The sequence below is a fragment of the Sminthopsis crassicaudata genome, chromosome 6, assembly GCF_048593235.1.
Source record: "Sminthopsis crassicaudata isolate SCR6 chromosome 6, ASM4859323v1, whole genome shotgun sequence".
Taxonomy (NCBI): Eukaryota; Metazoa; Chordata; class Mammalia; order Dasyuromorphia; family Dasyuridae; genus Sminthopsis; species Sminthopsis crassicaudata.
The window spans coordinates 204,329,233-204,436,167 of record NC_133622.1 but is presented as its reverse complement, the minus strand read 5'-3'; the positions used below and the strand labels follow the sequence as shown (position 1 = coordinate 204,436,167).

The 106,935-nt window shown below is 45.2% G+C and overlaps 1 protein-coding gene across 3 annotated transcripts; it reads left to right on the top strand.

The window, feature by feature from the left end:
• The first annotated feature begins 15,214 nt into the window (after window positions 1–15,214).
• Window positions 15,215–103,245, top strand: DENND5A (DENN domain containing 5A). 3 transcript variants are annotated; one of them, XM_074274859.1, is made up of 23 exons: window positions 15,215–15,372; window positions 50,038–50,109; window positions 50,937–51,046; window positions 55,359–56,019; window positions 64,565–64,752; window positions 72,500–72,802; window positions 75,240–75,455; window positions 77,483–77,717; window positions 79,054–79,204; window positions 80,035–80,128; window positions 86,939–87,070; window positions 88,615–88,767; window positions 90,364–90,448; window positions 91,774–91,858; window positions 92,204–92,332; window positions 93,612–93,733; window positions 95,964–96,109; window positions 96,795–96,913; window positions 97,283–97,464; window positions 98,074–98,156; window positions 98,691–98,814; window positions 100,293–100,461; window positions 102,085–103,245. In XM_074274859.1, exons 1-23 carry the CDS (start codon window positions 15,258–15,260, stop codon window positions 102,266–102,268), a joined length of 3,858 nt encoding a protein of 1,285 aa, XP_074130960.1. In that variant the 5' UTR covers window positions 15,215–15,257; the 3' UTR covers window positions 102,269–103,245. The 3 variants fall into 3 exon arrangements, with proteins under 3 accessions (XP_074130960.1, XP_074130959.1, XP_074130961.1); XM_074274858.1 differs by having other exon boundaries at window positions 72,500–72,817; XM_074274860.1 differs by lacking the exon at window positions 50,038–50,109 and having other exon boundaries at window positions 15,216–15,372; window positions 72,500–72,817.
• Window positions 103,246–106,935: the final 3,690 nt, after the last annotated feature.

The following is a 106,935-nucleotide window of genomic DNA, read 5'->3' as shown; positions in this document are numbered from 1 at the left end:
TAGATCCAGGTTGGTAAGGTCATCAGTGAAAGAGTTTAAAGAGAGAATGTTTAAGAAAGGGCCATGGAAGGGATCACCAAGCTTAGGGATAATGAAAAGGAGGATGATTCAGTAAAAGATGGAATGATCATCCAAGAAGGAAGAGAATCAGTAGACAGCAGTGTCATCAAAACCCAAAGGTTGAAAGAATATCCCAGAGGAGATGATGGTCAGTACTGAAAAGTGCTACAGAGAGAGCAAGAAAGATTCAAGTTGGGGAAAAACCGTTAGACTTGACAATTAAGAAGTCATTTGTAACTTTGACAAGAGCAATTTCATTTGAGTGTGAGTTTGGAAGTCAGGCTGTAGAGAAGGGAGAAGTGGAGGTATGAATATGGATACCTTTTTTTTTTCTCTAGGATATTATTTGTGAAAGGAAAAAGAGACGGAGGAGTCTTCTGTGTCTTACATAATTGCTGTAGGGTGGAATAAAGGCTATCTGGTAGTGGTTATTTCCTAATATTTTGAGTGATTATACAGGACCTGGAGAACTCATATTGATGCTGGGAGACAGCTAGGTGGCACTGCAGTGGATAGAGCACCAGGTCTGAGTCAGGAAGCCTCATCTTCCTGAGTTTGAATCCAACCCCAGATACTTCCTAGCTATGTGACCCTGGTTAAGTCACTTAACTCTGCCTTGATTTCCTCTTATGTCAAATGAGCTGGAAAAGGAAGATAGTAAACCATTCCAGTAGTTTTGCCAAGAAAACCCCAAATGGGGTCATGAAGAATTGGATGTGAAAAATGATTGAATGGCAAACAAAAACTATACCATATCTATATTAGAAATTTTCCTGGATTAATTCCAGCTGGGGAATTAAAAAGAGAGAAATTGATCTTAATATTAGGTGCTCCAAACTAAAATTCATACAAATTTAGAGTCTTGGGTGGCCTTGGTACACAGGATATATATTTATTATTTTTTAGAATAAATTTTTATTGATATATTTTGTTTTTATATAACCTACAATTCACAAAGTATCTCTCCATTCTTCCCTTCATCAAGAGTCATCACTTAAAAGAATAAAAAAAGAAAAAAAGTTAAGCACACTTAACCAACATATGGAAAAAGTCTGACTCTCTCTCTCCCCCCCCTCTCTCTCTCTCACTCTGTATACATACATATATATATATATATATACATACATACATAATGTTATACATACATACATAAATTATGATAAAAAAGATTGTTCAAAGAAAACACAAGTAGCCAAGAAAGATGCAAATAAAATGCTATGACAGATCACTTTTGATGCTATTAATAACTCAGCTGTGGTAGGAAGGAGACCACAAGGGTGATGAGTTATCAAGACCCAGGTTTGGGGAAGAAACAGGTGCAGGGCACTGATCCTGAGGGTTAATAATACTGCAGGGGGTGGGGGGAAATACTGCTCTGCACAACAGTCAGTTCTGTGCCAGTCTTACTTTGGAAAATTAGTTTTAAGATCTGTATCCAGTGGTAGTTTCTCTGATCTCAAAGGATGTTATCAATTTCTCAGAAAGTTTGGAGGCATCTTTCTGTAGTAATGATAAGGGGGAAAGACACTGGGGAAAATTCATTCTTTATGGACTTTCCAAACCTTTGAGGGAGGAAATAAGTCTTGAATCTTGTGCCACAGAAAGATGTGCCTTTATTCCAGCCAAGCAGGGGAATTCTCAGTCTCTCAGTTGATGTGGATTAGGGGTATGTCATGATGATCACAGGATGCTGGTAACAGACAAAACAGTCTCACACATATTTAAATATACCAGAGGTCAAACCAAGTTACTCTCAACTTTCCCCAATGGAACCAATTATGTTTAATGAGAACTTGATATATAACACAGCTACCTTTTCATACAGGTGAGGCATGAAGTGCTACATTAGTGTGAATTGTTATACTTACCATTAAGGTCTCTTTTTTTTTGTTTGTTTTTATTTGCTTTTTTTCTCCATAGTATTTTATTTTTCCAAATATATGTAAAGGTAATTTTTAGCATTCATTTTTTTTCTTTCTTATTTTATTAAAGCTTTTTATTTATAAAACATATGCTTGGGTAATTTTTCAACACTGATCCTTGCAAAACCTTCTGTTCCAAATTTTTCCCTCCTTTCTTTCCCCCATCCCCTCCCCGAGATGGCAGGTAGTCCACTACATGTTAAATATTCACATTCATTTTTGTGAGATTTTGAGTTCCAAATTTTTCTCCTTCCCTTCTTCACCTCCCCTCTCCCCAAGATAGCATGCAATCTGATATAGGTTAAATGTGTACTATCCTTTTAAACATATTTTTATACTTGTCATGTTGTAAAAGAGAAATCGAGGAAAAAAATCCCACGAAAAAACAAACAAATAAACAACGAGGTGAACATACTCTGCTTTGATCTACATTCAGTCTCCATAGTTCTCTCTCTGGATGAGATTGGCATTTTCCATCCCAAGTCTATTGGGATTGTAAGATGATAACATATTATGGAAGTGCTTTGCTAACGGTACTCGTAAGTATTTATTAGGCACCTACTGCATGCCAGCACCATACTAAATGTTGAGGTTACAAAAATTAAAATTTGTTCTTTTTGTTGTTTGAACTTCGTTCTTGAAGAGGATCAGTGACATCATGATTAGGAGTGAATCAGATTTAAATGAGGCAGAACTGGGCAAAGTCATCAGCCTCTCTCCTTCGGAGCCATCTGAGTCTAGTGGCAAGACTTAGGTCAGGAAGACTGATGATGGCCTTTTAAGCTAAAGTCTTTCTCAGGTGTCAGTTTGTCTGAGACCACACTCATTCCATAATTAAAGGCTAGGTAAGAATCCAGGAATTTATAGGCTCTCTCCAAGTCAGGCCTGAACTTTAATCCTAGATTTCTAAACTATCTTGCCTCATTCTAGCTCTTCCCCCAGAGCCAGAGAACTCCTCACCTGGAACAACCAGCCATTCCTCCAACATTTTCAAGGTAGAACACCCCCTCTGAGAGACCTGCCTCCTTCATCCACTGGGGAGTTCTTCCTGGAACTTCCATTTTGTGGAAGGGCCCAGGACAACCTTCCCTGCCAGCCCTTTCCTAGCTTCCAGACTTCCCAACTATTCTCCCTTCCTGAATACCTTCCCTCCCCTTCTGCTTTGAGCTCTCTTTTGTATGTTATCCATCCCCTTCAGAATGCAAGGTTACTCCTTGATGATCAGGCAGTCTGTCTTTTTTCTTGTGTTTTATATTTGTCACCTCAGCAATTAGCATAGTGCCTGACACATAACAAGTACTTAATAAATGCTGTTTTCCTTTCTTCCTTAATGCATCCATTTCTGCCCATCCTGTGTGACTCTTGTCTATAGTTTGCCACAGCAGATTCATTTAACCCTTGCAATGGTTCTTTCTCAATTTCCCTCTAGGCCACTGAAGATACAAATAGATCAGATTTACTGATACTTGTCTCTGCCTCTTGCCTTCTTTTTTGCTCATATATGTTGTTATGGGTCAGAGAGACTTGATGCTGGTCAGTCATATGGTTTGGGTTTGGAAGTGGACTGAAAAGAGCCTAGAAAAAACAAGTTTGTTTATAGAGAGCATGGAAAGGATATTCAGCAAGGATGCAGTCCTGGCTAGGTAAATGCAGACCCCTTGTCTCTATAAGAACATATTTTAGGTCAGTACAGAGTGTTGGATCAAATTGATGTGATGACTTTCCTAGAAATGGGGTATCTACCAAAAGTGAGACAGAAGGTCATGGGTGGCCAAGAAGGCACATCAGTGGGTTCAATCAAAGCTTCTTATATTGTGAGTCACAACTCCATATGCAGTTATATAACTCAATATATATGAAAGGGTCCTAAAATTATTATTTATTATCAGAAAATGTCTGGTTTGTATACTTATATGCATATATGCCTGAGATCATGTAAAAACTTCTCAGATGAAAAAGGGTTGTAATGTATGGGATTGCCTGTCATCTAGGGGAGGGGAAAATTCGGAACAGAAATGAGTACAAGGGATAATGTAAAAAAATTACCCATGCATATGTACTGTCAAAAATTATAATTATAAAATTAATTTTAAAAATTAAAAAAAAAAAAGGAAAAAAGAAAAAGGGTTCTAAGTTTAAGAAGTTTAAGAAACCCTGGGTTAGATCCCCAGTTTCCTGAACCAAACAAGTCTTGGGGAAATCTTTCCTGCTTTTTAGGGGAAAACTATTCTAGTCCAGATGGAAGAGACACCAGGGAACTATTACTGCCACACATATAGCTCATAACAACCTACACTCCCTTTCTCCTTTGTAATTTCCTTTTTTCTAATGTGTTCCAGCCTATTCATGCCCATCATGATCCTTGACATTATCCCATGAGTCACCTTTAACTTCACTTCTTCAGAGATTGTAGTGTTATGTGACTAGAAGCAATACAACAATATCAGAAGAATATGGTGCTTTATGTAGGAGAAGGGGAATGCAAGGGAACAAACATTTATTAAGCAATTACTATGTGCCAGGTATTGTGCTAAGTACTTTACAAATATTTGTCCAATCTTCTATCCCAAAAGGCCCAGGATCTAATCACAAGGTATTAGACTAACTATAATTATGATGTATGACTCCTGCCTCTCTCTGAACAACCTCATTGGGTTAACATGAATTAGACATGTCTTTACAGGGCTTTAAATAGCTAAATCCTAAGAACAGCCATTAAATTTGAATTATTATTATTATTGTTATTATATTTCAACAACATTTTAAGGATAGAGACTGGTGAATGATCACGGGAAGTATAGGCTATCTAATTCACCAGTGTGGTGGGATTGGAATGATGACAAACTATACTTAAATATTCTAAGGAACAGTGTTATTCCCTGTGTGACTACTCTTCTCACAGTTTCTCCATACTTTAATATGAATTTCTTAACCAAAAATATTCATCACCTGCTGGCCAAGGCTTTTAGCTTTGGATCTGAGGATCAGCCTACGGAAGTTACCTCTATTCAAAGCCTCTTTAAATTAGTCCGATCCACTAAAGCTTGCCCTTCATTGTCTTGGTTTCAAGAATTCACCGGTATTGTCTTGCTGTGTAAAGTATAACTCAAAGTAATTGTGATAACTACACTTGACAGTTTCCAAAGCCTGGTCTTTAGAACAATTCTGTAAAGTTGGTTTGCTTCTTCCCATTTTAAAGATGGAAGTGACTGAAAGTCCAGGGGTTTCTCCCATATTCACATATGATTTATATAAATGTTTTTGCTTCTTTTCTTTTTTTCTTTAGAGCCACTCTCATCTCTTACATTTCTACTCACGTCTGAATTCTGAGATTACGTTAGTTGGTAGGGTCGGTAAACTGGGAGATATTTGGCAGAAGATATTTATTTACTTGTGATACTATTTAAAAATTTTTTCTCAATTATGTAAAGAAGTTCTCAACATTCATTTTTTTCCAACGTTCATTTTTGTAAGATTTTGAGTTCCAAATTTTTCTTCTTCCCAAACCACCCCCTTCAAGACAGCAAGCAATCTGATAGGTTAAACATGTATAATCATGTTAAACACATTTCCACATCACTCATGTGAAAGAAGAATTGGAACAAAAGGAAAAAACCATGAGAAACAAACAAGCAAACACTAGTATGCTTTGATCTGCGTTCAGACTCCACAGGTCTTTCTCTGGATGTGGAGAGCATTTTCCATTATGAGTCTTTTGGAATTGTCTTGGATCATTGTATTGTTGAAAGGAGCTGCATCTATCATAGTTGATCATTGTGCAGTGTTTGCTGTGTACAATGTTCTTCTGGTTCTGCTCATTTTTCTCAGCATCAGTTCATGTAAATCTTTCCATGTTTTTCTGAAAAAGCACTGGTTCATTTCTTATAGAACAGTAGTGAGTAGGAAAATATTTAAACAAAGAGAAAAGGTTTGCAGAAGTAGGGCTTTGGATTCAGGTATAACTGGTTGGCAGAGATTTGGGGAGAGTGGATTCCTTACAGGTCAGAGAGTCCAGAAGAGGGTCATAGGATGCTATTATTTGTGATTTGTGTTATTTGTGATTATGGAGGAGACATAAGACCTGGATTCTAGTCCAGTTCTCTCCCTTTCCAAAACTGGCTGTGTAGCTTATCCCTTTTGGGGGGGGTGTCTCAATTTTCTCCTCTCTAAAATCAAAGTGTTGCTTTACAAGGAGTCAAACTCCTTGTAAAACTCCCACAAAAATTCACAAATGTAGCCAAACCAGATTCATATGTATGATGTTTTTTAAATTTAAATTTAAAATTTTTTTATTAAAGCTTTTTATTTACAAAACATATGCATGGGTAATTTTTCAACATTGACAAACCTTCTGTTCCAAATTTTCCCCTCCTTCCCTCTACCCCCTCCCCCAGATGGCAAGTAGACCAATACATGTTAAACATGTTAAAATATATATTAAATCCAATATATGTATATGTAATAAAATAAATTAAGATACAATATAAATGAATGACAATTTGCAATATTCCAAGCTAACATGTGGATGTGGGGCTCTGTTTCTCTTTGAGATTGAGCCATTGTTTTTGATGATATCAAGAGGACTTTGTTTTCTGGGGATCTGTGATTAAGAAGGTTTGATAAAGGAGGTGGGGACTTGAGTTGGGGCTTGAGAGGAGGAGAGGAAGTAAATAGACATAGAGGACAGGCCAAGGAGGTCCAAGTAGGGAACACAAGCCCTTGCCCAAGCAAGGGCATTTATGCAGCAGACAGACATGAGACACTGCACAGAGTAAAGCTTCTTTTTTTTTTTTTTTTTTCTTTTCTCAACAGTATTTTATTTTTTTCAAATGCATATAAAAACAATTTTCAACATTCATTTCTGTCAGATGTTCCAAACATTTTCTCCTTTCCTACCTCACCTCCCTCCTCCCCAAGACATCAAGCAATCCAATATAGGTTAAAAATGTGCAATTCTTCTAAACATATTCCATATTTGTTATCTTGTACAAGAAAAATCAAACCAAAAGGGAAGAAACCATGAGGAAAAAAAGCAAACAGAAAAGTGAAAATACTGTGTTTCCCTCCACATTCAGTCTCCACAATTCTCTAGATGCAGATGGCACTTTCCATCACAAGTCTATTGGAGTTATTCTGGATTACCTCATTGTTGAGAAGAGCTAAATGTATCATAGCTGATCATCACATAATCTTGCTGTTACTGTGTACAATGTTCAGAGTAAAGTTTCACGTAGATATATCATATGATAACCTCTCCTTAAAATATTTAAATAGAAACTGTGATCTGTCTGGGTGGGTAATCCATTCACTGAGGCAAATTACAGCGCCTGCATGCTTTTATAGAGAGTTATGAATTTCTTTCTTTCTCTTTTTTTGTTTTCTTTGCCTATTTTATTGTTTTGGGAACTCTGAGCTGTGGTTTCATTGGAGAGGAAAATTGCAGATATAGGTATGTATACACGTATATATATATATATATATATATATATGTATATATGTATATATACATATATATATATATATATATACACACACATAGTCTTTTTTTATTATAGTTTTTTATTGACAAAACATATGCATGGGTAATTTTTCAGCATTGACCCTTGCAAAAATTTCTGTTCCACCTTTTCCCCTCCTTCCCCTCACCTCCTCCCCTAGATGGCAGATAGTCTCATGTTAAATATATTAAAGTATATGTTAAATACAATATATGTATACATATTTATACAGTTATCTTGCTACACAAGAAAAATCAGATTTAGAAAGAAGGTAAAAATAACCTGGGCAGAAAAACAAAAATGCAAGCAAACAATAATAGAATAATTTCTTTAACCAAATATATTTATCACCCAATGGCGGAGCTTTTTAGCATTTGTCATCTGCTGGTTAGCCTAAGGAAGTTAATTGGCAAGCCACTCCTTAAAGCTTGGTGGGCTCCATTAAAACTTTCACTTTACTCTCTTGGCTTCAAGAATTCTGGGTTACCTTCATTCTGGGTAAGACATAACTCAGTTGGCAGTTTCTAAACCATGGTCTTCAGAACTGTTCTGTAATTCTGGTAATGCAGATGCAGCTGAGTGGGGCAGGGAATAGAGCATTGACCCCAGAGCCAGGAAGACCTGAATTCAAATCTGATCTCAAATACTTGACACTTAACTAGCAGTGTGATCCTGGGCAAGTCACTTTAATGTCCATCTGCCCTCTCTCTCTAAAAAAAAAAAAAAAAAAAAAAAAAAAAAAAAAGTTTGGTGATACAAGTGCTATTCTTTTCACTTAATAGATATTAGAATAGAATAGAAATTAACTGAAATTCAGGGGTTATCTCCTCTACTATTGTATGGTTTATTTAGATCGTCTTTCCTTTGGCTTCTATTCTACATATAAAGGCATAGAGTGGGATACTGGTCTATCTCTACTCCATTTCCAGCCTTTGAGCCTTACCTATTACACAGGCTTTGGGATTTGACTTACTATAAAATAAAGTACGGAAAACCATAGAGAGTGAAATTTTCTGACATCAAAAACCATATATTTCTTTTATTTTTAAGAACACCACATATTTCTAATTAGTGTAAACACAACCTCCTTCCACTTAATGAAGATTATAGCCCTGTTATAATTTCTCAGTCAAAATGATTTTTGTTAGTCTTTCTTAAATTTACTTTTTTCCCCCATTTTTCTCTCTCTCCCACCTTTCCCCATCATTGGGGAAAAAAAGAGGAAAAACAAAATCCTTACAACAAATGTCCACAGTCAAGCAAAACAAGTTCCTATATTGGTCATGTCCGAAAATATATGTGTCATTCTGTGCCCTGAGTCTGACACCACTCTGGGATGGGATTGGTAGCATGTTTCATCATTACTCCTCTGGAATTATGGTTGACCATTTGTTAGTGTCTTTCTAATTCCCTTGTGGAGTAATCACTGACATCCTTCCTTTGGCCTGTTTAGTAATAATAACAGTATTTAAATGGCACTTTAAGGTTTACAAAATGTTCTATGACCACTATCTCATTTGATTTTTACAATATATACATGGGAGATAAGTGTCCTTATTATCCCTATTTTACAGATAAGGAAACTGAGGAAGGCAAAGGTTAAATGATTCTCTTAGAGTCACATAGGTAGTAAAGTGTCTGAGAGAATAATTGAACTTAGGTTTTCCTGATCCATTGTGCCATCTAGCTTTCTCTATTGCCTTTTGCTCATAGTGTTCCCTTGAAAGTATGTCCATTTACAAAAACTAATTAAGTCCTTTTTTAAACTCCTAGACAACTATCTATATTTCCCTGACCTATTTCCCTGACCAAATGTTGGGAAACAATGAGTAATCCTGGTTAAAATAAAGGATTCACATGGGGAAGTAATATGAAATAAGGCTAGACAGTAGGCTTGGAGTTAGATTGTAGGGAATGGGATGAGGATTGTAGGGGGTGAGGAACAAGAGAGGATTTTGGATGCTATTTAAAATAGGCACATGTGGGGCAGCTAGGTGGTGCAGTGGATAGAGCACCAGCCCTGAAGTCAGGAGGACCTGAGTTCAAATCTGACCTCAGACACTAACTGTGTGACCCTGGGCAAGTCACTTAACCCCAATTGCCTCAGCAAGAAAAAAAAAATAGGCACATGTATGTACATCCTTATGCATAGGCAAATCAAATCACCATTATCATCACTTTGACTACCATATTTCCTGAGACCCTGTTGGACACAGCCCTTGAACCCAAGAGCATTGAGAAGAGCATTGTTTCCAGCCCAGGAATCATCCTGACATATACCCATTGTTTCTTTGGGTGCTATAGCCACAGCTGCGGAGACCCTATAAGGAAATGCTTTCCACTAAATGCTTGGCCCTGTCAAATGGTTCCACATCAAAAACTGATGTGATTTTGCCAGCTGTCCTTCATTTCAAAGAGAACCTATGACATTGTGGGGTGATGTCTTGATTTGAGTGTAAGTTGGATTTAAGTGAGAAAAGTTGCACAAAGTCATTAACCTCTCTCTCGGAGTTATCTCAGTGTCAGGAGAAAAGTCAGGATGCTTGGTGATGGCCCAGAATGCAGTGGATATCTTTCATGTCTGACCAAGCTTTAGAGCTTATATACATTCATACTTACATACATTTATATATATGTATAATTATAATTATATATTTAGAGAATGCTTAGGCTTTCTAAACGGTCTGCTTTAGCCACCTTCTTGACTATTGGAACATATTATTCTCATTTGTTCATTCTTTGGGGAGAAGTCTTCATATGCTTTGGATAGATGCCTCCTTTTAATTCACTGATGGATTTGAGGTTTGGTGCTGATAGGGTTTACCAGGGGGGCTGCCTCTTGGAGTTGTGAGAGTTGGGTGAAGGTAGACACCAAAAATGGATGAGGAGCCCTCCTACCAAAGTTTCAACTCTATCTGAACACCCCATGCATCCCATGTTACCAGTAAAAATGACATTGACATAAAAGAAGGTATGTTATCATCTGCTTTGCTGCTCCACCTCAAGGACCATAGGGCCTTCCCATCTGATTTGCAGGTGAAATCTTCCTCATGTGTTGTCTTCCTCATTAGAAATCAAATTCCTTGAAGTCTTCTTGCCTGCTGAGTGCAGGGTTTTGTATATATGCAAACAATTGATTGTTTAATTGATTCATATATATGACAGGTGCAAAGAGATGTTTTAGGAAAATTATTTCAGGAGAATTAATGTAAGGCTGCTAATACAAAATGAATTGTATAGGAGACTGGGAGAAATGGGCCAGGATGGCTATGGGGATGGAAAACAAGAGATGGATCTTATTATTTCTATCTTGATAATGTCTCTCACTCCCATCTTCCTCTCTGTTCTCCCAGCTACTATCCCCTTTCCACCTCTCATTCCTTCTCATCTGGACTGTTACAATGGCTTTCTAACAGGATAAAAGTGCAGACATGACAATTTATTTATTATTGTTTATTATTATTTATCCCTTTACCTTTCCCAATATGATCCTTAGGCTCAACTCTGGTATTTAAAGTTCTTCACAACCTGGACCCATCTAGCCATATTATACATCATTCCTCTTCATTTTCTCCATGCTACAACTATATCAGCCTATCTGATGCCCCTTTTACATATGCTATTCCTGCCTTCCTCACTTTACTCAGATTGTCCTCCCCATGGCTGGATTCACTTCAGATTCACTGTCGCTTCTTAGTATCTTTGTTTTCCTTCAGAAAAAGCTCAAGAAGCACCTTCTGCATAAACTGGGAGGAAGAAGTGGGAGTTCTCCCTTCCTTCCTCCTGACTGTTGGTGTCCGGCTTTTTAAGATTCCTTTTTATCTCCTTTGTGTATTATATATATATAGTATGTTCAAAAGACTTAGTCCATTTTTAAGTTATTAAACAATAATGATTAACATTAAACAATTATTAGCACAAATATTGAATAATTTAGTTATTAATATCAATATCAAACAACTTAATTGTTAGAGAATGATTAAGAACTTAAGTAAATTAAACAATAATAATAATTTAAAGTAGTTAAATAATAAATTACTAATATTAATATTAAATATTATTAACAATACTAATAATACTTCATCAAATGATAATTTAAAACTTAACTAAAACTTTTGAAACACCCTGTATGTAAGCAGATAATAAGTAACCTTTAAGACGAGTCACTAGCAGTTGGGAAGAATTAAAATTATGTATAGACTTATTGGGACAGTTAGGTGACAAAATAGAGCATCAGACTTGGAATCAGAAAAGACTTGACTTCAAATATGACCTCAGACAGTTGCTAGTTGTGTATTCATGAACAAGTCACTCAACCCTGTTTGCCTGTTTCTTCATCTGTTAAAGGTCCCGGAGAAGGAAATGGCAAACCACTCCAATATCTTTGTCAAGAAAACTTCAAATGGGGCTGTGAAGACACATTAAACAACAAAATATGCTTATTTATATATTTAGATGTATTCATGCATATATAGATTGCATATAGGTATATATATACACACACATATATATGTATACATATGTGTGTGTGTATATATATATATAAAATGTATAGTGTGTGTGTGTGTGTGTGTGTGTGTGTGTCTATCCATCTCCCTGATAGAATGTTTAGTTCCTTGAGGACAGGGATTGATTTTTGTCTTTGTACCATCAGCACCTAGTAGGTCTACTATGCCTCAGTGTCTGTTGATTGATTCAAGACACATTCAAAAGAAAGATACTTCTACTCAAGAGAATCGAAAATCAATGTTGCCCAAATCTGTTTTTGACCCAGTTTATTAATTAGAAGTAATGGAAAAACCATTATAATCTCTAGGACATTTCCTTTCAAGATCCCAAGGAAATCCCTATGTACTGAGACAAATGAATACTTCTCTCTTATATTTAATGACTAAGTATTGTACCAGAACCAAGATTTTTCCTCCCTTTCTACTTTCTCATCCAGAAACCAACCAATGGGGGAAATCTGTCTTAAATATTTGCCCAGGTCAGCATCTAATCACATAGTAAAAGAAATTCAACGTTTGGGCTAATGGGTTTATTCCTGCTCATTGCGTATTTCCTCAGACACCTAGGAAAATGTTGATTCTCCCTAATTATCGAGACTTATGCTATGGAAATTGATGTCTCTTTGACCAAGATTTGAGTGACTTAAGATAGCCTACCTCCCATTGTGTTAACCCCCAGAGATGATTAGGTAGCCCTTGGGAACACCTACACTTCAAAGGGCACATAACCTGTGAGCCCAAGGCCATGGGGGAGGTTCTTGGGCATAGTTTCTGTTAACTTGGAGGCCCCAGATGTGTTCCCAGGGAAGCTGCTGAATAATCTGGCTCACCCAGGGAGTAGAGGCCCAGGTTTTAGCTCTGTCACTAACTAGCTGTGTGACAATGGGGAATCCCTTTCCCTGTCCACACCTAACTCAGCTTCTTCGTCTATGATCTGATGGGCTTTCATGGGACATTCCTAAGGGCCCTTCCAGTTCTGACATTCATAAGAAGCCAAGTTTCTTCCTGTTTATTTCACCTTGCTCAGGAGCCTGAGAAAGTCTGTTGGCCTCTGGCAAGGTTGTGGGGCTAGTGAAGGAAATTTTGATTAGAATACATTAGAGGGCTGGGGAATTAGTCAACAGCATTTATTAAGCATCCCAAGTGTTGTGCTTAATAGCAAGGCAAAAAACAGTCTCATGGTCTAAGGTAGAAGTATTTGTTTCCTCTTTTTAGAGATAACTTACCCAGGCCAAGGAAATGGTCTACAAACCCCAGTCTGGTGAAGTCTATGGGCTTTTTGTGAGAATTTTGGTTTTAAATGAATGGATGAAAATACAGGATTATAAAGGAAAGCAAATGTATTGGAGGGGAAAGACAGATCTCCCCCTCACCTCCCATCCAGTAAACTTTAGGTTAAAAAGTTTGCTATGATTCCTGCATTGCAGGTGGTGGGTGGAGGGAGGCTGGAAAGTCCGAGAAGGGAGACCTGTGGGAGCCCGGGTGTTCAGATATAAACACTGTGGTTGTCAAAGCAGTAACTCAGCGCTGCTGCGGCTGGGCCTCTGGGGCTCCCAATTCAGAGTTTCACTGGGACTGTGACCCCAAGGTCAGCTTCAGGGAACACGGGGAGTCAGTCCCAGCAGGCCAGTCTCTGGGGCTTGGCTGCGCTAGCTGGTGAACAGGCCCAGGAAGCATGGGCCCAGGCTGGGAAGGGGAGGTCTCACCCGCCCCGTCACCGGGCTCCACGGTGGACATCAGGGGCAGTTTCAGTGGAGGGAGCCTTTACCCGGCAGCAGAGTCCGGGTGGTACACGTGCCTAATTTCAGTCCCTTGTGATTCGTGCACCTTCACTCAGGACTGCAAAAGAGCAGAGCTGAGTTCTGTAATAACTTGCACTTAAATCCTACTTTTCACACGACGTCTCATTTGATCCTCAGAACAACGTGAGCTGGCACTTAGGAGAGGATAATCTTCATTCTACACATGAGGGAAACCGAGTCACTGAAATTATGTTACTTAAAAGAGTCGTCCCTCGCTACAATCATTAGATTGTAGTCTCTTTGAGGGAAAAAAATCTTCTCCTCCTCCCCCCTCCTCTTCCCCCTCCTCCTCCCCCCTCCGCCTCCTCCGTATCTCCAGAGCCTGGCACACAGTAGTCGCATAATAAATGTTTACTGAACAGCAAATACATAAGGCTGGAGATTTGACCTCAGGTCACGCCGGCTCCAGGTGGTCCACTGCTCCACGACTTTAACCACACTTGTGGACGCAGTAACATCCCACTAGACAGACCTCTCAGCCAAGGGAGGGCGCTCGGCTTGGACCCCACTGGGACCCCTTTCTGGTGGAGCCCCCTAGGCAATGCCGGGCCACGCGACCCTAGGGAGGCAGCCGAAGGCGGAAAACGGGGCTCCTCCCCCGCCCCAAGGGACGCTCAAGTCTCTAGCGGCCGGCTGGAGGCTGCTCCAACGGTCCGGCTCCGTCAGGGGGGAAGGGAGGGGGAAGTGGGGAAGGAAGGAGGAGGGGAGGGAAGGGAGAAAGAGGTGGGAAAGAAGGGAGGGAGGGGGAAGAAAGGAAAGAAGAGGGAAGAGTAAGGGAAGGAGGAATAGAGAGGGAGGCAAAGAAGGAAAGAGGGAGAGAGGAGGGAGGAGGAGGAGGAAAAGAGGAAGGGGGGAGGGAGGGGAAGGAGGGAGAAAGAGGAAGAGAAAGGGGAGAGGAGGGAGGGGGGAGGAGGAGAGGAGGAGGCGGAGCTCCGGCCGTTCGGGGCGGGAAAGGAGGAAGAGCCGGGAGAATAACATCACGTCATCCTTTGCCCCCCTCTCCCGCCCCCGGGGCGGCGCAGGCGCGGAGCGGGCGGCGGGCGGGGCGGGGGAGCTCGCTCCCTCGCTCTCCTTTCTGCACGCTCCTCAGACGCCTGGCAAACAGCTGGAGGGAGGCGGGCGACGGGCGGGCTGACGGGCGGCGGCGGCGCGGGCCGGGCGGGCGGGGCGGGAACGCACGGACTGACGGCCGGAGCCCAGGATGCCGCGCGGGGCGGCGCGCTCTCCCCCCGCGCGGTCCTGGCCGCGGCGGCCGCGGGGGCCGGGACTGGGGCCGGGGCAGCTGCCGGAGCCGGGGCCGGGGCCGCGGTAGCGGTGGAGGCGGCGGCGGCGGCGGCGGCACAGGCAGCGCAGGCAGCGGCGCGCGCCGGGCCCGGGGCAGCCTGAGCGGGGGTGGGGGGCCGCGGGGGCGGAGGCGGGGGGACACCGGCGGCGGCGGCGGCGCAAGCAACCTCCGGCCCCAGCGCCATGAGCGGCGGCGGCGGCGGCGGCGGCGGGGGCTCGCTTCCCAGCCGCTTCGCCGACTACTTTGTCATCTGCGGGCTGGACACGGAGACTGGGCTGGAGCCGGACGAGCTGTCTGGTGAGTGAGCTGGCCGGCGGGAGTGATCGACCGGGGGGCGTCCCCTCCTCCACTCCCCCCTCCCCCAGCTTTGGGACGGATGGACTAGCGGTGTTTGCAGCTGGATCAACTTTGCCTCCTCCTCTCCCTCCTCCTCCCGCTCCGGCTCCTCCTGGCTTTGCGCCTCCCCAGAAAACCCGAGGTGGGGGCCCGCAGAGTCGGCATTGTTCGCCCCTTGTCTGGAGGGCCCCCGTTTCCTCGGAGGGGGGACTGGTCCGGGCTGCGCTGCTCCCCCTTTCCCGCGGAGAGCGGGGGACTGCCTAGGACTGCATTGTCTCCCGGGCCGGGAATGCGCACCCCCTTTCCCTTAGAGACTGGGGGACCCTGGGTCTGCTTGTCCTGTTTGAGCCCTTCTCTTCCCCAGCATCTCCCCGAGAATGAGAATTAAACCCTGGGAATTACCTCCGGAGGGCCACAGTTGTTCGGGTGCCCTCCGGGATCCATTCCCCTTGGGACCTTTCTCTCCATCCCCACTTACAAGCACAGAGGGACTCCGGGTCAAGGCCACGTTCCCATTGTTCCCTCCGAGGTGGCCGGGATTCCTCCCCTCCGGAACCTCCCCCACCCCTCCTCCTGACTCCCCTTCCGAAGGCTGGAGGTGGACCTTCCTAGCATCTCCGTCCTCCCCCCCTCCTCCTCCCCCACGTCAGGCTTTCTGGGGCGCTGGGAGAGCGCGGTGGTGACCCCGGTTCGGGCCTGTGAAAGACGGATGGTTCTGAAGCGAGAGCTGACCAGGCCCCAAATATCTTGGGACTCTGCTCAGTGGGGGCCGGTGGGAAGCGTTCGCTTGTTCCTCAGTGCTGTTTTTTTTTTTTTTTTGGGGGGGGGGACTTTTAACCTTTTTCAGGGAAGGGGGTAAGACGAAGTCTGGGCAGAAGTTCCCAGTGTGCTCTCGTGAATTAAAGGGACCTCCGGCCCAAGTTTCTTTAAAACTTTAGTTGAGAACATCTCCCCAGAGAGGTCTGATTTGGGGCTTAGTTTTAACTTAGATCCCCAGTTAATGAACTCCTGTGGGGGAGGCGGGGATCCCACTGAGGTTACTGTGGTTACTTCAGCCAGCCACAGAGGCAGCCGGTCTGTTTTCTGAGGGGCCCCAGATTTCAGTCCCCCCCTAAAACTGTGAAAGGGCAAGATGTCTTTTGGACTAAGCTGATGGGGATCTTAGGGTGCGAATTACCTGCCCGCCTTTCTGTGGCCGACCTCTTCCTTCTGAAAAGGGGATAAAGAAGTGGTAGAAGTCTAAGGAAGCAATCAGAATTCTGTCTGACCTAGTTATCTCCTCCCTCAGTGGGACGGGTTTGGAAAATAGCTTGACTGGCTTGTGGTTCAGATCCTGTACCTGGGCTCCTCTTACCTGGAAGCCCGAACTGTGTCAATTTGCTTGATTTCCCCACCCAGCTAATGGTTTGTTGTGTTAAGTTTTGTGGGTTTTTGACATTAAGATTGATACTGAAAGGAAACTCCTGCTCCTTTTCTGTAGCAGTTGCCCTCACTGTAAGGTGAAATTAGATCATAGCATTCAGGGGTCATTCATCCTGGTGACTAAATTTGCATGTCTTTGGTGATGACAGGACAGTTTTCTTATTGGTCATGAGAAAAATTCCAGTGACTGCATGTCTTCTGAAAAGAGAAAGATGAAAATTCCAAGAAGCAAAACATTGCAAGTCTTAAAAAACAAAAAGCCACAACAAACCAAATCTTAGATTTCAACTTTGACAAGAAGGGAAGAGAATTTTATCACTTGAGTTTGAAGTTGAGGGTTAAAGGTGGCCCGTAATTGGATACTTCCTTCCTGAGAACTGGGATACTAAGTGATACTTAGTATTTGGGGCCTTGGGCTAGATACTTTTAACTGTTTCCCTTTGTTGCCAGTCAGTTAGATATTGATAGTAAGGATGCTAATATTTCACTTTCAGATTTAGGTATTCAATACATAAAATCCTAGATTCTCATAAAAATATTGAATATATGAGAATGTAGGACTTTTATAAAACTTAAGATTTAGAAAGGATTTTAAGAGGATCTAATCTAACTCCTTCATTTAAAAAGGCAAAACCCCTGAAGCACCGAGAGGGACTGATACTTTCTTGTGGTCCCCTGCTCAGATTGTGGTAGAGCTGGGGATTTAGAAGTAATTCTTTGATCTAATCCGGGGAGGAAACCTAAAATAACTGATAGTAATAGTTGGCACCTATTTAGTGCTTTCAAGTTTGGAAAGTGCTTTATAATATTATCTCATTTGATCCTCATCAAATCCACCTGCCTGTGGGACATTATTTTCATTTTTTCAGTGGTAAAGCTGTGGCAGATAACTTGCTTAGGATCACAGAGCTAGGGACTATCTGAGTCTGGATTTGAATTGAGGTCTTCTTGCTTTATTCACTGAGAATACCTCTGATGCTGTTTCTGACCCTAGCTTAAACCCAATCTAGTGCCAATTCCTCAAAGAATCAACAATCCCCTAATTTTATGTATGAGGAAACTGAGGGTTAGAAATGTTGAATGACTGGCCCCACATCATACAGGCAGTGAGTTGCAGAGGATTTGAACTTGGCTTCTTGCACTCTTCCCAGTACACCAGCTTAGTGTCACTGGAGCTGATCTGACTTTAGAATACACATTTAGTGGTCTGGTCGATTGCAAACATTCTTCTCTAACATCCTGCCATGAAGTATTAGGCAAATCCTCTCCTCCCGAGTAGAGTGGCTTTCAGGGCATTCTGGGAGAGGACCAAGGAATAATTTTTGTGCTTTTGATGTTATCTGAACAGTCAGACAATGAAGTTGCTGTTGGTTTGTGAATTGTCCGCTGCTTGCCACAGGAACTGGCTTCTCAATGAGCTTAAAAAGGCTTCCCTTATAATTAAGCTGCAGGGGTGATTGAAGAAGGGAAGGAATTGCAGAAATTGTGTACAGAAGGGTAGTTTTCCTGTGCTGCTGGAGAATTTTTAAATGTGGTGGCAGCAGTGGAAAGCCAAAATCATTTGTCCAGCCTGCAGTCTTTGTATACACACAGGAATTGATTAAAGGTTTTCCTCTCTGGTCGGTTGGTAGGGGACCCTGGTATCCCCAAGAGGGTGGGGAAGAATGGGGGGAATCCAAATATAAAACAAAGCAAAAGCCAGACAGCCTTTTGCCTGTTTGCCTGACTTTCGGTTCCAGGGCATCCATAGGCTTCTTGCAGGTCTGCTTCTCTGCGAAAAGGATGATGTCATAGTAACGGAAACTACAGGAAATCATGAATTGTTCCCGTACCTCTGGAGAGGTCCCTAGGAGACTGTGCTCTTACTGAGCAAATTGGAATTCTGGGCCCCAGGTAGCGTCCCTGTTACAATCCTGCCCCACCAACATTATGTAGACCGTTTCTTTGCCAGCTCTGTGACCTAAACGTAGATTTAAAGAATTGGAGGAGGCTGTAGCTGGTTTTCTGCCTGTGGAAGGAGGAGGGAGGCCCTATAATCAGCCTTCAGATTTCTTTCCCCTTTGCAACACTGGGCTTTTGAGTTTGCAGCAACTGAGCTTCCAATTTGAAATTGTAGCATAACAGCTTCTGTTTCTTTAGGTCAGGGGATCTTACACCTATTTTTGTGGCCCAACTTTGGCAGTCTAGGGGGATCTTTGGACCCCTAATCAGGATGTTTTAAAATGCATCCAATAAAATACATGAGATTACAAAGGAAACCAATTTCATTGAAATTTAGTTAGCATAATATTAAAAATAACTCATGAATGTCATGCTTTAGCATGATAACCCCCTGCCTTAGCAGGTAATTTATAAAACATTTTCCTCATAAATAGCCCTTTATGGTTCATAATAGGCATATTATTATCCCCATTATATAGTTGAGGAAACCAAGGTCTAGTGGAAGTCAGGTGACTTGTTTGAGGTCACACAGCTAGTAAGTGGCACAGTTAGGATTTCACTGCAGATCTGACTCCAAGTCTGGTGTTTTTTTCTACACTCCTTGCCTCTTATCTAGCTTCTCTTCCTTTCTTTTATATATAAAGAAACTCTGGCCCAGAGAAGTAGGAAGTAACATTTTCCATAGTCTCTCTTCTCCAGGTCTGCTGAATTTCCTCCTTCACACCCTTGCCTCCACCCCCCCTTCCTCCTCTCCATCCACCCCCCCAGCACTGATTGCAGCTTTGCAGTGATCTGATGAGCATGGAGGATGAGGGAATTGCTAGTTCAGTTCATGCTGTGACAATAGCAGGCTCTAAGGCAACATACTTTTTTGAGCTCAGGTTTCTAGTTCAGATTGGGAAAACATGCCAAGTATAAGTATCTTCAAAGAAATTTTATTTTCCTTAAAATCAAAGCCTTCCCTCATCTTACTGGATGGGAGTGATGTCAGGGGACCACAGAAGCCTGTTGTCAATGAGACAATGACATTTCTGTAGCATTTCAGAGTTTACAAAAGTGCTTTGCTCACAGCAGCTCTGCTCATGTAAGCATCATTATCCCCATTTTGTGTGGAAGGAAGCCCAAGGCAACCCAGGCAGTAAGTGTCACAGCTAGGATCCTCCAGCCCCAGAGCCAGTGCTCTTACCTCTGGGAAACACTGCCTTCAATTATCAGAGGCCACTGTGTTCTAAGGGAGCAAATGAAGGTGAGCCTCAGTAAGATCTCAATCAGGACAGTAGAAGCTGATCTGATATAGATTGGGAGAAGCAAAAGTGAGATTTCCTATGCGTGTCCAATGTGAAATAAAGGAAAAGGGACCAGAGCATGATAGGACCTTAATAGATTTATTTCTAAAACTCATTTCCTGGGTCATTAAAAAAAGAAGTAGAACAGTTATCTTCTCAGTGCTTTGTAGTTGTGTCTTGAATATATGATTTATTTCCCTGCGCTGTGCCCATTTCCCAAGTTTGGCTGCAACAATATCTTTATATAGGGCTTTCAGGTTCCACTCTTGAGGTAGGTAGGGAAAGCTAGCACCAGGCAGGGTCCAGTGACTGTCCAAAAGTGACGGAGTTTTAGTGTTATATATATGCGTCTTGAGATTTGAACTCAGGGTTTCTTTCTGATGCCATACTGCCTCCTTTAGGGCATAGTAAGCAAAGCCATGCATCCTAGGTACCAAAATGGAGATTGCAATCAGTAAGCAGGAAGATACTCCCTCCCTTTCCCCCCAATGGTATTTTTCAGTTTAGTTTAACATACAATAAGAAGCATTTATTAAATGCCCACATGTCAGGTATTGAACTGAATATTCGAAAAAGGGACACCAAAGCAGAAAAAGCAACGTTCCCTGCCATCTACTTACTGGGGGATTCTGCTGGGGAATTGGACCATTTAAGCAGACCAGTATTTTTCTTTTTCTCATCTTATATACGACAGATTAAATAGAAATGATCCTGGGGCAAATCACTATCATATTGGTTTTTGATATTTAATGTTCTTGCCCAGATAGATCAAAGGATTTTTTTTTTCTTTTTTTTTTAAAGAGGCATTTAGGAGGGTACAGTACAGAGCTTCTTACACTTTTTCCACTTGGGTCCCTTTTTTATCTGAGAAATTTTTATGCAACCCCCTGAGTATATAATAAATCATTTTTGTGACTCTTTCCCCTTTATACCCCCTTCTGTCCTTCCCACTCCTGTTCAGTTTTGAGACCTGGTATGGAGTTGGAACTCACAGTTTAAGAAGCTTTGGCATAAGGGCCTTCCAGACTGGAGTTCAAATCTAGCCTTTAAGAGAGACACTTACTAGCTGAACAAGTAACAAGCTCTGTGTCAGTTTCTTCATCTGTAAAATGGGGATAATGATAGCTTGCTACTGGTATGGCGCTCATGAGGATTAAATGATATAATGAGATAATATTAGTAAAGCACTTTGCAAACCTTAAAGCACTATATAAATACTAGTTGTTATCATCCTTTTATGGCTGCACAAAAGTGTTGAGGTTTAAGCTCACTGACAGTGTCTTTGGGACAACCCTAGTAGCAGATGGCGCGACAGGAATAGTTTGCAGTTCATCTTGTTCCCACACGGCTTTGGTTTCTTTCCATGGGGCTCTATATTTTGAGAGCATTTCATTCCATGTGGTTTGGAGGTTATAAGTATTTGGTATGCCAAAATCTATTAAGAATGTTATTCTGTAAATTTATTGGACCTGTATTGTGTCTGAACAATGATGATCATAAGGATTTTGGACATGGCGATCTAAAGAGGGAGAGAGCAGTTAATAACTAGGGAGAAGAGATGAACAATATGGTTTTGGGAAGAAGCTTAAGATTCTAAGAGCCACAAAGGAAAAGGGGCTTAAATTTTAGATGGGGGGGGATATGTGTTTAAGCAAATTCAGAGATCAGCAAATAGGAGAGTTTGGCTGGAAGTAGTGAGGGAAGGGGAATAGAGTCTGGAAAAGGAGGCTGGATGGAGCCAGACTGCATGCAATGGACTTTAAATGCTAAATGTAGACTTTTGGGTTTTGTCTTGGAGGAAGTGGGAAACCACCAAATTTTGCTTAGCCGAGGGGTGACATGGTTAGATCCACTCTTTAGAAAGATTACTTTGGCAGCTTTGTAAAAGATGGATCCAAAAGGGGAAAAATTGGAGATAGGAACATCCCTCTGGCTTTTGCAGTGGTCCAGGTAAGAGATGCTGAGACTTTGAACCAAAGCAGTGGCCACCTGAATGGAGAGGCAGGGCCCAAGAATTAGAATGTACAACACTTCTTAAAGGATAAGTCCTTATGGGGTAGGAGACAGGGAGGAGTTGGTGACCTCTGTAGTGCTCCCTTCTGGAGAAATAGGGAATTTTGGTCTAGGAAGAGGAGATAATATGCTTTCTATTGGGCATGTTGAGACTAAGATTCTTAAAGGACAATAATTCCTAAGGGATTGATCCTAGAATTCTTTAATAGCTTCTTTAGCAGTAATTGCTCAATTATGTTATAAATATATTTTTCTTCTATGACAACAAATTTATGCATGTTTGAAACATTATAGGTTTGTTTCTGGTGATTTGGAGTTTTGGAATAAATTGATTTTATTTTCATAACATCTCTCTCATACCTCCTTTCTTCTCCCCTGACACAGCCCTCATTCTGTTGCAGGCCCTCATCTCCTTTTCTGAGACTCTTGTGATAGCCTGCTGGTGCATCTGCCTACTACAAGGCTTTCCTAGAGGCAGTCCAGATGTTAAAGTTGGCTTAGTAAAGAGCAGGTCTGACCTATTCAGTAAACTGCAATGACTCCCTTCTGCAGGATCAAATATAAAATTTTCTGTCTGCCATTCAAAGCCCGTCATAACTTGGCCCTTTCCTACCTTCTTAGTTTTCTTAAAACTCATCTGTAAAATGGGGATAATAATAGCACTCATCTTCTAGGGTTGTGTGAAGATCAAATGAGATGAAGCATTTTAAGACAATGCCTGGTACATTGCAGCTCTTAATAGATCTGTTATCATTATCATTATTATTATTATTATCTACCACTTCCCTCCAACTTTGTTATCCAGTTGCTCTGGCCTTCATGCTATGTTTCTTATACTAGACATTAATTTCCTGATTTGGGGCACTTTCACTAGCAGTGTCCTATGCCTCAAAGACTGTCCCTCCTTACTTCTGTCTCCTGGCCTCTCTGGAGCTGAGATATGAAAGATGAACCAACAGAACAGTCAAATAGATAGGAGAACCAGGAAGAAGCTATGCCAGTGAGTGTGCTGCTCCCCTAAGGCAGAAGCAATTGGAGAGGACTGGAGCCTGAAGTCTGGAAGCTGAGAAAAGATCAGCTGATTGTGACATAGTCATTAAAGAGATCAGAATTTGGGATTTATTAAGCACAGTCTGGGATAACTGTCTTAAAGAAATTGCACTTTGCTTTTGAAATGGAAATCTGCCCTTATCTTACTGGTTGGTAATGATATAAAGTAAGCACTGACATTTTACTGGGAGTTTTGTGCTGGGAGCTGTCAAGTATAGACCAGATAAAGTCCCAGGCCTCTTGGAGTTTAGTATCTAAGAGGGCCTGGGCTGGGCAGACTGCTCAGTCTTTGGGAATATAGCCTGAGGAAAGGCCAGAAGGCAATGAATCTGAGGTCTGGTTGATCTCTTAATATGTATTCTTTCTGCTTCAGATGTCTGATTCTCTTCTGGTTTGGTGAGATATGAGAGGCTGTGTGTCAGAATGGATGGAGGACCTATCTCAGAGTCAGGAAAACTTGGGTTCAAATCTCTGGGCTTTGTGAGTCACTTAATAGCAGTGATCTGAGCAATGAAGATTTAAAATTGCTGACCATTTGAGTTTCCTTCCTGAGAGTTCTTTACAGCCAGTAAAGTCACAAGTCTAGACCAGAGGTAGCAATCCAAATCAGCATTATCTGATGCATTTTCAGCTAGATCAGAAAATTGAATGATTGCTTTACTAGGCTGAACATAATGAGGTACATTTGTACAGGACTTTATGATTACAAAATATGTTCATAAATGGTTCTTTCATTTGATCAACATAGTATTTTGAGGTAGATAACTCAAGGACTTTTCCTCGTTTTATCGAATTTCAGAGAGGTTAAGTGACTTTTCTAATGTCACACAACTAATAAATTACAAAAGGGGCCTTAAACTCAGCTTCCACTTTTACTCCTTACATGCTAATTAAATTAAATATTAACTCATTGGGAAGTAAACCATATGATCTCTGATATAATAGGTCTTAATGAAATCAGTAATTTGTTCTAATCAGCTCTATTAGGAACTAACACTGCCTGTGCTTACCTGATTTGGGAAGAACATTGCTGTTTGTTCTTCATTCTTGAAGATGACCATGAAGGAACAATGACATCAGGGAGTTGATTCTATGTCTTGCAAGTGAATTGGATTTAATTGAGGGAGGGCTGTATAAAGTCACCAGCCTCACTTTGGACTTTATCCGGAAGATATAGATCAGGATGACTGAAGATGGCCCCAGATGCCTTTTTAAGCTAGGGTCTTTTCCTGGTGTCAGTTTGACTGAGGCAGTTTCCACTCAGTGATTAAGCTAGATAAGAAATGAGGCAAAAAATGGCCTCTTTTACCTAGCAAAAACAAAAAATTCCATCTGAGAGAGGAAAATCCTTAGGGTTTCTGGCCAAAACAGAAACAATTACTATTTATCTGGAAGAAAAATGATAATACATTCAAAAGAAGAAAAGTTGAAACAATATAGAAAGGAGGGTTTTGTAGTAGTTTTTTTTTTGGGGGGGGGGCGGGGGTATGATCTTTTGATGAAAAAAACTCCTTTATCATTGCATATTGGTAACTCTTCTCCCTTATATTGCCATAGACCGTGGTATAGGTCATTGAACCAGTTAAGATAGTGCCAGTTCCAGCATTTACATTTTTTGAATATAGTTCTTCTTTTAGACTTAGAAATGGTTTTGTTTATTAATTTCATAATGATAGTTTTCAGGCTGTTGGGAAGGACAGACCACAGAGATTATATAGTTTAGCCCATTATTTTTGCATGGGAGAAAACAGACTGGAGGAGATTTAGTAGCTTGTTCAAGGTCAGACATTTAATAAATAGTAGAGTTGAGAGTCAAACTCAGATTTTCTTACTACAGAATCTGGTATTCGTTCTACCATGCTATCCTGTATAACTATTTTTAATAGAATGAGCATATGTAGCCTGGAAAAAAATTTTTTTTTAAACAATTTTAATTACAAACCTGAAATGCTACTTTTAAACCCCCTTTAGAACAGTACAATATTGCAGTCTGATTCAGCAAGATGAAACTTATAATGCACAGTACAACTAAGTGATGTAGTTATTCTTTGGGTAACTTCCTGTTTGTTTACAGGCTAAACAGAAAGAAGAACTTTCTGGCTTTTTTAGTTCCCAACTGATTTCTTAATTTAGAAAGTTTTCTTCTCCTAGACTGATTTTTTCTTTTTTTCCTTACTACTGGAGAAGTTGTTTCTGCTTTGAAGGGTGGATCATTAGTCATCTGTGATGAATACAATGTAAAGTGAATTTTAAAAACCTGTTTACTGGGGGAATTTCACTTTTCATAAGAGGGAGGAAAGATGGCTAGATTCAAGTGTATAAACTACAGTTCACTTATAAAAATTTTTTTTTAAAAGATCACATGAAACAACTCTACAAATAAGAAATTAGGTTCTAACCCATAATGCTATGCAACCATGGAGAAGATATGTCACTTCCCAGATTTCCATTTCCTCCTTTGTATCATGGGTTCATTAGCTGAGATGTTTGTTAAGATCCTGTCCAGCTCAAACTCTCTAAGGCAGGGTTCTTAACCTTTCTCATTTTATCCTTCCTGATGAAGCTTAGGGGTCCCTTCTCAGAAGAATATTTTTAAGTACATAAAATAAAATGCATAGAATAACAAAGAAATCCTATATTAAAATGTTATCAGAACTATTTAACAGGTTCCCAGACTTCCACATTAAAGAGTCCTGCTCTAAGACAATAATACTTAAATCATTCATTTTTACAGTGCCTAAAGATTTTAAGAGGCATTTCCTTAAAACAACTATGTAAGATTAGCCTGGGATGTGTTTGTGCTTATTGTATGTTAAACTAAAGCCATGTATAGGATTTTTTTTTGGGGGGGGTGGAGTTTGGTTGTTAAAAATCCTCTTAACCAAAAATATTTGAATTTAAAGTTGGACTTAAAATGAAAAACTTTTTTTTTTTTTAATTTTTAATTTTTAAAATTCTATGTGTCCAATTTAGTGCAAATTTAGTTGCATCTGTCTGTGAAGTAAAGTAAGGTTCAGGCCTGCCCAGCCTCCTTTCAGATGCAGCATCTCTCAATAGAGTGCTACAGTCAGGTTTCTGGACCTGAGTGGTGTGTTTTCATTACCCTGGATAGCAAGGCTCACTGGGCATTTGTGTCTGTACTGATAATAGCTAACACTTACAAAGCCCTTTGGGGCTTACAAAGTACTTTCTCTTATATTTACTTGTTTGCTCTTCACAACCTTGAGGTAAGGTGAGGGTGATAATAATAATTTCCCCGGTGCCTTACAGGGAGCCTGGAATGGTGAATAGAGCCCTAGCCTTTGAGATGGAAGACCTCACTTCATGTCATGTCTCTGGTACATACTAACCTCAGGGAAGCCGCTGTATATCAGGAGATCCCCTAAGACTATAAATTGTGGACTAGGTGCTAACCTCTGTTGGTAAATGGAGTTTCCTTATATGATAAGAGGGAGCAATCCTAATTTCAGTGCTTTTCCCTGTCTCTGTCCTTCTAGTCTCTCAAGAGCACTTTAGTATAGGATCTGCTTTGTTCTTCACCACAACTTTGAAGTTAAGTACTACTGGCATTTTTACAGATGAGGAAAACTGCAGATCCGGGGATTGTGTCTTGCCTGGAGTCACAAAGCCAAGAGCTTTCCAAACCCCACTATTTGAAGTTAAGTCTTCTTGACTCCCAAGTACTTTGCTGTGATGCAGGATTATCAGCAAAGAAACTGAGGACAAGAAGGGAGAAGTTATTTTCTTTAGGCCATTCAGTAAGAAATCACAGGGCAAAAACTTGACCAGAGGTCTTCTGTCTCAGACAGTGGGCTTTTCTGTTACTCCAGGTTGTTTCATGCCTGTGGATTGCTTTAGTGTGAGCACATATATTTCTTTATTTTAAAATTTTATTTTTAAAGCTTTTAATTTTCAAAACATATGCATCAATTGTTTTCAACATTCACCCTCACAAAACCTTGTGCTCCAAAATTTTTTTTCCCTTCCCTTCCCTTCTACCTTCTCCCCTAGACAGCAAGTAATCCAATAGTACATATATTTATTTGAAAGATTTTAAACATTTGAAAATGTTCTTTTTCAATCCCTCCTAATTCTAGTGCCTTCCCTTGGCTCATTATTTCCTGTTTATTCTGCACATAGCTTGTTTGTAAAGTTTTCTTTTCTTTTCTTTTCTTTTTTTTTTTTGATCCCCACTGCTTAGCACAGTGCCTGGCACACAGAAGGTTCTTAATAAATGTTAACTGAATGACTGAAATAGAATTAATTTTCTATAATATTTGTGTTTCTAGGGACAGCATAGCATAGTGAATATAGAGAAGAATTGGGATTGGGGGGATGGGAGTCAGAAATCAAGAATGTACTTGTTAAGTACCTACTATGTGGCAGGCACTGGGATAACTGGCAATAAAGAAAAACAAATGAGACATTCCCTGTCCTCAAGGAGCTCAGGATGTCTACAAAAGAAGTGCCCTATGATGGAGAGGCAGCACCAACAATTAAGAGAATCAGGAAAGACCTTGAAGGAGGTGGCCCTTGAACTTATTCTTGAGGGGAGCCTAAGATCTCCCATCAATAAGTCATTAGTATGTATATTTAAGAACATACTATGTGCCAGACTTTCTCCCAGATGCTGGAAATAAAGAAAAAAATGAAATCATTCCTGCTGTGAAAACATATTTAAAACCTCCTTTTTAGTTCAACTGAAAGTATTGAGAAACATATTTTAGTCTAAAGTGTGTAAAAGATCAAGTACCAAAGCTCACGGAAAATGGATTACAGTGCAAAACAAGAAATATCCCTTGTTTAATTAAGATCGATGCTTTCCCCCTTCCTCAGAAGGATGGAAGTGATATCTAGACCCTCTTTCCTTATTCTGAAGGGATTAAGGTATTGATCCCAGAGAATGGGTCCTTTTGATTATCCCTGGAGTACACTTGATGGGAGTGGGGATAAGGAGGAATTGAGTAGTTTTAGGAAAAGATGAAATGATTCTTGTTCTGTTAAATGGAATAGACCTCTTCCTTTATGCGTTAAGGAGATGCCCAAAGGCATGGGAAGACTATCCATTTGGATGTTTCTCTGAGCTAGAAATTCTTAGAATTAAAATGTTAAATTAATAAAAAAATTTTTTTTCTGGCAGTTCACTTAAAATGCAGAGTGTAGTAGGTTGTTTTTAAATTTATTTTTATTTTAGTTTCAAATTTTCTTTCCCTCCTTCCTCACCTCTCCCATACCCTTAGAGAAGGCAAGAAACAGGATACTCATTATGCATGTGAAGTTATGCAAAATCTATTTCCACATTAACTGTGCTCCAGAAAAAAGTGCAAGAAGAATAAAGCAGGAGAAAAAAAAATACTTCAGTCTCCATCTCAAAATAAATCAGTTTTCTCTTTGAAGGTAGATTTCTTATCCTGAGTCTTTTCAAATTGTGCTGAATTATTAACTTGATCAAAATAATTAAGCTTTTCACAGTTGATTGTTACAGTATTGCTTTTACTGTATATATTATTTTGGTTCTGCTTAATTCTCTTTGCATCAGTTCATATAAGTCTGTCTAGATTTTTCTGAAATCATTACCATCTTCATTTTTTTTAATAGTACAATAATATTCCATCACACTTATGTACTGCAGTTTGTTGAGTCATTCCTCAATTGATGGACAGCCTTTCAGTTTTCAATTCTTTGTCACCACAAAAAGAGCTCCTATAAACAGTTTTGTATGTGTGGTGAATCAAAGAGCAAACAATCCTTTGGGCATATTTCTAAATGGTTTCATAGGCTAGTATTATAAATTTTTTTTTGACCTTGCCCTCAGAAAGCTTATATTCTCTTGGAGAAACTAAATATATTTAAAATAAAAACAGTGTAATTTTGTGAAGGAAATTAACAGCAAAGGCTTTAATGTAGAAGTTGAGTTTTGAAGGAAATAAAGGATCCTAAGAGAAAATAAGGTTAGTGCATTTCAGGTATGGGGGACAGCTAGGGCAAAGCCAGGGAAGTGTGGGATATGGCATGTCATGTATGGAGAACAGCAAAGTAGCCAGTTTGGCTGGACAATGGAAGGACAGAATGTCCAGTAATAGAAACTCCTTCAAGATACAAGGACCAGAGTAACGGGAAAGTCAGGGAAGTGCCTTAAGAAAGGAAGGAGAATGATTTAGGACTTGAATGATACATTGAGATTGAATGCTCCAAGAAGTGGAAGGTGAGGGGAGAGGCCTCTAGACAATGGGGCCAGTCTGAGTTGAGACAGGAAAAGGGATGCTGTGGATGAGGGACAGCTTGAAGTCCAGCCTGGTTGGAATGTAGAATGATTGAGTTTATGCTGTGGAGTAAGTCATCATCCTTAAAAAAACCTGGCCTGTAGTCCTGCCTCTGACACATTGGGGCTCAGAGACTCTGGGCCAGTTTAGCTCTTCTTAGTGCCCTAGGCAATTTTAAAGAACTGAAGCTTTATTGGACAACATTGCTTTTGAGCAACGTTTAAATTTCAAAGTATAGGGAATTGGTATGGGGATTTTGTTCTCACTTTTTCTTTAAAAAAGATGAATTGATTTTTTTAAAAAACATTTTTGTTACTTCCCAGTGTCTCCTCCATTCTATATAGAACTCTCCATTAAATTAAAAAGGTACAGTTAAGCAAAATGTGTATGCCTTATTCTGCACCTAAATTGAAAGGAGAGAGTTTTTTGGAGACTTATTCTGCAACACTTTATTTTTTGTAAATTTCATTGATATATCAGCTTTTTACCTTGCAGCCATTTTTGTGACAACATTTTAAACTGTATATATGTGTATATTTGTGTGTATATATATATATATATATATATATATACACACATATATATATTAAACACACACATATATACACATTATATTGCACACTATTTGATATATGTTTTGTATACACACACATATATACACATGACACTTTTTTTTTGGTCTGTAACATTTTTGTATAGACTTCCTTTTCAGAATAATGGATTTAAATACATAAAATAAAATATATAAGGAAATCAACCCTCTTGAAGTAAAGATGTCATTTTTTCCCCATCCAAATTCACAGACCCATTGAAGTTTATTCATACCTTCTACGTTAAGAACTTGTGCTTCAGAAGGGGTGGGGGGAAGGAGGTAGGACTGTATGATATCCAAGATCCCTTTTAATCCTAGGATTTTGTGCAGCCTTTCAGCCACCTAGGGGGTAAGTAGTAATGGAAGGCTTGTTGGCAGCCAGTTCTGTATTGGGCACTATGGGGATTGTAAGATAAACTAAAACTTTGCCTTTAGGGAGCCAAGTAAATGTCTTCTTGGGAAGCTGAGACCTGTCCCCGTGAAGCAAGTTGAGTTTGTTTTCACAGTGTGGTTGATTGTGTGGCACATAAAATATGTGCAGTAGTCACCCCTGGGTTGTGTGGAGGGCTTTGCCATGCCAGCAGCTTGAAGGTCACTGAGTTTTGTTTTGGAGCTGGGAGGCTGCAACTGTTTAGGCTTTAGTTTGTACTTACATCCAGCTCAGTCCCACTCTGCTCAGTGGTACTTCTCTCATTTGGCACCCACCCCAAAATAAAAAAATACACATTCTCTTTGCCTGAAATCTAGACATCAAAATATTAAAGTACTAGTATCAAACTCCTCTTGTGGCCATCTCCTTTCCTCGTATGACCTTCTTTTCTATGGTGTGATGGAGAGGATTCTGGTTTTAAAGACTTGGCTCATTGTCCTGGCTCTAATTCCTACAGTCTGTATGGAGGGGAGAGTGAAGAAAACAAACATTTATTGAGCGCCTATTATGTGCCAAGTGTTTTGCAAATATTATTTCATTTGAGTCTCAAAACAACCCTGGGAGATTGGTGCTAATATTATCCCCACTTTACAGTTGAGGAAACTGAGGAACAGATTAAGTGACTTGTCATTCAGACAGTGAGGATCTAAGGTTGGATTTGAACTTGTATTTTCCTGACTCCAGGCCCAGTATACCACTGCTATAGTTGCCTGTTGTTACTTCCTCTTTCAGAGCTTCAGTTTTCTCACTGATAAAGTTGAGATATCAATACTTACACAGCATTGTTTTAAAGTTAAGGGCTTTTGTAAGTCTTCTTGGACTATAGAAATAAAAGTTATTTTTCCTTAAAAGATATAACTTTGCATAACAAACTTCCTTCTCTTCTCTGGTCTTCAGTTTGTATTTCTGCAAAATGGAGCTATGTTTCTTGACCTCTTAAACTACAGTTCTATGGTCCTGGACAAAGAGCTGGACCCAACTCTCAGGGTGCTATCAGAACATGGGTTGGACTTATGAACTGGAGGTCAGAGATAGGGTTGTTGTTGTTACTGACCTCTGACTAGTGTGATACGTTGGAGATTCTGAGCAACATTGACTAGTATTCTCAGTTTATTGCACATCCCTCGAGTACTTTGAACATAGGTGTACAATAAATGGCTTTTAAATTGAATAAACAATGTATTAGAGAGAGAAGAGAATTTTGCCTTCTAGAATAACTAGCTGTATGTAGCTCAGTGGCTTCTGGAGCCACCAGTATTTTGTGAATACAAGTTGAAAATCTGGCAATGATTATTTTGATTTAAGTGTGAAGTTCTTAAAAGTCATCAAAGGGAGAAAATTTAAGGTCAGTTGTGGGAACTGCAGCTTTTTTGGATTTTAGTTTGGAGATGGTTCTTTCTGAGGCAGGGAAGGGAGAATTTTATGCCAGTGGTTGTCATTGGCAAATTACAGTGACCATAATTTGTCCTGAATATGGGACAGTCCTTTTTCTCTTGACCACGTGGCATGGCAGCCCAAAGCTATTGGTAGTGATTCCTCCAGCTCCCATCCATCATTAGTCCTCAGATGTGAGTGGGACACATAGCGTCCCTGGTGTAACCCCACAGGAACATTTGGCTCTACCTTACCCTTTGGGCTAACAAGCTAAGTAAGTCTGGTCAAGAGGTTGCACATTGCTTGGACTTATTGGGTTAGGTGGAGGAAGGGCTGAGGGGTTGAAAAGCTAGAATTAGATGTTCATCTCTTGAGAATGTGACTCTTCCAGTTCTATCTCCCCCTGTGGCATCTAGGACTCTGATTTTCAGGTCTTCCTCTGGCCCTTGCAAAGTATATTAGACTAAGTGTGTATTGATTATGCTTGTCATAGTTCTATAATGATGGGAGGGATTAATTTTAATTCTTTCAATGGAGAAACTGATTCAGAGGTGAAAAGAGTTTGGACCCACAAGATCCCAAGGGTTTGAGGGACAGCTTCTTGAGGGCTTTGCTGTTCAATCTTTTATTTGCATGTTTCTCTCATTTGATCCTCATGACAGCTCTGTAAAACAGTGCTATTATTATCCCCATTTTACAGATGAGAAAATTGTGACCCAAGAAGTTCAGTGTCTTGCGCATATATTCATTGTAAGTAAGTGTCTAAGGCAGGATTTAACTCAGGTTTTCCAGACTCCAAGTCTAGTCCCCTTGCCTCTGTGTCACTTTGATGTAGGGAGGGGGTGAAGTCTGATCTTTATCACTTCTTTTCTAAGTGTGGTTAGTTTTTTCCCGCTCTTGTCATTCTGGGGATAAATATTTGACTTGCATCAGGGATTTGCCATTCACTACACACAGGTTTGTTGCTGAAGAGTGTTTCCTTTGCTGTGGTTCCTTTTGGGGTGACTTGTGTTTTTTCTCAGAGGTCTCTTTTCTTTGAAAATGGAAAGAAAGCTCACACTGTGGTTTGCTTCTACCAGTCTAAGTAAGAGTGCTCTCTTACTTCCTTCCACCCCTTCCTCCCTTCATTCAGTGCAAGGGTCTGCCAGGCTTTCTTGGGGCTGCATCTCTGCAGGTGGGGCTTCTGACTTACTGTGCCTGCCTGAATAAAAGGAAGCTGTGCCCGTAAACATGGATCAGGGAAGTGACAAGGGGCCTTTCAGAGTTTTTAAAGACAGGAAGCAAGAGGAGGAAATGATTCAGAGAGACCAGCATTAATTCCAGGATGTGCAAGACAAAAAAAAAAAAAAAAAAAAAAAAAAAAGGAAAAAACCCTCAACCCAAGAACAAATACATGCATGCCCAGCCTGCCAGCACCCATTTTGTCAGCTTCTTTGCTTTTCAGTAATACCTGCAGTTGTCAATAATCCCACAGTCTCAGAGGGATGTCTAAGGCAACCCTCTCCAATACAAAAGCATCCTAATTCATAGGATCATATTTTAGAGGCAAAACGGGCGGATCCTGTCTTTCATTTTTATGACTGTGGATACTGAATTCCGAAATGACCAACCAGGGCTGCCCAGCAAATTGGCGTCAGCTTTGGGGACATGTCTGGGTTTCTTAGTCCTCAGCTCCCCCTCCCCTGTTCTTGGTAGCATTTTCTGATAGTAGGAAAGAGGAATTGGTCTGGGAGTAAGGGGGGGCCTGGCTTCCGACCTTGGGCCCCTCACTTTTATTCCATGGAATGTGGTCTAAAGGATCCCTTTTCATCCTGGCACTTGCCCTCCTCCTCCATAGGGTCAAGTCCGAGAAAACCTATGAAAATTTTGCATGGCTATAAAGTGCTACGGAAACCAGAATGTTGCTCTTACTTCAAGTCTTCCTTTTCTAAAAATGAGATTTAATTTTGTTGTCATCCTTTGTTTTTAGATTGAGTTAGTTTCTGAATATATTTATTTCCCTTTCTCTCCCCATCAAACCATTCCCTTGTGATAAAAAATGAAGAGAAGAAAAATAAAAGCAGGTGGGCCGAACTAAGCAGCCTATCAGTCAATCTGGGAAGCATTTAGTAAGTGCCTACTTCTGTGTCAGGCCCTGTGCGAAGTGCTGGGGCTGTTGTAAACTTCTGCCTTGAGGAGCTTGCACTCTAACTGAGAGAGTACTCACAGGGGGAGGAGGGCTCGCTGGGACTAAGAGAGTGCTCAGATGTCAGTCTGTTCATTATGTTGGGATACGCGTGTATCACTGATGGTCCCCACTCGGGATCCCTCCCCTTTGCAGTGTGGGAGGTTGCCCTTTAACTTTCATTAGGGTGAACATTCTCCCCCCTGACACGCATTGCAGGCAGTTGGGGGCCAGCAGACAGCTTTCCCGAGTTGCTGTGGTGATGAGCCATTTGAGCCCTTGTCTGTGCTCTTGGTGAGCCTGTTTGAACCTGCCCCAGGCTGGTCTTCACAGGACACAGGGCATGTTGTCACTGAGTTCTTTCCAGCTTGTGCTTGAGAGCCTTGGAGAAGTCAGAGTCGTCTCTGTCTGACAGGGAGGCCCCGGGACGACTGTTAGTGTCACTTCTGTTCTTACTCTTGCTTGTTCTGTAGCTCCTAGCCCTAACCCTAAGAGGAAGGGGATGTTTTAAAACCAGGGCTGAGTGCTTTGTACCGATGTCTGATGATGCTCTGATTGTTTTATAGTTCAGCAGAGTAGTCATTACACCTAAAGGAGTCCAAGTTACTGTTGTTCCATTGTGTCAGTCTTATGCATCATTCTGTGCTTGGGGGTTTCTTGGCAAAGATACTGATGTGGGCTTGGATTTCCATTCTCTTCTCTAGTACGTCAAGGCTAATAGGTTAAGTGACTTGCCCAAGATCACACAGCTAGTGTATGCCTGAGACCAGATTTGAACTCAGGTCTCCCTGACTCCTTCTCTATCCACTGAGCCACCTAACATTTAGTATTCCTCAGTCGTTTGTTGTTGGGAGAAAAAGTTTTCTTGCATGGATGGCAGGTGTCTGGAAGCACCTGCTGGTGAGGTGATATACTACTTTGATAGAGTCTCCATGTTGTTATCCTGATGTTAATCAACTAACTTTATTATTATTTATTTATCATTAGGAATCATATCTATTGTCTATGAGGCACTAACCTGGGTGTGGAGGATAATGAAAAAGAATGAAACTACTTATACTTTCAAAAGGTCTAATGGATATTTGTAGACCTTTCTTCTTCTTCTTCTTCTTCTTCTTCTTCTTCTTCTTCTTCTTCTTCTTCTTCCTTCTTCCTTCTTCCTTCTTCCTTCTTCCTTCTTCCTTCTTCCTTCTTCCTTCTTCCTTCTTCCTTCTTCCTTCTTCCTTCTTCTTCCTTCTTCTTCTTCTTCTTCTTCTTCTTCTTCTTCCTTCTTCTTCTTCTTCCTTCTTCTTCTTCTTCCTTCTTCTTCTTCTTCCTTCTTCTTCTTCCTTCTTCTTCTTCTTCCTTCTTCTTCTTCTTCTTCTTCTTCTTCTTCTTCTTCTTCTTCTTCTTCTTCTTCTTCTTCTTCTTCTTCTTCTTCTTCTTCTTCTTCTTCTTCTTCTTCTTCTTCTTCCTTCTCCTCCTCCTCCTTCTCCTCCTCCTCCTCCTCCTCCTCTTCTTCTTTCTTCGTCTCCTTAGTCTGTTCCACATTTATTTTTGTCTTCATGGGTTTTTGTCACATATTTCCTGAAAGTCATCAATAAATTTCACTCTTCTGCCTGTGAGCAGATTCGAGAATGGTTGGGCTTTTGCCAGGAGCTTATTAGTCCCTGTGACAACTTAGAACACAGACAAGCCTTCTTAGATTGTCCAGTGTGAGAAGGACCTTAGAGATGCTCCAGAAGGGGAGATAGAGAGGACCAGAGAATAATTAATGTTGGCATTTCGGAAGGGATTTTAGAGATCAAGTAACCCAATCCTTAATTGCAGTTTCCTTGAGAAGTCACCTATCTTTCCCATGAAGACCTCTGCTGATAGGGACCTCACTATATCAGGAAGGAGTCAATTTTATTGTTAGGTAACTCTGATTTTTAGGAATCAGTCTTTCTGCAAGCAGTTTTCAAACCCTTATTATATGACAGGTTCTAAATTGGGTTCTGGGTATGAAAAGAAAATGAAGCTTAAATTTCCACATCAGCTTCAATTCTTTGTTATATAAAAATCTGCCTCATAATTGCCACTAATCAGTGCTGGGTCTTTTGTATCTGTCCTAATGCCTGACATGTAGTAGGTCTTCATAAATATCTGTTGATGGTTTGGGAGCAAGAAGAACATGTGTGTGACCCCTCTTATATGGGGTGATTCTTCAGGAATTTTATCTGTAAGTAATGCTGTTGAGCATGTGTATATTAGTACCTAAGTGTATTTGTGAGCATTCCTTATGCTGAAGAATAGATTACTACCCATCCATACTTTCTTCTCCTTCTAGCTCCTATGTTGTGTGGGTATTTAGAATGTAGGTTTCTGGAAGCCAGGGACTATATTGTTTACTTGTATTTGTATCTCTAGCCTGGCACATAAAGCATTTATTCTTTTCTACCTATTAGTTACTTACCTACTCTCTGCATCTAGAAAATGTGGGAATCATGGGAATTCTCAGCTGCTGTATTATACCTATACAGGTGAAACTTTCAGAGCCAAGGGTAGCAAAGGCCATAGAAGATTTACTTCAGCATCCCCTGACATGGTGTAAAGCTTAGATGCCTAATGTAAGCATATGCTACATATACATAACTTATTTCCCTAGTTTCTGAGTGCCACAAGTACTTAGAGTCAAAAAAGTTTTCCTTAGTAAAGAAGACTGTAGTTTGCCTGAGGTGCCATGGCTGGCAAGTAGTTTTGTATCCCAAGTCTAAAGTCCTTATCTTGAGATCATGTCTGTGGCTTTGTCTCACCTGATAGTCTTCAGAGCTTCTTAGTACCAGGACTGGAGGGGCGACCTCAGCCTAGACATGTAAGAATGATAAAGCTCCTTTTTTTTTTTTTTGCAGTAGCTGAGACCTGTTGGTCTCTGTCAGTGGCCATCTATCCATGGATAGCCAAGTGGATGACATTTCCATTCAGGCTCTTGTTTTTGTAGTGATGTGGGACTCGGTACTGTGTATAGAGGTCAGAGCCCCTTCTCCCTCTGCTATTTAGCTGCTCTATGACTTTGCTGGCCCAGGCACATTTACCTGACTCTTCCCCATGCTGCCTTTCTCACCAGGTTGGTGAGATTGTTCATGGGTTTGCTGGATGATGGAAAAGCACTTAGTCTGAAGCTTGGAGTGTGAAGAGAAGGGAATTTGGAATCGAGAAACCTGGGTTCAAATTTGTGCTCTTATACAAATCTCTTCCCTTCTCTGAATCTGTTTCATCATTTGTAAAATGGGAGTAATGATAATTAGACTACTTTCCTTTATAGGGAAAGTGCTCATTTAACCTTAGTGCCCTTACAGAAACATGAGAAGTTGGCTTATTGTGTGGTCGTGGTGTTTCTGGGTTATTGAGGAGAAGGGAATTCAGCTTAGTAAGCCTTTGTCAAGTGAACAACTTTACATTCATTCAGTAAACTTTTATCCAGCACCTTATGTGCCAGGAACTGTGCTAAAATACTTTACAAATTATATTTCATTTGATCCTCAGAACAATCAGATACTGTTATCTTGGTCGTCTTGAAAGTTGGAGAGACTGAGACAACAGGTTAAGTGGCTTACTCAGGGTACCCTAGTAAGTGTGTGAGGCTGGCGGAGGGGACAAAGAAGTAAAATGGGCTCCTCTGGATCTGCAGGATCTTTTGGAAGATGGAAGGTAGAGTCATTATGGTACAAGCTTCACTTATGACTTTCAGAACAATTGAAGTAGACACCCTGGGAATTGGGCATGTCATAAACTGATAGGATGATGGCTCTGTCCATTAGACTTCCTTGCCAGTTAAATAATCTTTTTTTGGTTATTTTCCTTTTCTGTAACTTCTCCAAATCCTATCTTTGGTCTACAAGTTGGGGAAGGGATGTGATCTTCAGGAGCTGCTGATCCCAAACCTCGGAGCAGAAGAGGAGTTTTTGGAAGGTTTAATGTCCTCTGATCATGGCTTCCACGTCATCCATGGGCCTTAATGTCTGTGAAGCAGAGCATAAACTCTCGCAATGCTAATTGGGATTGAGCTGGAAACATTTTGAGCACAGACCCTAGTGATAGTGTATTGGAGGTCCAGTCTAAGATGAGAGAGGCTGGCCACAAAAGGGGGGATTTTTTCCCTTTTCTTTTTTGGCCCACAGTACCTCTTGAACAGTCTCCTGAAGTGGGGAGAAAGGGGATTTTGCTAAAGTTTTGAAATGAGAGGGTTTGGACTGGGAGTGTTTGGGACATCTGCCCTCTTGGATACTCTGTGCACTTTCACATTCCCAGAGGCCGTGGGTCATCAACCCTCCTGTATGGTTGTATGTGAAGCCCTCTTTGCCCAGGAGGGGGGACGCCATTCTGACCAAGTGGGTGTGTGAGCCGCGCTCCCAGAGGGCAAGAGCCTTGTTTACTTCTTAACATCCCTCAATGTTTGAAAGAAAGTGAGGTTTCTGCAGATCCCATGTGAGGCCTGTGGTGGAAACGTGATTCTGACTGTATTTTGGGGGAGGGAGGAGAAAACAGACGATTTTATAGTCGTGGTTTGGTTGGTGAGACTGTTTCTGTGAATGATAAGGCCAGGCAAGTGTGTTTGGATTGTGTCTGGCCCTTTTGAACTCAGTTCTGAAACAGAAGGTGCCCCAGACTTGGAGGCTTCGGTCCGAGCTGGCCAGTAGTCTCTGTGACCAGAGACCGATCTCTTTCCCTCTTTGGACCTTGTTCTTCTTGATAAAAGGCAGCGCTTAGTGAGATGATCCTGGAAGGTTTGTTCCAGCTCTAAATCCTCGGGCCTGGGACTTGGACATTTCGTAAAACCCTGGGAGTCCTTTCCCTTTCAGAAGTCAGGGGTGGAGCTTGGCAGCTCAAGCTTGGGTAGTGCAGCTGTGTGAGTGTGTGTGTGTGTGTGTGTGTGTGTGTGTGTGTGTGTGTGAGAGAGAGAGAGAGAGAGAGAGAGAGAGAGAGAGAGAGAGAGAGAGACAGAGAGAGAGAGAGACAGAGAGAGAGAGAGAGAGAGGCAGAGACAGAGAGAGAGAGAGAGAGAGAGAGAGGGAGACAGAGAGAGACAGAGAGAGAGAGAGGAACAGAGAGAGAGAGAGAGAGAGAGAGAGAGAGAGAGAGAGAGAGAGAGAGAGAGAGAATGTGTCTATATGTCTGTGTGTGTGTGTGCGCACCCATGTGCACATGCACACATCTGTACAGACTGTCCCCGTCTGTCTTACAACATCTGGCCCGTTTGGTTCCTTTCTGGGTCAGAGTGCTCTCATTTTGCATCTGGTCCCTTGCACTGCCTCCAAGTTGGTCTCCCCATTTTTTGGCTCTCCATCTCCTGCTCAGCAAGCAGCAGATCATCAAGTTCCAGCCTTATTCCAGCAGCTTCCTGGTTCCCTTTTGCCTCTGAGATAAAATGCAAGCCCCGGTGTTGGACATATTTCGTACGACTCTCATGCATTCCTTCTGCATTCCAGCCCCATCAGCCTGTGGGATGCTCTGCTTGTGTGCATTTGCTTGGACAGTACCCCCCACCTGGGACACCCCTGCTCTTCATGGCTGTGCTTGGGATGCCTGACTCTTGTCCCAGTCCCCTCTAGTGCAGTGTCCTTCCCCAGGCCTTTCCTGGCCTTCCCCTCCCCCAGCATTATCTATTTATTTTGTATTTACAGAGTTGGGAGCGTGTTTTTCCCTCAGTAGAATGAACACTCCTTGTCTTTGTGTCCCCGGAGCCAGCACAGTGCCTAACTCCATGCCTAGCCCATAGTAGGGACTTGCTAAGTGCTAATTAAATAGAATTATTTCAGTCCTTCTTTGTAAGCTTTGCTGCTATGGTGAGAAAAATTCTTATGATATTTCTGTTTTGTCAAAGGTGCTAGAGATGATTGTTTTCCCTGTTTTTCCTAAGGAATTTAAAAATGTAGTAGAAAGAATGCTGGATTTGTGTTCAGAGCACTTGCCCTGCTGTTTATTATGTGGGTGACTTTTGGCCTCAATTGTCTTTGCCTCTGTTTCCCCCTTTGTAAAAGGAGATGGTTGGACCAGAAAATCTTAGAGCTCCTTTCTCAGTATAAATCTGTGATCTTGTGGAACCTCTTTCCTATATTAAGTTTCCTCAGGAAGTGAGTTTGCCCTGGTTAACTGCCATGTCTTAAAAAAAAAAAATCCCAGCTGACACTGGGGTTTTAAAAAGTAGCTGGGAGGTCCATCTCCCTGCTTTTAGGCAGGCCACATGGAACTCTTGCCAAGTATAGAAATAGAAAGCCTGCTAGAAAGCAGTCTTTAAAAGCCTTCAGAGGTGGGATTCCACTTTCCAGCTGCTTTAGACTCTCAACACTGGGCACTTGGAGGAAGTTTTTCTTTACATTCAACCCAATTAAAATGGAATTGAATGTTGCAGACTGCCGGTCCATCCAGCCTAAAGCTCTCCTCCTTCAGCATAGAGCTTGTCTCTTTGTGCTCCAGGGCTGGTGGGGTGGTGGGAAAACCAGAGCGATAAAGGCCTACGTGGTGAGGGTGGGGAAAGGGGCTAAAGATCATTTAGATGCAGAAAAGTGCATTTAAAAGTGGAGCCAAGTGAAGGCCAGAAAGCACTTGTCCAAGGTCACAAAAGTAGTGGCAGAGCCAGTCTGAGCTTTTTCCCCTCTAAACTCATTGCTTTTTTTTTTTTTTTTTTTAAACTAGATCTGTCTCTAGACCAAGTCCAGATTATAAAAGCTTAAATTACTGTCAATCTTTTATAGATTTCAGACTATAATTTTAAAAAGTAATCTATAATGAATCTAAAACTTTAAGCAAAAAACCCCAAAAACAAACCTATTAAAAAATTTTTTTTTAAGAGACACTTCCAACATATAGAAACTTTACCCTTTGTAATGGCCATAGAGACTTTACTCTTTTGTGTCCCAAAGAGTGTCCTAGACAGCTGGATACTCTTAGGCCACCCTATACCTGACCAAGAAACTGCTAATGCTAGAGCATCCTCACCCAGTGGCCATCCAGCCTTCACTTACAGACCTCCAAGCAGCAAAGGACCCTAACTACTTCCAAGGAGGCCTGTGATGCCATGCCAGAATTTGGCTCTCTATAACTTCTACTCTTGGAGGCCCTTCAAATACCCAAAGACATTAATTGTTTTTAGGATTATTTTTATTTTGAAATGAACACCAAATAAAATGAGCATTTTAAAATACCTAGTAGAACAGAGAAAAAGAGATTTGTATGAGAAACTGTGAATGTTTTGTAGTTTGTTTTTCTTTTTAAACATATCAATTCAATGTATTACTTGCTAAGTTGTTCTGCTTGCCCAAGATTCTTGTTGGTCTTCCTTCGGTTCACTTGAAGACATTTATCCTTTTCCTCTGATGCTTCTCCAGGCTGCACATCCTTAGTACCTTGTATAGCTTTGAGACCTTTTCCTGTTCTGTTTGGGATCTTCTTAAGGGATCTTCTGATGATAGTTTGGCTGAGTGAGAAGCATTCCCCATAGCCTTCCTTGTGTTAATTTTGGCTCTTGGCATTGTGTATGGAGGATGATACATAAGGGAGAGGAAAAGGGATTTGAGACAAAAGTGTAGAGCCTTGAGATTGAAGGGACATAATAGCTAGCATTTATATGATATATAATTGAGGTCGCCTTTTTTGATCTTCACAAGAACCCATTGAGATAGGTGTTATTATCATCTCTCATTTTATATATGAGTCTGAGAGAGGTCAAGGAGCTTTTTCAAGGTCACATAAGAAATAAGGGCCTGAGGCAGGATTTGAACTCAGACCTTCTGGATTCTCAGTTCACTAAGTCATAGTATATGGTGGTGTGCCTCTTTCCTTTAGCTTGCCTATTACTTAATTGAAAGGTAGTGACTGCTCAGGAGCTAGAGCTACAAGTAGATTGGGACTCTTCCTTCATAGACTAGACTGTATTCTTTGAGGGCCATTGAATATTTGAGACACGAGGGCCATAAAATACCAGAGCTGGCAGAGACACAGAAACCATCTACCTATTTCACAGATGGGCAAACAGAGTACCAGAGGGGAGAAATGACCTCCTGAAGCCATTCTGAAGTGAATTCTGAAACTGGTTTACTTCTTTTTTTCCCTGGAGGCCTTCTCTTTCCTCATAGGAAGCTGACCTTTCTTTCTTAACTGTAGTTAATAAATAAAGAATGAGCTGTTCTGACTTGTGGCCAGTTTCCCCCAAAGAATGCTGCTTGGTTTTCTAAGACCCTTGTGACTGGCCCATAGGTCACCTGCAAACTGACTATATATGGCGGTAGAATAAGGGCACCTGGGAAGGAAGAGGCCCTCCTCCTGGGCCTTAGCAAGTTGCTTCCTGTCAGTGAATTTTCCCACTCCCTTTGTGAGTATTTTGTGGGTTATTGATAGATGGGTTTTTTTAAGGGATCAGACTGGGACCAGGAGTTTTTGTGGTTGGTTGTCTAGGCTCCCCTCTACCCCGAAGAAAGCCTGGTTCAGGCTTCTACTTGCCTCTCCCTACTGACTAACCTCCTGGGCCCAGGCCCTTCTTCATTCTCTCTACTGGAGCTGGGCCCCATGGCTCTCCTTGAGCCAGCCTGCTCAGCTCTGGCCTCCTCGGGCTCCTGCCCTGAGACCCTAGACCCTGATGGGTTGGCTTTTACCACAGTGTGCTGGAACCGGCCACCCCAAAGCAGGGGGCCACAGTGTCTCTCCCTCCCCGAGCTGGCTTCCTATTGTGGCTGGCTCTGCTCTGAAGTCTTCAGTGGCTGCCTTCAGTGGGCGTGCTGGCGGCCAGTGACCCCTTCTGCCTTCCTCATACTTTTTTATATTCCTTCCTCACACTTTGCTCCAGCTGAACTAGACAATCCCTGCCTCTGGAGCATGCTTGGGATCGCTGTTCTCTTGACTTTACTCCCGCTGCCTTCTCTTCCTGAAATACCCTCTCTCCTGCTTTCCCCCATCATCATCTGTCCCCATTCTTTCAAGTCCAGCTGCATTTCCGCCTCCTACAGGAAGCCTTCCTGGATGCTTTTATCCTTACCACTACTGACCTTTTCTGCCTTTTACCCTTAACTCTGGGCCTCCCCAAAGGGCTGCTGAAGACTAGCCTACACTGTGTTACTCCCGGGGGGCTGTAAGTGGAATCTTATGCACGCCGCCCCTCCTAAAAGGCTTACTACAATGCTTTGGACACCGTGGGTGCTTCATAAATGTTTGTGGCTCTTGTGGTTTGTGCTGAGGACTTGCTGGTAGAACTCCAGCCCGAAGTGGGGGCTCTTTCTCCTGTATCCTTGAGCAAGACAAGGGGCACAGGAAGGACTGCGCTGGTTCCTTCTTTGGGGGAGCTGGGTGGGTCACTGGGCAGCACTGGGTCAAGCGTCATGGCCTCAGACACTTACTGGCTGTGTCTTCCTGGGCAACGTTGCTCTGTCAGAGCTTCCTCTTCTACAACATGGGCCTACTAGGAGTCTTTACCTCCCCGGGGTTGTTGTAAGACCAGATGAGAATGGTGAGACAGTGTGTGTAGGGCAGGGGTAAGCACTCTGTGAATGTTAGCAAGTGTTGTTATTACTCCTGGCTTACCAGGACATGTGGATGTTCCCTGCCCAGTCCATCCTTTGTCGGGGGTCACTGGATGGGGTTTGGTTATCTCCTGTGATTTCCCATGAAGCCGTATAAAGAATAGAGGCACCTGTGGGACTCATGCCTTAAAGTAAGGGGGAACCAGCTTTCCTTCCATCTTGCCCTGACCCCCAGGGCTTCCAGAGCAGGGAGAAGGTAGGGAAGAAGAAGGGGCTGCACTCATCCCCTTGGATCATGGCCACTGTGGTTACAACAACTTTTCTGGGAAGAAAAAAGCAATGTCCGTGAGCCCCTAGTTTTGAGAGCCTGATGTTGGCCTGCCACCGAATGCACACTCATTAAGACAGACGGAGTCCCTTGCATTGCTAACTGTCTGATCTGACTTGAGGTCTCTGAATTCACTTGTGATTGTCCCGAGTCCCTCTGAAGCATGGGGTGTGAGGCCTCTTTGGACAAGCCAGGCTTTGGGGAGGATGGAGACTGGTTATTATCTCCCCCCCCCCCCCTGAGGCTGGGGTTAAGTGACTTGCCCAGGGTCACACAGCTAGGAAGTGTTAAGTGTCTGAGATCAGATTTGAACTCGGTCCTCCTGAATTCAAGGCTGGTGCTCTATTCACTGCGCCACCTAGCTGCCCCGACTGGTTAAATCTTAGTCAGTGTGTGAGGCTCTGGGGAAGACAATGAGCCCTCGTGGCTTGAGGCCAGAAGAGGGCTCTGGAAGCCAGGTGCTTTTCAGGGCTGCTGATGTTATCTGAGGGGACCCTTTGTGGCCAGAGGCCTGGAAGCTTCTGCCTGGGGCTCATGCTCTGGACCAGCTGTGGCTGCTGCTGCTTTTTGTCCATTCTTTCCCACAAGCGTTTATTTAGTGCTTGTTGAATGTGCTGGGAATGAAGTGAGAGAAAGGAATCAGCCCTGCTCTCAGGGAGCTTCCAGGATGTACCATTTCCAGTGGCATTTCAGAGATGCTGATTTGGGAGCATCCTGCATGAGGGCCCGAGCTGTGTGAAACAAGCAGCTATTTGGCCTTCTCCTGTCAGCCTGGGGACTGCTTCCCTTTCTGCAAGTGTTTGGGGGAGCCTCTGGAGACGCCCTTCTCAGAATCCTGGCTTTAAATGCATAAAATTAAATCCATAGCATGACAGTTTTAATACGGGTCTTGAAAGATGACAAAATAAAGTTCATGGACTGCAGGTAAAGAATCTAAATTGAGAAGAGATCCCAGAGAGATTCAGCAATCACTATAACTTGGACAATCTTACTAGCCTTGACCAGGTTCCTTTTCCTCTGAAACTCAGTTTTTTGATCTGTGAAGTGGGGGTAATGGTGTAGACCTCAGTTGAGTCACAGAGTATTTCTGAGGAAACCCTGAAATCCAGAAACTTGAGCTGCTAAGATCAGATCAGATAATAGATATAAAAATGTTTGGGTCAAAAACAAAGCACTGTACAAATTGTAGCGAGAACTTTATTTCAAGCAGATGGAGTTTCAGATGTTGCCCTCACAATAGCTCTGTAAGGGATATAGGTCAGTTATCATTTACTTCATCTTATAGATGAGGACAGTTAAGATCACAGAGGCTGTCTCAGGACTTGAACCCCAATCTTTGGGAATTCAAATTCAGCTCTTTCCCTAATAGTATCATGATGCTCCTTCTCATGAGCAGCAGCAGCACCTTTTCACAATGTGTAGTGTTTTAAGGTCCACAAAATAGGAAATTATTATTCCTATTTTTAATGTTTTTAAACTATGACACCATTTCTGTAGCATTCTAAATAATAATGCTCAAGAAATAGAACAGCGTAAAGAGGTTTGTAAATTATTTAAAGGAATTCCAGATATTTCCCAACCTTTTGAGGAGGAGAATTCATTTCAGTTCAATAGGCATTTCTTGAGTGTTATCTATTGAGCACTGTGCTAACCACTGGGGTTACAAAAATAAAAATAAAGGAGTCCCATTCCTCCTAGAACTTAGACTGTGGAAGAAAACTGACTTGTCATTTCTCCAAAGCCTTGACAAATGCTCCTTCACCCCACCTAGAGAAATGGGGGAGCAGCACTGACCTGAGTCAATGGCAAAGCAGGGGAGACCAGGGACCACTGCTTGTATCTATGCTGCTGCCTTTGAGGCCTATTTATGGAGACCTGCAGATAAATCTTCACCATCTGCTAGGGTGGCCCCTTACTCCGGTCAGTCAGTGTGACTTTGGATTTGTAGGGCATGGTGTGACAGCCTTGACTTGTTATCAGGCTGTCTCGGACCGAAAGTGGTTAGTTATGAATGCCCTTTCCACCCCTCTCTCCTCCTCGGATTTCCTCCTGAGAGGGATTCCAGTAGCAGAAGTAGAGCGTGATTCCTATGAAGAAAAACACAATTATGTAAATCCCACTGTAGGAGATGAGTCAGGACACCCCCACAGTTATTCTGTCCTTGAGTTGAATTTAGAGTAAGGATCTGTGGGTTTGAGGAGAGAACTTTCAGTTAAGCTCTAGAAATCCCAGGGATTCCCAGAGAGGAGTCTGTTGGGGCCACAAACTGGTTAACCTTCTAAATGAGGAACAGAGATAAAGAAATTCACTTTTACTGTTAGCAGTGCCATTTACTTTAATGTCCTAATTACAGCAACCTGAGAGTTAGGTACAGGAATGTTTATTTCCATCACAGAATGTTAGAGCTGAAATGACATGAAATCCAATATTTACTGGGCAGGCTGTCCTTCTGTGCTATGACAAGAAGATCCATTCGGCTTCCATGTGGAAGATCTTTAGTGATAGGGAATTCATGGAGTTGTAACTAGGGCAGGGCCATCAGGCCTTTTCCTCAGGTTTACTGATAATCGTGACAGTCCTTTATCAGGGCCCAAGCAGAACTTAATGTCAATTTCATAAAACTGATTAGGCCCAAGAGGAAGCTCTCAGGTACTGGACTTCTTTTCCTACCCAGACCTCCTTCCTCACTCCTGTCTTCCTGAACCTGCCCCCAAGGACTTTGTCCCAGCTTCTCGGAGTCTTTGTTCCTTGTGTCACTTCACCCAAGTGATAACTTGCCAGAATTCCTAGTGATGGCAAAGGGAACTCACTGGCTCTTGAAATCGCCCATTCCATTTTTGGGCAGCTCTCATTGTTAGGGGCTTTCCCCCATTAATTGAATTGAAATCTGCTCACCCTCTAGAACAGAGCAGGACCAGATGAGTTTTCTCTTTAGCCTGATAGGCCTTCATACAATACTTAGCCAGGGGTCACATTACTTCCTAAGTCTTTTCTTCTCCAGGACAAACACGTGCACTTTGTCTCAGGGGTCCTTGTTTGGCCTGCTCTCCACCGTCCTGGTCATTTTCCTCTGGACACACTCCAGTTTGCCAATTAGGATAAAAACTCCTCTGTTCTGTACCAGTCTGCAAGATGCACCCGTCTGCTTTGTAAAACTTTTACATCATCTCCTAAGTGAAGGAGATCATGTTTCTTCTTGTTGACTTTGTCTGACAGTTTATAAGAAATTTCTGCACATTCTGAGGGTGTTTTAGCATCCATCCCTGAGCATTGGTGGAGGTGTGTGTGATGGCATTGGGTATCGTGGCATCCCAGCAGGCCTTCTCTGACCCGCCAGAGTCTGGCTGGCCCAGAGTGCCTTCCCTTTGCTCCTTTCTGTGTCTCACAGCCTGCCTCGTGAGGGGAGACCCTACTAAGAGAGTCTGCGTCTCCCAAAACCTGAGGCTCAGGTTCACCCAGCAATAGCTTGCTAGTATTATAGACTGTTAGCCGGGAGGGGCCTTGGGACCCTCAGAGCTGGCAGGTCCTGGCCCATAGACAGGATGCTGTCGGAGCCGGGAGGGGCCTTGGAACATGAGATGTTAGAATTGGGAGAAACCTCAAGAACACAGGACAAAGCTCGTCAGAGCCACACAGGATCTCGGCGTTCAGGACTGGGCAGAGGGGACTTTTTGAGATCATGTTGCTCAGTTTCTAGTTTTTTCCAGGGGGAGAAATTGAGGCCAAGAGAAGGCAGCTGCTTTGCCCAAGGCCATGGTGAGCTGGTGGCACACAAGGTACTTGAAGTTGGGGGAGGGGGAGGGCCAAGAGGCCCAGGCATAGAGTCAGGAGAGGAGTGCAGACTCCAAGTTGTTCCGCTTACCGGCTGCTCGATTTGGCCAGATCGCTTCCCTCCTCTGCACCTCAGTTTCCTCCTCTGTGAAATGGGAGGTGGCAGTGACATGGTCTCTGATGGAAAGTGCTCTTTCTTCTGTGACAGGCTGTGTCCTGTCAGTGCAGAGCTGCCAGCTGGGGATGACTTATACCCATGGGAGCACGTGGTACAGCCTCCATGGGCATGAAGGGAGGGGCTGGTGCTTCCTTCTCCAGAGGGGGTATCTGTACAATGCCGTCCAGAGGGACTGTGGCCTTGGTCAGGGAGCCCCCACACTACTGATATAATCATAATCAGTAATTATTAACATGTTTTGTACATATAATATGCTAAGGTTCCACCTGTGTTATCTCATTTGACTCTCACAGCAATTCTATGAAGTAGATGCTACTAATGTCCATTTTCAAATGAGGAAACTGAGGCAGATAGTTTGAAGTGACTTGCCCAGGGTCATGCAGTTAGTAAGTATCTGAGGCCAGATTTGAACTCAGGTCTTTGACTTTAGACCTGATTCTGTCTCCATTGTACTCCTTGGCTGTCTCTTAGCGTCATGGGTAACTAGGTAATCCCAGGTACGCCGACTCAGCTTTAGGTCCAAGGCCCTTCTTGCAGTTCCTGGAACTGTCAGTTCAGTTGGTGAGACGTGGCCTTGGAAACACCCAGCTTAACGGACCTCCTGTGTCTGGGGATTGTTCTGATTCTTCATCTGCTCCTTGATTCATATACTCTGGGCTTCCCCCAGTGTCCACATGCTTTTTTCCCTGCCCCTGCTGCCAGTATTTCTCTACTGGGCTGTTGACCTCAGGCCTTCCATTCTGGGTCAAGTGGAGAAGTCCTCCCCCTCTCTCAGCTCTTCCTTGACTTACGGGGAATAAGAGGCAGGGGAAGTGAGAGGAGAGAAGTGGGGATTGGACCCCTCCTCCGTCCCTCTGCTGGCCTTTGGACAGTGATGGTTGGAGAGAAAGGAAGCCGGGGTCGCCTCTTTGGAGGCATCAGGATGGATGTCTGTGTCGTTTTGAAATAAAACTTTCTTCTGCTCTCACTATGCCTGAAGCTCTTAGGACCCAACATAGGAGGGTGCAGTATTTGCATAATGGGGGGACCAAACCTGTGATTTCAGTGGTTAAGAAACTTCCTCCTATCAGTGCAGATCAGGACCTGCTCAGCAGCTCACTGACTTAGAGAACTGCATTTCCTTAATGTCTTTTTAAAAAAATTGAGCTAGGTTTTGGGAAAAAAGTGAAATTATTCGCAAGATTTCTCCTTCTCCAAATCCTGTAATGTGTTTGGGGATGTAAAGGTATGTGCTCTTCCTTAATTTCTCTCAATCTCTCTCTCTCTGTCTCTCTCTCCACACACACACATGCCTAGATTTGCATGCATGCACACGAGCACATAATACACTGCCCTCTTTCAGAACCAAAACCATTTAAAATACATGTTTTGAGAATGAGCCCCTGCTGCTGCCCCCTGGGACTCTCCTAAATGCCCCAGCCCCCCGCCCCCCTCAGGGCCGAGCACACAGGGCTCCCCAGTGGGCCTGCTGCAGGTGTTCCTGAAAGCCTGGGCCAAGCTCGATGGGCCCCACGTGACCCCAGGCTGATTCCGCTCTGGCTTTGCTGTAATTTGGCACCATTGTTGCCACAGCTGTCTGCAGTTGTGTGCTCATTTTGCCTGTCCTCTGCAGTGAAGATTACCAAGTTTATTTTGAGGCATGAAATTTCCTGAAATGGGAGATTCAGAAGAACTCAAGCAGAAGGGAAAGAATAAAAAAGCAGTTGGAGCTCTGCAAGTTGGTCTGGGAAAGAGCTCTGGGTGTCGGAGGGACTGATGGAGGTTCTGTTGTGTTAGAAGTTGCAGGAGGGAGAGGTTTCTTTTTTCACCTTCATGGAATAAAGGAAAACAGGGCAAGGTTTGGGTTTAGGGAAAGCAAGCTCTTCCTCACTCCAGGGGCGGTGGGTGTCTGGCCCAGGCAGCTGCACCCTCAGTGTCCGCTCCAGGGAGTCCGTGGCGGCTCCGGCCCATAGAATTCTCACTGGCCCAGGTCAGGCGGGCGGGCTTCTCGTGAAGGGCTGTCCCCGACGCCGCTCTGAGCCTGGGGCTCTTCCTTTGGCCGGTCCTGGCTTCCCGCGTGTCACTCCTGGTCTTGGTTCATGGTTCCCTCTCTTTGCCGGGGCATCTATGGATTTCTAGGGCTCTTGGGCTCCCTCCTACCCGCTGAGTCCTTCCCTGTGGATGGCGTGTGTGAGAGCTGGGGGTGGGTGGGTCTCAGGATGGGGAGGGAGAGCTGGGTCCTTCTTAGAGAGGTGAGAGGCCTAGGAGCCACGCGGCTGGCCTGGAGTCGGACGGCGGTCTGGCTGTGTTTGGCTGTCACCCCTCGTCCCTCTTGTAACGTTCTGTTGTTTCATTTGTCACCTAGCTTTATGCCAGTACATACGGGCTTCTAAAGCCAGGGATGGCAGCAGCCCTTTCATTGCCAGTACAGCAGAAGGTAAAGACCAGCTCGGCCCAGAATGACCAGAGCTTTCTGGTGGTTCTTGTAGGTGGCTCTCTGTGATGTCTTGTGCCTTTGACCTTCTAACTTTCCAGCTCCTCTGGGAACTGTTAGTCTGCCTCTCTCTAGGTGGTGGGTGCTCTAATGCTCTTCCTTCTGTTTCTGTATTTACTTAATAATTTTTAAGTTTCACAAGCCTCTAACCCAATGGGGAGGGGAGACAAGAGAGGAATTCATGGGATTTCATGTTTCTGAATTGATAAGATGCCTCATTTGATTTGCTTATTAAAAAAAAAAAAAGACAGCACACCAAAAATCTGTTTTTCTATAACTCTTGTATCCTTTTTGTCTCTTTGTGCTTTTCGGAGATGTTAGAAATGCAGATTGCATTAGGATGCAAAGCAATTTATTGTTTTGCCCTGTTGCCAGCGCAATACCAAACAAACAGGAACCAGCTTCAAGCAACTTGTGTTCCCTGGGATTGAGTTTCCTTCATTCTCATAACTACCCTCTGTCATCCCTACCCACTCCACACCCAAAAAAAAAAAAAAAAAAAAAAAAGTAATGGGAACTACTGGGTTTGTATTTTATCTTCCCACTGTAAAGAAAAGCACAGACAGATAGCAGTGTCCTATATAACCACTGCTAAACCATTTCTGCTTCCTTCCTGCCCTAATCACCTCGCTGCTCTCCTTCTTGGCTAGATGTTGGCCCACTAACCCTGCTGCCTTCCTGCCTCTGTTTGGCTGTGCGGCCCACCTCGGGCTCCTGGCTGCCCCGAATGAACTCTTCAACACTTTTTCACCATCTGTTTTTCCCCCCAGGAGAAAATTTTGAGCAGACACCCCTGAGACGGACATTCAAATCTAAGGTTCTTGCCCGATACCCTGAGAATGTGGAATGGAACCCTTTTGACCAGGATGCGGTGGGAATGGTGAGTACCAAGCCTGGAGAGCTGTGGAGACTCCGACCCGGGGCTGAGGGCTTGGAAACAGTGAAAGCTGATCTGGCTGTAGTAATCGGAGGAGGAGGAGGGACCTGAGCGGCCCAAAGGCCCCGGGGTTGCTGTGACCACAGACCACATCTGTTGAGGGTTGACACATGCTGACCCAGATACATTCTGCAAACAATTGCAGATGGCTTGGCCTAGTGATTCGGGGCCTGGTCCTGTAGTAGAAGCAAGCCCCGGGCTCAGATCTTACCTCAACTTACTTACATCTGCTGGGCAAGCCTCTTCCTCCTTCATGACCACAACCAGCAGAGGACTCGCTACTCTGCACCAGTGGTGGGAGTTTTCCACACTGCTGCGGTCAAAGGTCTGGATCAGAACCACAGTACAGTAACAAATGACAGCTTAAAAATGCCCGTGTTGTAGAGTAAGTGCCTACTGGGTGCCGGCCCTGGGGGAGATGCAGATTTTAGAGAAGATCCAGTCCATGCTCTGCTGCATCTCACAGACTAGTGGAGGGGGCGGGTGTGGGGGAAACAGCACAGGACACAAACACTGGAGCATGAAATAATGTCTAGCATGGATTCCTGGGATTGCAGGATGAGTTTACAAGTCCCTACCCAGTGACAAGTCCATTCTACAATATCCCTTACAAGTGGGGACCATCCAGCTGCTTCATGAACACTTGTACTGATGGGATGTCACTCCCTTATAATTAGAACTCCTTCCATATATTCTCTTGTTGTACCACTCCCATAGTACCCCAGTCCCAGGTTCTTCAACCCCCATATGGAGTCTTGTAACGGAATATGTGGGTCACAAAATTATATATTTTGTGTATATATTAGCAGCAATATTTTATTTGTGTAGTTATTCTATATACCTATATACTTGAGGTCACATAAAAAATTCTTGGGAGAAAAAGAGTTGTGAGTGGAAAAAGTTTAAGAAGCACTACCATAATGGAGTGGGAAAAGTGATGGATTTGGGGTCAGACCCCAAATTAGACACCTGGATCTGGCCACTTGGCCAGACTCCCTCCCTCTTGTGACTTTGGGGAAGGCATTTTCCCCTTTATGGGCCTCAGTTTCCTTATCTGTAAAAGGTAAGGAGTTTGGACTGGATGACCTCCCAGATTTTTCTTAAATCCATGAGCCTATGAAAGTTCCTTCCTCTATTGAGCTGAAATCAGGCTTTTCATTTACACCAGGATTTTTCTTTTGCTTTTTGTGTGTGGATCTGTTGGGCAGTCTGGTGAAGCTTGTCAACTCTCCCAGAGTCATGTTTCTAAATGCATAAAACAAAGAAATCGGGATCACAAAAAAAAAAAAAAAAAAAAAAGATACTAAAATTCACTTACTTAAAACATTTTTCAAAAGGTCATAGACCCGAGTTTCAAAACTTTTGCTTCACACCTATTTCTCTTGGCTCAGTGCTGTTCTCTGGGCTAACCAGAAATCACCCAGTCCTCTTCCAAATGATGGTTCTTCCAGCCTTTGGAGGTGGGATTATGATCCTTCCTATCTTCTGCAGGATAATGTTTTCTGACTGCGTCATGTGGACGTCAGATCGTGTGGAGATCCCCCTCCCCCCTTGTCTTTGTGTATCACAGAGCAGCTGAAATGGAAATCTTAGCCTTATCAACACTCTGGATGACTTTTCACGGCTGATATATAATACCATCATCACATGTTTGAATAAGCATGAGAGGCAGTGCGCTCTGACGGAGGGAGAGTTGCTCCTAGAATTGGGAGGACCTCTGAGCCGCTCCGCTGTGTGACCCTCCCAGGTCTTTGTGGCCGCTCTCCCAGAGTGGAGGAGACCCAGCTGCTGGAGTAGGTGGTGTCTGCCCCGGGATCCGGCCTGGCGGTCTGGGTCTCCCATCCACCAAGGCCGTGACTGTCCGGATGTACAGTGGCTCGAGGACAGAGCCTGACTCCAGGCTTTGTGCTTCCCGAACAGCCTGTGCTGTGCCCTGAGCCGGCTCATAATTGTCCCCTTGTAGGCTGGAGAAGGGGAGGAGCCGGCCATGGGTCCGGATGCTCCTCAGTCCCCGAGGAGCCTCTCCTAGAGAAGAGAGGCGCATTTTCTTCTTCCCTAGTCTGTGATCTTTTTGCTTTTTACAGAATTGACTCACAATTTAAAAAAAATCAGGGGCCCGCCCTCAGGATGGCCCCAGCCCTTCGGCTTCGGCCGTGGCTTTTTGTCTCGCCCCGTTCCTTCCTCCGCCTGACTGCTCCCTTCCAAAGGCTGGGTGAGGATGTCTCTCGTCCCCGCATGTGATCTGTTTGCAGCGTTTTGTAGCTCGTGAGGGAAACAGATATTCTGCCGGCCTCCAGGGGGGCAGGAGGAGGGGGATGGGGTTTCTGGACTCCCTCCCCTCCCATCTTCAACAACTGTTGTTCCACTGGAGCCACGGCTGTTTGGGGAGAAGCCTAGTGGGCTGTGGGGGCTCCCCCTTTTCAGGGCCCGTGCAGAGGAGGGTTTTTGGAAGTCTGAGGAAAGCCCCCAGAAGACAGATTGTTTAATGGAAGAGTTAGTGAGGATGCTCAGGGCATGGGGTGTCAGTGCGGGGCTGAGGAGCAGCTGTTCTGCATGTGCACGGCGGGGCCTGTGACCGGCTTTTGTCTGCCCACATCCTCGAGCTTTGGGTTGGGGGGGGAGGCTGGGGCATCTCAGGCACTTCAGCTCAGTCTGAAAGATGACACAGGGAAAGCTGCTCCAGGCCATGCTGCCTGAGGCTGGATCTGTGCGCCTGGAGAAGGTCTCTGCTTGCCAGGGACACCCCAAGGGCCTCGGCCTCTCTCCCAGCGTCTCTTAGGTACATGCGGAATCCCGGCAAGTGAGCCCCATAGGAGGGAAACGGCGGGCGGCCCTCCCAGGGTCCTGGAGCCCGGCACGTGCTAAGACTCTTTGTTCAGCGCACGTGCACAGATCCACACACACACACACACACATTCCTCCATTGGTATTCCTAGGTGTGTGTACACAGATACATTGAGCTTAAATCTCACTTCCTCCCTGAAACATTCAGTAGTTCTTCTGGCCAAAAGTCAGGCCCTCTGCTCTTCTCATGTTTCTTTTTTTAAAGCTTGATTTTTATTTTTTGTTATTTTTGTTTTTGTTTTTACATCACCTTTCCCCTAACCCATAGCCATTGCCTATCAAAAATTTTTTAAAAAGAAATTTGAGGAATAAGAGAAAATCATTAAAACTTTTAAGTGTTTTGACAAAAAAAAAAATCTGATTTTTTATGCAGAGTTCCTTATCTGTGGACCTCCACCTCTGCAAAGGAACCAGGAGAGGAGTCATCTGGTATCCCCTTTTTGGGGGTCAAGTTATCTTTATCATTTTGGGGGCATTTCATTCTTTGCATTTACATTGTTGTCACTGGGTGTATTGTGGCTCGGCTCTGCTTCCTTCCCCTGCATGTAAGTTCTTGTAAGTCTTTACAGGCTTCTCTGTTCTTTCCTATGGGCCAGTAAGGATCCAGTACAAACCCACCATTCTTCTCTTTCTTAGTACCCTTTGTTCAGACTCTTCTTTGCCCTTACTGCATTTTTTGTGTGATTGTGTTACTTCTCGTCCCCCTTTCTCATTCTTCGCCACATCTTTCTTTGTCCTCCAGGGCCAAGTGCAGTGTCTTGCACCTAGCTGATGCTTAATAAATGTTTGTGGATGTAATAAACTCATCCCACAAGGCGCCCATGCATATAAGCCCGTTTTTAATATATAATACACATGTACTATTCTCATGCAAATTGACTCCAGGTCTCTGGGAAACATCTAGAAAAATTCCCTGGTGCTGATTTCAAAAGGGTTCAGGGTCATCAGACATTTACCCCCGGAAGCTTCAGGCCCGCAGATAGTTTATTATTTTATTATTTTTATTTTTGTAGACAGGCTCGCAGATAATTGTCTTGGAACACACTCATTTTGGCTTTGGGATTTCTGACCCCAGTGATTGTTGTCACACTTCCCTCTTCCTTGTGGGTTTCAGGCTCATGGAATATTTATTTTTCTTTGCATACCGAGGCTGGGAGATAAAATGATGTGTCCACCGTAGGTAGTAAGTACGGAAGAAAACCCGGAAGGACATTGGGTGGGGGGGGGCAGTGAGAAGCCAGGCTACAGGAGAGGAGCAGTCACAAGGGCCCGGCTGTGCTGGCGGCTTCACTTAGCCTCCCTTCTGAGCTGCATCCCGGGTCGGTCCCGCGTCCCCTCCCTGCGTCCAGCAGAGCCAGCGTGCGACCCTGGCGGCCATTCCTCTGCTCACCCCTGGCTCTCTCTTTTGCAGTTGTGCATGCCCAAAGGGCTGGCGTTCAAGACCCAGGCTGACCCCAGGAGCCCTCAGTTCCACGCTTTCATCATCACGCGTGAGGACGGCTCCCGGACATTCGGGTTCGCCCTCACCTTTTACGAAGAGGTGACCAGCAAGCAGATCTGCAGCGCGATGCAGACGCTCTACCACATGCACAACGCCGAGTACGACGTGCTCCATGCCCCCCCCACCAACGGCCGCGAGGGCGGCGGGCCCGAGGACTGCTGCGATGGCGCCCCCGGCTCCAAGCTGCAGCGTTTCAACTCGTACGACATCAGCCGAGACACGCTCTACGTCTCCAAGTGCATCTGCCTCATTGCACCCATGTCCTTCATGAAGGCGTGCCGGCGGGCCCTGGAGCAGCTCCACCAGGCGGTCACGTCCCCCCAACCTCCGCCGCTGCCCCTCGAGAGCTACATCTACAACATCCTCTATGAGGTGCCCCTTCCCCCGCCGGGCAGGTCCCTGAAGTTCTCCGGCGTCTACGGGCCCATCATCTGCCAGAGGCCCAGCACCAGCGAGCTGCCCCTTTTTGACTTCCCGGTGCGGGAGGTCTTTGAACTGCTCGGGGTGGAGAACGTGCTCCAGCTGTTCACTTGTGCCCTGCTGGAGTTTCAGATCCTGCTCTACTCCCAGCGTAAGTCAGCGCTGCCCCGTGGCTCCCCACACTTCCTCCCCATCCCACTTCTGCAGCCGCGGGGGTGGCGGATGTCACTGACGGAGGCGCTGCCGAGGGAAGCAGGCTCCGGACCCCTCTCGGGGGGGGGGGGGGTGTCACCATTGTGGGAAGGAAGTGGGCTCTGCTCGGCTGTGCCCCTGGGCGAGACTCGGGTCCAGGAGAAGAGCCTGGGCCCACTTTGCCCTTCGCTAACTCCAGAAAGACGGGTTGCAGTTGGCAGTGGTCAGGAGGTGTTGGCTTATGCACCCATCCCGTCCTGTGAAAATAGGCTCTGGCTTGGGTTGGAAGGGATAGAAGTGGCTGGAAGAGTCACAGAGTATGACCTTTCATAGGTTCTGGAGGGAGATGAAGGAGGATCAGTTTATCTTTTAGCTTAAAGTGAAGAGAAAAGAAAGCCCTGGACTAACAGATTGAGGGCAGCCAAGCAGATGAGGGCTCAGCAGCAGACCAATGGGAGGGTGAGAAGTATTCTGGACTTTGGGTCCAAACATCTGTGTTCAGGCTCCTGTTACAGCACTTTGGACAAGAGGCTTCCCTTCTCTGGCCTTCAGTTTCTCCATGTCTTTAAAGAGGGAATTAGACTAGATGGACTCTAGGTCTTTCCCAGTCAGCAAATGTCTGTGATCCTAAATTTGAGCTCTCCAAGAGGACCAAGAGGACCAGTGACATCACAAAGGTGATGTCATAGCATTGGATCTAAGTGAGGCAGAGCTGTGCCTAAGGTCTTTCTAAACTAAGACTTTCTAAGACTTAGGTCTTTCAGGTCTCAGCTTGAGACAACACCTATTCAGGGATGAAGGCCTGATATCAATGGTCCCATGCCACAGGTCCCTGCTCCAGCCTTTCCTCATCATTGTTTGGGTTTTGATGGCCCGGAGTGAATGCAAATAGCAATGGTTTTCGTTTTGGCCAGAAATCCTGACGGTGTTCCCTTCCTGGATTGACTAAGCCATCCTGTGTCTCATTTTTTCTCTATCCTTAATCACTGATTGTGTGATGCCTCAGTGAAACTGAGAGACCTGAGAGAGCTTAAAAAGGCCAAGGTCTCCTACTGTTCCCGGGGCCGTCTCCAGTTGTCCTGATTCTGTATCTTATCACTGGACCCAGATGCCTCCAGAGGAGAAATTGAGGCAGGTGACCTTGCACAGTCTTGTCTCACCGAAATCCTGTTCACTCACAAGTCAAGACATCACCCTCTGTGGTCCTTTTCAATTAAGGAATTAAGTCTAGCAACAACCAGATTGGCAACAACACATATTTGGTTTTGGTTTTGGTTTTGGTTTTTTAAAATTATTTTTCTTTTTTTTTTTTTTAAGTAATAGCTTTTTATTTTCAAAATAGATGCAAAGAAAGTTTTCAACATTCACCCTTACAGAACCTTGTGTTTCAAATTTTTCTCCTTCCCTTTCCCCTTCCTCCTCCTCTAGACAGCAAGTAATTCAATATATATTAAACATGTGCACCTCTTCTATAATATCTCCACATTTATCATGCTGCACAAGAAAAAAACAGATCAAAAAAGAAAAAAAATGAGAAAGAAAATAAAATGCAAGCAAACAACAAAAAAGTGAAAATACTTTGTTGTGATCCATATTCAGTTTGGGTGTAGATGGCTCTCTCCATCACAAATCTACTGGAATTGACCTCAGTCACCTCATTATTGAAAAGAGCCACATCCATCAAAATTGATCATCACATAATCTTGCTGTTACTATGTACAATGTTCCCTTGGTTCTGTTCATTTCCCTCAGCCTCAGTTCATGTAAGTCTCCCCAGGCCTCTCTGAAATCAGCCTGTTGGTTGTTTCTTACAGAACAATAATATTCTATGACATTCATATCCCATATTTTATTTAGCCATTCCCCAAATGATGGGCATCCATTCAGTTTCCAGTTCCTTGCTACTACAAAGAGGGCTGCCACAAACATTTTGGTACAAGTGGGTCCTTTTCTCTTTTTTATGATCTTTTTGGGATACCCTGCTCGATCAAAGGATATGCAATTTAAAGCCCTTTAGGCCTAGTTCCAAATTGCTCTCCAGAATGGTTGGATCTATTCATAACTCTACCAACAATGTATTAGAACAACACATATTTGTCAAGCACATGTTGTGAGTGAAACTTGGCCCTAGGAGGAGGATGCAAAAACAGGTAAATCAGAAACAGAGACTCTGCTTTCAGAGAAGTTACTGTCTCATAGCAAGATGGTGATGGGTAAGCAAATATGTTAGAAAGGCATTGTGGTAGAGAGCAAAGAACCTTGCTTTGGAGGCAAGAGAGAGATGTTATGAAGGTAAAACTGACAAGCTTTGGCAACAGATTGCATGATGAATTGAGGATGATCCCCAGTTTTCTTCTTTGGAAGGTCTTGCCCCTTCTGGGTTGAGGACCAAGCTTTTGTTAACTTTAAAGCCTTCATGTAAATGGGAGTTATTCTCATAAGGGAAAGTGTAATGAGGCAAAGGAAAGTCATAGACAAAATACTGAAGAAAATTTAAGGAGAAATCACTTTTAGCAAGGGAGGTGGGGGCAGAGATTGGGAAAGGCTTCTTGGAGAAGGTGGCAGCACATGAGCAGGTGATCTGCTGGTTATAATGCTGGATCTGGAGTCAGCAAATCCTCGATTCAGAACCTATTCTATATACGGCCTTGTAGTGTGAGCCTGAGCAAGCCACAGTCTCCTCAGACCTCAGTGTCCTCATCTATAAAATGGTGATAATAATACTTTACAGGGTTGTCATGAAAATCAAAGGGACTATAAATAAAAAGCACTTTGGCAACTTGACACATACTGTAAATATTAGTTAGGTTTTTTTCACTGGGTCTTGAAGGAAAAGGATTATTTCCACAAGCAGAGAGCAGGGAGCATATTCTAGGCATAGAGCTACTTTTGTAAGTGTGGATAGGGGGAGGTGGGGCAGGATACCCTTGGGGAGGAGCTTTCCCTTATTCCTATCTCTCTTCAGGATCCTGTTTAAGTGGACTGTCCAAGGTTGAGCAGGGGAAACAGCTTCTTGTCCCAGTAGTCTCCTCATGGGAGTCCTGGAGTTCCTTTCCACAAGATGTAATTGGCATTTTTAACTCTCCCGGGAGAAGGGGGAGGGAGTAAGAGTGGTACTAGACGGATTTGAGTTCATCTGAGTTGGCAAAATTTTTTTCCTCTACACAAAGTTGGCAGTGAGAGATCCCCTTGCTGAGGACATGGTTGAGAACGTGTATGCTCAGAACCATGAATTCTGGGCCTGACTTCCAGTTCATTGTGAGTGAGGGAGAGTGTTTCCCAAGGTCTCTCTGTTGCAAGAGGGATTCAGCTTCTCATGCTGACCAGAATATTGACCAAGACTCTTGAGCTCCCATTGATCTTTCAATCCTACCATGTTGGTTTAGAAGATCAAAGCTGGTACAGAAACATCTGATCCTTTAGCACAGGGCTTCTTAAAGTTTTTCCACTCGTGACCCCTTTCTGCCCAAGAAGTTTTTATGTGACCCCAGTATATACAGGTATATAAAATAGGTATGCAAATCAAACATTTACTGTTAATACATCATTATTTCATGACACTCACATTCCAATTATCTTGTGGGTGTCAGAGACAAGGTTTGAGCTGGGGTCTTCCTGGCTCCGAAACCAGCTCTTTATCCCCTGGGCTTCCCTAGATCTCCATTCGTTTATGTGACATGGGTAATTTACTGCGTGGATTCCATTTCTGCTTGTAACGGGCTTCCCCCTGTGACTTCCTGTGGGCCTGAAGATGATGCTAGGTTCTTGCAGGCTGTGCCAGTCGGGTCCTGCCAAGTCAGAGGTGCTCTGTGTGTGTATTTGGGGGTGGCCTCTCAGCAGACAGATTTGAACTCAGCTTTTCCTGACTCTAAATCTAGCACTGGATCCACTGAATTTCTTGATACATGGTTACTCATGGAGACCACGGACAGAGAGGCTGTGATATATGTTAGTGTGGAGAGAGCCCTTATGTTGTGGAAATGACAGATGTAAAAGATGAAGCTGCGTCTGCTAACTTAGTAGATGAGGGATCTTTCTAAGGATGTCTATTCGAGCAACCCTGGGTTGTGGCCAGGGGTCCTCGGTCCAGTTTGGACGTGGAGACAGCTGCCCGGTGTCCTTGTGTCTTTCTGCCTGTAGAAAAAATTATTTAAAGAAATACAAAATCACTCATCTTGCCTCCCCCAGCCTCAGGCGATGAAGGTGGTGTTGGTTGGGATGCCAACATCTCTCTGCCTCCGTTTGTCAGAAGTAATTGCTCATTATAACATTAGGAGAGCCGTGTGGGCAAACCCAGCCCGTTGCCAGGAGCTGACGTGTCTGCAGTTGGATTTGATTGGTTGAGGCACCCAGGATGCAGATGACCTTCAGCCACATCATCTAGACTGTTTTCACCTTTTGGCCATGGGGAGCCCAGTGTGGGGCAGGTGGCAGGTGCTGGGCTTGTGTGGGGATGGCATCGTCCATGGGGACAGCATCGTCCTTGGGGATGGTGCTGATGCTGCCAGCTCTGGGAGGATTACTGTCAGGTGAACGACCTGCCTCGGGCCTCAGGGATGCGGGAGCTGAAGCGTGAAGCAGCCTATTAGATCATCTTTCAAATTATGGTTTTGTTACTGTTGTTGCTGTGTTTTGGGGGTTTTGTTTTCTTTTGAGGGATTGGAGAATGAAGCTGCAGACTGAGCTCCCTAGCACTGATTGGCCCCAAACTCTCAAAAGACAAGTCATTTATCTGATCTTATTCGATCTCTCCTGGATCCCAAGGCTTCTCCCTGTCTCTTCCTTGCGCCCCCTCCTCCCTGAGCCACAATTCCAAAAGCCTGATGAAGGACGTGCTTCCATGCTGTGTTTTTGCCTGGGAGAAGCGCCTTTCTTGGTCGTGAGAAGCCCTAGCCTGCGCTCTGGAGCCCAGCATTATCCTCAGGAGGAGGGGCAAACCCCAAATCCATGTCCCTGAACTGTGTAAAAATAGGCTATCTGTTTTTTTCAGAGCACGGGAAATGGCCCTCCTTGGGGAATGTTGGCCTGTCTTTTGGTTCTCATGGTGAGATAGTGGATGTTTTTGGAACCTCCACATTCATTTTGTCAAGAAACAAGAGGGCCTGCTGAGGATTTCTTGTAAACCTCAGGCAAGAAAGAAATAAAGGCAGAACTGTCCCCAGGCTCAGCTCATTAAGTAGGGGACAGTTGGGTTTTTTTTAAAGCAGCAGATAGGCTTATTAGTCATGCCAGCCTTTTTGGGGATGTCCATTAATGGGCCAAGGAAAAGATTGCTTGGATTTCTCCCTTTCCTGACTGTTTCTTCAGGGTTTGTAGGTTTACAAAGCATTTCCTTGTGGAGGAACATAGATACCTGTGTTATTGTCCCCATTTTGCAGATAAGGAAACTAAGATACGGAGCAGCAGTAGGCTTTGACTCAGGGCCACACACCTCATAAGTGTCACATCAGAGATGTTTCTGCCTCGGAGGCTGGCATTCTTTCTGGTTCAGGAGAGGGAATGAAAGTCTCTCTGGTACTTTCCTGCTCCTATGGCTCAGCACCCCACAAGGATGGTTGGCATTTTGTACCATGCGTACCCGGTATGCATGCCTTCCAGCAGAGGGGGATTTTTCAGCCAGAGATTTTTCCGAAGTACACACTTGTGAACCAGTGCTGGGGTGTAGTATGACTGTGCATTTGGCTGTAAATGCCAGTTGAAGGATCTCTTCCTCCCCCATTCAGTCTCCCACGCTTTTAAAATTCTCTTTGATTCATCTTCATCTGAGAGTCAAAAAAAGAAAATTCCTAAGATGACTAAGATTTTTGAGATAACTATTAATTGGCGTGCCTTCTCCGCAAAGGGACGGGAAGAGAGAAGGAATTAGGTTTACCACAGATGGAGCCTGGGCTTGATTTCTGTGAGAGACAAGTGAGGAATCTAGGCTGAATTTGACCCATCTGGCTGAAATAGAAGAGGCGTAGACTATCACTCACACCCCAGTATGGCCTGCTTCAGGCCCTTTGATGACTGGGAACAGCTTTCATTTCTCCACCCTCCTGTCCCACCCATTTTGTTTGGGGATTTTGTCAATTTTCTATCACGAGGGATTCTTCAGGGACTCCCTGTTGCTAGCTGTGTATACCGCTCAGCGCCTTTGCCCAATTTTCAAGGCTTCTGAGAGGCTGGTACTAGCCTACCTTTCCAAGTTTGTCTCCAGTTACTTCTATTTGTCACTGGCCTCCTCCCTGCCCTCAAACATACCCTAAGCTGTCCCTCCACCCAGCCTTTATTGACATTGTTTGCCCACCTCTCGATGCCCTCTCTGCCCTGTTTGTGTGTTGGACCCCTGCCCATCCTTAAAGCCCAGTTCACTTGAAACCTCTTCCAGGAAGCTTTCTCCAATGCCTTGGGGGACGTCGAGGGGACCGTGGTATGGCTTGTCTTCCTCACCCTCTGTGGGGAGGTTTTACCTATACATTGTACCTGCCCCGTGTCCTAGAACCAGCCTCTGTACATAGTAGGGCTGTGACGGGAACAGGGAGAAGCTCAGATGAATTAAATGAAGAGCTAAGTCCGACACCACAAGGCAAGTGAGCTCAGATGAAGGTGATGTTAGCTTCAGAGATGATGTAGCCTTCCCTCTGCTCCAGAGACAGCTGGAGTGCTGAGTGCTATGTGCGACTGTGTGAATTAAACTCCTGTTTGGAGGCCCCAAGCAAAGTCTTTGTGGTCCACATTGTAAACATTGTGTCTGGTGATATCTGCCCCTTCCCACCAAGGTACCCAGTATGTGCCCGTCCAATGTTGGGATTCCAGCAACTGTGTCCCACAATGTCTCTTCCTCATCTATGGATGGAGGGTTGCCCTGAGCCTTAAAGGAAGGCTTTACAAAACTTCAAAGAGTCTTGTGGGCCTTGGTCATTTGAATGACTGCTGTCTTTTGGCCTTGGAAGGGCCAGATTCCAGTCAGTGGTGATAGATTATTTGGATTAGAAATTCTGAGTAATTTTTCTTTTCTGGTGTATCCCTCTTTGGCCAGGTAAGAACAGGAATTGAGAGTGATAGGAGGTGATGTGTAGATGAAGTCCAGGTGGAAAGAAGGTAGGCTTTTGAAGCCAGACTTAGGGTTTTCTCTCCCTGACTCCTGGGATTATTATGAAGAAAAACTGTAAAATGTAAGGTTCTCCAGAACTGTCAGCTGCTGATCATCTTATTCTTTGTGACTTTCTTTTCCAGCCAGCTCCTCCTCATTCCCACAATGGCCCCTGCTGAGGGCTTCAGTGGGACCAAGGGAAAGCCAGCTCAAAAGAAAGTGATCATATAGCAGGTGGTCCAGATGCCCTGCAGAGCACGCCTGAGTGGCCCTACTGAGCCTCCATGACTTTCTGGGCCGTGTGGCCTGCTGCCTTGGCGCTTTGGGAAAAAGAGGCCCACCTCAGGTCCCAGGCCCAAGTGTTTTTAGGTTCCTTTGGCCTCTTCCACACCCCTCATGGCCCCACCAGGTGCCAAAACTTCCTCCCCAAATGCTCAGATCCAGACTTTTGGGTCAGATTTCCTGCCAGAGCTTTTAACATCTGAACTCCTGTTTCCTGTCTAAATGGCAGACTTTTTGGAAGTTCCCTTGTACACTGTGACTGTGTCCTGCAAGAGATTGGCAGTGAGTGAATTTTGTCAGCTCATCATCCGTAGAACCTTTTTCTGGTGAAAGCAGAATGCTTGCTTTTTAAAAAAAAAAAAGTTTTATTAATGCCTTTTTTTAACACTTTTTCTTTTTTAGTTATAGATTTGAAAAACTTCAACAAACATCAATGTTTCCATATATACAGAACAGAGAGTATTTTAATTACATTCAGCTTTAAAAAATGTTTGTGTATATATATATATATATATATATATGTGCAACTATGTATGTAGGTACACAAATACATAGACACACATAGCATTCCGCACCCATAGCTGTCTCTGGAGTGGAGAAAAGCTACATTATTTCCTCTGAAGCAATATCACCTTTCATTTGGGTTCACTTGCCTTGCGATATCCAACTTACCTCTTCATTTAATTCAGCTGAACTTCCCTTTGTTCCTGATCTTATTCCTCTCTTTTCTCCTTCACGCCTTTGATAAGGCTGTTTCCTGCACGTGTCTCTCCCATCTCTCCTCTTCTTCCCTCCTGTAGCTATCCTGCCTGTCCTTGTGGGAGGCTTTCCCTGATTTGACCAGTTGGCTGTGGTCCCCACCTTGGGTCTCTCCAAGCACTTTGGTGTCTGACTGTCCACACACATTCCTTGTCTCCTGTCCAGCCAGACTTTGAGGGCCAGGACTGTGTGTTATTTGCCTCAGGACATAGACACTGAATCTTTGTGGATTTGAAGTAAGGATCTGCAGTGACTGGCAGGGTTTCCAACCTGGAGCCTGTTTGCTTTTGATCTCAGGGAGGTGTTAGTGGAAGGGCTCAGTCCAGCACCTGAGGCCCGAAGCTTCCTCTCTTTTGACGATGTCTCTTGTGTGTTTTCTTTGCCTCAGATTACCAGAGACTAATGACTGTGGCCGAGACCATCACAGCGCTCATGTTCCCGTTCCAGTGGCAGCACGTCTACGTCCCCATCCTCCCCGCCTCTCTCCTGCACTTCTTAGATGCTCCTGTTCCATACCTGATGGGCTTGCATTCCAACGGCCTGGACGACCGGTCCAAACTAGAGTTGCCTCAGGAGGTAAGAGGGGGACAGTGGGGTGCCCGTGCACTGAGGTGAGGGTGGGTGAGCCTGCGATAGAGGCTGACTGCCGTGTCCCTGGACACCAATGTCAGTGTGGATATCCAGGACTATTGACTTGCCTGATCTGAGATCCCAGCATTCCCTTCCCTCCTGGGACTCTGCCTTGCTCCTCTGTCTTGGTCTCTTTGTAGCAGGAGACACAATTAGGGGTTGTGTTGGAAACTGTTTTATGTTCTTGGAATTACATGCCCTGCTGCCTCTTAGACATTTTGGTTTGTGGGGTTGGGAGGAGACCACGGTTTATTACTACTCCAAGAGAGGCAACTAATGAAGAAAGGAGGGGCTGATTGGGAGGGACCTGGCACTTTAGGGCTGGGTTACCATGGCTAGGCCACTTGACTATTTGGGCCCCAGTTCTTTTACCTGTAAAATGGGAAACTAATATTCATAGTTTCCTGTAATATTCTCTGTTTACATTTTCTTGGAGTCTCTGGAAGCAGCCTTCGTTTCAGTTCAGTAATCACCCCAAATGCAGCCAGGGATTAAAGTCCAAATCCTTTATTCTCACTTTCCACGTCTTGTTTCCTTTCCTGTGGCCCGGTTAGCTTTCTTATAATGCAGATCCTTTATTATCTCCTTCCTGGGGCTGGGCAGCTTTCTGGAGGCCTTTCAGTCTGGCCTTGGTTCCAGGAGCTTGAGCTCCTGCCTGCCTTCTCTGGCCTCTGAATCTCCCCAGCTCCAAAGGTTTGTGCTTCAGCCTGCAGCCACCACAAAGGTGGACGATGGAATGAATCTGTCTCAGCCTCTGAGAGGTTCTTGTGTGCTTGTCCTTCTGGCCCTGAGAGCTTCTAGTATATTATATGTGCCCCACACCGAGTACACACCAATCATTATGTCAATAGTAAACCATTATTTATTGTGGGATTAAATCTATGCTAAACTAGATTTAACCATTGTCTCCTCCACAAAGGATTTGTTTCAAGTTCCCACCTTCTAAGGAGGTTGTTGTGAGGGTTAAATAAGATAAGATTCATAAAGCAATTTGTAAACCTTAAAGTGCTAAATAAATGTTATTATTATTGTTGTTGATATTGCTATTATGTAGTGAGTAGACAGGAGGACCTGGATTTGACTCCTGTTAAAGGAAGTCAGTACCTGTGTAATTGGGCAAGTTACTTTATCAGTTTCCTTATCTATAAAATGGGAGCTAATAATAATATCTGTAGCTCTTGACCTCACAGGGCTGTTGGGGAAGTAAAATCTAATCCAGTAAATTATATAAGGTGCTCTGCGAAGGCTGACTAATTATATACAATTGTATATATGCGGTCTGGCTATGACAATGGTAACTTAGAAATGTCCGCCTTCATTCTGATGTCTGATTTCCATTCGTGAAGCGTTCTTCCACACATCCTGTGTGCTCGGCACTCGCTGTGTGCCGGGAGCCCAGAGCTACTCGTTCCTTGCCCGCCTTCCGACGCTTATGTGCAGGGAGCAAGGACAACACTGACGTGTGAACTGTGCCAGAGCCAGCTTGGGTTGGAGCAGGGCCTGCCTCCGGGGCGGCCCTTTCCCCTCCCCACAGAAACAATTGGGAATTCTCTGGGTGCTGCTCAGGAACAAGAAGCTTGAAGTGTGGAAAGGAATAGCAAAGAGGGAAAGCTTTTGGATCATGGGCCGAGGATCTGGGGAGCGGGGATGGGCGGATGTCGTCAGCATCCTTGATGAGCATCCCTGATAATTAGCCCACCCTTGTGATGCCTTAATTGCAGAGAAATGCATCTCTCTCTGTGCTTTCCTTTCCTCCCCTTCAATTTTAGGCACCAACATGTCTGTCCATGAAGCTTCTTCTTTCTCTCCTCCCTTTTCTTATCTGCATCTGGAGGGGGTCTGTGCTGGGTGGAGTTAGGGCAGAACAAGAGGAAGGAGATGAGAGGTAGGGGGGGAGGAGTGAAAGAGGGAAAGAGAGAAAAAGGGAGAGAGAGAAAGGAAGGAAAGGAGAGGGAGTGAACAAAGGAGGAAGGACAGAGGGAGAGAGAAAGCAGGAGGGAGAAAGGAGGAGGAAAGGAGAGAGAGAAAGGGGGAAAGGAAGAGAGAGGGGGAAGAAAGCTAGAGAGCAAGAGCCAGCACACATTCATTCACTTGCTTTTAGCTTTGAGGAAGGAAGTGGACCTGGCAAGGGCTAGAGAAAGCCTAGCTGTTTGAAAAGGTGGCAGTAATGTAAAATTAGTCCTGCCAGTTCCTGAGTCAGAGTCTTGTAATCTCTACACTGAAAGAAAAAGGCCTTGGTAAGCCTAGGATGGCAGTCTTAGAATGAGAGTCAGAAGGTTCTTAGAGATCACCCGGCCCAGTCCCCTCCTTTAAGGGATAAGAAAAACCTGTGATCTCGGAGAGAAAGTGGGCACAAGCTACAGGATGGTAGGAAATGACTTGAACTTGGGTCTTGGGGCTCCAAACCCAGTGTGCTTTCTGCAAGTTGGGAAGGTTGAAGCTGTGAGCTTTCTGCCTGCCAGAGCTCCCCAGGCAGAGATCCGTGCTTTAGAATCTGTCTTCAGCTGGGACCCGGCCCGGGGCTTGTTGGCCCTTGAGGCACTGGCTGAGCGGCTGTGGGCAACCAGGGAGCACAGCGACAGCCACGTGTGAGGGGTGCCTGGCAGCCTTCTTGGGTACCTGTTGTGCCGAGCTCCTGGTGCACACAGCTCTTTCAGAAACTGCCTCTGCCTTGGACAAGGACTCTCTGTCTAAAGGTGAGGCTTCTCCCTCACTTCCACCCCCCACCCCACTCACCACACAGAACGTGGGAGCCAGAAGGGACTCATGGAGATCCCCTGGAGGTGGTGGAGTCAGGAGATGTGGCTTTGGCTCCTGATTCTTTCACTAATGACTTGTGCTACCAAGTCACGTCCCTTCTGGGGCCCTCCGGTGCTTTGTCCATAAAATGCAGAGCTTGTGCAGGGCAATTTCTAATGTCCCTTCCTGTTCTAAAGACCTGATTCTGTCATCAAGTTCTGTGAACAAAGAAACGGAGCCCCGAGGAGGCTGAGGGCTCTGTCCAGGGTAGCACAATAGTGGGAGGAAGAGGGGCAGTGAGGGTTAGGGGATAGTGGATCAGGGGCGGGGGGATCCTGCAGGAGGCCTTGTCCAGTTCTGGAGAAAGCGGGGGGAAGGGAAGGTCCAATGGTCTACCCAGCGCAAATCAGAATTCATCAGTGGCTGCCACCCTCGGGCCACTAGCAGCTCCTCAATAGGCCTTTGTTCCTTTGGATAGAAACTCATGAGTCCAGTGGGTCCAGAAGCCCGGCCTTTTGTGAGCTGTCCGTTGTTCATGCTTCTCTACAAGGGGTGGTTATTGGAGTCTAGGAAGCAGGAAACGTTATCACTGTCAGGGGGAGGATGGAGAGGGGTAGAAGCAAGCCTTCTCCCTTTTTAAGGCAGCCACTTAAATGTCTGCTTCAGACATGCCTTGCTTGCCAAACCTCTGTCCGGCCCCTGACGAGCTGTGGTTTGGCAGAGGTCAGCATACAGGGCCTGGAGCAAGCAGTGGGGCCTTCTACAGGAAGAGAGCCAGACTCGAAGAGATCTGAAGTCCACGTGGTCACATCCACTGAAAAACTGAGCCTTCCCTCTTCTTCTCTCCTCCAGCCTCCCAGGGTCTGGGGAGATTGAAGCAGGCTCTGCCATTAAAGGGGAAGCTGACCCAACATGAAGAGGGGCCATTTCTCCTCCTGAACCACCAGTGATGAGCCTGGTGATGGTGGTGGGGAAAAGGGATGCACCTAATCTCTTACACTAAGTGTTTGCAGGAATGTGTGAGTGCCCGAGCCACAAGCTTCCCCGGACCCTGCCTGTTTTTGGAGAGGATTAGGGATTGGGGTTTTCCCAATTACAAAGTTGGATTTTCATTTTTGTTTATTTGGTGAACTCAGTAACCTGCTAAATCCTGCTTTCCTCTCAGTAATTTGGCAGACAGTAGCACTCTCACTTGCTTTTCCATATTTCTCTTTTTTTGTCTCTTCTCTTCCCTCTTTCCTCTTTTATTCCCCCTCAGTTTTTCATCTTCTCTTTTTTCTTTTCCTATTAGTAAATTGCTGAATCTCCTTTTTTTTTCTCCCTCATCTCTCCCTTCCCTGCTTCCTTCCACTCTGTCTTTTACTTCTGTCCCTTCCTCCTTCCATTGTTTCCCCCTTGACACCAGTAGCCTGTTGAATGGTGATCCTCACTCTGCACTCAGAACCTCTGTCTCTGTCCTTTCTCCTTCCCTGTTCCCCCTCCCTTCATCTCTTTTCCTTCATAGTAACAGGCAGAATAGGGATGCTTTGATTCCTGATGTCTGTCTCCACCTCTTTCCTCCCTTTCCCCTTTTGTTCAGGATATTGAATGGTGATCTTTGTCCTCTCCTGTTCCTTAGGCTGCTGTTTATTCTTGCCTCCTTTCTTGCCCTTCCCATTGCACTTCAATAATTGCCCCCTCCTCAAGATTCCCATCCTCTTATCCCCACGGCAGGCTCTGAGCGGCTGGCCTGCGGTCCTGCTTAGACAGATTAGGTCGTCTGTATCTGTCCCTGTTCCATCTGCTTGTGTCCAAGGGCATCAGCAATGTGTGGATCCAGTATTTGTAGTTTGTGAAATTCTTTCAAGTTGTCCTTCTATATTTGGTTCGGAGCAGCAGGGGAGAAGCCAACCCGCCATTACTGAGTGAATACACGCTATTTTTAGATGCCTTGTGGGTTTCCTTTTGGAGAAATGGGCCCTTTGAGCCCTCTGCGATGGCTCCCTTCCCCCAGTCCCAAATAGAAAGCTGCTGGCTTTGTGGCCTTCCCGGCGGATCACTTTTGGCAGGCTTTGGTTATTCCTCTGTGCATCTGAGTAAGCCAAAGGTGAAACTCTCAGACCTGGCATCTAAACCCGTAACTGCGGCGTCTCTGGTGTTGGTGCGGCCTTGTTTATACTTTTAAAGATTTTTTTTGGCATGGTGGTTGGGAGTAAGTGACTTGCCCAAGGTCACACAGCCAATAGTTGTTAAGGCCAGATCCTCCAGACTTTGATGCTCTATCCACGGTGCCATCCAGCTGCCCCAGTGTTGTTTATAATAAAACAATATTTGGGGAACATTGGGTTAGAATTATGCTCTCAAAGGGGTTGGTTACCTATAAAGGCAAGGAAGGGTTCAAGGAGCACCTGTGAAGCCCTGGGCAAGAGGAAATGTTCACAGCACTCACCATCCCTGTCTGGGGACTGGGGGGGCTCATGGTCCTGAGCAGTTGTGCCATACTTGCGCCTTATTTTAGGACCTGCAGTTCCACTGTTTGGGAAGTTGGAGTGGAGGTGTGAGGGTCCGTGAGAGGATCCAACCTTGTAGGTGAGCGTTCTCTCCTTTTAGTGCTGGGAGCCTTTTGTTGGGGGTGCAAGCGAGGGCCCTGGAATCTGACTCACAGAGACAAGGATGATGGCCGTGGCTGGTGGGGAGGGTAATGAAAAAGCCACTTGGAGTTCAGCCGGCTCCTCTTCCGTTTGCTGCTGTGAGTACTAGCAGGGGTGACTCTGGGAGTCAAAGACTTCTGGGACTCTGGGCAGGCGACTTTCTTGCTCTTGCTTTTTCCTGTCCCTGCAATGAGGGTGACACTTGTACTCTGTCACTCACAGCAGCTTCAGCACAAACCTCAGCTTCTCTGTGTAGGAAGTCAGGGGTCCTCACTGACCCTCCAGCTCGTGGCGCAGCGGGCCAGGAGTCAGGAAGATGGCCATTCCCATCAGAAGTGCTGGCTGGGTGACCCTGGGCAGGGCACTTAATGGCTCTCTTGTGAGGTTGTCAGGAGGATCAAATGAGAAGGTATTTCTGAGAAGCTCTGGGCACATTGTCTAACACAGTAGGAGCTCTGTTAATGCTTATTTACCCCTCCTCCTCCGTGGGCACCACTTGGTAAAGTGGGCAGCTCCTCCGGAACATAGAGCTGAGAGGGAGCCTAGAACATAGAATGCTAGAGCCGAGAGGGAGCTTAAAAACCTCTAGAGCAATGACACCTTTTTTGTGTCCTTGACTTCCCCCCAACCCCTACACTTCTTTTAATAGTTAGGTGAAGCCTATGAACCCCTTCTCAAAATAACTTTTAAAAATCCATAATTAAAGGAAATGCTAAATTTTATTTAGTGAAAATAAAAGTGTAACTTTTCCCCCTTATTCAATTTCACAGATTACCTCCCTTCCTACCCTGGCCCCCCAAATTTCCATTGCCCCCCCTCCCAGTAAGGCCTCCTGCTTAAGTACAACTAGCTCCCTTCTCTTTTCTTATGGATCAGGAACCTGAGGCTTAAATCTCAATTTGATCTTAGTCCCAAAGAATATCAAACCATTTAGAAAGGAGCTGATCTTAGATGGCTGGGGAACCCCACCTGTCCCCTCTACCATACACCTTGGTGTTGTGTGGCGGACAGGTCTGTGTGATTATGTTAGTTCCCCAAATTCTCTAGGGGCCCATCTCTAACCCACAAAGTTCACTGGTGATTCAGCTCTGCCCAGGGACTTCTGTGGAAGTCCCCAGTAAGCAACCTCCCCTTCAGAAAGTGAGCTGCATCTCTTACTAAAGTTCAGGCCCTGCTCACCACCTGTTTATACAAAGACCCTCTCCAAGACCCACGAGCGCGCATTCTGCAGGTGGAGTGTGGTGGGTAGATGCCCCGCAGTGAGGGTTCTGCTTCTCTAAGTGCCCTTGGGCTCTTTCTGGCCCCGCAGGAATAAGGGAACGGTTAAACCAACAAGTGGGTTTTATTTCCCCACAAGTTTGTTATGCACTAGCAGCAAGAGGCTGATGTTCAGGCCCTGAGTTGGTTTGGGCCTGCGGCCAGCCCAACCGCCACCTTCCCCAGTGCCTGAGAAGGCCCCCCGCGTTCTGTGGCGCTTGACCTTGGCTGAGATGGGAATAAAAAGAGGCCAGATGGAACTAACCCAGCTGCGCCTGTGGCCGTGAGCCCCGGCTGCCGGGCCTCTGGAGCTGAGAGTGAGGGGGCCTGGCTGCAGATGGGCTGGTTTTCACCCTCGGCCCTGTAGCGGCCCTCAGCAGGCCGCCTCCCGGCTTCCCCACCACCAGCCTGAGGCCTGTCTGGTAGGATGGGAGAGGGTCCTTCCTTAACCTGGGTTTCCTGGCCTTGTTGTTGAAGAGTGAACAGCTGCTCCTTAATCAGCTAGGACTGACACGGAGGCCCTGCTTTGGTCCTGCTTCTGACAGGGGCTCTGTGGCTGTGGGCACATCCCGCCACTTGTCTCTGCCTTAGTTTGCCAGCATGAAAGGAGGGAGGGGACAAAACAGCCTCCAAGGTCTCTCCTCGGTGCTTGCTACGTGCCGGGCATGAGGCTGCAAAGACAAATAGGAAATCACCTCTGGCCCCAAGGAGCTCGCATTTGTGGAGGGGCCGGCTGGGTGACGCCGAGGAAGGAGACCGGCCTTGAGAGAGCAGTAATAACAACAATAGCTTCATGATGCACTTTTTATCTCGTAGCTGTAGACTGGGGCAAAGCATCTTACAGGTCTGACCTCGTTCCCTTCTCTTTGAAATGAGGAGCATTGTGTTTACAGACTTGTAGCAAGAGGGATTTTTTTCCCCCTGTAAATCTTAAAACACTATAGCTTCAACTTTCTTTTCTTCCTTTATCTCTTTTCATTTCCCTCCCTCCCTTTTTTCTTTCCTCTTTCTTCTCTTTTTCCTTCTCTTTACCATTCCAATTTTTCTTCCCTCCTTCCTATTTGCAGGCCAATCTCTGCTTTGTGGATATTGACAACCATTTCATTGAGCTGCCCGAGGACCTGCCTCAGTTTCCCAACAAGCTAGAGTTTGTCCAGGAGATCTCTGAGATTCTTATGGCCTTTGGAATTCCCCCAGAAGGGAACCTGCACTGCAGCGAGAGTGCCTCCAAATTGAAGAGCCTCAGGGCCTGTGACATTGCCTCAGACAAACGGAATGGGAACATTGCCAGCTCCCCTCTGCACACCTATGGACTCCTCAAGGAGAATGAGACCATTGCCAGGCTTCAAGCCCTGGTCCAAAGGACTGGGGTAAGCTTGGAAAAGGTGAGCTTCCTGTTAGACTTGTGGCCCCCGAAAAGAGGTGGTGGGGGTGGGGGGGCACGGTGCCAAGAGCCTGACTTCTTCCTTTGTTGCTGCTGTGGTGGGGATACGCTTCTTCCTTTTTATAATCTTCTCAAGTGTCCAGAATCTCTCGTGTCTCCCTCTTTTCTGCACTGGAAAACACAAACCTTTGTTATCAGTATATATTGTCAAGCAAAACAAGATCTTGCATTGGCCTTGTCCAAGCAAAATGCATCTCACATTGCACTTTAAATCCATCCCCTTCCTGCCAGGAGGTTTGTAGCATGCTTCATCGATGGCCTTTGGACTTTGGTTGGTTATTTCATTAATCAGAGTTATCAGATCTTTCAGAGTTGTTTTTAAAATGTTGTTGGTTGTATAAATTGTCATCCTTCTTCTGCTCTCTTCCTCTTTATCAGTTCCTATAACTTCTCTAGGGTTTTTCAGAGATAGTTCCTCTCAAGTCTTTTTGTTGTTTTAATTTTTTTTTTTTTGCCAGTTACATGTAAAACATTTTTTTTTGCATTTTTTAAAAAACTGTGAGTTCCAGATTCTCTCCATTTTCCACACACCCCTCTATTGAGAAGGCACGTGTGAAGTTATGTAAAATATTTCCATGAGTTATCCTCCATAATTTCTAACAGCAGAGAAGTGTTCTGTAACATCCACACATCCATCATTTGATCAGGCATTCCCCAATGGTTCTTCCCACTTTAGATGCTTGACTAGAACCAGTTGAAGGCAAATGTGGTGGACTATAGATATGGAAGGAGGCGTGCATTTTCATTCATAGCCAGTCTCTTGATTTTTGCTTGGTTGAACTTATACCAGGGAAGATTTGGGAATGGAGGAGAAAGGAAGAGTCATTAGGAAGTGACAGTGATAATTTTTTTAAAAAAGAGAATAGTTTAAACATTTTTTTTTTCAAAGGTGACTGTCGGCCAGAATGGCTGAAATAATGTATGTGATTTTAAGCAGCCACAGCCCTGTGTAGCCTACATAGAGATGGTCAGGTGCTCCAGAGAGCAGTATTTGCTCCGGGAAAATCATCTATGAGTTTCTGCATCTCTCATGGGGCCTTGGACCCGGCACAGACTCCTGGATAGGCCTCTGCTCTCTACTGAACCGTTTGGACTTCCATTTGGATCAAGATGAAGGAGATGGGTTTTCGCTCTTACCAGAGACAAAAATCAATTCTTACCCAGTGGTCCTCATTTTTTTGGTACTGTGGAAATGTTTATTGATAACTTGTGAGTTTTTTATTTTTCTATTTTACAAAAGGTATTTTGGAATTAAAGTGTCATTGGGAAGTTGTCTTGTTTTTGTTTTTAATGGCAACCAATAGGAGTCCAGCTGGGCAAGTTCTTTCTCTTTGGAGTCTCACTTTCACTGCCTGTAAAATGAAGGTGTTTGCCACCTTCGTGTGCTCTGTAAGGTCCCTTCTAGTTTGAGACAGATGATGTAATTGCTCCTGGAATTCTGAATATAGCCTGTTATCATGCCCACATCAGGCTTTTTTTTTTTTTTTTAATGTGCTTTTAAAAAATGATTTTAATCACATCATTTTCTAATACACACCTGCCTCCTCCCCCATTATATCTTCTCATGATAAAGAAGCACAGTTAACAAACCAAACCAGCACATTAATTAAATGACAATGTCTCACAATGTAAGTCTCATTCTGTTCCTGGGGCTTACCCCTTCCCTATTTGGAGGAGGGAGCTGTTCCTCCTCATTAGCTCTCCGGAGTTAAGATTGGTTAATTTGTTGAATTCATCCATCTGAGTTCTTTTGTCTTTTACGATTATTTTTCTGGGTATTCCTGTAATCATTATTTTTATTATTCTCTTAATCAGATCAGGATTAAAAGACCTGGAAGAGCATCACAGAGACTCTTTGGTCCTCTTCACCTCTATTTTTTATGATGAAATTAAGGTCCAGGAAAGTTAAATGCCTTTCCTAAGGATATACTGAAAGCAATTAATAGGGATTTGAAACTAGGATCCTTGACTCTAAAAGCCAGGGCTCTTTTCTCTTGATCACACAGAACTGGAGTTTAGATTGATTTAACTGTTCTTGCCTCGCTTCCAGCAATTTGGGAGTAGAAGAGAACTTCCCTTTTTAAAAAATTTTTAACTCCCCCATTTGGAGTGAGCCATTAGGGTGAGAATCGCTGGGCTAAACAGGCTTCTTGTTGCTGAAAGCTCCACATTTAGTCACCACATCGATCCTTGCTCTGTTCTCTCCTTTTGCTAACAGGTCCTGATCCTGGGCTCATTTTGGGGGTGCTCAGTTCAGCTACCAAACCCCTGATTCTGCTCAGGAGTCACGAAGAATATCTTCTCATTTCAGGAAAGAGAGGAAAAAAGGAATGCTTTTTCTAGCTGTTGTTTCTTTTCCACAGCTGGACATGCGAGAAGAGAGCAGCAGCAATAAAGATCTCAAAGTTCAGTGTGAGGAAGAGGAGCTCAGGGTTTACCAGCTGAACATCCAGATACGAGAAGTCTTTGCCAATCGCTTCACCCAGATGTTTGCTGACTATGAAGTGTTTGTCATCCAGCCCAGCCAGGATAAAGAGTCCTGGTTCACCAATAGGGAGCAGATGCAGAACTTTGATAAGGTGAGGTCAAAAGTAGGTGACATTTAACAATGGCAGTCCAATGCCTCTTTTCACCAGTGAGATGATTCAAGTCAGTTCCAATGGACTTGTGATGGAGAGAGCCATCTGAAGTCAGAGAGAGGACAATGGGGGACTGAATGTGGATCACAACATAGCATTTTTACTCTTTTTGTTGTTGTTTGCTAGGACTTTGTTTTTTTTTCTCATTTTTTTCCTTTTTGTTCTGATTTTTCTTGTGCAACACAATAATAGTGGAATTATGTATATAGAAGAACTCTATATATGTTTAACATATATTGTATTACTTGCCGTCTAGGGGAGGGAAGGGGAGAAAAGAAGGGAGAAAAATTTGGAACACAAGATTTTGTAAGGGTGAATCTTGTAAATTATCTTTGCATATATTTTGAAAAGAAAAAGCTATTTTTAAAAAAGTGGCAGTCCATAAGTGTCAGGGTGATTTTTTAAAGAATGACAGTCAAAAAATAGGTGTCATGGCAGTGTCTGTGAGAATAATGGTCCAGTGGAGACTAGTAAGGGTAGAGATGGCTTGAGTGAACTCTTTGAGGTAAACCATTGGTCTTAGTAGTTCTTTTGAGATATTTGTGGTCTGAAAGCCAGAGTTCATGACTTTACTGATATATTGGGTAAGCTTTAAGTCTTGTCCATTGAAATGTTAGTTGGCATAGATAATTCTACTATCAGACAATCCAGTCCAATTCAAGAAACATTTATTGTCTAGCCTACGACAGGCCAGGCACTGTGCTAAGAGTTGTTAAGCTATAATTAATAAAACAGATAGCCCCAGCTTCAAAAACTTACCATCTAAAGAATGAGACAACACACACAAAGTCAGGAAAGCCAGAGTGGGACACCAGAGGGGTGCCTTGCATGGGGGTGGCTTGTTCTGTGGTGTTGAAACTAGGCAAGGCAGCAGATTAACTGGAGTAATTAAGCAGTTATTAAATACTTACAGTGTGACAAGCACTTTGTTAGGTACTGGGGACACAAGAACAGAGAATGATCAAGTGCTACTCACAAGGACGTCGATCCTAATGAGGGAGGTGACAAGTACATGTAATCCCCCCCCCCCTCTCTCTCCTCTCTCTGTCTCTACCTCTGTCTTTCTGTTTCTCTCTCTCTATGTGTGTGTGTGTGTATAGATATAGCATAAATATAAAGTTAGTGTGTGTGTGTATATATATATATATATATATATATATATATATATATATATATATGTATGTATATATACACACTTCCATGCACACACACAAAAACAAAGTACTGAAATATAAGGTAATTGGGAAGGGGGGCACTATTGATGAGAGGAATAACAAAAAGCTTCATACAGAAGATGGTACCTCACTGGAATCTTAAAGGAAGCAGGGACTTGGTGAGGCAGACGCAAGTGGGGAATATATTTCATCCATGAGGATCAGAGACAGCATAAAGAGGAGAGATGGAGGGCAGAGAGTTTATATCTGATTCTGGAGGTATTAGGAAGCCATGAGGGATGGTTGAGTGGGGGAGTGAACCCAGTCAGATCTTCTGGCAGCCGTGTGTAGGGTAGACCAGAGCAGGGCAGATGACACTGGGAGATCATCCAGGAGCCTGTCACTGTAATATAGGGGAGAGATCTTAGGGTCCGAACTGATATGGTAGCTGTATGGCCTCCTCCCGTCTTTCCTACTGAGGGGTTAGTATGGAGCAGTTCATTTGGGAGATTTGGTTTCCTCCTGACTCATCTGGCTAACCAACAACTGTGCCGTCTCTGTTTCTCTAGTTGTGGATGTGTAAAGAGGTAGGAACTTTTCAGTTGGTCTGAAGGTTATATGTGTGATGTATAATGAGTTTTTGTTGGAAACACACAAAAGGAGCAATTCGGTTCTCTGATGGGCAGACGGGAAAGCCAGTGAAATCCTAGATGATCAGTTATCATGGGGGAAATGGCTGGATATATTTTGCTGTTCCTGCTCATGGCTAACATGCTTCCCTATCTTGTTTTTCCTTTCCTGTGGGTTCTGAAGGCCTCTTTTTTATCAGATCAGCCTGAGCCCTACCTGCCATTCCTCTCAAGATTCCTGGAGACCCAGATGTTCGCATCCTTTGTTGACAATAAGATCATGTGCCACGATGATGACGACAAAGACCCCATTCTGAGGGTGTTTGATGCTCGAGTGGACAAAATAAGGTTACTGAACGTGAGGACGCCGACCCTGCGAACCTCCATGTACCAGAAGTGCACCACTGTGGATGAAGCAGGTGAGGCAGGGCTTCATCCGGCTGAGTCCTCCCCTCACACATCCTTCTGACCTATCACAAGTCAGCTAGTCCCTGCCTGGCAGTCCGAGGCAGCTCAGGGACAGTCTGCAGGTGCCTTTGTGTCCACTTCCTGAGGGGAGTGTCGCGTCCCCTTGAAGCATTTCATTAGTACTTTCTTCTAACCTTCAGCTCCGACTCCAGGCCTTTGACTGAGATGAGAGTTCTCAACAGAGCCCTGAGGACGGTTAACCTTGGAGAGCTTCTTGTTTTTAGCACAGACACTGTAATGCCTTGGAAGGATTTCGGGGTCCAGACTCATGATGAGGCTGCTTCCTTGGCAGCTCTTGGGCAGAAGCTGCATAGGCATCTTTAGTGTGTCTGCTAGACCATGAACAGTAAAGACTTGCCTTATAGCCCCATGCCTGTGGGTGCGATAGGCATGAATCTGCAAGGGCTGCTGAAGTCATCTGGGCCAGCGGAAACAAACTAAGGCCCAGAGAGGCTGTGATTTGTTGCAGGTCACACAGTAGGTGATTGAACTGGACTTCGAGCCCACCTCCTTCAGGTGTGGACTAACCAAATCATTTTCCAGACCATGTGAAAGAAGGAGCTGCAGGTCCTGGAGACAGGCCTGCTTGTGCCATTTAGGATACAGAGGTGTCTGGAACAGTATCTGGGTGCTGGGGATGGACTGGGGGCCCGGCCTGATGTTGTTGGTGAGATGACACTCAAATTCCAGTCATGGTCTCTGGAGAGACTTGGCCAGTGGGAACATCTGGGCCACACTCCACCACTTGTGCATAGTAGCTTTTGCTGACTGGGAAAGAGCTTCTCTCCTGACATTTGGTAGCTGTGTGACCCTGTGCAAGTCATTAACCTCTCTGGCCCTCAACTTCCAGTCTACAAAATGATAGGGATGCTCCCTCTCCTCATATACATACCCAGTTCTGCCTGTATAATCACCCACGTTATGCACATCTGGCCATACATACACAATATGTATATACAGCACACATTCATCCTCCAGATATACCTTTTACAAATATTCCTTCACATATAAATATGTTCTCCACATATATACCCTCCCTCCAAAAATACATATACACTGTACCAGATCCAAATCTAAATTTAACAGTAGGAAAAGGTAGCTCAGAGTTGTAAGGGAATGCTATACTCTGGTGTGGTTTTTATTTCTGGGAGTCCCTTGCCTATGATGAGGTGAATTAGTCTGTTTAACTTCACGTAGGCCCTAAGAATGCTATTTTGCAGCTTTTGAGACCAGATGTTCAGAAGGGCCTCACCCATTTGTTTTTGTTCTTGTCTGCATTCCCTGCAGAGAAAGCGATTGAGCTGAGACTGGCAAAAATTGACCACACTGCTATTCACCCCCACTTATTGGACATGAAGATTGGGCAGGGGAAGTATGAGCCGGGATTCTTCCCCAAACTGCAAGCTGATGTGCTTTCAACCGGGCCAGCCAGCAACAAGTGAGTAATCCTGGAGGCTGTCCATGCCAGACATGCTAGAAATCAAGGTTGTATATGCTAGGGAGGGTTGGGCTAAGTAGTTGGGGGATTGATCATATCCACCATGACTTCGAATCCCCTGAAGGACTCTAAATTAGGTAAAGTAAAGATAAGGAAAGCTCCCTTCATTCTAGCAGGTCAAAGAAAAACTAAGCTTATATAGAGCAGGGTCAGGGAATTAAAAATTTAAAATTTTGGGATAACTTTATTTCAGTATAATTGATTTCCCTGGTAGCCTATATATTTTATCACACACATATAAAAACATTATTCCAAGAAGGGAGCCATGAGCTTTGGCCAGATTGCTAGAGTTGCCCATGACTCCAAAAAGGTGAAGATGTCCTTCACTCTCAGATGTTCACTATCCTTGGTCTGACTCTTTAGTTTAGTCAAGGACTTCAGACTGCTGATGAGCTATAAGACCAGGTGAAATCAAGCTTGAAACTCCTCAGCAGAATCACTATCTTCGGCTCACCATGCCTATGGCAGTGAGCTGTGCTATTTGTCTCAATGGGTAGAAATGGAAAAAAGCTGAGAAAAAGTCTTTGTAGAGTCCAGATCCCCTTGAAACTCTGTCCAGTTATCAATGGAGATCAATGGCATCTGCCTTTTCTAGGAGACCACCCTTTCGCTCAGCCCTTGGTCCCTGGCTACTCTTCTGCCAGAGCAGTGACAGCCTTTGCAGGTGTGTGTGGTTCTGCTCTCCCTTCCCTCCCCCAGCCCCCAGCCCTTCAGTCCGGCCTGGGGACTTTCACTACTCATCTAGGAAACGGTCTCCTTGTTTCTGACAGATGGACCAAGAGGAATGCACCTGCCCAGTGGAGGCGGAAGGATAGACAGAAACAGCACACAGAACATCTACGCCTAGATAATGACCAGAGGGAGGTGAGAGCCTCATGGCACCGGAGCCGGGGTGAAAGGTTGGGGAGGGGGAGGGATTGCCAATGGCTCCAAGATCTCCAGAGAACTTTGCTTACAGCAACCCAATGAGGTAGCAGGGCAAATACCATTTATCTCCATTTTATGTAAAAGGAGAGTAAGAGAGTTTGGGAACCGGGAAGATTAAACCAGATGCTGTTGCTAATAAGCAATGGTGTTGGAGCAAGGCCTTTTTGTTGTTGAGTTCGGTCTCTAGAGCTAGAAGGGAAATAAGAGCCTCTCAAGTCTCACTCATCTCCTGTTATAGAAGCAAGCAATAGTCACTCTATGGGCAATTAGTGATGAGCTCTGTTAGAAATGGTATCTTTATTACATATCAAACAGCTGTTTGGAGGGTGGTTGTCTTACATAGATGTTTTTCTCCATCAACCAAGAGTCTTTAAAGTCCGGATTTTAATATATTCTATGAAAATCCTCTAGGAAGGACCTTATGCTATACAATATTGTTGTTGTTGTTTTTAAATAGCATTTTACTTTTTCAAATATATGTAAAGATAATTTTCAACACTCATTTCTGTAGGATCTTGTGTTCTAAATTTTTTCTCTCTCTCTCCTTTACTACCTCCTTCCCCCAAGCAGTAAGCAATCTGATATGTTATACATGTAAAATCCTTTTAACCATATTACCATATTTGTCATGTTGTGCAAGAAAGATCAGAACAAAAGAGAAAAAACATAAGAAAGAAAAGCAAACAGAAAAAGAGGTGAAAATACAATGTTTTGATCCACATTCAGTCTCCATAGTTCTCTCTCTGGATGCGGATGGCATTTTCCATCCCTAGTCTATTTGGAATTGTCTTGGATCACTACATTGCTGAGAAGAACTAAGTCTGTCATAGTTGATTATCACTGTTAGTGTGTACAATAATCCCCTAGTTCTGCTCATTTCACTCATATATCCAAGTTACAATTTAGGAACAGTTTATCAAATAGGAAAGGAAAACAAAAATTACATTTTGTGATGCTTATTCATAAGTCAGTAATATTATTTATTATTAGTCAAACGATAAATTTTTTTATTGTGTTAATATTGTAGAAATGTTAAACTATCATTCAGTATTATTATTTATATTTATTATTAGTAGGCTTTAAGGATTTCTAGAATGAAGGAAAAATAACAAATCACAAAGATTCAAACAATAATAATCTCATGAAAAGAAACTAAATTTTATCTTCTCATACACACATGTACACACATACTTATAAATGGCAGTATCTTCTGATACCTTATAGTGTAGCTACAATTTGCATGTTTATTTTGTTTGTTTGTTTTACTAACTTATAAATTTAAAAGACTAGTAAATTTCTAGTCAAGTTTTATATAGTTTATTGCTTAATGCCAGTCTCTATTGATTGGAGACTTTGATATTTTGCTTGTATATTGTACAAAGTCCACCCACCCACTGGGTCATCTAGCAATTGCTTGAAGAATTGGATAGTGGAAAACTCTACAGTTGTCTGAAGTGCCCCATTCACTTTGTGGCTCTACTTGTTAGCAAGTTTTTCCATACCTTAAACTTAGATTTACCTCTTTGCAATTTGTTCTGATTTTGCTCTTTAGGATCATGCAGAACATGCCTTCTTAATTCCTCTTCCATATGTTGACCTTCAGATACTTAGAGAGCACCATTATGCTTCCCTTCCTACCTCCTCCAAGTATCTTCTTCCCCATCTTCGTTCCTCTCAACCAATCTCCCTATGGAATGGTCTTGAGGCCCTTCATCATCCTGCTCACCCTCCTCTGGATGCTCTTTAGTTTGATAGTGTCCTCCTTAAATGTGATGTCAGAATCCAACATAATATTCAAGTGTGGTCTGACCAGGGCTGAGAGACAGAGAGACCTCACAGCTCCTGGGCACTACAGGTTGTCATCAGTCTTGAGAAGCAGCTCAATGTGGTGGATGGAGAGTCAGTCTTGAATTTCTAGATAAGTTCTTTGGGACTTTTGAAGCTCAGCTTCTCATCTCTGCCACCTAAACTGTTAGTAATCCCTTATAGTGTGATGGCACCTGCAAGATAGAGCTTGATAAAAATGTTGACAGCATAGGGCTAAGGATGATCTTTGTACCTCTTCACTAGAGATCCCTTTCCAAGTTGACAGCAAACTATGAATAAATGGCTCTTCTTCCACTTTGTCCAGTCATTCAACTGATTTTGAGTTCACTTAATCGAGCTATTGTCTGGACCATATCCTCTCAGAACAATTTGAGAGATATTTTTAAATACTTTGCTTAACCCTAGGCAAACTGTTAACATTCTCTAGAAACCATTCTAGTAACACTGTTGAAATATGTCAAGAGCTCAATCTGTCATGACTTGTCTTTTTTTTTTTTTAAGTTTTAATGATGCCTTTTGTTTTAACATTGTAGACTTAATTCCCTTATCCAGTGAGAAACGTTTATCTCGCCAAAAAAAAAAAAACCAAAAAAACAACCAGCCAATGTCTGACTATAACCATAACATTTTGCTCTCATTTCCCCCCACTTCTCCAATAAAAGAATCAATGTATGTTTCTCACCTCTTCTCTGGAGCTCAGTTGGGTCATTATAATTACACCATATTCATTTTCACTTTATGGTTCTGTTATTGACAGTATTGTAGTCATTGAGTGTTTCATTTTCCTGATTCTAAGGGCTTCCTTCTGCATAGTTTATATAGTTTTTCTGATTCTGTTTTTGTACTTCAGTTTCTTTGGCCATTCCATGGCTACCTTATGGTTATGGAGAACCTGATTTGAAATCCTACCTCTGCCACTTACTGGTTTTGTGATCCTTGAGAAACTTATTTAATTCCTCATTGTTCTAGGCAACTCTTTATATGACTGTCAGTTACAGAAAAGCTGAAAACTTGAATTGATGGAGGAGTTTTCTCATTGGGAGAGTGAGGGACTATATTCATCACCTTCATTGGTAATTTCTTCATCTGAACATGGAGGGACCATATCAGTGCAATTGAAGATCCCATCCTTTTCCTATGAACCATTACTTCATGCTTCTTTTCAGTTGCTTTGGAACCAGTTTGAATCCTTACCATTTTTTTCTTTTTGTTTTGGTGGAAGGATCTGGGCAGGCTGCCTAATTTTTCATGACCCAGTTAACATCGAAGTTTTGCAGTTGGGCTTTTATACTTAATTATCTCTTTTTTCCATTGGATAACAATTCTTCCTTAGAATATATTTTTGTCTATGCCAGGGTCTTTTTCCTCTCATCTTTACTTTTTTTTTTTTCCGGGCAGTGTCTTTTGGCTTCTTTGATGGTCACTTACAAGAAGTATAGCAGGATCCTGACTCAGGAAACAGCCCTCTCTAAGATAATTCAATTCAGTACAGATAGATCTTGGTCAGAAACTTGTATGTAGTACAGAAAGATCTGTATTAGAACAAAGAATGAGGAAAGAAACATTTTGCCTTAGGCAAATTTTGGAGAAGAAAAGAATGGAAACATTTATAGCATAGCATTTTATTCCATCAAGATTGTTTTTCATTAGCCTGGTTGAAAGAAAAATGTAATTTATACTAGGCATTTTCTCAGCCTGATAGAATAAGTTAGTCATTATAAATGTGTGTGTGTGTGTGTGTGTGTGTGTGTGTGTGTGTGTGTGTGTGTGTGTATTTTTTAGGGTGGAGGTCTATACTTCTGAGCTCATAAGGAACTCCTGATATGAAAATTCCCTTCACCAATGTAAATCTACAACTTATTTCTAATTTCATTTTGAAGCACCTCCAATGTGATAGGGGCACTCTGTTAAGAGCCTTACAAATAACTTATTTGATCAGAGAATTTCCTGGGTTACTGAGAAGTTACTCAGTTAATATATGACAGAATGACGACTTAAAACTTAGGTCTTTTGCCTCCAAAGGTGACCTTTTCTCCATCTCACCGCCGCTCTACTTGTCATGCTCTACTTGACAATAAAAATAAAAGAAGAATTTGTAAAGCCTTGGATCACTTATTTCTTGGTAATTGAATAAGGTCAATGGGTTCTTGTGGTGTGCACAGAGAGAGAGAGCCTACCAACCAGTCGTGTCTGAGAATTGAGTCTTAGCCTTGCCATTTGCTTGTTTGACCAGGAGTGAGAAGGGCAGAGTGAAGTCTTTTAATTTCTCTGCCTCAGTTTCCTCATCTTTATAGTGAAAGAGCTGGACTAGACTGAGAAAGGTCTCTTAATGAAAAATAATTTTAAAAATGTTATCAACATGGTTGAAGAAAAAATTCCAAAAGTTCTGATGATCAACTAACTTCTTACTCTTTAGTCTCTGGACTTCAGTTTTCTTTTCTGTGGCATAGTGGAGAGGGCTAGATGTGGAGTCAGGAAAGCTTTCATTCAGAGACCCATAGTAGGGATGCAGCCTGGACCAGCTGGTTAACCTCATTGGTAAAATTACAGGATGTTGTGGGGGTCGAATGAGATGATTAACATAAGCGCTATAAAAACCTTTGCTGTTGTTATCAGAACATGAAGGGTTTGGGTGAGAGCGGCTTCCTTTTTGGGAGTTCAGTGACTGTTAGTTAGCACGTTTATAACTTGGTTCCTTGCCTCCTCTCCCTCTCCCGTGTCCTTGTTCAAGATTTTTCTTCAGAATTTCCATTTCTTCATGTATAAATGTGGGAGATGTCTGTGCCTCCTCAAGGTTTCTTTTTACAGTCAGTTTTTGTGATTTTGAGTCAAAGATGGCTCCACAGTGTCTGTCTAAGAGCCTGGGAGAATGGCAGTACCATTCACGGTCCAATCCTTCAGGGTAAACTAAAAAAAAAAAAGAACTTTTTTTTTTAAAAAAATTGTTTCATGGTATTAGCATGTTAAAGCAACAGATGCTGGAAAGTCTGTTGCCCTCCTTGTTTGGGCTTTGGGGGCTTCTCTACTTGTTAGCCACGTATCATTCTCCCATGCATCTTGGGGCTTGATCACCATGTCAACATGAAGGTTCTTTCATTGTCTGAAACTGCTGCCCCTGACGTGGTTAGTGGGGAGGCGAAGAGCCTGGCCACTTTCAGAACAGGAACCCAGATTTGTTTTGCTAATGGGGTGGCAGGGGTCTGTGCAGAAGGGCCTGAAGACTATACAAGAAGTATTTCTTTCTTCAGCAGCTTTTAGGGGAAGCTATCGAAACTTCCTGAATTCCATTCCCCTGAGGTGACCAGGGTACTGCTTCTTACCCCAAATCCTTCCCCTTGACTCTCCCCCAGCACCTGTTCATCTCAGCACTGCTCCCCCGCTCCCCTGGCCCCTCCAAGTAATGCGGTGAATGGTTTGGGGGCTGGTCTTGTGGAATTCACAGAAAGATTCTGACAGGTGTGAGCTCTGAGGCGGATGGCCTCATCTTTTGGGGAATGGTGCCTTTGTGCTTTGATATCCTTGCTCTAATTTATGTAGAGGCTCTGATTCCTCCTGGAAATTTGTGAATAACTTGTGAATAAAAATAAATGAATAATTCATCTCAGTACCCTGCTCCTCCTGGCACAAAAGAGGGAGAGAGTAAAGGGGGACTGGGGTATTGATTCAATCCCACTGTGCACCAAACGCTGTTGTACCTGAGAGGTCTCTGGGGTTGGATGAGAAAGAGAGATCCCTGTTTTAGGGAAGACTTAGCCCTGCTCTTGGGGATCCCAAACCAGACGGGGGGTAGCACACAAATGCAGCACCACCAACTTACTGGCTCCTGGCTCCTTGGGCCTCTGAGGCCCTCTGGTCTGACCCTTGATTTGATAGCAGGAGGCTCCAGGAGGTTGGGACTTGCCCAAAGTCATGGCAAGCATCAGAGAAGCTTGGCAGTGCCATCCGTTAGCTCCTGGTACACTGTCCCAGAAGTGTGTGAGGGGGTGGCACAGACACGTTTTTGAGGTCCAGGTGGGAAAGGTGCTGAGCAGCAGGGCCCCGAGGGAGGGAAGGCTTCATGAGGGCATTGAAGTGGGCCCCAGAGGGCCAGAGCTGGGCAGTGTGGCTGGAGGCTGGCGAGTGGCCACGGAGCCAATAGGAGGAACGAAGGCTGGTCTCTTGGGTGGTGGTTGCAAGAAACGTTGATAGTTAGGTTTCCACAAGATGTTGTGGTTTCAAGATGGAGGACGATAAAAACACCACTGACCAGTCAGTTTTCTGAAGAAGGAACTAGCCTGAGTGTAGCTCTGGACGAAAGGGGGCCAGGCTAGAAACTGGCCGTGTCAGGGACCAGGAGAAGGACCTTCGCTGCCCTTACTAGGCTCCTTTCATCTCGTCTGACCCACCCTGAGGGGGAGAGATGGCCAGGGAGGGACGGGGTCCAGAAGTAGCATGAAAGAGGAGGGTGAGGAAGAAGGTAATGGGGAGGGGCTAGGGGGGCTGGGGCCTGCAGGGAGGAGGAGGCCTGGCCTTCCAGTATAAACGCTTGTAGAGTTTTACACCCATTTCTACAGGGACCCATTAGAAGTTTCAACTGCTTCTCTCCTCCCAGTCTGTTCCTTCTTGGGCTTCAGAATTTTGTTCCAGAGAGCCTTGAACACCAGTGGGAGGATTTGAACTTGACCAGTAGGCTGGACCCTTAAACCAGCCTGCCCCGACTGAGGGGGGGGCGGCCGGGGTGGGAGCCCCCCTTGTCCCCACGGCGGGGGCCGTGCTGACTTGTGTGGGGCCTGCCTCCTCCGAGAGGGAGTGGGGGATGCTTTCAGGCCTCTGCAACTCTCTGGAGTCCTGGGATGGGGATGTGCTGCCCTCCTCAGGCCGCAGCTTGAACTGACGCAGGCGGGGCGACCCGTCCTGACTTTTCCTCCTGTGCCCCTGCAGAAGTACATCCAGGAAGCCAGGAACATGGGCAGCACCATCCGGCAGCCCAAGCTGTCCAACCTCTCGCCCTCCGTGATCGCCCAGACCAACTGGAAGTTTGTGGAGGGCTTACTGAAGGAGTGCCGCAACAAGGTACGGTCCTGCCGGGGGCACGCGGGGGCGTGGGGGAGAAAAGCGAAACTTGCAGCGATGGGATTCAGCATCTATTAACTCCCTACTGTATGCCGTGCCTTGTGCAACACGAACAAGGCCCGGTGACCCCGGCCTCAGGAGTCTGGGTTTTCTGATCCTGATTGTATTGCACTGATTCACTTCAGTTAACTGAGCATGTGTAAGAAATACCCGCTCCGGGCGAGGCACAGCCCAGGTACTCGGGGACACCAGGATAAGTAGGAAGTAACCTCTGCCCTGAGGAGCGCTGCCCGTCTGGGAGGGGACGCACAGGATCAGTGCCTTCTGGGGAGAGCAAGTTCCTCCGGGATTGTGGGGGAGGAGGAAGGGGTTAATAGCGAGGTGATGAGGAAAGTGCTCTGCTGCAGGGGAAGTGCATGAGGAGAGGAGGAGAAGGGGGTTGGGTTCCCAGTGTGGGACAGACCCAGGGGCCCAGGTGGATGCTTGTTTTAGGGCGCGGCTGTGGGTCCCTATGACTAGAGCGTGATTGTGAAATAAACGCGGCACTCAAGGCTGACGGGGGTCAGATCGTGGGGGACTTGTAAGGGCCAAGGGGAGATCACAGTCCCGGTGACTTCCCATCTTGGGCCATTCTCCTCCCTGCCTTTGCAGACATTTCCCAAACAAGGCTCTGTCCAAAATGCGGGAGCCTTTTTTCTAGCTCTTTTCCTAGCTTGGGATGGCTGGTGTAAGGATTCAGTCTGTCCTTCCAGTCTGCACCTTCTCTCCTCATTCGTCCTTCCATCCAAGAGGCATCGTTGCAGCCCTCCTCTCCAGGCATTAACGGGCACTTTTTAAGTCTTTGTGCTTTTGACTTGCATGGAGTGTCCCTCCCTCCAGTTATGAACCAGAAGCACGATGCCTGCTTATGCTCATTTATTAGCCAGCTCCTTGTCTTTAACAGCTTTGCTCCTGCCCAGTTAGAATTTCAGACACAAAAAGATGCTTACAGTGTATGGTGTTTTGGGGCTTGTTTCTAAAATTTACCTAAAATACTGTATCACTAGAAATTATATTTCCACACCAGGATTATGTCTCTGTCTTTAGGACTTGAAATTAAAACTGTGAAGAAGCATTTCCTTTAGAAGAACCATATAGAAGCTTTTGATTTACACAAACTCATTTTTAAGAATACCTTGTTTATATTTACCCTATGAGATGATGATGATGATGAAGACAAACAAAATCTATTCAAGTTGTTAGCAATGCACAATTGAAAGAATCTCGGCTCCGCAAGTACCTTGGTGGCACGCTGGGGCGGCTCTTGGACAGGCCGATTCCTTCCTTGGGCCTCAGTTTCCTTGTCTCTGATGAAGGTTCTTTCTGTCCCAACGTTTACTACCCCTCTTACACTCAGAGCGGACGTTCAGTTCTCTCAGATCACACAGATGTTGTTTGTTTGCTCAAGTGCTTCCCTTCCCAGATGCTAAAGGGCCATTTCTGTGCCCCGTCACTTTAGCTGGTTTGCTGGATTGGAGGTTCTCACTTTTGTCACTGCCTTCTAGACCAAGAGGATGCTAGTGGAAAAGATGGGCCGAGAGGCTGTGGAGCTGGGCCACGGAGAAGTCAACATCACCGGTGTGGAGGAGAACACCTTGATTGCTAGCCTTTGTGACCTCCTAGAAAGGATCTGGAGCCACGGGCTGCAGGTCAAACAGGTAAAGAAGTGACCTGTTCTGTGTGTCATAGTGAAAGGGACTGGAGCTACAGAGTGCTTTGTGAGTGGGAAAGGCTATTACTGAGTACAGCTGCATGGTCAGGGAGGCTTCCTAGAGGAGACGGCACTTGATTTGGGCTTTAAAGGAAAAATAGGATTTTCCTGAGGAGCAGCGTGAGGCAGGGGATAAAGGGGCAACCTCAGAGTCCATTGGCCTTCCCTAGCTTATGCTCTGCTGACACCATCTCCGAAAACTTGGAGTCACCTCCCTGCCCCTGCCAGACATAGGGAACAACGGGAAAGCTGTTCTTATCATTGATGACACACCACTTCTTGGTTTGCCCAGTAATTTCTCATTCTCATTTGATCTCACTGCATTTCTAGGAGGTGACTAACAGAATATTCCCTTTTAAAAATGGGAAAAATGAGGCTTGGTTCTGGGGGCCCCCATGGGGTCATATCACCAGAATTTTGTCAGAGGACCTGGCTGGCCCTGCATTGGGCAGCAGAAAGTTTGAGTCTCTGTCTGCACAAGCCCGTCACCTCCACGGGCACCACTCATGGGCCGGCGGCAATGCCCAGGACTGAACTCACATGGGCGCTTTGCTTTGAGCTGGATTAGGATTAGGGTGGAAGCAGACATTCAGTCTTTTAAGTGCATCCCTTTCGATGCAGAATCTCATTTTCTTACCTCACAGCCTCTAGAAAGTCTGGTGAAGTCTTCCTGTTGCTAGTATGTTAAGTGGGATTACTCTATGACTAGGTAGGAATTTCGGAGCTCACTGACTACCAGATTTATCTCCCCAAGTTGTGCTTCGGATTAGCCGAGGTGATTTATAGGGCCCCTCCCAGCTCACATTTCTTCTCTTTTGAGCCCGTGATTAAGCTTGAGATAAGCCTTCCAGCTACATCCTGGGAGGGGAGCCCAGCCTCCACTCCCTGAATAGTTGAGCAGTCACACTCCATGGCTGCCAGAAAGAATCTTGGGTCTGTGGATAATCGCCAGGGATAGAAACACCCTAGGAAGGAGGGAGAGACAGAGAGAGACAGAAAGACAGAGACACAGAGAAAGAGAGACCGAGAGAGACAGAGAATGAGACACACACATACACACATGTGGACGAGCATATATATATACACATACACGTGTGTGTGTGTAGGTGCCCTCACACTGCACCCCGCCGATGCCCTGAGTGACCGACTGGGATGGCTCACTCCCAACTCTATCTCCTTTACCAGACTCCACATTTCCCACCTATCCCAGCGGACTCCAGGAAAGGCCTGCGTAAGCCCCTCTGCTTGCTGGCCCATTCACAGTCACGGGGTTTTTAGAGCTAGAGGGGCTTCTAGTCTGACCTGCCCAAAAGGAGCCCCCAGAGTATCGTGGTCCCCTACCTCCATTTGGAAGGGCTTCCCTGGATTCTAGGGGAGAATGTGTGCACAGCCACTAAGGCCAGGGCGGGAGCCGAATTTCCTTTGCCAGGATTGGGATTTTCTGAGCTCAGGTTTCCACTCAATTCCAAAGAAGCCTCGGGTTCTTCTCTTGCTCTTTGTAGTTTGGAAATTAAGCTCTTGCCTCTGCTCTTCCATCCTTCAGGGGAAGTCTGCCTTGTGGTCCCACCTGTTGCATTATCAGGAAAATCGGCAGAGGAAGCTGACGTCAGGAAGCTTGAGTACCTCAGGTGAGGGGGTTTCTTCTCCTGGGGAAGAGTCTGCTGTTTACTAGGAACGTGAGGGTGGCTCAGACCCTCACCACCCTGGGCCTCCTAGCCCTCCCCCGCTTCAGTCCTCTCATCACCTCCCTGAGTCATGGACAAAAACCACAAGGAAGGCTGGGCCTTCCAGGGCCCTTCCAGGTCCAGACTCTGATCCCAGGGATTCAGAGGAGGGATATTTCTTTTGTCATTCTTTCCCCAGGGCTTAGCCTGGTGCTTGTGACTCAGTAGGTGCTTCATAAATGCTGATTCATTGGGTTGAACCCCTTAGATAAAAGACTCCAAATCAGCCAGACATCTATGAAATGTGTTCTGAATCCTAGGATACAAGAATGAGATTCACTGGCACTGCCTGCTTGTGTTTTGTATAATTGTGGGATAATTCTAATAATATTGGTAGTATTGTATCAACAGTATTAGTAGGCTAATAGAAAGTAAGAAGGAGATATCCATTCCAGCCCTGACTTCATGGAGGGGCAGTGCCCAGAGCCTGGCCTTGGAGTCTGGACAGCCGAGCTCAAATCTGCCCTCAGACACTCACCAGCGGTTTGGTCCTGCCAAGTCACTTGATATGTTTTAGTCTCAGTTTCCTCCTGTGTAAAATGGGGATGCTGTTATCATCCCCAATCTCTCAGGGGTATTGTGAGGATTAAAGTACCGTATAACACTAGGTACCACCACCATTCCTGTTGCTGCTATAGCTACTATTATTATCATTATTAATGGAGGGTTGGGGAGATACTTTATGTACATAACAATATGAGAGAACAGAAGGGGGCAAAGGATTTGTCATGCAGACACAGTCTAGTCTAAGAAAGTTTGAGGGTGGAGAGGAATTTACCGGGGAGACAAGGGATAAGGGGAGATTTCTTGGAGAAGGTGACCCCTGAATCAGACCCTGAAGGTGGAGAGAGATTGCAGCAGGTGGGAGGGAGAGTTCTTTCTTGGGACGAGGAGTTGCCTGTGCGAATGCTTCCCAGGTGGGTGGAAAGTAGAATGAGATCAGGGACTGATGGATGAGCTAAGTCCTGGAAGGGTGGACAGAGAACGGGAGATGAGAAGGACAGGTAGGGTGGAGGAGACTTGGAATGCTAAAGGATTTAGTCGTGCTGTACCAAGGGGGTGAGGTGGGAGGTCTGCCCATCAGGAATAGGCAGGAGCCGGACAGGAGGTGTTGTGGAGGAAGGGGTCGGTAAAACACACAGCAAACACAGTTTGCAGAGTAGATGGACAGGATACACATGGTGAGCAGTGACTTGCCCTTCAGAGCTCTTTGGGCTTCTTGCTTTTAGGGATACTACTGGACTCGGAGCGGAGGAAGAGTGACGCCAGCTCGGCTATGCCGCCCCTGAGGATCTCTCTCATCCAGGACATGAGGTCTGTTTGCATTCCCAAAGGGCCGGGCGCACAGGACTTAGCGTTCTGTCCACCACTGGGCATCTGATGAGCCCAGTCGCCTCTTAATTTCGTGAGGCTTTTGTAGGGTTCTGCAGGTATTTGGGAGGTTTTGTTTTGAAAATTTCTTCAATTGTGCTATAAAAGAGCAGGTTCCCCCAAGACTTTGGCTTTTAGGAGCATCTTTGAGCCGCCAAAGTAGGGGCCGCTTATGGCAGTATCTCGTAGCCTGCAGCCCCAGAGGAGCTTGAGAGAGTGGGACTATTGCTGGCTGCTGCCTCTGCCCGCCCTCGGGTGACCGCTGAACTGGGTCCCCATTCTTTCTAGGCACATCCAGAACATTGGGGAGATCAAAACGGACGTTGGCAAAGCCAGGGCCTGGGTCCGGCTGAGCATGGAGAAGAAGTTACTTTCCCGGCACCTGAAGCAGCTGCTCTCAGATCACGAGCTCACCAAGTAAGAACCCGTGTGTCCCCTCATGGAGGGAAGGCAGACGATGGGTGTGTGTCTGTAATAGCAGGAGGATGTGCTTGGAAGGCCATGATTGAGCTCTTCAGGGGCCCAGCAGACTCTACTGCTGCATTACCCTTGGGCTTCTAGGTTTTACGGTGTCCCCTCCTTTCCTTCCATAGCCCATTCACAATGAATTCTGCCCCAGAATTCTTTTTTTTTTTTTTTTTTTTTTGCTTTGTCCAAGCAGAAATTCAGATGTGTGTATTATTGACCTAACTTCCACAGGAATACTATGTAAATCGTTAGATTGATCTTTAAGAATTAAAATCAACATGGTTGGGTAGGTCTTTGTAATCTAGATGAAAATTCAGTTCACTAAGTTCATATTTATAAGGTATTCGGGGTATATGGCAATGAGCATCTCAATCTTAGGAAATGAATTGTTGGAAAGGTTTCAAATTCTTGAATTTTGGGGGGTGGAGAATAAAGACTCTGGGACTCTGAAAGGCATAGTTAAAAACAGTTCTACATCATACTTATCTAGTGACGGTCCAGTCTTTGCTTGGTGACCTCCTGTGAAAGGGAAACCACTACTGCCGCTCCCAGGTACCCCTTTCTGCTTGTGGCTGTCTATGGATATTCAGAAGTATTGCCTTAGAAAACTCAAATTGGACTCTTTTACAATTCCCCCTATTGTTACTTTTTTTTTTTTTGCCACCTGGGACTTAGCAGAACAAATCTAATCCATCTTCCATGATAAAGCCCTCAAAGAAGGCAAAAGTTATGGAGTAAAATTTGAAGGTGGCCTAGGCTGTTGAGGGTGAGGAGAATAGTCTGTTGCATGATGATTGGTGGAAGGAATTAGGGGTATCAAAAGATCTTCCCAGGCAGGAAGTGGGGCCAAATCTGAGAAAGTGAAATTTAATACAGAGAAATATAAAATCTTCCACTTGAACTCAAAAAATCACCAGCTTCTTCAATTATAAGATGGTGGAGATACAGCATCTCATCTGAAAAAGGATGGAGGGATTTTAGTGGCCCAGAAGGGCAGTACACGTCAACAGTGGATCACTAGTGGCGTCTTCAGCTGTCTCAAGAGAAATACAGTCTTCAGGACCAGGGAGACAGTAGCTCTCGCGTGTTCTTCCTTGGTTAGATCACCTGGGATACTGTGTCCAGTTCTGGGGATCACATTATCCTTCCTCCTTCAGCTTGCCCAGTCCCTGGGCTCTCTTGAGCCCCCCCATCTTCTTAAGGCTCATGTGTGGCCTTTCCTTGGCAGGAAGTTGTACAAACGCTATGCTTTCCTGCGCTGCGACGATGAGAAGGAGCAGTTCCTGTATCACCTCCTGTCCTTCAATGCTGTGGACTACTTCTGCTTTACCAACGTCTTCACGACAATCAGTGAGTAGCTCTCACCTCCCACTCCTGCTCTGCTTTCCTGGGAGAACTTTTTGGAGACATCTCTCTCATCCTTTTTTTCTTCTTTTTCTGAGACGATCCATTTCCTATCCCTTTTAGTTATTTTGTGTTGATCTTTTGAATTTGTATGTGTATTTTTATGAGTGTGAGGCTGTGTGTGTGTAGGTAGATTATAGAGGTGCATTGTGGTATATACATGTGTGTACCCGTGTAAGTATGTATTCCTGTGTGAGTATGTATGTGGGTGTATATGTACATGTATTGTGAGGTGCATGTTTATATACACACACACACACACACACACACACACACACACACACACACACACACACACACACACACACATTTGCCATTTCTGGGTGGGAGGGAACTGCTGTTTGACCCTGAAGCTGTTTGGCTTGTTCCAGGGTGGGAGCATAACCCTCGGGGTCAGCATGCAGCCAGTATGACCCTCTTTGTTTCACAAAGTAGTTCAGGTCACTATTAATACCTGCCTGGAGGCACTTAAAGCCTTGGGACAGAGAAGATGACAAAGTGGGAGGACCAGACCCTTTAAAAGCATGTGATAGACCCCTCCCATTCTGCAGAAAAGTATCCTGTGGCCCTGGCTTCTCCAAGGAAGGCTTGGATGACTCTGGCCTAAAGGGGAATGATTGCTCCCCAATGGGATATTGGGAAGGAGGCAGGGGAGACAAGTTCTACTCAGTTTTTGTTCTGTAAAAGGAACAGGATGTTCTGAGGATGAAATGAGATGATGAGAGAATATTTTGGAACCCAAGTTCTAAGTCAAGTAAAGAATAGTAACAGCATTATTCATATTATTTGAGGACTAAATTATCCACTGACTTCTGGAACTCAAAGTAGGTATTTGAATCCTAAAATCTGCAGGCTCTGGAGGCAGACTGTAGCAAAAGGGTTTTTGACCTAGAGCCTGAGCTTAAAGTAAGAGGTGGGGAGAGAGAGCACCTATATATATACACACATATAAAATATATGCACATACACTTATAGTTCTTCATTGTATTTCCACATCATTGGTTTCCTTTGTAATCCTTGGTGTTTTATGTTAGACATTTAAAAAATATTATTCTGAGAAGGGGGTCTGTAGGCTTCCAAGCCCAAAGGGGTCTATGTCACAGAAAAGGTTAAAAACAATTAAAAACAACAAACTCTCTTGTGTTTTTCCTTCGGAATCAGCAGAATTCTGCCTTTTCATCCCTGTTCCCAGTGAGGAAGCTCCTAGTTTGTCCCAGATGTTACCTGGTGCTGAAGAGTTTTGGGAGCCCAGGAATGCTAGGCTCTGTGACCCCTGTGATATGTCCCTGGAGTGACCTTTAAGTTCTAACGTCCTGTTTTAAAACATAACTAGAAATAAGAATTCACTAGCATTTATGGAGTGCTTTCAGGATTTCAAAACACCTTCGGAGTCCAGGATCAATGTTGTCTAGTTGGAAGAGACCATAGAGGTCATGTGGTCCAGCCTCCTCATTATATAGATGGGAAAACTGAGGCCCAGGGAAATTAAGTTTAACTTATGGTAGCATAGGGAGTAAGCATCAGAGGTGGAATTTAAATCCAGGTCTTCAGACTCTCAATATTATTTGATTCTCCTCACAATCCTGAAAAGTTGATGCTCTTATCACCCCCATTTTGCAGAAGAGGAATCTAAGATGAGGAGGCCAGATGACTGGCTAGGTTCATACAGTTAGTAAGATCAGAAGCAGGATTTAGCACAGGTCCCCCGGCTCCTAGTTCAGCATTCTATCACTACCCCACGGTCTCTCCCCGACATGAAGCTGGGGAAAGTCAGAGGCGTTCTTCCCCGTGGCCCGCTGCTTTGAGTCAGACCTAGGTGACTGCGTGGGGCAGGTGTTCCCAAGAGAACTACTCCTTGGCTTCTCAGTTCTGGGTTTGGGCCGTTGTAGCTGAGGCCTCCCACACCCCGAGAACCGCTGGGGCTCTTTGCTTTCCCTTCCTACTCAGCCACATGGGTGGGGACCTTTGGGAGCAGCCGAGAGGGGCAAGTCACTGGGGGAGGCAGGCAGGAGAGATGAAGGGCTTTCCCACACAGGAACCATCAAGCGATATAAAAACGGGCCCTATCTCCATCATCATTGGTGATGGGCAGGCAGCAGCTACAGAGCAGGGACCTGAGGATTGCTGGGCCTTCCTTCAGCCCGGCCTTAAGTATCCCTGTGGTTTCTCCCCGCAGTGATCCCGTACCACATCCTGATTGTCCCCAGCAAGAAGTTGGGCGGCTCCATGTTCACAGCCAACCCTTGGATCTGCATCTCAGGAGAACTGGGGGAGACGCAGATCCTGCAGGTCCCCAGGAACGTGCTGGAGATGACCTTTGAGGTATGTCCTCGCCCAGGGGAAGAGCTCCAAGGCCTCAGGTTCTTTAGTTTAGCCCTCTCCGTTCACAGAAGAAACTGAGACCCAGAGAGATCAGGAAAAAGGTGGTCTGCTGAGCTCCATGAGTTTATGGTTCTTTTATAAAGTCGTCTGTAGAGACCAGTGACATGTTTCTGCCTTGTGCGGCCCCTGAATCTCCTCCTCCCCCTCCTCTCCCCATCCCCTTCTTAGGAGAGGATTAGAGATTGAGAAAAATCATTTCCATCAGTTGATTCTAAAAGTTCATTTCTGTCTAGTTAGGACTGACATAAAGTAACACAACGTCACGGACAAATTATTCCATGGGTATGATCCTCATACTATTTGTGCACATACTTACATAAATATCCGACACAGCACACCCCGACACACAAGCCCTGCAAGAATTAATCCCAAGTATGGGTATCTACATGTGGGCGTACTGGATGTCTCTCACACACTTTGCACAACATCAGTGACCCCGAAAACTCGGTCTCTGTTTGGATCAGAAGGTGGGGCTAGGCCTGGGTGGCTGCTGGGAAGGCCCTCAAGAGCCTTGCTAAAAGGTGCTCCGGAACCACGTGTGGCCTGGTCAGGGCTTGGTCAGGGAAGCCTCCTTTCTGTGCTTTCTGCTGTATCACTGACTCCCTTTCTCTTTTGGACTCGGCAGTACCAGAACTTGGGGAAGCTCACCACGGTCCAGATCGGCCATGATAACTCGGGGCTGTACGCCAAGTGGCTGGTGGAGCACGTGATGGTCAGAAACGAGATCACGGGACACACATACAAGTAAGCGAGTGCCCAGCCCCGCTCTCGAGGGTGGCCGTGAGCTGTTGGGCTGAGCCCACGTAAACCGGAGGGAGAGGGAGGCGCTGGCCGTGTGCCACACGCGGAGGCCGGCCTCGAGACACTGCCGCCGCCGCGTTCCCTCACTTACAATAAGGGAATGTTACTGTTCACGCTGTTTGCCTCACTGGGATAGCATGAGGGAAGTGGTTGTAAACCTTAAGTCACTGCTGTTGTTCTCCAGGGCTAAGGAAGGTTTGCTTCCTCCTGGAGGCAGGAGCCAGAGGGGCGGGGCCCCAGCGTGTCCATGCCTGTGTGTGTGGGGGGGTGCGTCTCCCTTGTGACTCTGGCCCTGCGTGACTGTGTCCCCAGGTTCCCCTGTGGCCGGTGGCTGGGGAAGGGCATGGACGATGGCAGCCTGGAGAGGGTCCTGGTCGGGGAGCTGCTCACCTCTCACCCCGAAGCTGACGAGAGGCAGTGCCGAACCCCGCCCCTGCAGCAGTCGCCCAGCATGATCCGGAGGCTGGTCACCATCTCCCCCAGTAACAAGCCGAGTGAGTTGGAGGGCAGGGCTCTGGCCCTGGGCAGGCGGGTCAGCACCAGGCACTGTGCCCTTTCCTGCGGGCAGCCCGTCCAGAGGGTCTCCTGCCCTGGTCTGCAGGCCCCCCTCCCCTCTCCCAGTAGGGATCAGAGCCCCGGAGCTGCTTTCCCTCTTTCCCAGACAATGCCTGCTTTTCCTTCTGTCAGCCTTCAGCATAAAAACTCTTTATCCGTTTACTGAGGATGGATGGTGAACCCTCTGTCCAAAGGCCTTGAAGAGGAGGGCTCAGATTTCTGGGTGATTGGAGGGGACCCTGCACAGAGGCAGCGGGATGGCTTCCTTGATCTCTTCCCCTTCCTTTGAGCCCCACCTGCAAGGCTGTGGGCTGACGGGCGGCTCCTTGTCTTTAGCCCTGTTCTGGTCCATGGCACGGCTTGGCTGACCTTTCTCACCGGTGGTCTGTGCTGCAGAACCTTCTCCCCTTTGTGGAAGTTCTGGCCTCCCTTGGATCTGGTGCCTTTGTCTTAGACAACGGGGCCCTAGTCCTCTGTTGGGGGAAAGGGGGAGAGGAAATAAGGAGGAAGACTAGGAGGAACCTTGGGTTTGCTTCTGTCTTATGCAGAGTTAAACACGGGGCAGATCCAGGAGTCCATTGGGGAGGCCGTCAATGGCATTGTCAAGCACTTCCATAAGCCGGAGAAAGAGGTGAGACTTCCTAGGACCCAGGGCAGGAGGAGGGAGGGAGGAGTCCGAGGTTAGAGGCCTGCCTTTGCCCCGGGCTGGCGTGGACCAAGGGCCTTCACCTGGAGGTGCCTCCTTTTCTACTGAGCCTCCATTTCCCTCCTCTATAAAACTTGATGCACTACATGTGTTTTCTCCCAGCGTGTAGCTCTCGGGAGGCTTACAGGGGTCATAGTAAGACCCCGGCCATGGAACTGTTAGCACTGCTTGTGCTGGGGCAGCTCACATTGGGGGGTGGGCCGTTGGGGGAAGAGAGGTCCTCAGAGAAGGAGACAAGACTGCGGAGTCCCAGGAGCCACGGCATCCCCTCTCCCACTCTGGCCCTGTCCCTCTTTGCCCCACCTAGAAGTTCATTCATTTCCCAGCCCTCCCTGTGTCACGGCCTTGTGGCCTGGAGGCTGCTATAAGCTTAGGGGGGCACTGGGCCTCTTGCTGGGGGTGGCTCCCCGAGAGGACGAGGCGCTCCTAGAACCCCGGAGCTTTGTGATTACTTTGCAGCGCGGCAGCCTGACGCTCCTGCTCTGTGGCGAGTGCGGCCTGGTATCTGCCCTGGAACAAGTTTTTCAGCATGGATTTAAATCTCCCCGGCTCTTCAAAAACGTCTTCATCTGGGATTTTCTGGGTGAGTGGGAGCAGGGGGAAGGGGAAAGTAGAAGGGAGAGGGCACTGCCTCCCCACGGACCCCTCCCACTCAGCCAGTACCAACCGCAGTTGGGGCATTGTGGGCTCCAGAGGTCAGAACTGGCATCATGTGTGAGCCCCAAATGCAGGAGTGAGAACGACTTAGGGGGAGGCGGGAGAAAGAGCGGTTATTGGGAGGCAGCTTGGCCCAGTGTCAGGCAGAAGTTCATAACAATTGGACGGATTTTGCAGTGAAACAGGCTGCTTGTTATTGGGAATGTTCAAATGTTGGGCAAGTTGTAGAGTCTTAATGGGAATGTCCAGGCTGAATGTCTTCTGAGGCTCCTCCGTGGCTGGGACTTTGAGGCCACGGGGTAGAATACTCAGCCCCCGCACTCCCCCACTGACCCTAAAACCTAGGAGCCAGCGGTGGTCCAAGGCAGAACAGTGGGGGGGTCCCCCATGAAGATGGAGCATCTGTGACACTTACGTCTCGGGGTGTGCGTGTGCTTAGGAAAGGGGTGGGGCTCTGGCGTCCAATTTTATTCTCTAGAGAGTTCCATGAATAGGGCTCATCAAAAGTACAAGAGAAGGTCCCGGAAGGCAGGGCTGTCCCCTGGTGATTTGTAACCCCAGGACCTGGCAGAGTTCCCTCGGCCGAGATAGCTGAGACGCGGAATTGGCCCGATCCATCCCCAGGGGTCCCGTCTGGGCAGGAGGTGCCCTGCTCGGCAGGCACTGAATCCGTGTGGGCGGTTTTACTGAATTGGAACAGCAGCATTTTTTTCCACTCAGTTCTTCCCCCTCCTCTTCATTCCTCCAAACGGGGACAGGTGCTTTGGCCTGGGCACCCGAAGGCCTGGGATCCCTGGCCACGCCCCTTCCTTCTGTGACCCCGGGCATCGTGCCTTCCGTGGGCCTCAGTGTCTCTGCTGGAAAATGAGGGGTTGGGACTCAGGGAGCTCAGAGGCCTCGAGAATTCAGTGCTAACGCTTTATGCTTCTGAGCTTCTTTTAGATAGAAAATGTTTCCCTAACTTTGAAAATTAGGAGCAGGATAGCCCAAAGTATTTGAAGTCAGTTCAATAGAATTATTACCTACTCACTGTGATTCCATCTAGCCGTTCAAAGAGCTCCCCGGGGGCGTTGGCCCTGGAGCACCCTCCCTGTCCTCAAGGAGCTCACACTCTGCTTGGGGGGGCGGTGCCCCCCACTGCAAAGTCTCCACACAGTCAGCACACGAGGGCCAGGGCGCCTGTCTAAAGCACACAGCGGCCATCGTTGTTCCAGTCAGCTCCGTGCCATGCTCAGTTAGGAGAGCGGTGGGAGACACCGGGTGGAAGAAGGGGCAGGGACAGACCAGGCTGAGGGCCCCGGGCAGCGGGGGTCTGGCCGTCGGCCTCTGGCGGGGTATCCCGGGGGTGTCCTGATCCCGAGGAATGTCTGTGCTGAGGTCAAATCCCTCTCCTCCTTTTTAAAGAAAAAGCACAAACCTACTACGAGACCCTCGACCAGAGCGACCTCGTACCCGAGGAGAACTGGCAGACGAGGGCCCGAAACTTCTGCCGCTTCGTCACCGCCATCAACAATACCCCCCGCAACATCGGCAAAGATGGCAAGTTCCAGATGCTGGTGTGTCTGGGAGCCAGGTACGCCCTTGCCCAGCTGTGTGCCCCTCTCCCCTGCCCCCGCCCTGGGCCGTATCCTGGCAGCTCCGTGCCTATGGGCCAGGCTCAGACTTCCGCAGCTCAGTGGTCAGCACCTGTGTCCTCCGAGGCTGGAAAAGTGCTCCTGCCAGCGCTCCTTGGGTCAGGGGTTCTGGCCGCCTCTGAGCCGGCTTGCCATGGCGCCCCTTATCCACATGGGCAACGCCTCTGCTATAGTGCAGGCGGGAGGGCACAAGGTGGTCGGCCCAGGAGGCGCCTTCTCCTGCCGGGCCTTCCCTGGCTCTGTGGCAGTCAGCCCTCCCCAAGAAAACCATCCACAGAGCTGGAGGCCAGCCTCCACTGCCAGGGGGCAGGGGGCCCGTCCGGGCTCTCTCAGCCCCTCTCTCTTTCCTGGTTCAGTGTGCCCGTCGCCATCCTTCATTATTTCTCATGAGTTGTGGTTCCTACACTCTGGCCTCCTGGCCTCCACCAGGGCTTTGGCCCCTTGTCCTGCTGATTTGAGACTGGGGTTCTGCTGGAACTCTATTCCCAGAAATCAGCCGGAGTCAGGATCACTAAACATCTTTATTCTTGATCTTTTATAGTGAAGGTCAAGGGGTTAGGCCTAGCTACCTCACACACACCTTCCTCCCTCAAATGGCCACAGAGACTGACTCAGCGTCAGCATCTCAATTCCTCCTCCTCCTCCTCCCCCCACACACATCACTTCTCCCCCTTTGTCCCACCAATCAAGTCAGCACAGAACAGCTGGGGAGGGCCAACCTTCAAACAAGTTATAGGGAACTGTCCAATTGGCAATTAGTCTCACGTGCTTCATTATCCAAGTGCATTGCTCAGTTCTAGCCCTTTACAGGGTTCCATGATGTGCAGCCCCTGAGGGCCCCTAGGAGACCATTTGTGTCTGAAAAGGATGCTGGGGGGAGCAGCTCGGGGTCCCCAGGAGCCTGGGCCTCCCCAGCTCCTGTCCCGCTGCTGCTGCTTTTTGCCAGGCGGTCGGGGCTAAGGGACTTGCCCAGGTCACTCAGCCCCTCCTGATTCCAGGCCTGGCGCTCTGTGCGCCGCCCCCCCCCTCTGCGCCTGCCAGCTTCAGTCTTCTTCTGTTCTGCCGTCAGCCATGGGCTCCTCTTGCTGGGGCCCGAGTGAGTGAGGGCCTTGTTCCCTTCCTTCGTCTCCTGTGCGGGAGGATCAGGCTTCCGTTTCTCTGCCGAGCCTGGGGACAGATGGCAGCCCACTTGTGTCCGAGAGCCCTCTCTGCCAGAAAGCTCCTTGCTCTGCTGGCGAACCTCTGCCCACCTCGTTCGGCTCCTTGTCAGCTGAGAGACACGCCACAGCTGGGCCCTTCTTTTAGGCCTCCCAGCCCGATGGGTCCGGGTGGGAGACTTGGTGTGTTCCATTAACGTGGCCTTGAAAATAAGCTCTCAGGAGCCTTCTGCTCCTCCCTCCCTCTGGACAAAAACCCAGCCCCTGAACAGCCCCCTTCTGGGGGCTTTCCTCCTGTCCTCAGGAAGTCCCACCCGTGGGAGGATTCGCACTGTGGCCTGCTGAGGCTCTAATCCATTCATTGTCTCTCTCTCTCTTTTTTCCATGCTTTTCCCGGGTGGACAGAGATCACCTCTTGCACCACTGGATTGCCTTGCTGGCTGACTGTCCCATCACAGCACAGATGTACGAAGACGTGGCGCTCCTCAAGGACCACACGCTTGTGAATTCCTTGATCCGGGTCCTGCAGACTTTGCAGGAGTTCAATATCACACTGGAGACATCCCTGGTCAAAGGGATAGACATCTGACCCCGTTCTGGGGCGAGGGGTCATCGTGGGAGCCTCGGGAGTGCCGGGGCCCAGCCCCATGGACCCTGCCCGGGCACGGCCTCCCCCAGAGGCTGGGGAACCCGCAAAGAACTCGGACTTTGCATCCTGACAGAGACTCCGGGCCTAGTGTAGGAAACGGATAGGAGGTGTACACTCGATGTAAAAAAAAAAGAGGATTTTGGAATAAATAATCTATTTTAGAGTCTATTTGCAGAATTGCTTTCACACTTTCATGTGAAAGAGAGTGAGGGAAAAGATGAGTCTTGAGCAGCTTATTTTCAAGCTGTGGTATTTTCCATACGTCCGGTGACCCTTTCGGTGTCCTTGGAACTCAGCCTTCAGCGGGCCTCTGGGCCTGAGAACTCAGCGGCCGCGTCCCACAGTTGGTGTCTGTGAGAACATTCGCCTTCTGTCCGGCCCTCGGAGGGCCGGGCGTGACCCTGGCCAAGCGAAGGCCTCATTTCTTCATCTGTCCAGGGAGCGGCTGGACCAAGCGACCCCAAGGTCCTCCAGCCCCTCTTCCCGTGACCTCTTCTCCACTCGCCGCAGCACCACCCAGGGCTTGGAGGGATGGGCAAGGCCCTGGCCCCCGCCGGGCTTTGCTCTGAGTCCCCTCCGCCCTCGTCCTTTCCTTTTGGTTGTCAGTATTATTTGAGGAGGAAGGAATGCCCCAGGCCCCTGGGGCAGAGCGTGGAGCCGCGTTTCTCCGGGCGCCTGCTCAGGAGGAAGCTCAGCATGGTTTGGACCTCCGCGTCATGGTCTCTAATTTTTCATTTTATTTATTTAACCTTCCGTTGTGTGTTTTGTAAATTGTCTTCTTTTTTTTTGAGAGGAAGGCCTCTTCCAGTCTAACCACTCTGTTAGTGTTTCTTAGCGGCTGTGCCATTTCTGTTGTTTTGGGCAGTTTTAGAAACCAGTGGTCATACAGCCCACATAAATAAAACACCTGGAAATGATACGTGCCTCGAGCTTGTTGGAGGGGAGCGAGGGAGCGGGCGGCGCTGGGAAAGGCCAGGATCTGCTCTCCTCCCTCCCTGCTCAGGGCAGTTCCAGAGCCGCAGCCCTCGGCCCCGGAGGGCCAGCTGGTTGGAGCTGGGCTTTGGGGGTCAGGCGCAGAGAGACCAAATCCCAGCTCTGGCGTGGCTGAACTGGGCAGCTCTTCTTCACAACATAGATAATAAATTTAGCATCACCAAAAAACCCTAGTGAACTTTATTTATTTTTTGAGGCTGGGGTTAAGTGACTTGCCCAGGGTCACACAGCTAGGAAGTGTTAAGTGTCTGAGACCAGATTTGAACTCAGGACCTCCTGACTCCAGGGCTGGGGCTCTATCCACTGCGCCACCCAGCTGCCACCCTAGGAACTTTAGAGCATCATAAAAACGAACTGTTATTAGCAGCAACAGTTGAGATGTCCAGAAAGAGAAGGACGAGACAAGTTAAAATGTGATAAATGCATATGGGTTTGAGAAGGACAGGGGTCTCCCCTCCTTGGGGAGGGGGGCAGAGGAGCTGGACTTGATCCTGTTCCTGGAGAAAGCAAAAGAGGGTGTGAATCTTGCTGCTCTTGAAGGACTGAGGGCTCCTGGAGTGTTGGGGTGCTACAGGTTCCAGAAGTGGCAGCAGACAGTCTAGCTGGAGATAGCTTTCTGTAGGGCAGGAGCCCTGGACTCGAACTTTAAATCAGTCCTGGACCTTAGTTCTGCTATTTCACTTTTGGGCTACATCTATCCATTTAGGTCACAGACTCGAACTCGGAGCTCAGAGGGATCTTACAACTTGAAGACAGCATGGCTCTGCGTAAACAGGGCTAGTTTTGGAGTTAGAGGGCCTGAGTTCAGATTTGACTCTGCCCTTTTCAGTAACTAGGGGGCAAGTCACTTTCATGTCCTACTTTTTTAACCATAAATGAGAAGGATAAATTAGATGCCCCACGAGGGCCCTTCTGGTTCCACACCTAGGATCCTGATGATGGAATGTCACAGCTGGGTAAGGATGTAGGATACCAAGTTAGGAATGGGTGTTCACAGGATATAACATTCAAAAGAAGATGGGATTTGCGATCAGAGATTTTATTCAGTTGTTTTAGTATGGCTGACTCATTGATTATTGGTTTGTTTGTTTTTTTTTTTTTTCCTTTTATGAGTGCCTTTTCTTTTTTTAATAATAGCTTTTTATTTTCAAAATACATGCAAAGATAGTTTTTGACATTCATCCTTGCACAACCTTGTGTTCCAAATTTTTCTCCCTTCCCTCCATCCCCTCTTCTAAACAGCAAGTAATCAAAATTATGTTAAACATGTACAATTCTTCTATACATACTTCCACATTTATCATGCTGCACAAGAAAAATCAGATCAGAAAATAGAAAAAAAAAAAAGCAAGCAAACAACAAAAGGTGAAAATACTATGCTTTGATCCACATTCAGTCCCCATAGTCTCTTTCTGGATATAGTTGGTTCTCTCCATCACATATTGGAACTGAGCTGAATCACCTCCTTGTTGTTTTTTTTTTTTTTAATTTTATTAATTTTATAATTATACATTTTTTGACAGTATATATGCATGAGTAATTTTTTTTATAACTTTATCCCTTGTATTCATTTTTCCAAATTATCCCCTCCCTCCCTCCACTCCCTCCCCCCGATGACAGGCAATCCCATACATTTTACATGTGTTACAGTATAACCTAGATACAATATATGTGTGTAAATACCATTTTCTTGTTGCACATTAATTATTAGCTTCCCAAGGTATAAGTAACCTGGGTAAATAGACAGTAGTGCTAACAATTTACATTCACTTCCCAGTGTTCCCTCTCTGGGTGTAGTTGTCTCTATCCATCATTGATCAACTGGAAGTGAGTTGGATCTTCTTTATGTAGAAGATATCCACTTCCATCAGAATACATCCCCATACAGTATTGTTGTTGAAGTGTACAGTGATCTTCTGGTTCTGCTCATTTCACTCAGCAACAGTTGATGTAAGTCTCTCCAAGCCTCTCTGTTTTCCTCCTGCTGGTCATTTCTTACAGAGCAATAATATTCCATAACTTTCATATACCACAATTTACCCAACCATTCTCCAACTGATGGACATCCACTCAGTTCCCAGTTCCTTGCCACTATACATTGTGACCTCATGTGGGGTTTTCTTCCCAAAGATACTGGAGTGGTTTGCCATTTCCTCTCCAGTTCATTTTACAGATAAGGAAACTGAGGCAAACAGGATGAAGTGATTGCCCAAGGTCCCACAGCTAGTAACTGTGGCTAGATTTGAAGTTGGGAAGATGAGTCCCAGTGCTCCATTCATTGTGCCCACTTAGTTGCCCTTTGTGGTCAGCGGCCTCAATTCCCTCTGCTGTAAAATGGAGAAATTGGAAGGGACAATATCTGGGTTGTTGTTGTTGTTGTTTTTTAATTCTGTATCCTATATTCTTTGATTTTTGTATTTTATGATTTACTTGCACTTTAGGGTGAATGTTTTCCTGACTTAGCTGAGAGGCAGATAGGGGTTAGGACTAAGAGTCTGAAAGGGACGGAAGGAATTTAATAGTAGGCTAGGAGTCTCACAGAAGAGTCTTGGATTCTAGGGACTGAGGGTGATGAAGACCGTGAGAAAGGAGGAAAGGATCCCTGATCTTGACCCACTGTAGGAACAGAGAAGTCACCCAGTCTACTGCAGGCTCAGATACTGATTCACTCCATCACCTTAAAAAGGAATTCTTATTGGAAAAGACGGGTTCAATTTCTGAATTGTCACTTAAAAAATTTTTTTATGATAGCTTTTTATTTACAAGATACATGCATGGGTAATTTTTCAGCATTGATTGAATTGTCACTTATTAACTGTGAGGCCTTGAGCAATTTACTTGAACTCCTCCGACCTCAATTTCCTCATATACAGAATGAGGTTAGTCCTTATGGTCTCTAAGGCTCCTTTCAACTCACCTCTCTAATGTCTCCTTCCTTTGCTGTAGTAGTAGTTGTTATAGTATTAGTAGCAATAGTAGCAGTAGCAGAGTAATAGTAGTAGTAGTAGCAGTAATAGTAACAGCAATAGCAATAGTAGTAGTAGCATAGTAATAGCAGTAGTAGTAGCAGTAATAGTAACAGCAATAGCAATAGTAGGAGTAGTATAATAATAGTAGTAGTAGTAGCAGTATTAGTAACAGCAATAGCAATAGTAGGAGTAGTATAATAATAGCAGTAGTAGTAGCAGTAATAGTAACAGCAATAGTAATAGTAGGAGTAGTATAATAATAGTAGTAGTAGTAGAGTAATAGTAACAGCAATAGCAATAGTAGGAGTAGTATAATAATAGTAGTAGTAGTAGCAGTATTAGTAACAGCAATAGCAATAGTAGGAGTAGCATAGTAATAGTAGTAGTAGTAGCAGTAATAGTAACAGCAATAGCAATAGTAGGAGTAGCATAATAATAGTAGTAGTAGTAGCAGTAATAGTAACAGCAATAGCAATAGTAGGAGTAGCATAGTAATAGTAGTAGTAGTAGCAGTAATCGTAACAGCAATAGCAATAGTAGGAGTAGCATAGTAATAGTAGTAGTAGTAGCAGTAATAGTAACAGCAATAGCAATAGTAGGAGTAGCATAGTAATAGTAGTAGTAGTAGCAGTAATAGTAACAGCA

Coding starts and splice junctions, on each gene's coding strand:
- DENND5A (XM_074274858.1), top strand. CDS start 15,258: ATGAGCGGCGGCGGCGGCGGCGGCGGCGGGGGCTCGCTTCCCAGCCGC. Junction 64,753..72,499: donor AACTAGAGTTGCCTCAGGAG/GTAAGAGGGGGA, acceptor TCCTATTTGCAG/GCCAATCTCTGCTTTGTGGA. Junction 72,818..75,239: donor CTGGGGTAAGCTTGGAAAAG/GTGAGCTTCCTG, acceptor TCTTTTCCACAG/CTGGACATGCGAGAAGAGAG.